Consider the following 144,179-nt stretch of genomic DNA (forward strand, 5'->3'; position numbering starts at 1 on the left):
TTATATACTAATTAAACTGTATACAGTGGGTATGAAAAGTATTCAGACCCCTTTACATTTTTCACTCTGTTTCATTGCAGACATTTGGTAAATTCAAAATAGTTCACTTTTTTCTCATTAATGTTCACTCTCCATCCAATCCAGACTAAAAAAAACAGAAATGTAGAAATTATTGCAAATGTATTAAAAAAGAAAAACAGAAATATCACATGGTCATAAGTATTCAGACCCTTTGCTCAGTATTGAATAGAAGCACCTTTTGAGCTAGTACAGCCATGAGTCTTCTTGGGAATGATGCACCAGGTTTTTCACAACTGGATTTGGGGATCCTCTGCCATTCTTCCTTGTAGATCCTCTCCAGTTCCATCAGGTTGGATGGTGAACGTTGGTGGACAGCGATTTTCAGGTCTTTCCAGAGATGCTCAATTGGGTTTAGGTCAGGGCTCTGACTGGACCAGTCAAGAATGGTCACTGAGTTTTTCTGAAGCTGCTCCTTTGTTATTTTAGCTGTGTGCTTCGGGTCATTGTCTTGTTGGAAGGTGAACTTCGGCCAAATCTGAGGTCCAGAGCACTCTGGAAGAGGTTTTCATCCAGGATATCTCTGTACTTGGCCGCATTCATGGTTCCTTCAATGACAACCAGTCGTCCTTTTTTACTGCAGCTGAAAAACACCCCATAACATAATGCTGCCTCCACCATGTTTCACTGTTGGGATTGTATTGGGTAGGTGATGAGCAGTGCCTGGTTTTCTCCACACATACCGCTTAGAATTATCAACAAAAAGGTCTATCTTCATCTCATCAGACCAGAGAATCTTATTTTTAATAGTCTGGGAGTCCATGTGTTTTTTTTTAGCAAACTCTATGTGGGCTTTCATATGTCTTGCACTGAGAGGCCTCCGTCGGGCCACTCTGCCATAAAGGTCTGACTGGTAGAGGGCTGCACTGATAGTTGACTTTATGGAACTTTCTCTCATCTCCCTACTGCATCTCTGGAGCTCAGCCACAGTGATCTTGGGGTTCTTCTTTACCTCTCTCACCAAGGCTCTTCTCCCACGATTGTTCAGTTTGGCTGGATGGCCAGGTCTAGGAAGACTTCTGGTGGTCCTAACTTCTTCCATTTAAGGATTATGGAGGCCACTGTGCTCTTAGGAACCTTGAGTACTGCAGAAATTCTGCTGTAACCTTTGCCAGATCTGTGCCTTGCCACAATTCTGTCTTGGCCAGTGCCTTTGACCTCATGATTCTCATTTGGTCTGACATGCACTGTGAGTTGTGAGGTCTTATATAGACAGGTGTGCGCCTTTCCAAATCAAGTGCTATCAGTTTAAAACACAGCTGGACTCCAATGAAAAAGTAGGACCATCTCAAGGAGGATTACAAGGAAATGGACGGCATGTGACTTACATATGAGTGTCTGAGCAAAGGGTCTGAATACTTATGATCATGTCATAGTTCAGTTTTTCTTTTATAATAAATTGCAAAAATTTCTACATTTCTGTTTTTTTTCAGTCAAGATGGGGTGCAGAGTGTAAATTAATGAGAAAAAAATGAACTTTTTTGAATTTACCAAATGGCTGCAATTAAACAAAAAGTGAAAAATTTAAAGGGTCTGAAAGAACGGAGAGGTCTGTAATTTTTATCATAGGTACAGTTCAACTGTGAAAGACAGAATCTAAAAAAAAACAAAAAAAAAACAAAACAGAAAATCACATTGTATGATTTTTAAATAATTAAATTGCCTTCTATTGCATGAAATAAGTATTTTATCACCTACCAACCAGCAAGAGTTCTGGCTCTCACAGTCCTTTTAGTTTTCTTTAAGAAGCCTCCTACTCTGCACTCATTACCTGTATTAATTGCACCTGTTTGACCTTGTTAAAAGACACCTGTCCACACACACAATCACATTCCAACCTCTCCACCATGGCCAAGACCCAAGGGCTGTCTGAGGACACCAGGGAAAAAATTGTAGACCTGTACAAGGCTGGGATGGGCTACAGGACAATAGGCAAGCAGCTTGGTGAGAAGGCAACAACTGTTGGCACAATTATTAGAAAATGGAAGAAACACAAGATGGCTGTCAATCTTCCTTGTTTGGGGCTCCAATATCAGTAGCATCTATTGGATCACCGATAAATGCTACTGCGCAAGAGTGGCCGGCGCCATTTTGAGACAGAATTTTTTTTTCTGAATAAATTTCTATCAGTTGATAAAATAATTAAATGCATATTATAGATGCTATAAATCTGCAGCACCGCCGTCTGCCTGCTGAATGTGATTTGTTTTGAATACATATTATATTCAGTATGTAAAATAAGTTGAATATTCATACAGTTGAATACCTAAGCAGAGCATCACATGAAGCTCCGCCCACAGGCCCCAACAGCCCCACCCACAGGCCGCCTCGGACCCCGAGAATCTCATTAACTGAAAACTGAAAATAAAGATTAAACAACCACAAGATGGATCTCATCCGTATAACGTCGCCGACCTGACACTAATCCTGGACTGTCCAATATAGAGGCACCATGCAGTCTGCAGAGGCATATCACCTAGATAACAAGAGCACACATATAGAGCCAGGACCCCATTTTAGTGTACCGTGTTGGGGTGTGGAAGATGAGCACCTCGACCTTGGCTACTGGCCTGTGACATGTTACACATGCACCTCTGATATAATCATCTAATGCCATTTAAGAATGCCTCAAGAAGATGAATGCTGCCTGAGTATTCAGGTAGTACACCCTTTTACTAGCGCGGTTTTCAGGAGTCAAGCTTCATTTTCCACTTAGCGTCAGATCACCTTCTTAGATGCTCTTCTTCTTTTATCTAGCAACCAGTTTCTACTACCTACTCAGTACAGCTGTTTTTGGTGCTGTCCGCACCATCAATTCTGCTATAAAGGTACCTGATAACTGACTCATCTCTGCTATTCCTGGTGGTGTCTCCTCCTTCAACACTGCTGTATGAAGGTATTTAAAAAAAAAACTTGTCTCTGCTATTACTGGTGCTAACCGTTACCCTTAACGCTCATATCAAGGTGCCTGATAACACTGGTCAACGCAATTTTATTGGCAAAAGGTTTTAAAACATATTTTAAGTCAATTTTGGCTGCTGATTACGAATATGAACTCAGTTTTTGGCTATCACATCAGGATTTCGAGATATTTTCATTTTTTTATGAAAATTGCTCCTATCTAATGTTTTATGAAAAAAAACACATGATTTTCGATACTACATTGTATATTTTTAATCAAGGAATAACAAAGATTACAAAGTCTATGTACAGAAAATCAAATATACTTACAGAATTAAACTACAAAATATAAAAGCACATATATATGGCACACAGATGAATGACAAATGGCCGTTATTATGTGAACTTTCTTTTCTTGGCTGATCTGCGACGTACGGCTTCTGGGTTGTCTCTCATCAAGCTCCAGCAATAGTCAGCCATCATATGTGAGTCCCACCGGCCTTGATACCACTCTTCCATTGTTTTAATGTCCCGATGAAAACGCTCCCCTTGTTCTTCGCTCACATCCCCAAGGTTCTCTGGAAAAAAAGTCCAAATGGCTGTGTAAATAGTGAATCTTGATACTCATTCTACATCCAAGATTTCACAAACTCATTAGTAGCTCTTCCATAATCTCTTCATAGTTGTCTGCTTTCTTATTCCCTAGAAAATTCTGCACCACATTACAAAATGCATTCCAAGCTCTTTCTTCTATCTCATTCATTGATGTGATAAAATTTGGGTCTCTCATAAGTGTTCTTATTTGAGGTCCATCAAATATTCCAGCCTTTTTCTTCTCTTCACTAAGACCAGGAAAAGTTGAAGATATCTAGTTAAAGCATTCTCCACTGTGATTGAGAGCTCTGACGAACTGCTTCATCAATCCAAGTTTTATGTGTAAGGGAGGAAAGACAATGTTCTTCCTATCCACTAGAGGATCATGGATGACATTCTTATCGCTAGATGCCGAACTCTGTCGCTGAGGCCATTCAGCTTTCACCCAATGCTCTGCTGTAGCTCTACTGTCCCAGTAGCACAGAAAACAAGGGTGTTATCATAACAAATGGGAATTATGCATGTTCAAAGAAAACAAACATATTCTCACATTTATTGAGAGACTAAATGAAAACTAAATTTACCTTAGTGAACCGTATAAACCGGCACTTTTCATACACTACTTATATTTATCATGGAATTCTTGAAAATGGGCTATATACCTGTAGCACAAAAAACGTGATGTGATAGAGAAATTATAAGATCAGATTTGAATTCAGCACCCTCAAATTAGTCTAAAACTGTTCTTAAAGTCCATGCCAGAATTTTTTTTTTTTGTAGACCAGTGGAATCAGCTAATTTCTGCTATTCCTTGTGCTGTTTGCACCCTCAACTCTGAAATCAAGGTGCCAGATAACCAGCTGATCTCTGCTCTTCCTTCAATGTTTCTGATAACCACATCATCTCTGCTATTCCTTGTGCAATCTGAACCTTCAACTCTGCTGTACCAAAGTATCTGATAAGCAATCTTGTCTTGGCTATTCCTTTTGCTGTCTGCAACCGCAAATCTGCTATTGCTATAAAGACTCTATATAGCCAACTCATCTCTGCTATTCATGGTACTATCTGTACTCTAAATGCTGCTAAAATAACTACCTACTTATAACCACCTTAAAGGGACCTGTCACCTGAATTTGGCGGGACCGGTTTTCGGTCATATGGGCGGAGTTTTCGGGTGTTTGATTCACCCTTTCCTTACCCGCTGGCTGCATGCTGGCCGCAATATTGGATTGAAGTTCATTCTCTGTCCTCCGTAGTACACGCCTGCGCAAGGCAATCTTGCAATCTTGTGCAGGCGTGTACTACGGAGGACAGAGAATGAACTTCAATTCAATATTGCGGCCAGCATGCAGCCAGCGGGTAAGGAAAGGGTGAATCAAACACCCGAAAACTCCGCCCATATGACCGAAAACCGGTCCCGCCAAATTCAGGTGACAGGTTCCCTTTAACTTTGCTATTTCTGATGTAGTGATTTTATTATTATTATTATTGTGACTGTATACACATACCAAAGATGTACTGTATATATCAGTTAATATCAGACAACAAGGATTTGGATTCCTGGACCACGGTGTGAATTACTGGTATGATGGACTCCTCGCCAGAGACGGACTACACCTCAACAAACCTGGGAAACACACATTCGCCAGAAGACTCGCTACACTCATCAGGAGGGCGTTAAACTAGAAGAAGAGGGGACGGGAAGAAAAACATTAGACTCGAACAAAGACGACCCAGGAAAACATACTCAGAAGGGAGGTAAGAACATTTCTAAAACAATCCACAGTGAGGAGATTGGAACAAAACAAAATCCTCTAAACTGCATGCTCGCAAACGCCAGAAGCCTGACAAACAAGATGGAAGAACTAGAAGCAGAAATATCTACAGGTAACTTTGACATAGTGGGAATAACCGAGACATGGTTAGATGAAAGCTATGACTGGGCAGTTAACTTACAGGGTTACAGTCTGTTTAGAAAGGATCGTAAAAATCGGAGAGGAGGAAGGGTTTGTCTCTATGTAAAGTCTTGTCTAAAGTCCACTTTAAGGGAGGATATTAGCGAAGGGAATGAGGATGTCGAGTCCATATGGGTTGAAATTCATGGAGGGAAAAATGGTAACAAAATTCTCATTGGGGTCTGTTACAAACCCCCAAATATAACAGAAAGCATGGAAAGTCTACTTCTAAAGCAGATAGATGAAGCTGCAACCCATAATGAGGTCCTGGTTATGGGGGACTTTAACTACCCGGATATTAACTGGGAAACAGAAACCTGTGAAACCCATAAAGGCAACAGGTTTCTGCTAATAACCAAGAAAAATTATCTTTCACAATTGGTGCAGAATCCAACCAGAGGAGCAGCACTTTTAGACCTAATACTATCTAATAGACCTGACAGAATAACAAATCTGCAGGTGGTTGGGCATTTAGGAAATAGCGACCACAATATTGTGCAGTTTCACCTGTCTTTCACTAGGGGGACTTGTCAGGGAGTCACAAAAACATTGAATTTTAGGAAGGCAAAGTTTGAACAGCTTAGAGATGCCCTTAATCTGGTAGACTGGGACAATATCCTCAGAAATGAGAATACAGATAATAAATGGGAAATGTTTAAGAACATCCTAAATAGGCAGTGTAAGCGGTTTATACCTTGTGGGAATAAAAGGACTAGAAATAGGAAAAACCCAATGTGGCTAAACAAAGAAGTAAGACAGGCAATTAACAGTAAAAAGAAAGCATTTGCACTACTAAAGCAGGATGGCACCATTGAAGCTCTAAAAAACTATAGGGAGAAAAATACTTTATCTAAAAAACTAATTAAAGCTGCCAAAAAGGAAACAGAGAAGCACATTGCTAAGGAGAGTAAAACTAATCCCAAACTGTTCTTCAACTATATCAATAGTAAAAGAATAAAAACTGAAAATGTAGGCCCCTTAAAAAATAGTGAGGAAAGAATGGTTGTAGATGACGAGGAAAAAGCTAACATATTAAACACCTTCTTCTCCACGGTATTCACGGTGGAAAATGAAATGCTAGGTGAAATCCCAAGAAACAATGAAAACCCTATATTAAGAGTCACCAATCTAACCCAAGAAGAGGTGCGAAACCGGCTAAATAAGATTAAAATAGATAAATCTCCGGGTCCGGATGGCATACACCCACGAGTACTAAGAGAACTAAGTAATGTAATAGATAAACCATTATTTCTTATTTTTAGTGACTCTATAGCGACAGGGTCTGTTCCGCAGGACTGGCGCATAGCAAATGTGGTGCCAATATTCAAAAAGGGCTCTAAAAGTGAACCTGGAAATTATAGGCCAGTAAGTCTAACCTCTATTGTTGGTAAAATATTTGAAGGGTTTCTGAGGGATGTTATTCTGGATTATCTCAATGAGAATAACTGTTTAACTCCATATCAGCATGGGTTTATGAGAAATCGCTCCTGTCAAACCAATCTAATCAATTTTTATGAAGAGGTAAGCTATAGACTGGACCACGGTGAGTCATTAGACGTGGTATATCTCGATTTTTCCAAAGCGTTTGATACCGTGCCGCACAAGAGGTTGGTACACAAAATGAGAATGCTTGGTCTGGGGGAAAATGTGTGTAAATGGGTTAGTAACTGGCTTAGTGATAGAAAGCAGAGGGTGGTTATAAATGGTATAGTCTCTAACTGGGTCGCTGTGACCAGTGGGGTACCGCAGGGGTCAGTATTGGGACCTGTTCTCTTCAACATATTCATTAATGATCTGGTAGAAGGTTTACACAGTAAAATATCGATATTTGCAGATGATACAAAACTATGTAAAGCAGTTAATACAAGAGAAGATAGTATTCTGCTACAGATGGATCTGGATAAGTTGGAAACTTGGGCTGAAAGGTGGCAGATGAGGTTTAACAATGATAAATGTAAGGTTATACACATGGGAAGAAGGAATCAATATCACCATTACACACTGAACGGGAAACCACTGGGTAAATCTGACAGGGAGAAGGACTTGGGGATCCTAGTTAATGATAAACTTACCTGGAGCAGCCAGTGCCAGGCAGCAGCTGCCAAGGCAAACAGGATCATGGGGTGCATTAAAAGAGGTCTGGATACACATGATGAGAGCATTATACTGCCTCTGTACAAATCCCTAGTTAGACCGCACATGGAGTACTGTGTCCAGTTTTGGGCACCGGTGCTCAGGAAGGATATAATGGAACTAGAGAGAGTACAAAGGAGGGCAACAAAATTAATAAAGGGGATGGGAGAACTACAATACCCAGATAGATTAGCGAAATTAGGATTATTTAGTCTAGAAAAAAGACGACTGAGGGGCGATCTAATAACCATGTATAAGTATATAAGGGGACAATACAAATATCTCGCTGAGGATCTGTTTATACCAAGGAAGGTGACGGGCACAAGGGGGCATTCTTTGCGTCTGGAGGAGAGAAGGTTTTTCCACCAACATAGAAGAGGATTCTTTACTGTTAGGGCAGTGAGAATCTGGAATTGCTTGCCTGAGGAGGTGGTGATGGCGAACTCAGTCGAGGGGTTCAAGAGAGGCCTGGATGTCTTCCTGGAGCAGAACAATATTGTATCATACAATTATTAGGTTCTGTAGAAGAACGTAGATCTGGGGATTTATTATGATGGAATATAGGCTGAACTGGATGGACAAATGTCTTTTTTCGGCCTTACTAACTATGTTACTATGTTACTATGTTAATGTTTGGGGACTTGCATGTCATAAAATTTTAAAGTTCATCTGTGTAATTTTTTCGAGGACCTCTTTTTACATTTTTAATTTTTCCTTAAGTCCTCTCTTTAAATTATTTAGTTTTTTTTTTAATCTCAAATAAATATGTTCAGTCTTTTAAATTTTAATGTATTGCATTGCTATACGGTTACATGATAAGCCATTGTACACATGGAGCTGCTTGAGCATACCTAAGCATTCCCTAAAAATAAGAAATATTGTTAGACCTCCTCAAGGTTTTTATTTTTTTTTACAAATGACCTATGGCATGAATATGGGCCACGATTGCAACACAGCAAGTCCTAATGATGAAATTGAAGAGGACCCCCCACTTTCTTATTGAATGCCACAATCAGCGGTAATCATTGCATTCAAAGTGGCAGAGATTAACGGTTCCTCTGGTCTCGTCTATTAGAACCAGTCTACGTTTATGTATTTCAAGCAATTCCCCAGTTCTTCGTTGTCATGTGGTTAATATAGACCCCAATACAATTTACTGGCAGATTTTCATATCTAGTATCCTACTGGAAACATTTTCAAGTATGAATTTGTTTTTTGTATATTGAGTTGTAGAAGTAGCTGTTCTCAGAGGAAAGCAAACTACATAGCACGAAAACAGAATTCAATTATAAGTAAGAGCATAAAAAACGCTTTTTACTTTCTTACCATATCTAGAAATATCCACAAACAGAAAACTGTCTGGATCGGCATGCAAATAATTTGATGATGTTATGCGACTTATCAAGAATTCAGCTTATGGCTATTGTAAAGGATTTTAATTAATCTTACTGCTGACAAGGATAGATTGCTAAAGAAAATGCAAATAGGATCAAATGCAAAGGTTTTAAGATGCATGTTACAAACTTCTATAGAAAAGATACAGTTATATGAAAAAGTTTGGGCACCCCTATTAATCTTAAGCTTAATGTTTTATAAAAATTGTTTTTTTTGCAGCAATCTGCATTCAAACAAAATTTGACAGGTGCATAAGTATGGGCACCCTTATCATTTTCTTGTTTTAAATACTCCTACCTACTTTTTACTGACTTACTAAAGCACTTTTTTTGGTTTTCGAACGTCATTGAGCTTTGAACTTCATAGCCAGGTGTATGCATTCATGAGAAAAGCTACTTAAAGTGGCCACTTGCAAGTTGTTGTCCTGTTTGAATCTCCTCTGAAGAGTGGCATCATGGGCTCCTCAAAACAACTGTCTAATGATCTGAAAACAAAGATTATTCAACATAGTTGTTCCTGGGAATTATACAAAAAGCTGTCTCAAAGTTTTAACCTGTCAATTTCCACTGTGAGGAACATAGTAAGGAAATGGAAGAAAACAGGTACAGTTCTTGTTGAGGCCAGAAGTGGCAGGCCAAGAAAAACATCAGAAAGGCAGAGAAGAAGAATGGTGAGATCAGTCAAGGACAATCCTCAGACCACCTCCAGAGAGCTGCAGCATCAACTTGCTGCAGATGGTGTCACTGTGCATCGGTCAACTATACAACGCACTTTGCACAAGGAGAAGCTGTATGGGAGAGTGATGTGAAAGAAGCTGTTACTGCAAGCACGCCACAAACAGAGTCGGCTGAGGTATGCAAAAGCACATTTGGAGAAGCCAATTTCTTTTTGGAAGAAGGTCCTGTGGACTGATGAAACCAAGATTGAGTTGTTTGGTTATACAAAAAGGCGTTATGCATGGCGGCCAAAAAACACAGCATTCCAAGAAAAACACTTGCTACCCACAGTAAAGTTTGGTGGAGGTTCCATCATGCTTTGGGGCTGTGTGGCCAATGCCGACACCGGGAATCTTGTTAAAGTTGAGGGACGCATGGATTCCTCTCAGTATCAGCAGATTCTTGACAATAATGTTCATGAATCAGTGACAAAGTTGAAGTTACGCAGGGGATGGATCTTTCAGCAAGACAATGATCCAAAACACCACTCCAAATCTACTCAGGCATTCATGCAGAGGAACAATTACACTGTTCTGGAATGGCCATCCCAGTCCCCAGACCTGAATATCATTGAACATCTGTGGGATCATTTGAAGAGGGCTGTCCATGCTCGGCGACCATCAAACTTAACTGAACTGGAATTGTTTTGTAAACAGGAATGGTCAAAAATACCTTCATCCAGGATCCAGGAACTTATTAAAAGCTACAGGAAGCGACTAGAGGTTGTTATTTTTGCAAAAGGAGGATCTACTAAATATTAATGTCACTTTTCTGGTGGGGTGCCCATACTTATGCACCTGTCAAATTTTGTTTGAATGCAGATTGCACATTTTCTGTTAGAACAATAAACCTCATTTCAAGGCAGAAACATTACTGTGTCCAACAGTTATTAGATATATGAAACTGAAATAGCTGTTGCAAAAAAAACAATTTTTACAAAACATTAAGCTTAAGATTAATAGGGGTGCCCAAACTTTTACATATAACTGTATGTAAGAACAAGAGTTGACCTGGAGCTGGATGCGCAGCACAGAAACAAAACTTTGTTCTTGTATGATACAGTGAAATACTATACAGTACAGACCAAAAGTTTGGACACACCTTCTCATTTAAAGATTTTTCTGTATTTTCATGACTATGAAAATTGTAAATTCGCACTGAAGGCATCAAAACTATGAATTAACACATGTGGAATTATATACTTAAGAAAAAAGTGTGAAACAACTGAAAATATGTCTTATATTCTAGGTTCTTCAAAGTAGCCACCTTTTGGGGGTGCTTTGCTGGTGACACTGTTGGAAATTTGTTCAAAATTGAAGTCATACTGAACCAGAATGGCTACCACAGCATCTTGCAGCAGCATTCTATTCCATCCGGTTTGCGTTTAGTTGGACCATCATTTATTTTTCAACAGGACAATGACCCAAACACACCTCCAGGCTGTGTAAGGGCTATGTGACCAAGAAGGAGAGTGACGGGGTACTACGCCAGATGACCCTGACAGTCACCAGACCTGAACCCAATCGAGATGGTTTGGGGTGAGCTGGACCGCAAAGTGAAGGCAAAAGGGCCAACAAGTGCTAAGCATCTCTGGGAACTCCTTCAAGGTTGTTGGAAGACCATTCCTGGTGACTACCCCTTGAAGCTCATCAAGAGAATGCCAAGAGTGTGCAAAGCAGTCATCAACGCAAAAGGTGGCTACTTTGAAGAACCTAGAATATAAGACATATTTTCAGTTGTTTCACACTTTAAGTATATAATTTCACATGTGTTAATTCATAGTTTTAATGCCTTCAGTGTGAATGTACAATTTTCATACTCATGAAAATACAGAAAAATCTTTAAATGAGAAGGTATGTCCAAACTTTTGGTCTGTACTGTAAATGTATATACTAATAGTAGTATGGCTTTCAAAATATCATGATCTCTTCATTAGAATATATGTCACGTATAGTTAACAATATGATACCAGGGTACTGATGGATATTGGTATTAGTTAAATCTGTTTAATGGCCAACATGTACACACATCATGACCACCAGTGTCAATGTAATCCATAAAAGTGCATATCCCCAACACAATAAACAAGAGAGCTATACATATTACCTATAAGGGTCAGAGTAGTTTAGGCACCCACCACACCCGACGCGCATTTCACATTGAAATGCTTCATCTTTTTTGTTTCATATTATTGATTGTACATGTTTTTATTTTCTAGTAAAGCATATTTGGCATTTTCTAATTTTTGCTTTGTTGGATTTTCTTTGGTGTTGATTCATTGATATCTTATTGTATAGGTGTATTGATTATGGCCTTGGTGTCCATGATCTTTCCATCTTTCATTTATAAACATACAGTACAGACCAAAAGTTTGGACACACCTTCTCATTTAAAGATTTTTCTGTATTTTCATGACTATGAAAATTGAAAATCCACACTGAAGGCATCAAAACTATGAATTAACACATGTGGAATTATATACATAACAAAAAAGTGTGAAACAACTGAAAATATCTCTTATATTCTAGGTTCTTCAAAGTAGCCACCTTTTGCTTTGATGACTGTTTTCACACTTTTGGCATTCTCTTGATGAGCTTCAAGAGGTTGTCACCGGAAATGGTTTTCACATCATAGGTGTGCCTGTCAGGTTTAATAAGTGAGATTTCTTGCCTTATAAATGGGGTTGGGACCATCAGTTGTGTTGAGGAGAAGTCTGGTGGATACAAAGCTGATAGTCCTACTGAATAGACTGTTAGAATTTGTATTATGGCAAGAAAGAAAGCAGCTAAGTGAAGAAAAATGAGTGGCCATCATTACTTTAAGAAATGAAGGTCAGTCAGTCCGAAAAATTGGCAAAACTTTGCAAGTGTCCCAAAGTACAGTTGCAAAAACCATCAAGCGCTACAAAGAAACTGGCTCACTTGAGGACCGCCCCAGGAAAGGAAGACCAAGAGTCATCTCTGCTTCTGAAGACAAGTTTATCCAAGTCACCAGCCTCAGAAATCGCAGGTTAACAGCAGCTCAGATTAGAGACCAGGTCAATGCCACACAGAGATCTAGCAGCAGACACATCTCTACAACAACTGTTAAGAGGAGACTTTGTGCAGCAGGCCTTCATGGTAAAATAGCTGCTAGGAAACCACTGCTAAGGACAGGCAACAAGCAGAAGAGACTTGTTTGGGCTAAAGAACACAAGGAATGGACATTAGACCAGTGGAAATCTGTGCTTTGGTCTGATGAGTCCAAATTTGAGATCTTTGGTTCCAACCACGTGTGACACAGAAAAGGTGAACGGATGGACATGCCTGGTTCCCACCGTGAAGCATGGAGGAGGTGGTGTGATGGTGTGGGGGTGCATTGCTGGTGACACTGTTGGGGATTTATTCAAAATTGAAGGCATACTGAACCAGCATGGCTGCCACAGCATCCTACAGCGGCATGCTATTCCATCCGCTTTGCGTTTAGTTGGACCATCATTTATTTTTCAATAGGACAATGACCCCAAACACACCTCCAGGCAGTGTTAAGGCTATTTGACCAAGAAGGAGAGTGATGGGGTGCTACGCCAGCTGACCTGGCCTCCACAGTAAGCAGACCTGAACCCAATCGAGATGGTTTGGGGTGAGCTGGACCGCAAAGTGAAGGCAAAAGGGCCAACAAGTGCTAAGCATCTCTGGGAACTCCTTCAAGATTGTTGGAAGACCATTCCCGGTGACTATCTCTTGGAGCTCATCAAGAGAATGCCAAGAGTGTGCAAAGCAGTCATCAAAGCAAAAGGTGGCTACTTTGAATAACCTAGAATATAAGATATTTTCAGCTGTTTTACAATTTTTTGTTAAGTATATAATTCCACATGTGTTAATTCATAGTTTTGATGCCTTCAGTGTGAATGTACAATTTTCATAGTCATGAAAATACAGAAAAATCTTTAAATGAGAAGGATGTGTTCAAACTTTTGGTCTGTACTGTATATTTACATTGTATCCGGGTTACCCACCCTTGGTTTTGAATTGTGGTGTTTGGTAATTTTTACAAATACATATCTTTTATGTTTCATATTATTGATTGTACGTGTTTTTATTATCTATTAAAGTATATTTGGCATTTTCTAATTTTTGCTTTGTTGGATTTTCTTTGATGTTGATTCGCGGTCATAATCCCTAAAATGTCACTGAGGTAAAGTACCCTTACAACATTATTATTTGGAAAGTAATGTTGGCTGGCCAAAGACATAAACTTCTAGGACTCAATGTCAGTTCTGTATTAGGGGCACAACAATCAGAGGATTTTGGCCTCCATTTGAGGTACCTGACACAGTTGCCATTGTAGCCTATGGCTCAATTCACAAATTTTTGCCATAGTGAAATCAAAGCGATTTAGCCACGATTGACTTGATTGATACATAAATATCAAAATCAATTTGATCAAGGATTTTCGAATTTCAGCTATAATTCTTGCTGAAATTGTGATAATCATTCCAATTTTATCTATAGAGCTAAATTGTACTTACGGAATAACAATAAAAAATATATATCAAATTATGCATCAACTGCGTTGACTGGGAGAAGCTCTATGTGGATATTTTTGTAGTGTTACATGCCACTTATTCAACTTAAGTCAATCAAGGTCAAGTTGAGGTGAATCCTCATTCTTGCTTACATAGAGGAGTCTTGGGGGACTTCACGATGACATGTATACAAATGTAACCTGGTTAGGTGAATCATCTAAGCCTCATCTCCGGGTGAACACATAGACCACAGGAGTTGGAAGCAGGAAGGCACATGAGAAGCGAGGGCTTGGCACACTCCGGTATCTTGGGAGCAGTACGGATGAAATGGAACCCAGTAAGGCTTGATGCAAGTGAAAGCATGTTGTGCACAGAAGGTGGAGCACATCAAACATAGAGGTATAGAGACTTAATCCTAAAATACAGGTGCATGTCTTACTGGGCCTTAAATAGGATTAAAGAGATGATGTAATTAATCTACGCTGGGCAACTTGCAAAACTTGATGTGCAGCACAACACGGGGCAGCGGACCAAGGTGAAGGGAGCAGAACCTGGGATACCAGGGACAGGTGTTTAACAAACACATTGAAGTTGACCATACACATTAGATTTTTTTCCATTTTTTAATGGCCTTTGGCTCGAACTCGAACCATGGTGACTTGATGGACTAGCTATCTGTAGGAAGATCGATCTTGTGCAAGATTGGTCCACCAGGGTCTTCTCCATCGTTTTATTGGTAGCATCAAGCCTTTGGGTTTCTGGTCTTCCTCTTCTTCTTTTTTCCTTCTATTCTTCCGATCATGGTGTCAATCTCCAATAAGTACTCTCTTTGCATGACTTGTCCAAAGTAGAAAAGTCGTAGCTTGGTGATCCTTGGTGACAGGATTTTCAAAAGTGATTCACTATCCAGTATGTATGGAGGCCTCCTTTTTTTTTCTTTAACAGCACATGTCATGTAAGACAAAATGAGGACTGTTGGGTTTCAACATCAAATCCTTTTGGGGAGATAAACTTTTGCCAAAAGAGTTTGGCAGCATCTTACTCCCTTTCCCCATGCAAAACACATGCATGTTCAGCCAAGTATACATGTTTACGGGGGTTGGAAAGAATAGCTGGCATCCAAATAAGCATCTGGCCAATCAGAATCCAATGTGCATGATCAGTCGTAGTCTACAATATTAATACTAATGGGTGTTATAGACACATAGCATTGATCTATATTTTAAAAAGAATCTGCCATGACAATAAAGTGCTTATATAATCATGTAGTTTCTTGTAAAAAGGAGCCAATCTATATCTTTATTTATAGAATCCACATGTTAATCCATATGCAAATGAGGCTGAAGTGCAATAGGCTTGATTGGAGCACTTTGCAAGTTTATGCCTCCATGGCTCTATTCACCACCTAGTACCGCCTTGTGCTTGACTGACAGTAGCTTGACTACATAGCCAGTGAGCTGTCAGTCAAGCAGAAGGTGGTGCCAGGTGGTGAATAGACTCAGGGATGCAGAAACTTGGGAAGTGAAAATGAAGAAAGCATTATAGCCTCATTTGAATGTGGATTATATAAATAAAGGTACAGATTGGCTCATCTTTCAAGGAGCTACATAATTGTATAGGAAAGTTTGGGAGGGTTGATTGTCATGACTGATTCCCTTTCAGAAGTATGAATTATGTTTCTTTAATTGACTTATTTGTAGCTAGCCCAAGAAAGATCATATCAGATTTAGACTATACTCTTAGAAGTATTTGAAAATTAGCAAAAACTGCAAAACTAACTTTTACTCCGTGCTATCGGATGTCTATTCATCATTCCAAGGGTTTAGTCATTTTTTGTCTGTACATGAGGTTAAAATGTCATTCACATTCTTATGTCTACGCTTTGCCTAATACAGTTTACATTTTCTATTTTTGTGTGGCTAGAATAGGCAAATAGGCTAGTATCAAAATACTCCGATCTATAGTGTTTCACGTAGTCATCATCTGTCACCTGCTATTGGTCTCGTCTCCATCCCCTCTTCTCCTCACAGTCCTCCATCTAGTCCCCATTGCATCTTCCATCCCGAGCACGAGTGCTGAAATCTCAAGCCACCATGCTAGAAAGGGACTCCCAGGTCTGAGACTTCGAGCGATTCTATACATGCACATGTAAGATCATATGGTCATGATGTTTATCGAGACCCTATGCGCACATGCGCAGAATTTTCCCAGGCCTCATCAGAGACGGAAATACTGGACCAGCGCGAAGCGGACCGAGGTTTCAAAGTGTAGAGGCCAAAGATGTGACCAGTAAGGTGAGTATTAGAAGGACTTTTTTTTAAATATATATATATATATTACATTTATCATATTCTGGAGTCTTTGGACATAATAATAGACATTCATTTTGCGAAGAATAACTTCAGTGTGAATTGAATTTCGAAGGAAAATAAAAGTGATCTGGTAAAATCTAAATTTGCCAGATCTGCTCATCTATAATGAGTACCGTAGTTCTTTGTTGACTCATCGCAAAAACATATGAGGCTTGAAGTTAATTTGATGATTCAAAGCAGCTGCTAAAGTGTCGAAATGTTTTTTAGTCAAAATGGATGTACCTACCAACAAACTGTGTAAAAAGATTTAATCCTATCAATCCATTTGATACCTCATAAGTCAATAACTGACCCGCTTATCAGCTATGCACCATGGACAGGGTTGGATATTGACTTATGGGGTAGCTTAGCTACCTCCAAAAGGTGGCACTTGTGGGAAACCACTCTTTTTTTCTGGGAAGGAGATAGTTTACATTTCATTTTTTCCCATAAATCATTACCAATAAGACTCCATGATTAAATTGATTTCTTAAAGGGGTTTTCCACTGCTATAATACTTCCTTTCAAGAGTCCTAACTTCACATAATATTTAGGTGTGGTTCATGTGATCCTTTGTTGACATGAGGATCACAATGAAGATTGTGATGTGATCTTGTCTGCTGCAGACTGAAAGTGTCTGAAGTGCACATACTCCCACATACTGTATCTGCAGTGCACATGCTCCGACACACTGTCTGCAGTGCACGTGATCAAACACACTGTGTCTGCAATGCACATGCTCAGACACACTATGTCTGCACTGCACATGTTCCAAAACAGTGTCTGCAGTGCACATGCTCCAAAAATCTGTGTCAGCATTGCACATGCTCAGACACACTCTCAGTCATTTCAAAGGCAAGTCTGCCACCACTAGGAGAAGTGTCATGTTCTTCTCCTACCACTTAAATTTTGTGACCAGAATAGTGGCATATCTAACATAAACAAGCAGGAAACAGTCAACAAAGGATCACATGACCCACGCCGAATTGACCTTAGAGAAGAAATGCAGTTAATGAAAGTAGATTAGTAAATCTATTGTTATGAGGAGTATGGACATAAGGGGTCACATTGTAATAGAAAACCCTTTTAATGTGAGTAAGGACTCAGGACCCCCTCAATAGTTTCACTATATTCACTAGAAAACATTAGTACTAAAAAATGTTTCAGATGATTTCAAAATGTCTCACTTGAATGAATAGAATTGAACAGCATGGTATTTAACAGGGAAAAATGCAGGATTCTACATCTGGACAAGAAAAACAAAAATGACATATGCAGAATGGGAGGAATAAAACTAAGCAACAGCACGTGTGAGAAATACTTTGGTACACTAATAGATCACAGACTTCACATGAGTCAACAGTGTGATGCTGCAGCAAAAAAAGGCAAACAGTTCTGGGATGTATTGAGAGAAGCACAGAGTCTAGATCACATGAAGTAATTATCCCCCTCTACTCCTCCTTGGTCAGGCTGTATCTGGAATACTGTGTCCAGTTCTGGGCACCACAATTTTAAGAAAAACATAAAAAAAACTAGAGCAAGTTCAGAGAAGAGCTACCAGGATGGTGAGCGGACTGCTAAGTATGTCCTAGGAGGAATGGTTAAAGGATCTGAGAATTTCGCTAGCAGAGTCTAAGAGTAGACTTAATAGCTGTCTAAAAATATCTGAAGGGTTGTCATGATGACAGGGATCATCATTATTGTCATTTGCACATGGAAACACGAGAAACAATGGAATTAAACTGAAAGGGAGAAGATACAGATTAGATATTAGAAAAATCTTTTTGAGAGTGAGAGTGAGCAATGAGTGGAACGAGCTGTTATGAGAGGTGGTGAGTTCTCCTTCAATGGAAGTCTTCAAACCGAGGCTGGACAGACATCTGTCTGAGAATGGTTTAGTGAATCCTGCATTGAGCAGGGGATTGGACACGATGACCCCGGGGGCCCCTTCCAACTCTAACATTCTAGTATTGAATTGCAGGCCAAAAGGTCATAGTTGTGGCAGCAAGTGATCATGTTTAGTCCCCAGCATCAGACACTTACAGTTTAGCTTATGTATCCATTGAGATAGCATGCAGGATGTGTCTGATTCTAGAGGCCCTTCCGGCCTTATAACAAGACTAGAGTTTTCATGTTGTCTTCTCAAGGGTTATCGGTCTGGATGAACCAGAGTAAAGATGATGAAGCCTTTGTTACAATTATTGGTTCAGAGAAAGTAATCCATAGATAATGAACTAGTAAGTAGGAACAAAGCTTAAACCATGGATTTACAAACTCCAGAAGTGGTGACATAATCAGGAAGTTATGGATTATTATTGTCAACCATGACATGAAAAGAAGAAAATTTGGATGATTCATTTGTAGATTACTGCCCATTATAGATATTGTGGTTTGGTTAAATACTGCATCTACAGTGTTAAAAATGAGGGCTATTTGAGTGCATCACGTAGCTTGGAGGCATCGTGTAGTTCCGAGTTACTGTATTAGCAAGCAAGATCAAGAGATGGGTCCTAATGATTGACTAATTACAGAAAATGAGTAGCCCTGTTTGTGCTTACTATGGGCTTATTACCTATAATGTGCAAGGATTAGGTAAATTGGCAATTCTTGTAATAAGTCTGCTAATTAGGATAGGAAAGAAAATGAAAAGAAAATGAACATTTCTTTTAACTATTGTACAGATTGTTTGTGGTGGATGTCACAAAATATACATTTATTATTAAAGGAGATAGACAGTATAATTATTCAATCGAGTAATCGTTTTTTTTTTCCAAAATGAAAGCCACAAAACAGCTTACCGGTATTTTAAATACATCTTACAAAAATGGATATATCTTTATTTCGAAATGTATTTTTAATTTTTATTATTTATATATTTAAATTTATTTTTAGATATTATGACTTTTTTTCCATATGGTACTAAAGACTAAGTTAGGATACAAGATAATACACAGCAAAACCAAAGAAATGAGTCAGAACATAAGTTGGTATAAGTGCAATGTGTAGGAGCGCGTTCACACTGTGACCATTTAAAAGACAAAATCTAAAATAAAAACAAAATGAGCAAATTCCCTTTAGTAATTAAATTATTAAGTAGTACATATAAATAACATAGGGAACTTAGTTAACAGTATTTTGATAAGAAAAGCATGAAAGCCATCCTACCGCGACAAGGTGACCCAATTGGGGTGATCCTATCTCAAGTATTAAAATATCACGTTGTGTCAGCCGACATCAATGTAGATGGGGGCAGAGAAGTACAAGGGCGAAGCTGTTCAAATATCTGTCCATGGGAAGCCATATAGAAGAAATGCCAAACTCAGAAAGGGAAGGGGTGCACGCTCCTGTTAGCACAAAGTACACAAAACTACAGCAAAACCAAAGAAATGAGCCTGAACACAAGCTGATATAAGTGCAATGTGTGGGGTACGGTCACACTGTGGCCAATAAACAGACAAAATCCTAAGATAAAAACAAAATGAGCAGATACCATGTAGTAAATAAATGAATAGTAATAGTACATGTAAATAATATACGGCTCAGATGTCGCCTCTCTTCTGTCCAGAATTCCGGAGTGTCTGTCAGCCTTATCCTCCTTGTTCAACTCTCGCTTCCTAAAACTCAATGTAGACAAAACCGAACTCATCATCTTTCCCCCATCTCGCGTATCCCCCCTACCTGATCTATCTATTATAGTAAACGGCATCACGCTCTCTCCTACACCTGAAATCCGCTGCCTCAGGGTAACTCTTGATTCTGCCCTGTCCTTCAAACCGCACGTCCTAACTCTTGCCACCTCCTGTCGCCTCCAACTCAAAAATATTGCCAGAATCCGTCCCTTCCTCAGCCCACAATCTACTGAAATTCTTGTGCATGCCCTAATCATCTCCCACCTCGACTACTGCACCACCCTCCTCTGTGGCCTCCCCGCTAACTCCCTTGCACCACTCCAGTCTGTCCTCAACTCCGCTGGTCGGCTAACCCACCTCTCTCCTCGCTACTCCCCTGCTTCACCCCTCTGCAAATCCCTCCACTGGCTCCCAATTCCCCAACGAATCCAGTTCAAACTACTAACACTGATCTGCAAAGCCATCCACAACCTGTTCCCTCCCTATATCTCTGAACTAATCTCCCACTATCTTCCCTCACGTAATCTTTGATCCTCCCAAAACCTCCTACTCTCCTCCACACTTATTCGTTCCTCACACAACCGCCTCCAAGATTTCTCCCAAATATCCCCCAACCTCTGGAATTCCTCGCCTCAACACGTCCGATAATCCACAACCCTTGGATCCTTTAGACGGAACCTGAAAACCCATCTCTTCAGGAAAGCCTAAAGCATGCAATAACCATTCTGCCGTCTCACCAACCGCCCGAGCTGCTGCCTCACCAACCGCCCGAGCTGCCACCTCCCCAACCACCCGAGCTGCCGCCATGTCAGCAACCACCCGAGCTTCCGCCACGTCACCAACCACCCGAGCTTCTGCCACGTCACCAACCACCCGAGCTGCTGCCACGTCACCAACCACCCGAGCTGCTGCCACGTCACCAACCACCCGAGCTGCCGCCTCAGCCACCCGAGCTGCCACCTCACCACCACCAGTGCTGCAGCACACCGACCTCCTGCCTCTTCCCCATTATCCTGATGAATGTAAGTCTGCAAGGACAGGGTCCTCTCCCCTCTGTACCAGTCTGTCACTGTAAATTTGTTTACTGTTAACGATATCTATAACCCTGTGTGTAATCCCTTTTCACATGTACAGCACCATGGAATTAATGGTGCTATATAACTAAATAAATAATAATAATAATAATAATAATAAATACTTCGTTAATACTATTTTGATTTAAAAAAGCATAAAAGCCATCCCACCGTGACAAGGTGAACCCAAAATAATACACAGAACTGTTATATTTAACAGAATTTGATAACAGACATATTTTCCAACAACAGCAGAGAAAACATAAGGATGTGAAAGTAGCAAAAAAGCTAAAAATGATGAATAATAGCAAAGTAAGTGGAAGCACTTTCAGTATAGGTAGCCTATCGAATTTAACGAGAGTAGAAACACCATTCATACATGCCCCAAGACTGAAATTAAATGGGTTGTCCACTATTACATTTCCAAAATAGTATGTTACCCCTTATAAAAATACATTATACTTACCTCCTGTACCTGAGCAGTAGCAGCAATGTTAGCACCGGAGGACCATGTGACATTGTTATGACACCTCAGCCAATCAGTGGCCACTATTGGGCTGATGCGCTCTCACTTCCTACAGTCGAACTTCGGACCTCCGCGGATGATGTAAGCATTGCAGTCCATTAGTGGTCACTGGCTGAAGTGGTATAACAATGTCAGGGACGTTTTGGGAGATCTGGTGTTGACATCACCGGAGCGGCATCGGTACGGAAGGCAAGTACAAGGTGTTTAAATGTTAGAAGGGAGGATACATTATTCAAGATGGGGCAGCATGAGTAGTTGAGTAGTGGATAACCCCTGTAACTTGATTAATAAGGCTACCCCACACCCGCTTTTTGTCAGATTTTATTGACCAACAAAACTTAAGTAAAAACGGCAACATTTTAATGTTTGTTTTTTTGGGGGGTATTTTTTCTGCATTGTTGGGGTCTTTAAAAAAAATGTTTTAGTATCTTTGTTTTACGGTTGTGTTTCGTACTTTGCATTTTAACATAAGTCATTACAATTAATTTACAAGTCTTATCATAGATTATATAACTCCATGACTTCTAATGTGAAAAGTGCCACAAAAAATACCACCAAATAAACAGGAGACATATTAATATAAGCCTTTTTTAAGGGAAAAAAGGTCCATGGTAGGCAAAATGCCACAAACTGCTTGCTACAGTGCCTTGAGAAAGTATTCGGCCCCCTGGAACTTTCCAGCCTTTTCCCACATATCATGCTTCAAACTAAGATACCAAATGTGCAATTTTGGTGAAGAATCAACAACAAGTGGAACACAATTGTGAAGTTGAATTAAATTTATTGGTTATTTTAAATTTTGTGGAAATTAAAAAACTGAAAAGTAAGGCGTGCAATATTATTCGGCCCCTTTACTTTCAGTGCAGCAAACTCACTCCAGAAGTTCATTGTGGATCTCTGAATGATCCAATGTTGTCCTAAATGCCTAATGATGATAAATATAATCCACCTGTGTGTAATCAAGTCTCCGTATAAATGCACCTGCTCTGTGATAGTCTCAGGGTTCTGTTTGAAGCACAGAGAGCATCATGAAGACCAAGGAACACAACAGGCAGGTCCGTGATACTGTTGTGGAGACGTTTAAAGCTGGATTTGGATACAAAATGATTTCCAAAACTTTAAACATCCCAAGGAGCACTGTGCAAGCGATCATATTGAAATGGAAGGAGTATCATACCACTGCAAATCTACCAAGACCCGGCCGTCCCTCTAAACTTTCATCTCAAATGAGGAGAAGACTGATCAGAGATGCAGCCAAGAGGCCCATCATCACTCTGGATGATCTGCAGAGATCTACAGCTGAGGTGGGACAGTCTGTCCGTAGGACAATCAGTCGCACACTGCACAAATCTGGCCTTTATGGAAGAGTGGCAAGAAGAAAGACATTTCTCAAAGATATCCATAAAAAGTGTCATTTAAAGTTTGCAACAAGCCACCTGGGAGACACACCAAACATGTGGAGAAGGTGCTCTCGTCAGATGAAACCAAAATCGAACTTTTTGGCAACAATGCCAAATGATATGTTTGGTGTAAAATCAACACAGCTCATCTGGACCCAAACATTTGACCCTGAACACACCATCCCCACTGTCAAACATGGTGGTGGCAGCATCATGGTTTGGGCCTGCTTTTCTTCAGCAGCGACAGGGAAGATGGTTAAAATTGATGGGAAGATGGATGGAGCCAAATACAGTACCATTCTTGAAGAAAACCTGTTGGAGTCTGCAAAAGACCTGGGACTGGGACGGAGATTTGTCTTCCAACAAGACAATGATCCTAAACATAAAGCAAAATCTACAATGGAATGGTTCACAAATAAACGTATCCAGGTGTTAGAATGGCCAAGTCAGAGTCCAGACCTCAATCCAATCGGGAATCTGTGGAAAGAGCTAAAAACTGCTGTTCACAAACGATCTCCATCAAACCTCACTGAGCTCGAGCTGTTTGCCAAGGAAGAATGGGCAAGAATTTCAGTCTCTCGATGTACAAAACTGATTGAGACATACCCCAAGTGATGCAACAAAGTATTAAGTTAAAGGGGCCGAATAATATTGCACGCACCAATTTTCAATTTTTGAATTTCCAAAAAAATGTAAATAAAATAACCAATAAATTTTGTTCAGCTTCACAATTGTGTTCCACTTGTTGTTGATTCTTCACCAAAAATTTACATTTGGTATCTTTATGTTTGAAGCATGATATGTGGGAAAAGGTTGAAAAGTTCCAGGAGGCCGAATACTTTCGCAAGGCACTGTATTTCTGAAAAAAAATAACAAACATAAAAAATACAAGTCAAGAGAAAAAAAAAGAAAATAATATATTTCTTATAACTATTATATGGACTGTTCGTGGTGGATTTCAGAACGGATACATTCATGTGGGGTACCACAGGGGTCAGTATTGGGCCCTCTTCCTTTTATCATATTTATTCATGACCTTGTAGGGGGCATGCAGAGCAGAATTTCAATAATTGCAGATGACACTAAACTCTGCAGGGTAATCAATACAGAGGAGGACAATTTTATATTACAGGATGATTTATGTAAACTAGAATCTTGGGCTGATAAATGGCAAATGAGCTTTAATGGGGATAAATGTAAGGTCATGCACTTGGGTAGAAGTAATAAGATGTATAACTATGTGCTTAATTGTAAAACTCTGGGCAAAACCATCAATGAAAAAGACCTGGGAGTATGGCTGGATGACAAACTCATGTTCAGTGGCCAGTGTCAGGCAGCTGCTACAAAGGCAAATAAAATAATGGGATGCATTAAAAGAGGCATAGATGCTCATGAGGAGAACATAATTTTACCTCTATACAAGTCACTAGTTCGACCACACTTAGAATACTGTGCACAGTTCTGGTCTCCGGTGTTTAAGAAAGACATAGCTGAACTGGAGCGGGTGCAGAGAAGAGCGACCAAGGTTATTAGAGGACTGGGGGGTCTGCAATACCAAGATAAGTTATTACACTTGGGGCTATTTAGTTTAGAAAAACGAAGACTAAGGGGAGATCTTATTTTAATGTATAAATATATGAGGGGACAGTACAAAGACCTTTCTGATGATCTTTTTAATCATAGACCTGAGACAGGGACAAGGGGCATCCTCTGCGTCTGGAAGAAAGAAGGTTTAGGCATAATAACAGATGCGGATTCTTTACTGTAAGAGCAGTGAGACTATGGAACTCTCTGCTGTATGATGTTGTAATGAGTGATTCATTACTTAAATTTAAGAGGGGACTGGATGCATTTCTGGAAAAGTATAATGTTGCAGGGTATATATACTAGATTCCTTGATAGGGCGTTGATCCAGGGAACTAGTCTGATTGCCGTATGTGGAGTCGGGAAGGAATTTTTTTTCCCCAAGGTGGAGCTTACTATTCTAAGTGTGGTCGAACTAGTGACTTGTATAGAGGTAAAATTATGTTCTCCTCATGAGCATCTATGTATTATTATTATTCAGAATAATAATAAGTCATATAGATATAAAATAATAATAATAATAATAAATATATTTCATACTTTTATGTATGGTGCATATTTGCCTATCTGATTACAAATCTGATTACATCTTTTTGGGCTAAAAAAAAAATCGCAGGAAAAATGACTCTAAAGTGATATGTGGGAATAAATTTAAATGTAATAAAAATTTAATAAAACTGATGTAAATACTATAACTAATAATAATAATATTTTTTTTTCTATAACGCCATCATATTACACAGAAATTTACAATTCAGAAAAATAATTCCAAAGATATGAAGAGTAAAAACTCTTGTAAGTTTACATTCTGGACAGGAGGAATTACTTTACTCTTACATCTACTCTAGAGCAAAGTGATGTCCGTCTTACTTCCGCAGATGGCCATTTTCCACTTCATTGTTCCTTCAATGCATTACACACTAGATTAGCAGTGAGAGCAGATAGTTATAATGCTATAATCATGGCTAATTGTAAATGCTCTACTGTAGGGAACTGCAGAGGTGGATTTTCACAAGTCCTTGAAGAAAGGTCTAGAAGTACAAATTTAAAGTTAAAGACATAATACAAATTATGATTCTACAGACTAAAGAGGCTGTCTTATTAAATCAAGATTAATGTTATAGAGTTAATACACTTTAGAAATACCCTGGTTTAGGGAAAGAGGGGAAAAAAGAGACAAGTGCGGCGCTTCCTCTGAGCGTAATACGCTTTTACCAACAAGTTAAAAACATTTCTTTTATTTGTAGTTATGCTCACCTTCTATCGGTAAGAAATGCACATTGAGATTCTCAAGGAATCAATTATTTAGGCAAATCTTCTTCGTATGTTGTATAATCCAATAAGGTGTGCAGCTCACTTTGGAGAGCTATGTGTTGATCCTGCTTCCGATCCACATAGGTGGCGATTTCAAAGGAAAAAAAAAAAAACTCCAAGTAGATGTGGCGCTAAGCACCTACGGATTTTTTGAATGCATCCACTTCAAGTGAAAAATGTTAATAAAAATTCATTTATTTTCTCAAAATAAAAAAAAAATTAAATATATTTGTAAAATATTTTAAAAAACAGTACAACGCGTTTCGGCTGCTATTTTTACAGTGCAGCCTTCATCAGGTAGCAAAAAACAAACAAACAAAAAGAACAAACATACAATAAGCACTAGTGCTTTCATAGTGCTTATTGTATGTTTGGATCCGAGGGGCCAACGGACGGTGACTATGTAACGATTTTTTTTTATTATTATTTTTAACATTAGATCTTTTTACTATTGATGCTGCATAGGCAGCATCAATAGTAAAAAGTTGGTCACACAGGGTTAATAGCAGCGTTAATAGAGTGCGTTACACCGCGGCATAACGCGGTCCATTAGCGGTGCAATTAACCCTTTGTGAGGGCTGACTGGAGGGGAGTACGGAGCGGGCACTGACTGTGGGGAGTAAGGAGCGGCCATTTTGCCGCAAGACTGTGGCCGTCGCTGATTGGTCGTGGGCATTTTGCCACGACCAATCAGCAACTTGGATTTTCATGACAGACAGAGGCCGCGACCAATGAATATCCGTGACAGACAGACAGAAAGACGGAAGTGACCCTTAGATAATTATATAGTAGATAATCAAAAGGAAAGATTTACCGAAGCTCAATGTAAAGGCATATTGACATGAAAGACAAGATTCGTATATATATAGCCTCTACAAATATCCACAGTAGGCTGATCTGTCACCTGCAGATGTTTCACACTATCTATGTTTCATCAGATCACAGCAATCTTACGAGAGAACTTTCTCTTGGGCAATATAACTGTGTTAATTGAAGTTCACATCCCTACACTAAATCAGATATATAGAGAAAAAAAACAGCTAAAAGAACAAGCATGCATGTAAAAGTGCAATAGATACAATGCTAGGATAAATAGATACAATATAACATCATCATACTAAAAATATGGAGATATGTAGAAATCATAAAGCATGAAGCTATGGTGTCCAACTAGGTGTAGCTAAACTCCTAATTGCAGCATGCCATGACATAAAAAAGCAAGGTTAGTACTGATTTAGGACAGAAACATCACAATTGTACTTACCGTATATACTCGCGTATAAGCCGACCCGAGTATAAGCTGAGACCCCTAATTTTGCCACAAAAAAACTGGGAAAACTTATTGACTCAAGTATAAGCCTAGGGTGGGAAATGCAGCAGCTACTGGTAAATTTCAAAAATAAAAATAGATACCAATAAAAGTAATATTAATTGAGACATCAGTAGGTTAAATGTTTTTGAATATCCATATTGAATGAGGAGCCCTATATTATGCTCCATACAATTCATGATGGGCTCCATACAAAATACACCCCATATAATGCTCCATAAAGTTCATGATGGGCCGCATAAGATGCTTCATACAAAAAATATGCCTCATGTAATGCTGCACAAAGGTTAATAATGGCCCCATAAGATGCTCCATATTAAAATATGCCCCATATAATGCTGCACAAAAGGTTAATAATGGCCTCATAAGATGCTCCATAGAATAATATGCCCCATAAAATGCTCCATAAAGGTTGATGGCCCCATAAGATGCTCCATAGAATAATATGCCCCATATAATGCTCTGCAAAGGTTGATGGCCCCATAAGATGCTCCATAGAATAATATGCCCCATATAATGCTCTGTAAAGGTTGATGGCCCTATAAGATGCTCCATAGAATAATATGCCCCATATAATGCTCCATAAAGGTTGATGGCCCCATAAGATGCTCCATAGAATAATATGCCCCATATAATGCTCCATAAAGGCTGACGACCCCATAAGATGCTACATAGAATAATATGCTCCATATGCTGCTGCTGCGATAAATAAAAAATGACATACTCATCTCTTGTCGCTGGGGGCCAGGTGCCGGTGTCGCCGCTGGCTCAGGCCCCCAAGCACTTGCGATATTCACCTGTCCCCATTCCACCGCTGCTGTGTCTTCTTGGTCCTCTGGCTGTGACTGTTCAGGCAGAGGGCGCGCACTAATCATGTAATCGCGCCCTCTGACCTAAACATCACACCCAGAGGACACAGAAGACACAGCCCAGCGGTGGAATGGGGACAGGTGAATATCGCATGGCTCACCCTCCCCCGTCATACTCACCCTCCTGAAGCGGTCTCTGCACTTCCCTGCTTCTCCGTTGTCCCGGGGCGGCAGCTCCTTCCAGTGCTGAGCCGTCAGTGATACCGCTCATTAAAGTAATGAATATGCGCTCCACGCCTATGGGAGTGGAGTCGCGTGCATATTCACGTGACCGCTGAACCCAGGAAGAGCTGCAGGCGCCGGAGACCATCTGAGAAGCAGAGAAGTGAAGAGGCTGCGCCAGGAGGGGGTGAGTATGATGTGACAGCCCCGACTCCTGCCTCTCCCCATCCCCTGCCAACCCCCTGGGACAATGACCCAAGTATAAGCTGAGAGGGGCACTTTCAGCCTAAAAAAATGGGCTGAAAATCTTGGCTTATACTCGAGTATTTACGGTTTATGTCATATGGCCAGAGACCCAGAACCGCTGTTTTATGGCACAAATATAGACCCAAAGTCCCCATATACATCAGACTGTATCTGTCCAAACCCACCTATTGTGATAGGACCAGTCAGTTGCAGATTTCCGCTTTCAGCAGCATCATCTGCATTATTACCTTGAGGGAGAATGAACTGTTTCACTTGGGGCATAAAGAAATCGTTAACTTATTATTTTTATTTATTATGCTTTGCTTATATAGCGCCATCATATTTCACAGCGTTTACATACATTATCATTGCTGTCCCCAATGGGGCTCACAATGTAAATTCCCTATCAGTATGTCTTTGGAGCGTTAAAGGACATCCAGAGAACCCAGAAAAAAAAAACATGCAAACATAGGGAGAACATACAAACTACTTGCAGAAAAAACCCACGCAAATCTGGGGAGATCATACAAACTCCTTGCAGATGTTGTCCTTGGTGGGATTTGAACCCGGGATCCCAGTGCTGCAGAGCAATAGTGCTAACTACTGAGCCACCGTGCTGGCCAGCATCATCATCAAATGGAGTATGACAGAAAAGAACGGACATAAACAAACCCTGAAAAATCACACAGGAACTAGTACATAAAGCAACTAACTGCAATAGTCAACACAGCACCCCCTATTGTCCACTCAATATAGTCACCCCGGCATAAGTCTGCAGCTGTTGTATATTCCAACAGACACAACCAGCTTTTGTCTACGAAGGCCTCTCAACTCTCCCCCCTTTGTTGATGTCAGGGGAGATAAGTATCATGTAGTTTGAATCCAAACACCTGATTCCTTTGTTCTATCTAACGATAAGCTCTCACTAGTGTTGAGCGATACCTTCCGATATCGGAAAGTATCGGTATCGGATTGGATCGGCCGATATTCAAAAAATATCGGATATCGCCGATACCGATACCCGATCCCAATGCAAGTCAATGGGACCAAAATATCGGAATTAAAATAAACCCTTTCTTGCCTTGTAGGTTCATTCTACATGAAGGAAAACAACTAAGAATAATGCCGGATGTATTTGGGGAGGTGGCGGAGACATTAAAGTCATAGAGGTTTATCCCAATCAAATAGAATAGCATGTTTTTTGGTTTTTTTTAAGACGTTCGGAGTGACAAAGATATTGACTATGTAAATTTTTATTTTTATTTTGTCAGATATTGATGTTTCACTATTCCACGCCCTTCCCCTTCTTTTTTTTCTTTTTTTTTTTTTCTTTTCCCACACTTTCATCTTCATCATCATCAGCATCTTTGACATCAACTTCTTCTTCACCTTATTCATCTTCTTCTTCATCCTTTACCTTTTTTTTTTTTTTGATTACATTCTTCATATTCATTTTATTCAACTATTATTATTCTTCCTATTCTACATATTCTTTTTATTCCACTGTTATTATTCTTCCTATTCTACTTCTTCATCATATTCTCATTTGTGACAGGCATTCCCGTAGTTGTTATCTATAAAAGTTGGAAGATTACACCTTCCGTTCTGCCAGTCACAAAAGTTACATTTGTCCGCGTTCAGTTTGGCCTGCAGCATCAGGCTTTATCCAGGGGCACCACGAGGAGGAACGGACTCACCCCCATACACTGCTTAGTCTTCTTCTGCATATAATTTAGATAATATCTTTTGCTCTGATATTAAGTCTTATGCTTAATGTTCTTCTGCTCTTTGTTCTGCAGCCTCTTGTTCTTCTGCTTCTCGGTCTTCCATGTCGTCGTCTCCAGGGTCGTCGTCTCCAGTGTCGTCATCTCCGCCGTCGTCGTCTCAGTCGTCGTCGTCTTCGCCGTCGCCATCTCCACCGTCGTCGTCGTCGTCATCGGGGTGGTCTTCCGGGTCGTCGGCATCGGGGTGGTCTTCCGGGTCGTCGACTTTAGGGTCTTCAACTTGGAAATGTAGCAGAAGGTACAAGAAGGCTGAGAAAATGCCAAGAACCAGCTGATGGAACTGGAACTCGGATGGCTACCCGAAGGTTCAAGAGCCTATGGAACTACCGAGGACCAGCTGACGTTACTGGAACCCGGTTACTAAGCAGGAGGTACCCGTGCTAAAAAGCACTACCAAGGACCGCCTGACGTTGGCGGAACTCGGATACCCAGAAGGAGGCACCTAAGCCAAAGGCTCTGCCCGGAACCAGCTGACGGTACTGGAACCCGGATGGGTAGCCGAAGGTCCAAGAGCCAATGGAACTACCGAGGACCAGCTGACGTTACTGGAACCCGGTTACTAAGCAGGAGGTACCCGTGCCTGAAAGCACTACCAAGGACCACCTGACGTTGGTGGAACTTGGATACCCAGAAGGAGGCACCTAAGCCAAAGGCTCTGCCCGGAACCAGCTGACGGTACTGGAACCAGGATGGGGAGCAGAAGGTACAAGAGCAAAAGACACTGCCGAGAACCAGCTGACGGTGCTGGAACCAGGTGGTGGACCTGAAGGCCCACAGGAGAGGAGAGAACAGCTAGGCCGCGAGGCAGCCGCAGTTACCGAACCCCAACAGTCCTACAGGGGGAGCTGGGCCTACTGGCACTACAGAACCAGCCTTGACTACCAGTTCACGCAGCCCACATAGGAAGCTCCTAAACTGGAGGCACCCTGGAGTTGGCTAACCCGACCGCACCACGACGGGGCAAGCATAGGCGTCTCAGTGAGCTTGACACAACCCGGAAACAGCTGACGGTGCTGAAACCAGGCTTGGCACGAGGGAGTACCTGTGTCAAAAACACTGCCGAGAACCAGCTGGCGTTGCTGGAACCCAGATACGTTGCCCCAGTGTGCAAGAGCCAATGGCACGACCGAGGACCAGCTGACGGTGCTGGAACCCGGTTACTAAGCTGTAGGTGCCCGCGCTTAAAAGCACTACCAAGGACCGCCTGACGTTGGCGGAACTCGGATACCCAGGAGGAGGCACCTAAGCCAAAGGCTCGGCCTGGAACTAGCTGACGGTGCTGGAACCAGGAGGTGGACCCGAAGGCCCACAGGAGAGGAGAGAACAGCTAGGCCACGAGGCAGCCGCAGTTACCGAACCCAACAGTCCTACAGGGGGAGCTGGGCCTACTGGCACTACAGAACCAGCCTTGACAACCAGTTCACGCAGCCCACATAGGAAGCTCCTAAACTGGAGGCACCCTGGAGTTGGCTAACCCGACCGCACCACGACGGGGCAAGCACAGGCGTCTCAGTGAACTTGACACAACCCGGAAACAGCTGACGGTGCTGAAACCAGGCTTGGCACGAGGGAGTACCTGTGTCAAAAACACTGCCGAGAACCAGCTGGTGTTGCTGGAACCCAGATGCGTTGCCCCAGTGTGCAAGAGCCAATGGCACGACCGAGGACCAGCTGACGGTGCTGGAACCCGGTTACTAAGCTGTAGCTGCCCGCGCTTAAAAGCACTACCAAGGACCGCCTGACGTTGGCGGAACTCGGATACCCAGGAGGAGGCACCTAAGCCAAAGGCTCGGCCTGGAACCAGCTGACGGTGCAGGAACCAGGTGGTGGACCCGAAGGCCCACAGGAGAGGAGAGAACAGCTAGGCCGCGAGGCAGCCGCAGTTACCGAACCCCAACAGTCCTACAGTGGGAGCTGGGCCTACTGGCACTACAGAACCAGCCTTGACTACCAGTTCACGCAGCCCACATAGGAAGCTCCTAAACTGGAGGCACCCTGGAGTTGGCTAACCCGACCGCACCACGACGGGGCAAGCATAGGCGTCTCAGTGAGCTTGACACAACCCGGAAACAGCTGACAGTGCTGAAACCAGGCTTGGCACGAGGGAGTACCTGTGACAAGAACACTGCCGAGAACCAGCTGGCGGTGCTGGAACCCAGATACGTTGCCCCAGTGTGCAAGAGCCAATGGCACGACCGAGGACCAGCTGGCGGTGCTGGAACCCGGTTACTAAGCTGTAGGTGCCCGCGCTTAAAAGCACTACCAAGGACCGCCTGACGTTGGCGGAACTCGGATACCCAGGAGGAGGCACCTAAGCCAAAGGCTCAGCCTGGAACCAGCTGACGGTGCTGGAACCAGGAGGTGGACCCGAAGGCCCACAGGAGAGGAGAGAACAGCTAGGCCGCGAGGCAGCCGCAGTTACCGAACCCAACAGTCCTACAGGGGGAGCTGGGCCTACTGGCACTACAGAACCAGCCTTGACTACCAGTTCACGCAGCCCACATAAGAAGCTCCTAAACTGGAGGCACCCTGGAGTTGGCTAACCCGACCGCACCACGACGGGGCAAGCATAGGCGTCTCAGTGAACTTGACACAACCCGGAAACAGCTGACGGTGCTGAAACCAGGCTTGGCACCAGGGAGTACCTGTGACAAGAACACTGCCGAGAACCAGCTGGCGGTGCTGGAACCCAGATGCGTTGCCCCAGTGTGCAAGAGCCAATGGCACGACCGAGGACCAGCTGGCGGTGCTGGAACCCGGTTACTAAGCTGTAGGTGCCCGCGCTTAAAAGCACTACCAAGGACCGCCTGACGTTGGCGGAACTCGGATACCCAGGAGGAGGCGCCTAAGCCAAAGGCTCGGCCCGGAACCAGCTGACGGTGCTGGAACCAGGTGGTGGACCCGAAGGCCCACAGGAGAGGAGAGAACAGCTAGGCCGCGAGGCAGCCGCAGTTACCGAACCCCAACAGTCCTACAGGGGGAGCTGGGCCTACTGGCACTACAGAACCAGCCTTGACTACCAGTTCACGCAGCCCACATAGGAAGCTCCTAAACTGGAGGCACCCTGGAGTTGGCTAACCCGACCGCACCACGACGGGGCAAGCATAGGCGTCTCAGTGAGCTTGACACAACCCGGAAACAGCTGACGGTGCTGAAACCAGGCTTGGCACGAGGGAGTACCTGTGTCAAGAACACTGCCGAGAACCAGCTGGCGGTGCTGGAACCCAGATGCGTTGCCTATTAAAGATTGTCTTCCTAGAGCCCCAACTAGCGGTGCTGGAGCAAAGGGTAAGCAGGGGGAGCAGAGTGTAGGCCGAAGCCTGCACTGGAGGCAGCTTTGTGTCAGTGTTGCGTTTGCAGGACACTTTGCCGGCTACACAGTGTGGGAACAGCTGGCGTTGCTGAACCCCACTAACACAATGGCGGGTGTTTTTCTCTATGCAGCTAGCACTTGCGGGCAAAAACTAGCGATGTTAGAGCCCGTGGTGAAGCAGGAGGAGGAGGAGGAGAGGAGCAGAGTGTAGGCCGAAGCCTAGTTGAACCAATTTCAAAGGAAACCTTTAACCCCCCCTCAGGTGTTACAAAGTACAAGAGACACACCTTGTGCAGTATTAATGCTGCACAAGTGAAAGGTTGCTCTATTAATTTGTCTACTTGCACACGCTGAATGAAAGACGTACACAATTTTGCCCATTCTACAGTCAAACTGTAGTGGATGCGTGACTTGGCTTTTTAAGGAGACGCAGCACAGGTGTCCCAAATAACGCCTTGGTGCTTGGCGCAGCTTCCTGAGCGTTGTTATTTGCTGTACAGGAGTCAGCACTCTTGTGTTATCCCTTGGCAATGCCCTGTTAGAGCTGCCCGTCTTATGACCTCATTTCATGTTGGCCGGTGCGGTTAACGATGGCCATAAATCCCAGACCCACAGTGCCTTTTCCTAAAGTCACACTGTGGTGCTGGGATTCGTGGCCTTGTGCAGTAAATATGTTCACCGCTCACACATGTCCTTACACCTGCTTCAGACTGGGCGGCCTCAGCTGATCCCTTATCGCATGCCGCGGCCATGAGGCCGCACAGTCAGAAGAAGGCGGAAGAAGGGGAGTGAAGACAGGGGAACATATGCACTGCTCGTGCCCATCAATCACACCCTCGCAGTCAAAACATATGAGACAACGAGGGGCGTTGTGTCGGGCAGGGCGGACGCACAGGCACAGCCAGCCAACCAATGATGTCAGAAGACAGGCAGCGCTAACAATGGGGGTGCTGCGTGTCATTAGAAAGGAAAGTCACACCTCAGGGACAGTGGAATGGTCTCTAATGAGACACATTTTGTACGTGTTGAGTTCCTCGTGGGCAAGGAGAAAAAAGTCAGCCACCTTGTACAAATGCAGCAGTACTGCTGTACAAGGTGGCTGTTATACATAGAAACACATGGGGGTGGGGGGCAGGCTCCCTTCAATTTCAGTTCATGTGCCTGCGTGGCGTTTGCAGGACACGTTGCCGGCTACACAGCAGGGGAACAGCTGGCGGTGCTGAACCCCACTAACACATTGGCTGGTGTTTTTCTCTGTGCAGCTAGCAGTTCCGGGCAAAAACTAGCGGTGTTTGAGCCCAGGGTCAGCAGGAGGAGGAGAGGAGCAGAGTGTAGGCCGAAGCCTGCACTGGTGGCAGCTTTTGGTCGGTTGTGCCAGCGTGGCTTGTGCTGGACACGATGCCGGCTACACAGCAGGGGAACAGCTGGCGGTGCTGAACCCCACTAACACATTGGCTGGTGTTTTTCTCTGTGCAGCTAGCACTTCCAGGCTACAACTGGCGGTGTTATAGCCCAGGGTCAGCAGGAGGAGGAGAGGAGCAGAGTGTAGGCCGAAGCCTAGTTGAACCAATTTCAAAGGTAACCTTTAACCCCCCCTCAGGTGTTGCAAGGTACAAGAGCCACACCTTGAACTGCATTAATGATGCACAAGTCAAAGGTTGCTCTCTTAATTTTGCTCCTTGCACACGCTGAATAAAACACGTACACTATTTAGCCCATTATACTGTCAAACAGTAGTGGAGGCGTGACTTGTCTTTTTAAGGAGACGCAGCATAGGTGTACAAATTTACACCTAGGTGCTGGGCGCAGATTCCTTACCATTGTTATTTGCAGTACAGGAAACTGCGCTCTTGTGTTATCCCTTGGCAATACCCTGTTAGTGCAGGCCGTCTCATGACCTCATTTCATGTTGGCCGGTGCGGTTAACGATGGCCATAAATCCCAGACCCACAGTGCCTTTTCCTAAAGTCACACTGCGGTGCTGGGATTCGTGGCCTTGTGCAGTAAATATGTTCGCCGCTCACACATGTCCTTACACCTGCTTCAGACTGGGCGGCCTCAGCTGATCCCTTATCGCATGCCGCGGCCATGAGGCCGCACAGTCAGAAGAAGGCGGAAGGAGGGGAGTGAAGACAGGGGAACATATGCACTGCTCGTGCCCATCAATCACACCCTCGCAGTCAAAACATATGAGACAACGAGGGGCGTTGTGTCGGGCAGGGCGGACGCACAGGCACAGCCAGCCAACCAATGATGTCAGAAGACGGGCAGCGCTAACAATGGGGGTGCTGCGTGTCATTAGAAAGGAAAGTCACACCTCAGGGACAGTGGAATGGTCTCTAATGAGACACATTTTGTACGTGTTGAGTTCCACATGGGCAAGGAGAAAAAAGTCAGCCACCTTGTACAAATGCAGCAGTACTGCTGTACAAGGTGGCTGTTATACATAGAAACACCTGGGGGTAGGGGGCAGGCTCCCTTCAATTTCAGTTCATGTGCCTGCGTGGCGTTTGCAGGACACGTTGCCGGCTACACAGCAGGGGAACAGCTGGCGGTGCTGAACCCCACTAACACATTGGCTGGTGTTTTTCTCTGTGCAGCTAGCACTTCCGGGCAGAAACTGGAGGTGTTTGAGCCCAGGGTCAGCAGGAGGAGGAGAGGAGCAGAGTGTAGGCCGAAGCCTGCACTGGTGGCAGCTTTTGGTCAGTTGTGCCAGCGTGGCTTGTGCTGGACACGATGCCGGCTACACAGCGGGGGAACAGCTGGCGGTGCTGAACCCCACTGACACAATGGTGGGTGTTTTTCTCTGTGCAGCTAGCATGTCCGGGCAGAAACTGGCGGTGTTTGAGCCCAGGGTCAGCAGGAGGAGGAGAGGAGCAGAGTGTAGGCCGAAGCCTGCACTGGTGGCAGCTTTTGGTCAGTTGTGCCAGCGTGGCTTGTGCTGGACACGATGCCGACTACACAGCAGGGGAACAGCTGGCGGTGCTGAACCCCACTAACACATTGACTGGTGTTTTTCTCTGTGCAGCTAGCAGTTCCGGGCAAAAACTAGCGGTGTTTGAGCCCAGGGTCAGCAGGAGAGGAGCAGAGTGTAGGCCGAAGCCTAGTTGAACCAATTTCAAAGGTTACCTTTAACCCCCCCCTCAGGTGTTGCAAGGTACAAGAGCCACACCTTGTGCAGCATTAATGCTGCACAAGTAAAAGGTTGCTCTATTTAATTTGCTCCTTGCACACGCTGAATAAAACACGTACACTATTTAGCCCACTATACTGTCAAACAGTAGTGGAGGCGTGACTTGTCTTTTTAAGGAGATGCAGCACAGGTGTCAAAATTTACACCTAGCTGCTGGGCGCAGATTCCTGAGCGTTGTTATTTGCTGTACAGGAGTCTGCGCTATTGTGATCCCTTGGCCATGCGCTGTGACTGAGCGCTTCCTGTCTTCTGACCTCATTTCATGTCGGCCGTTGCGGTTAGCGATGGACATGAATCCCAGACCCACAGTGTGTTTTCAAAAAATCACACTGCGTGGCTGGGATTCGTGGCCTTGTGCAGTAAATAGGTTTGCCGCTCACACATGTCCTTACACCTGCTTCAGACTGGGCGGCCTCAGCTGATCCCTTATCGCCTACCACGGCCAGGAGGCCGCACAGTCTGAAGAAGGCGGAAGGAGATGAGTTAAGACAGGCGAACATACGCACTGCTCGTGCCCATAAACCACACCCTCGCTGACAAAATAAATATGACAACGAGGGGCGTTGTTTATAGCAGGGCGGATGCACAGGCGCAGCCAGCTAACCATGATGACAAAAGACGGGAAACGCTACCAAGGGGGGTGCTGCGTATCATTAGAAAGGAAAGTCACACCTCAGGGACAGAGGAATGGTCTCAATGAGACACATTTTGTATGTGTTGAGTTCAACGTGGGCAAGGAGAAAAAGTCAGCCACCTTGTACAAATGCAGCAGTACTGCTGTACTAGGTGGCTGTTATACATAGAAACACCTGGGGGGGTGGGGCCAGGTTCCCTTTAATTTCAGTTCATGTGCCTGCGTGGCGTTTGCAGGTCACGTTGCCGGCTACACAGCAGGGGAACAGCTGGCGTTGCTGAACCCCACTAACACATTGGCTGGTGTTTTTCTCTGTGCAGCTAGCACTTCCGGGCAAAAACTAGCGGTGTTTGAGCCCAGGGTCAGCAGGAGGAGGAGAGGAGCAGAGTGTAGGCCGAAGCCTGCACTGGTGGCAGCTTTTGTTCTGTTGTGCCAGCGTGGCTTGTGCTGGACACGTTGCCGACTACACAGCAGGGGAACAGCTAGCGGTGCTGAACCCCACTGACACATCACCTAGTGTTTTTTCTGTGTAGACAACACTTCCAGGTGGCAACTGACAGTGTTGAAACCCAGGGAATCAAAGAGGAGCAGAGTGTAGGCCGAAGCCTGCAGTGGAGCAAGTTGAAAGGGAACCTTTAACCCCCCCCCCCAGGCATTTGTTGCTGAAAGAGCCATCTTGTACAGCAGTAATACTGCACATGGAAAATGGTGGCTCCGAAAATTATGCTCCTTGCAAACGCTGAAGTACACACTCATATAATGTGTCCCCTCACACCGTCAAACCATCCCGGAAGTGGGACTTTCCTTTGTAATGTGACACAGCACAGCCGTCATTCCAACCCCCTTGGTGCCGGGCGCCACCTCCTCAACGTTGTTTGGTTCTGTCACGGAGCCCGCGCTGTAATGTTATCCCTTGGCCATGCACAGTTAGCGGTGGCCGTCTTCTGACATCATGTAGGTGTCAGGCTGGCAGTGCCTGTGCGTCCAAGCTGCCCGAGATCAAACCTTGCAGTGTCATCTAATGTAGTCCCACTGCGGGCCAGGGATCCATGGGCATGCGCAGTGCATATCATCGCCTCTCACTCACCTCCTTCCTGCTTCTTCAGACTGTGCGGCGTCACGGCCGTGGCATGCTATTAGGGATCAGCTGACGCCGCCTAGTCTGAAGAAGCGTGAAGAAGGGGAGTGAGAGGCTAGTAGATGCACTGCGCATGGCCATGGATACCAGGCCCACTGTGGGATCACATTAGACGACACTGCGAGGTGTGATTTCGGGCAGCGTGGACGCACAGGCGCAGCCAGGACGACAACAAATGATGTCGGAGGACGGGCAGCGCAAACTGTGCATGGCCAAGGGATAACATAACAGCGCAGGGTCCATGACGGAATCAAACAACGCTAAGGAGGCAGCGCACGGTGCCAAGGGGGTAGCAATGACGGCTGTGCTGCGTCACATTACAAAGGAAAGTCCCACCTCCGGGACGGTTGGACGGTGTGAGGGGACACATTACATGAGTGTGTAGTTCAGCGTTTGCAAGGAGCATAATTTCAAGAGCGACCTTTCCCTTGTGCAGTATTAGTGCTGCACATGGTGGCTCTTTCAGTAACAAACGCCTGGGGGGGGGGGGGGACAGGTCCCCTTACATTTTAGTTGTGCCAGCGTGGCGGTCGCATGACACGTTGCCGGATACACAGCTGGGGATCAGCTGACGTTACTGAACCCCAATAACAGAGGAGCGACTGTTGACTGTGCACACAGCACTTCCAGGCACCAACTGGCGGTGTTAGAGCCCAGGGACAGCAGGAGGAGCAGAGGAACAGAGTGTAGGCCGAAGCCTGATTGTAGCAAGTTGAAAGGGAACCTTTAACCCCCCCCCCCAAGACGTTTGTAGCTGAAAGAGCCATCTTGTGCATCACTAACGATGCAAAAGGAAAAGGTGGTTCTTTTAATTATGCTCCTTGCAAACACCGAAGTAAACACTAAAAATGTGTCCCCTTATACCGTTAAACCGTCCCGGAGGTGCGAATTTCCTTTGTAATGGGACACAGCACAGCTGACATTCCTATCCCCTTGGTGCCGTGCGCTGCCTCCTCAGCGTTGTTTTAAGCTGTCACGGAGCCTGCGCTGTTCTGTTAGCCCTTGGCCATGCCCAATTAGCGCTGCCTGTCTTCTGACATAATTTGGTGTCAGGCTGTTACTGCCTGTGCGTCCACGCTGCTCCAGATCCCACCTCGCAGTCTCGTCCAACGTAATCCCACTGCGGGCCTTGGAACCATGGACATGCACAGTGCATATCCTCGACTCTCACTCCCCTCCTTCCCTCTTCTTCAGACTGTGCGGTGTCACGGCCGTGGCATGCTATTAGGGATCAGCTGACGGCGCACAGTCTAAAGAAGGCGGAGGGAAATGAGCGAGAGCCCGAGGGTAAGATATGCACTGCGCATGGCCATGGATCCCAGGCCCACAGTGTGACTCAATCAGAAGACACAGCGAGGCGGGATCTCGGGCAGCGCGGCCGCACAGGCGCAGCCAGCCTGACACCAAATTATGTCAGAAGACAGGCAGCGCAAATAGGGCATGCCCAAGGAATAACAGAACAGCGCAGGCTCCGTGACAGCTTAAAACAACGCTGAGGAGGCAGCGCATGGCACCAAGGGGGTAGGAATGACGGCTGTGCTGCGTCACATTGCGAAGGAAAGTCCCAGCTCCGGGACAGTATAACGGTATCAGTGAACACATTTTGTAAGTGTTAAGTTCTGCGTGTGCAAGGAGCTAAAAAAAAAGAGCTACCTTTTCCTTGTGCAGCATTACTGCTGCACAAGATGGCTCATTCAGTAACAAACGACGGGGGGGGGGGGGACAGGTTCCCTTACATTTAGGTTGTTGTGCCAGCGTGGCGGTCGCAGGACACATTGCCGGCTACACAGCTGGGGATCAGCTGACGTTACTGAAACCCAATAACACTGGGTCGTATGTTTTTACTGTGCAGCCTGCACTTCTGAGCCGCAACTGGCGGTGTTGGAGCCCAGGAATAGCAGTTCAGGTGGTAGAAAGATGAACACAGCAGGAGACCTGGATGACACCCAATTACTTAATCAGGCAGAGGAGTGGCAAATTCCTGCGAGATCCAGGCCTGGTTCATTTTCAGGAAAGTAAGCCGGTCAACGTTATCGGAGGATAGTCGCATGCGACGGTCTGTTAGTACACCACCTGCGGCACTAAAGACACGTTCCGATAAGACACTAGCCGCAGGGCAAGCCAGCACCTCCAATGCATACTGGCTTAGCTCTGGCCATGTATCCAGCTTAGAGACCCAAAACTTGAATGGGGAAGAGCCGTCTGGGAGTACAGTAAGAGGGCAAGCCATGTAGTCTGTCACCATCTGACGGAACCGTTGCCTCCTGCTGACTGGAGCCGCTGGTGATGGTGTAGACATTTGGGGCGGGCACACAAAAGTGTGCCAGAGTTGTGCCATACTGGGCTTGCCTTGGGCAGAGGCACTGCTTCTGCTCCCTCTTTGGGCAGAGCCTCCCCCACTGCCTCGACGCACTGAGCTGCTTTGTAAAGCACTAGCAGCACTCCTCTCAGTTGGACAGGAGAAGATGATGGAATTCACCAGTGTGTCGTGGTACTCCCGCAATTTACGCTCCCGGGTCAACGCAGGGATGAGGTTTTGGACGTTGTCCCGGTAGCGAGGATCGAGTAGGGTGAACACCCAATAATCAGGCATGTTGAGAATGTGGTCGATGCGGCGGTCGTTTCTCAGGCACTGCAGCATGAAATCCACCATGTGCTGCAGAGTGCCAACTGGCCCAGAAACGCTGTCCCCTGCTTGAGACATGATCTCTGCCCGCTCGTCATCACCCCACCCTCGCTGTACACACTGACCACTGGACAATTGTGTCGCTCCCTCCTCTGGACGGAGCTCTTCCTCCTCCATTGACTCCTCCTCATCCTCCTCACAAATTGGCCCCTGCGTACCCCTTTGTGAGGAACCACGTGGCGCTGACTCTCCAGAAGCTGATGGAAAAGGTGACTCCTCATCCTCCACCTCTTCCACAACATCATCCCTTAACCCTTGCAAAGTTTGCTGAAGCAGGCAGATAAGGGGGACAGTCATGCTGATTAGTGCATCATCTGCACTTGCCATCCGCGTGGAATAATCAAAAGGACGCAAAACCTGGCAGACGTCCTTCATAGTGGCCCACTCTGTGGTTGTGAAGTCTGATCGGCGCTGACTGCGACTTCTTTGCACCTGATGCAGCTGGTACTCCATAACTGCTTGCTGCTGCTCACACAACCGCTCCAACATATGTAATGTGGAATTCCACCGGGTAGGTAGGTCACATATGATGCGGTGTTCCGGAAGGCGGAATCGGCGCTGCAGAGCAGCAATGCGGGATCTGGCCAAGCTGGAACGCCGCAAGTGAGCACACTCTAGGCGGACTTTGTGCAGCAGGGCATCAAGATCCGGATAGTCCCTCAGAAAACTCTGCACAACCAAATTGAGCACATGTGCCAGACATGGGATGTGAGTGAGGTTGCCAAGGGCCAAAGCTGCCACCAGATTTCGGCCATTGTCACACACTACCATGCCTGGCTGGAGATTCGCTGGCAGTAACCACACATCGCTCTCCTGCTTGATGGCATTCCAGAGCTCCTGCGCTGTGTGGCTTCGATGCCCCAATGAAACTAGTTTCAAGACGGCCTGCTGACATTTGGCCACGGCTGTGCTCATGTCGGTCATAGGTAAACGTTCACGGGTCCATGTGGAGGTGGACTGTGACGGATCCTGCAGAGAGGAATCTGAGGAACTGGTGTAAGAGGAGGAGTCGATGCGTACAGACTGGATTCCTGCAATCCTTGGAGTGGGCAGGACACGTCCTGCGCCACTCGCACGATCTGTACCTGGCTCAACAACATTAACCCAATGGGCAGTGAGGGAAACATATCGCCCCTGTCCATGCTGACTGGTCCACGCATCGGTGGTGAGGTGGACCTTGCTACTGACGGCGTTCAGTAGCGCATGTTTTATGTTTGCCTCAACATGCCTGTGCAGGGCAGGGACAGCCTGCCTGCTGAAGTAAAAGCGGCTGGGCACCTTGTACTGTGGGACTGCCAATGCCATCAAGTCACGGAAGCTGTCAGTCTCCACCAGCCTGAACGAGAGCATTTCCAGGGACAACAGTTTGGCAATGCCTGCATTCAGAGCCTGTGCTCGGGGGTGGTTGGCCGAGAATGCCCGCCTTTTCTCCCATGCCTGTACTACCGATGGCTGTAGAGTAGACTGGGAGTGTGAGGATGACTGGGAAGGTGGTGCTGTGGGTGGAATTACACTAGGTCTCTGGACAACAGTGGAGGAAGAGGCAACACGAGATGAAGAGGTGGTAGCTGCCGCTGTTGGTTGGCCTACGTCTTCACTGTGTTTCTGTAACTCCACCGCGTGCCTGGTCCGCACATGTTTCCACATATTTGTGGTATTGAGGTTGCTGACACTTTTACCTCTTTTTACTTTCTGATGACACAGCTTGCATTTGACAAAACAAATGCCATCTGCAACTGTGTCAAAAAAGGACCAGGCACTGCAAGTCTTGGGAGCGCCCTTTTTGGCTTTGGAAAGAGACAGGCTCCTAACGGGTGCCAAAGTGGAGGCTACAGGCTCCGCAGTCTTCCCCCTCCCTCTCCCTCTTTGGCCCGTAAGGGGAAGCTCTTCCTCAGAGCTGCTCCCACCACCTTCCTGTTCCTCACGCCACGATGGGTCAAGGACCTCATCATCTCCACTACCCTCTGCCACCAACTGCTCCTCCTGGGTAGTCTCGGCAGCACAGTACGCATCAGAAAGCGGCACCTGAGTTTCATCATCAGATGCGTACTGCGCTGTGGTCACCGGAGGCACTGGCCCACCTGCCTCTTCAGAGTCAGAGAGAAAAAGCTGTTGGGCATCACTGCACACTGCCTCTTCTTCCATTTCTCCAATGCTGCTTGGCTGGCCCCCTGTTTCCAAGCCAAGAGATTCAGAGAACAGAAGTAGAGACGGCTCCTGTCCTGGGCTCTCTGACTGCCTGGCCAATTTGGCAGGTGGTGAAGAGACAGATGGCTGCTCTCCAGTGCTCTGTGCCTGAGAGGATGTGGCACTAACTGAAGTCGATGCCGAGGCGTTAGCTGCCATCCACCCGACAACGGCTTCAATTTGGTCTTCACGCAGCAGCGGTGCACGGCGCTCTCCGACAAAGCTGCGCATGAAGGACTGTTCCCTGCTGAAACTGAGTGACGACGAGTCACCGGCGCCCGCAGCAGACACAGAATCACCACGTCCTCTCCCTGCTCCTCTCCCTGCTCCGCGCCCACGCCCACGTGCCTTACTCCCTGCCCTCTTCATCTTGGTTGACAGATAAAGATAAGCAGAAAAGTACTAAGGCCTTAGCGTGCTTATTCCTGAAATACTCCTCCTAACAGGTGTAAGAAACACTAATGTTGTAAAGTGTGGACTAAACTTTATTATTTTTCAAATGTGGCCTACACAAGTGTTAAGTTGTGTTTGGTGAACTTTACTTTTTTTTTTGTGCAGATCGGGCTACAGAGCTAGCTTAAATCACACGGAGACCGTGCAGACAGCCGTAAACGGCGCTGCAAGGCCAAAAAACCCTCCTCTAGGTTATCCTATGTAGTGTTTTTCCACAATTTAGCTGGAGACGGGTGGAAAAACACTAATAAGGAATTTTTTTTAAAATTTTTAAACAGGCTGCACTATTTGAAAGAAAGGAAAATTTTTCTCAAGGTATGAGCCAGTAACGAACCCTGAGCTGAATCCAACCGGCTATGGCTGCACACAGACTACAGGGCGAGCTGGGCTCACACGGAGACCGTGCAGACAGCCGTAAACGGCGCTGCAAGGCCCAAAAAACCCCCTCTAGGTTATCCTATGTAGTGTTTTTCCACAATTTAGCTGGAGACGGGTGGAAAAACACTAATAGGAAATTTGAGAAAAAATGTGCAGCAGGCTGCACTATGAGCAAAAAAGGACAACTGTGTGAGGCAGTGTGAACCCCCCCTGAGCTGAATACAACCGGGTATATGGCTGCACACAGACTACAGAGTGAGCTGCACACACACACACACACACACAGAGACCTTGCAGAATGCTGTTAAAACAGCGCTGCAAGGCAGGAGCAAGGTGAACAGTGAAGAACACACAGCGTTTTGCTAAATTAGCCTTTGGAAAGGAAAATAAAGCAATTAGCTAGCTCAACTGGCCCTCAGTTAGAACACAGCGTCCTGTCCCTAACTGAAATCACAGCAGAGTGAGCGCAAAATGGCGGCAGCGTTTTTTATAGTGCAGAGTGACATCATTTCAGCAGCCAATCACAGCCTTGCCAGTACTTACATGCCCACCATGCTAAACAGGATGTGCCCACACTTCCAATCATTCCTCATTGGCTGCTGCGTGCAGTTTGAATTCTGGGAACTTCCGATTCCGGTATCCGATACGCGGGAAGTATCGGAATTCGGTATCGGAATTCCGATACCGCAAATATCGGCCGATACCCGATACTTGCGGTATCGGAATGCTCAACACTAGCTCTCACCACAGGCGTCTATCAGCAGTTTACTCTGCTCTTAATTAAAAGGTTTGTCTAGGCTTGAGGTTAAAGGATTGTGAGGATTCTCTAGTGCTGGAGGTAAGAGCAGGCAGTCGCGTGATCGCAAATATGTGATTTGCCTATATGCAGTCCCATGCTGACTAGACGTGTGTGGCCTCGTTCAATACAAGTGAATGGGGTGAGGTCGTGCATGTCTAGTCGGAATGTGGCCAGAAAGATGAAAATCTCGTAATTGTCGTCACGTGACTGCTCGCTCTTATCATTGGCATGGTTATGCAACGTTCTAATACCAAGTCATAGCTCTATCAATGCTATATCTCAGACTGCCAGGTGTTTATAAGTCTGAAAATTATATTTGTGGGGTCCCAGGATCTAGGATTTGTGCCATTACCTCGAAGAAGGGAAGGGTTTTGGTTCTTTGTCACTTGGGTTTTCTCATTAAAACCCATCGGTTGGTATTTAGCAAAAAATTGCCAAGAATACATATCCATACTGAATATCCGACCCATCAGTCTTGTTTTTACAGTTGGCCAACGCTACGATATTGCCTTTCTCCGAACAATCAGTATGTAATTCTTATTGCAACTTCTCCATAAACAAAAAACCTCTGAGTATCAAAACATGAACTGTTTATTGAAGTTTATCAGAGTGAAGAATACATTGCCGAGTGTTACTATAGTTATCTATGCAAAACAAATGTCCAAGAACAGAATCTCCTTTGTACAAGTAGGACTAATGGACAGACTGGATAAAGAGAACGGCGTATTGTAGCCCCAGTGGTTGCCCCGTGTGCATGAAAATGATTTTAACATGGATATAAAGCACATCATGGAGGTCTTTTTGCTTGATTCGTTAGGCATAATTTTTTTGCATCTGATGCACTGCTAAAACAACAGCAATAAAAGAAAAGCAAAGAAAAAAAAAAGAGAAGAAAAAGTTTATTGAGAGCTAAAATTTAAATGAGAAAAGGGGAATTGACTGAATGAACTTGGCCTCATGCCATTTATTTCGAGGTGATAGAAAAAGACTACTGCTACAATGTGAGGCCATATGGATAGATAGATTACACACTTAACCCATTGGTATGAAAATGCTCTCAGCGTTACGCTTTGCCATGAAATGAAATGAAAGCCCCCTTTTTTCAACAATGTACCGTTGGGGTAGAAAGAGCTAGAAGTGCAATCGTTCCTATATTTTTATAGCCTCTTACATTCGTATATCTTCAAACTAAACGCTCTGTACAACTGATGGTAGGATAGATAATTCTGACATTTTCTGACACTTTCTTAAATTTAGAAGGAGCATCAAAATAGGCCTTAAAATGGACATCACTTACAACAAAGATTTCACAGTGGGGGTCCTCCAAAAACACCTTGCCTTAGTTGGCATTTTGTACAGTTGGTAACAAAGATTGTCAACATGTAGCACTACTCACCAAATATTTCTGAAGCTGCATCAATGGGAGCTGATTATTGGTTCTTCTTCAACTTAAAATGGTTGGTTCTTCAACCTAAAATGAGGCTGTCTTGATGAGATGATCCCTGCTTTTTCGTTTGCTTATTGTCAACATTCTATAGTCTAAACATACATGGATCACCTTTGACAGATTGGAGGGACAGAGTTTTTGGACCTCTAACATACCATAACTAAAAATACATTTAGCACCCTCTTCCCTGGATTGCCTAAGCCCCAGATACTCAACCTTTACTATGATCATATGTTAATTGTCCATTTGCTTAGCATGAACTTTGATGCCTGTGTCTTTGACATTCAGAGGTTTTGCACATTTAGACACTAATGATTAGATCCAAGTGTCCAGTTGGACTTCTAGATCATAAGTTGTGTTTAGTGGTCTGGTTGCACAGCCAGTTTTTGGTTCTCACTGGTTTCAAAGAACAGTTTATAAAGCCCCCATAAATATTAGAATATAGTTAGCCAAAATTGTCAATTTCTGCTTGACTGGCGAAATGTTTGATGCATGTGGACCTCAAGATTGAATTTTAGATATCAGATCCTTTGGTCCTCTAGGTTGATAAGCTGCTAACAGATGAGTATGGTAGTGACTTACTCAATTCTTACCAGAGAGAATATATGAACACTTGATCAAGAGTATGGTGTTGTTTAGAAAGGTAGCGGTCAGCTCAACATGCATTCGACCAACACTCGTATATAGTCTATGGGCACCTTTAGTGCCCAGCAGACAAACATTTCAAACCAGTAATATGTTGCTTCTTGAAGTCCCTTATTGTCACATGTTTGGTCACGGCTGCTAAACTTAGATGAAAATATGGTATCTCAGACGTTGGCATTCTGGTCTAAATTAACTTTTATGTTTTGCCTATTTGTCATTGACTTTTTGGCAGTGTCTTAGATTAAGAAATGATAACCACACCGTAGACATAACAGGGACATAGTAAATAAGGCTGTTCAGATTTTTTGTACAGCAGCGGTATGAGTCCCAGCATCTGTCTTCATCTCCATGGAAGTTCGTCTGCAATGCCTTTCTGAGACCTGAAAGAGATGGCTAATGAATACTGTCATTAAGAAAGGTCTCTTTATTGAAACAAATGGATTAGAAAGCAGGCTTCTTCTTTTGTAAATGAAGAAATGCTCCAGAAATTGTGTTTCTACAAAGCAGAACAATTCATGAAATATAAATTGTTCATGGAAGGTCATGTCTTTTCATACATTCGAAGGGTCTTTTACCAGAGATTTCAACTTGCTCAAATGTAGCTATCGGATTCAGACCCCAATTTGTGGTATATTTGTTGTTTCCACTTATTGTAGAATGTTACTCTTGCTGGACCAGGTCAGCTTTTCCAACTCTATGATTCCATTAATGTTTGTTTATGATTAATTTATACATTCTAATTTCCATTGTGAGATTATTTTCTGCATTTTCCTTTGCTTGTATCTTCTATTGCTTGCTGCCTCATTGACCTTCTCTTTTTCTTTCTATGCAGTACTCTATTTGTATTCGCTAAATCTTTTGTTTTATTTTTTTTTATTGACTTCTATGATGTATATCTACCCAATGTTAGATCGAGGTTTATTTGAGAGGTGATAGAGATGATTTTGAGACCTACCTTTCATTTGTACAAATCATGTGAATGTTGATTTGTTGTAAAACAACCCAAAATACAGTAAATAGTTCCTTGTGATAAGTGATTGTTTTAAAAATCAGTTCCAAGTTGGTTTGTTCTCTGCGGACTTCTGGGCCTTTATGCATTTCATAGCTTGTCACAGAGTAATGGCCCCCATATCCATTAGATGAAAGTCAACTTGTTGACCATCCAATGCAGGGCCGAACTGGCCATCTGGCAATTCTGGCAAATGCCAGAAGGGCCTGTCTGGTCATGGGCTGCCTTGTCTGCTATGTTTTTAAGAGAATCAGTGTTTTCAAGACACTCATACTGTTAAAGAGTTGTGACGGGGCACAAAGTTGCTGAGTCCGTCACTTACCCCAGCATGCCACGGGTATCATTAAAAATATTGGTCTTGTAGAAAATCTTCCTTTCCTCCATCCAGGGTAATTTTAGCAATATATCCCATCTGGTTCATGGGGACGGGAACACCATGGGCCTGTGTGATTTCAAATGCCAGGGCTGAATTTCAGCCCCAGTCTGTACCTGATCCAGTGGGATTGGGGATCTCCCAACTTTCCCCTGAAAGATGACGTCAGTAGATGTCCAATTCTTTTGATTTAAGGAAAGACAAGATGCCGGAGTTGTTTGACAGTGACTTTCTCCTCTCCTTCAGTTGGAAACACATAAATGCTCAGCCAAGCTGAGTTTTCTTATGTATCGGGGAGTTGTCTGCTCGGCCAACAGTTGTCTCATGCATAGGGTCAGATTAAATACAGAGGATTCAGAAGTATGACTTTCCTAATACACAATTTTGAAACCATCAAAGAATGGTCAAAATAGTATATAACATCTTTATGGAGAGTGTCAAGCCAGCATAAGGAGACTTATAGGCAATACAATGCCAATTTAAAGATGAAGAGGTCCAGTCTCCTATTCTGAAGAGGCTATTTGCATAAGTATATGACAGTAATTTTCGTCACTCCCATCATGATACAAAGACCACCATTTTTCCATCCTGGTGCAACCATCAAGACTTATGAATTGTAAATGTAAGACAATCGCATTTACTAACATTTGCAATGATGGTGATCATTTTTAGGTTCTCCTCAAACACTTCGTGAATTTTCACTAACTGTCGGAGCTAGACAGAATTCATGCTGATCGTGGAAGAAAGGAGCAATGCTTTTATAATCTTGGACAACTCCTTTACATCAGGTGAATTAAATTGCACAGAAGCAAGAGAATATTTGTGCAAATGCTGCACAATGCAACCTGGCAGGCCTGTGTAATAGCTGTGGGTCAGCAAGGAACCCGTATACATTGTTCCTGGAGGTCTAGACCTTGCTGGGTTCAATGCTGCCCTTTTTCCATTGTATGATGCAAACCACTGCCATATACTGTATTTTGATTTTTTTCCATTCACTTTTCCTTCCCATTGTTAGCGAATAGCTAAATGGAATTGGTTATTCTGTTAAACAGTCATAAACAATTTCAGGGAACTGAACGAGCAGCATAATTCGAATTTTGCATTAGGACATTACATTTATTGTATCTGTGTGGTTAGTAAAATGAAAGCCAGCAGTCAATAACTCGATGGATAAACACAACATATGTTATCAATTTTGGTGCCTCACTGGTTTGGAATGAAGAATACCACTGGATGTTTTATTGATATTCGTTATTTTTCTTTTCTTTTTTTTTCTGCTGAGTTTACTGCATACAAGACATATTTTTTGCTGATGATATTTTGGATGAAATTCACTACAGAACAATGGACTAGTGACTTACTGCCAGAGCCACAAACCTTTACATCCAGCATATGAGCAATACTTACATTATAATACAATTACCCAAATGTCAATGGGTAGCTTACATATATTGCCACTTTCTGCTCCAAGACTTTGTCAATTCTCAACTCTGCTGTAAGAAAAAAATGGATTGATGATGGATTAAAAATGAGTGCAAAATCATGGAATCATCCATGGAAAATCTGCTTAGCAAAACTCATGGTTATATCTGATTGCTAGCGGCCGGACACCACTATTTGATTTGCTTTTTTTCTTTTTTAAAGCACCACTCCAGCATTTTTTTCTTTATTTCAGTGTTGGAGTGGTGCAACTAATCTAAGTTCTCTGACCATGGTATTATATTCACCAGCTGCAGTCTTCTGCTCTTCCCAGTGCCGCTCTGATACGCTTCCATCTCGTGATGACAGCTTATGATTGACCGGAAGTCAGAGGTAACAGTCACATGCTCTCAATGCAAGTCTAGGAGAGCCTTGTTCTGGCCTCGTTCTGGCTCTCCAGATCGCCCAGCAAACACCGGAGTGATCTGGCAGGTCACAAAGTGCAGAAGACTGACTGGAGCGTCAGAGATAGAAGGTGAGGATGGTGGCTGGTGAGTGTAAGACAAGGGTCAGAGAACTTAGATTAGGTGCAGCACCGTAATAAAAAATGCTTGAATGGTGCTTTAATTAGTGCCAAGTCTGAGATATGAAAATACACTTCCTAGAATGCAAAAACATTAGGGGTTTGTCAGTCTACATCTATATATATATAAAAACCAGTGTGTGTGTATCGACGATGATGTCAGAATGGTTGCCATGGCGAAGATGATGTCATAATGGTTACCATGGTGATGATGTCATAATAGGTTGCAATGGCGACGGTTATGTGGTAATGGTTGCCATGGCGACAATGATGTCATAATAGGTTGTAATGGTGACTTATGTTATAATGGTTGCCATGGTGACGATGGTGTCATAATGGTTGCCATGGTGACGATGATGTCATAATAGGTATACGGGCACGAGCCTATGGGATGGAGAATATGTATGACTAGATGGTGGCCCAATTCTAACGCATCGGGTATTCTAGAATATGCATGCCCACATAGTATATTGCACAGCCACGTAGTATATTGCCCAACCATGTAGTATATTACCCAGCCACGTAGTATATTGCCCAGCCACGTAGTATATTGCCCAGCCACGCAGTATATTGCCCAGTGAAGTAGTATATTGCCCAGCCACATAGTATATTGCCCAGCCATGTAGTATATTGCACAGTGACGTAGTATACAGCACAGAGCCACGTAGTATACGGCACAGACATGTAGTATACTGCCCAGTCACGTAGTATATTGGTCAGTCACATAGTATATTGCCCAGCTACGTAGTATATTACCCAGCCACGTATGTAACAGGTTAAAAAATAAAAAATAAACATATACTCACCTTCCGAGGGCCCCTTGTAGTCCTGCCGCCTGTGTGCGGTGCACGCGGCAGCTTCCGTTCCCAGGGTTGGTATGAGCACAGGACCTGTGATGACCTCACAGTGACATGACCGTGACATCATGGCAGGTCCTTCTCCCATAGCATCCTTAGCCCCGGAACCTGTCGCTTGCACTGCTGAGGACAGCGCGACGTCGGAGGGTGCGAATAACGTTTTTTTTACTATTATTATTTGTAACATTAGATCTTTTTACTATTGATGCTGCATACACAGCATCAATAGTAAAAAGTTGGTCACGCAGGGTTAATAGCTGCGTAACCGGAGTGCGTTACACCGTGCTCCGGTAACGCTGGCATAAACCCTGTGTGAGGGCTGACTGGATGACTGGAGGGGAGTATGGAGCGGGCACTGACTGCGGGGAGGAAAGAGCGGCCATATTGCCGCCAGACTGTGGCCGTCGCTGATTGGTCGTGGCAATGGTCGTGGGCGTTTTGCCACGACCAATCAGCGACTTGGATTACATGACAGACAGAGGCCGCGACCAATGAATATCCATGACAGAAAGAAAGACAGAAAGACGGAAGTGACCCTTAGACAATTATATAGTAGATGGGAATATGGGCACGTGACTATGGGATGGAGGATATGTATGATGGGTATATGGGCATGGGACTATGGGATGGAGGATAATCATTATAATTTGTTATAACTAACCACAGTTAGTTACTATACTCGGGCAACGCCGAGCTCTTCAGCTAGTTTACCATAAAAGTCAACAAAATCTCAAGGACAGTGTACACACATAAAATTGACATTATAATGATAGAAGGTGATGAGTAATATAGTAAAGAAAATACGTATTTTTCTCACATGTGTGCAACGGGCATGGTATTGGGCATATCGGTAAAGATAAATCATAAACCGAAAAGGAAACCGAATTTAAAACCCAAACCCACTGACGAAGGCTGATGCCGAAACGTGCTTCGGGGTGGACGCATCCACGGGACAGCTGACAAGCCCCCTCTCCACTCTCTGGCAGGTGCCACATATTGTGATTCTTTTGGCAGCATGGTATTATTCCACACCACTTTAGTAGATTATTTTTTTGCTATACACCATGTGATCTCTATTGATTTAGAGTGATACTATATGCACAGGCACTTTATATATTATACTTTTACCATACTTTCTCTCATATATTTAAACCTGCCATTCTATCTGGGTTTAAAATAATTTGCATCAATCATCCATTTTTTGGTCTCCTGGCAGCACAGCACATATGCACTTTTACAGTTTCCCAATAATGATATTGTAAACCATTTTGCTGCCATTATTTTATGCCTAATTCTCAGCTTGTCCCTTGTGCATTGCGTCCATTTTCTTCCCTGGTGATTTGCGTCCAACAGCACCTTATTTTAATGTTTTTTCTGTGATTAACAAAGTATATGTTTTTCACAAAATCTGGGTTTTTAATTCGGTTCCTTCTCGGTTTACAATTTACCATAAATGCATACCATGCTGGGGCCCGGCCGTGGTTTGTCCCTACCCTTTTGCTACTGGGCGACAGGAACCAGTGCATGACTTCACTCTACAGAAAAAAATGCGTTGGTAGAAAAAATGCAGGATGTAGCAGTGTTCTGAAAGTCAACAAACGGGGTATGAAGGGGAAAACAAATTCCATGTCCTACTGTCCTGGATTGGTCACAGCTAGAGATGGGTGAATATTTTAAAATTCAAAATCACCGTCTTCACTGATTTTTCCCCCAAAATTTGATTTGCGGCAAAAAATTTGTGCAAATTTCAATACTGGAAAGCTTGTAATTGCTTGAAAAATACACAAGGGGGAGAGGAAAGAGAGAACCATGCTGAACTTAAGCCAACGTGGTAACGCAAAATGACGTTTGCCTCCTCTGTGATGCTTTAGCAGTGTGGGAATCAGTGCTGGGCAAGTTTACACTCATCTCTATTCACAACCAAGCATCTCTCTCTGTTCCTGGACTTCCGACGGAATTCCAAACATTAAAATGGACTTCCAGGAGAAGCCCGTGTTCAGGGTTTAGCACTTAGTGTCCATTATGAACTCTAAACTAAGGGTACCTTTACACATAACGATTTAGTTAACGATATGGTTGCAACCTCACGCTTTTTGTGACGTAGCAACGATCCCGCTAACGATCTCGTTATGTGTGACAGCGACCAACGATCAGGCCCCTGCTGGGAGATCGTTGGTCGCTGGGGAATGATTAGGACCTTTTTTGGTCGCTGATCACCCGCTGTCATCGCTGGATCGGCGTGCGTGACGCCGATCCAGCGATGTGTTCACTTGTAACCAGGGTAAATATCGGGTTACTAAGCGCAGGGACGCGCTTAGTAACCCGATATTTATCCTGGTTACCATTGTAAAAGTAAAAAAAAAAAACCCAGTACACACTCACATTCCGATGTCTGTCACGTCCCCCGCCGTCAGCTTCCCTGCACTGACGTCACCGCTGTGCTCTGCTTTACGGCCGGCGCTGACACAGAACAGATCTCATAGCGTTGACCCTATTGTAGATTGTACTTCAACAGTCAAAGTCCATACTTGGATTTGGCCCCATTTGTATTGAAACCTTTTCTTATACAAGTTTCATCATTTTCTAATGCAATCTTCAGATAACAGTGGGTAGCGGAAGGTCCTCAACGAACTGCATAAGTAATGTTGGTTTGATGATCTAGCTGACCTCATGTCATAATCAAGGTCTGAGCATGTAGACTTAACCTTTGGGGATTCTATGTGGTAGTGGGTCACTTTAGCTGTTCCCACAAAGGAAAAGTTGCACAAATCAGGATGGTCTACTTGGCTGACACATAGTGAGGTGAATTACAAGACCTAACGACCATCTCAACTGGGTACAACTTTTCGCGGTTGGATGGCTTTCATGCTTTTTTTTTTCATCAAAACAGTATCCTATGTTATTTACATGTACTATTACTATTTATTCGCTCATTACAGGGTATTTGCTAATTTTGTTTTTTATCTGAAGTTCTTGTCGTTAAGTGGCCACAGTGTGAATGCATCTCTATCCATTATGTTTATATCAACATAAATCTTTGGCTCAATTATTGGAGTTTTGTTACAGCTTAAATGCAAAAACATAGTGATGTGCTTAATAGCAAAAGTCAAGGTTTGAACAAGTGAATATATGCACTTTGTTAAGCATGCTTGATGAGTAAGGGATCTTCCTGGTGTGATGTAAGAGCTGTCTCGTGTGCTCTTAGCCATTTGCACATGTCATCCCTGCTGGTCTTCCTCCCCTCTCACAGCATGCAGTTTCAAACACTCACAGTAAGGGAGAGATGCTGCAATTATTTCATGTGAAAATCAATGTTAAGATATCCAGAATAACACAGCAAATCTTGAACTTAGGCTTGAATGTCATTACATGGCTATAACATAGACAAAATCAAATACTGTTCTGTGTTCCCCTCAGGCACCCTCAAAAAAAAGAAGGCAACTGATACTGACTACTATACATGTCTTTTACGAGCTATATTGGCTTTTACAAGCTCAGTATGTTGCAACTTAAACTATCACCCATGCCCTCTATGTTAGCAAATCTTACCCCACCCGTAGTAACATCCCTCCACGAGTAGAAAGCTGTCAGCCTACGGCGTAGATTGTCTTCTTTACTGAACCACTCTGATAAAGACTCCTCTGATTTCTTAGTGAATGTCAGTAATGTCTATTATTTCTTCTAGAAAACCTGGCTTTTCTGCTGTTTTCTGCAGAGGAAAACATACATAATATTCTTCAATCACCCTGTTCAATATTCATAAGCTTTAATGGAAGTAGAAGAAGAAAAAAAGATTAGCAACCTATACTTTACAGACTTTACCAAGTCTGTAACCTTGTTGTACTTACATAAAGTAATTTCATTTTGATTGCCTATTGAGTAAGTCTGATTATTCTTTAAGAGTCACTTTGGAATGGAGCCTGAAGATACAATATAAAATAATTGAATTGAGTGTTAAGTCCCAGCTGGTGACCTTGTCGGCCATTTCTACAAAGATCCAGTTACCTGTTTGTAACAATTTACAAACTGTAGGATGAGGGGATCCACAGTCTAATATTTAGTTCTTGGGACTGTCCGTTCCCTCCCGGCTCGCCATTTGTCATGCTTTAATCAACCAGCTTGTTACATTAGTCCCGTTCCCTTTGTATTCTTTAAGATAAATAAAATGTTGCTAAAAGTGATTTTTTTTTACATAAGTGCTTTCTATGACACATTTTCTCTTTTATTTGTTAGGGTTGTTAAAATGTTTCAAAGATCCAGGACCTCTACTGCGCTAATTTCACTAGGTATTCAAATTGTGTTCCTACTGCCAGAATTGTTACAAATTCATTAAAGATGGTATTTTTTTCCAATCTATTCATTGGAGTCAAATTTATAGCATATGTAAAGCAAAAGGAATGTGTTTTTCTCACTATTATTGTTAAAAAATATCTATTAGCAGACGGAGCTATTTACATTAAGACATAATGCAGTGATCCCATTAACAATAAGCTTCTTTTTTTCACATACCCTATTTAGGAGCTTTAACCCCTTTACCCCCAAGGGTGGTTTGCACGTTAATGACCGGGCCAAATTTTTACAATTCTGACCACTGTCCCTTTATGAGGTTATAACTCTGGAACGCTTCAACGGATCCCGGTGATTCTGACATTGCATTCTTGAGACATATTGTACTTCATGATAATGGTAACATTTCTTTGACATTACTTGCGTTTATTTGCGAAAAATAACGGAAATTTGGTGAAAATTTTGCAATTTTCCAACTTTGAATTTTTATGCCCTTAAATCACAGAGATGTCACACAAAATACTTAATAAGTAACATTTCCCACATGTCTAATTCACATCAGCACAATTTTGGAACCAACATTTTTTTTTGTTAGGGAGTTATAAGGGTTAAAAGTTGACCAGCAATTTCTCATTTTTACAACACCATTTTTTTTAGGGACCACATCTCATTTGAAGTCATTTTGAGGGGTCTATATGATAGAAAATAACCAAGAGTGACACCATTCTAAAAACTACACCCCTCGAGGTGCTCAAAACTGCATTCAAGAAGTTTATTAACCCTTCAGGTGTTTCACAGGAATTTTTTGAATGTTTAAATAAAAATGAACATTTAAAACTTTTTTTTCACAAAAAATTTACTTCAGCTCCAATTTGTTTTATTTTACCAAGGGTAACAGGAGAAAATGGACCCCAGAAGTTGTTGAACAATTTGTCCTGAGTACGATGATACCCCATATGTGGGGGTAAACCACTGTTTGGGCGCATGGCAGAGCTCGGAAGCGAAGGAGCGCTGTTTGACTTTTCAATGCAAAATTGACTGGAATTGAGATGGGACACCATGTTGCGTTTGGAGAGCCCCTGATGTGCCTAAACATTGAAACCCCCCACAAGTGACACCATTTTGGAACGTAGACCCCCTAAGGAACTCATCTAGATGTGTGGTGAGCACTTTGACCCATTAAGTGATTCACAGAAGTTTATAATGCAGAGCCGTAAAAATCAAAAATCATATTTTTTCACAAAAATTAACTTTTGCCCCCAATTTTTTATTTTCCCAAGGGTAACAGGACAAAATGGATGTCAAAAGTTGTTGTACAATTTGTCCTGAGTACGCCGATACCCCATATGTGGGGGTAAACCACTGTTTGGGCGCAAGGGAGAGCTCGGAAGGGAAGGAGCGCCGTTTGACTTTTCAATACAAAATTTACAGGAATTGAGATGGGACACCATGTTGCGTTTGGAGAGCCCCTGATGTGCCTAAACATTGAAACCCCCCACAAGTGACACCATTTTGGAAAGTAGACCCCCTAAGGAAATTATCTAGATGTGTGGTGAGCACTTTGACCCACCAAGTGCTTCACAGAAGTTTATAATGGAGAGCCACTGATGTGCCTAAACAGTGGAAACCCCCCAATTATAACTGAAACCCTAATCCAAACACACCCCTAACCCTAATCTCAACGGTAACCCTAACCACACCCCTAACCCTGACACACCCCTAACCCTAATCCCAACCCCATTCCCAACCATAGATGTAATCCAAACCCTAACTTTAGCCCCAACCCTAACTGTAGCCCTAACCCTAGCCCCAACCCTAGCCCTAACCATAACCCTAGCCCTAGCTTTAGCCCTAACCCTAGCCCTAACCCTAGCGGGAAAATGGAAATAAATCAATTTTTTTAATTTTTCCTAACTAAGGGGGTGATGAAGGGGGGTTTGATTTTGCTATTTATAGCGGGTTTTCTATCAAATTTTTATGATTGGCAGCCGTCACACACTAAAAGACGCTTTTTATTGCAAAAAATATTTTTTTGCGTTACCACATTTTGAGAGCTATAATTTTTCCATATTTTGGTCCACAGAGTCATGTTAGGTCTTGTTTTTTGCGGGACGAGTTAACGTTTTTATTGGTATCATTTTCGGGCATGTGACTTTTTTGATCGCTTTTTATTCCGATTTTTGTTAGGCAGAATGACCAAAAACCAGCTATTCATGAATTTCTTTTGGGGGGGCATTTATACCGTTCAGCGTTTGGTAAAATGGATAAAGCAGTTTTATTCTTCGGGTCAGTACGATTACAGTGAAACCTCATTTTAATCATTTTTTTATGTTTTGGCGCTTTTATACGATAAAAACTTTTATAGAAAAAATAATTTTTGCATCGCTTTAATCTGAGGACTATAACTTTTATTTTTTCGCTGACGATGCTGTATGGTGGCTCGTTTTTTGCAGGACAAGATGACGTTTTCAGCGATACCATGTTTATTTATATCTGTCTTTTTGATCGCGGGTTATTCCACTTTTGGTTCGGCAGTATGATAATAAAGCGTTGTTTTTTGCCTTTGTTTTTTTTTTTTACGGTGTTCACTGAAGCGGTTAACTAGTGGGACAGTTTTATAGGTCGGGTCGTTACGGATGCGGGGATACTAAATATGTGTACTTTTATAGTTTTTTTTATTTAGATAAAGGAATGTATTTATTGTAACAATATTTTTTTTATTAGTATTATTTAGGATTTTTTTAATTTTTTTTACACATGAAAATTTTTTTTTTTACTTTTTTACTTTGCCCCAGGGGGGGACATCACAGTAAAGTGACAGATCGCTGATCTGACACTTTGCTGTGCAGTGCGTCAGATCAGCGATCTGACATGCACAGCAGGGAGGCTTGCCGACGCCTGCTCTGAGCAGGCGCTGGTAAGCCACCTCCCTGCAGGACCCGGATGCAGCCCCATGGCCATTTTGGATCCGGGGCCTGCAGGGAGAGGAAGGTAGGAGGACCCTTGATGCAACGCGATCACATCGCGTTGCTTCGAGGGTCTCAGGGAAGCACGCAGGGAGCCCCCTCCCTGCGTGATGCTTCCCTATACCACCGGAACACTGCGATCATGTTTGATCGCAGTGTGCCAAGGGTTAATGTGCCGGGGCGGTCCGTGACCGCTCTTAGCACATAGTGCCGGATGTCAGCTGCGATAGTCAGCTGAAACTCGGTCACGAACGGCCACGCTCCCCCCGTGAGCGCGGCTGATCGCGCTGGACGTACTATTCCGTCCTTGGGAAGTAAGGCCCACCACACATGGATGGAATAGTACGTCCAAAGGTAGAAAGGGGTTAAATAGGTTGTCCGCCACTTTATCATTTATGACCTATCCTTAGGATAGGTTATCAATCTCTGATCAGTTGGGGTCTTACACCTGACACCCCCGCCGATCAAATGTTCCCGTTGCCGGCGGCAGCGGCCACTAGTCAGAAATGCTCAAATGCGGAACTGCTCTGTCTTCTAATAGTGGCTGCAGCTGGGTAGTGCACATCAGTACCTGGCCACCGACACTGAAAACAGCTGATCATCAGGGTGCCAGGTGTTGGACTCTGACCAATCAGACATTGATGACCTATCCTAAGGAGATAGGTCATCAATGATGAACTAGTGCACAACCTCTTTAAGACCACGTCATATATTAAGTAGCCCAACTTGTACCAGGTGCCATCACTGTCCCCATTGGGGTTCACAATCTAATTTCCCTATCAGTATGTCTTTGAAGTGTGGGAGAAAACCAGAGAACTCCGACCCTAATGATTCTAAATAACCCCCAAGTTGCCATTTCTCTCGGAGGGACTTATACACCCAAGACCCAACTGCCATACTCTAGTTTCCATTCACCTAGCACAAAGCTGATACATTGGGGGAATGAGTCCAGTGTGCCTACAGCAGTTGACTTTGTGCACAAAGGAAAGTTTCCCCCAAACAGTGAATGAGGAGATCAGGTAGTGCACACACCGCCTTGGTCAGCATCAAGTTTTCACAACACATGCAGCTCTGTCGAAAAGCTGAGCTTACAGAACATTACGTTGGGAACCAGTAGAGGTAGGACTTATTATAGGATGTTACATTTTGGATTAATCCATTATGTAATACATATATCCAATTAAATTACCGGAAAAAAAGAAAACAATGTCACCCTGTGACTGTAGACAAGTATGATGTTGTAAAATTAATCCATTAGTTTTATGGAAAGGGAAGACAAGTCCTTCAGTGCTATTGCATGGACTGTATGAATATCTTCATGTGGTTTCAACCTTAAATAACTGTTTAAATTAGATCCAGACAGTGTCAGGTTCTTCATGTGTGTTCTTGTATCTACTGTCACGATTCCACCACTCTCTGTGTCATTGGGACGCAGTGAATGACAATTCAGCCACCATATGGATTTTAGGGGCGTACTGGGCTGTCAGTTTCATGAGTGGGATAGTCCGACTGCCCAATCAAGGGCTGGGGCGTGCATGGCTAACCCCGTGCAATTTAAGGATTGCCCAGCAGCCCAATCAATACCAGCCTGCTGAGTTTCCTCCAGGTGTCACCCTTTCAGGGTGATTGCCATGCTATTTATCTAGCAGACAATGGTCAAACCAGTAGGAGTGTTTGTTCCTTGTGCTCTGTGTTCTGCTGTTCTGATCTTTATTGCCTGACCTCAGACTTTGCTTTTTGACTATTCATTTGTTTTGCTCCTTTGCCTTTGACTTACTCTGATCTTTGTTGCCTAACCTCGGACTTTGCCAATTGACTATTCGTTTGTTTTTCGCTTTGCCCTTGACATACACTCCTGGTATTTGACCCTGGACTCCTTGAGTCCACTGTCTCACGGCTTGTCCAGGAGAAGTGACAAGCCAGTGTCACATCCACGACATGATAAATGTTGTAGTTGGTCCACATCATTTCTACTTACATGTGACTACAAATGCAATTTTTAGCCGGATTTGAGAGAAATGGTGGGAATTTTAAGCACCTTATGTGTTAACGTACTTGTGCCACTTTTTTTCTATGATTAATATTTTATATGGAGGACGAATATGATTTGCAGCCTCTTTCACCTTTCAAGAACCTTTTGCCATAAATTAGGAAAAGAAGGGCTGGACCATCGTCACAAAATGAATGATCACTTCTCACAGTTTCGGAGGCTCTTCTCTTGTGACTTACTGCATTTCTCTCCTCTTTGTTCGATATTTTCCCATGTAGAGCAGTTCCATTTTCTTCTCATTTTTCGCTACTTTTGTTTCCATATTTATCGTGGCTCGTTGAACCCATTGTATATACGGCATACAGGTTGTAAAGAAAATACAGGATTTTTACTGTATTAAACGTGTAGGAAAAAAATATATAGTTGTTGACCGGATCTGAGTACACATCAGATGATATTTTGTATCTCATCAGTTTACCAATTTTGCCCTTAAATATGAATTAGTGTATGATTTATGGACCTTGGTGTCCTTGCTGCTGGTGTAGGAGATATAATCAAAAGTAATTTAATATTTAGCTCACAAACACAGTATAATCAGGTTGAATGCGTCCACCTTTAACTATTGTCTTGACACATATGTCTGAATGAATAAAATACATGATGTTCTCTGACATACAAAAGACATGGAAATCATACAAGACGTGCAAGTCTTTTGTCAGTCATAGATAAAGGGTAATGAGCCGTATCACAGGAATGCATATAGTTCAGTCTTTTCATCTTAGGCCAACTGAAAAAATATATCCCCCTCACGAATGCATCTCTATCTTGGTCTGTTCATGTGTTTTCAATAGTCAATGCGGCATCTGAGTAAAGAAAACCAAATGAGATGATCCCTTTGTTTTCTGATTATTCACTTCAATTTGGCTATATTTGGCAGATGGGGGTCTAATAAAAGCTTAGGCATGGTCTAATATTTTTGCAGCAATCCATCAACCCAATCACTTCCATGTTCAGGCTTGGCACTGGACATTTCTTATAGGTTCTTTGAGTTTTTCCTGAAGAAAGACCTTGAGTTTTCTGCATGGGCCACTAGGTTGTGTCTACAGAGTAGCCAAGGAATAAATCAGGGACAAGGACTAAATCTTATCCAGATGTGTAGTCAGGGATGGCCAGGTAGGAGTCTAGGTAGGTCAATCAGAATTAAAGACAAGGAGACATCAGAAAGTCCAGGGGTCAAATTAGTAATGGCATCCAAGGGACAATAAGGAGAATGGTGAGGAAATCAGCAGAGTCAGAACACTAAGGAGCAATCCATATGTGCACCAAGATAATATCTAAAAAGTATAGCTGGCACTGGCGATAGAACAAAGAGCAAGGATGAAGCCTATTGGCGGTCAAAACTGTCTTCTGGCTGGTCATTTGACCAATTCCTGTAACGTTGACCGCCTAATTTACTCTAACGGCTATCAATTATTTGGAGCGTGCACATAAAAATGTATTCTAGTGTACTGAATACTGAAATGCAACATTGTCAGCAAAAGTTCCTTAGTGCTCCACCCCTTCCCAAAAAGTAATACCATCAATGAATATTTATCAAAGTGAAAAAGGAATAAAAACATTATTTTTCAGTTTTGTTTATTAAAAGCAATACAGCACGCAATAAGCTTTACACAATTGGTTTTAGGGCACAGTCAAACCGCCATACAAGTCAGACCAAATTTCTTAAATTGTCTGCGTTCTTTAGGATTAAACTAAGAAGTGCATAATAGAATCTGTGCAAATTTACCGTCTTGCGGAGAAAAAGCTCTCAATTTTCTATTACTTCGTGTAATCTTAATAACATTGTGCAGATTTTGTAGGATTTTCACCGGCTTAGTAGAAAATCTGCAGGTGTGAGCCAAAAAAAAAAAAATTCCACCGTTCCACGGGAGCATCCGTAGTTTCACAGCCAACCTGTCTATTTCTCTCACGTACTCAGTGTAAAGAGGCTGAAAGTCATGATAGCTCCTGGGCATGATGGGGCCTGTGTTGTACTGCTGTGTTATGATTAGCTTCAGGTGTGCCGTGAAGCGTGAAGTTCAAGACTGAAGAAATTCAACCACCTGAGAAATGTAATTATACGAATCACACCGTGGAGAGATCTCAAGCAATGATGTATAGTGCCCTTTCCAAATCCTGCTACTGGGCAAATTATTTAGAATACCATGTTAATATTGGTCTAATTATAGGCTCAGAACGTATTACTTGGTGCCCGTAGTGATATCTCAGTGCAATTCTGATCATGAGTGTAAGGGGAGAACCATTTCCTAGCAGGGCTCTCAGATTAAAGTATTAAGCAATTTAGGGGTTATGTATAAAAAAAGATGAAGACATGTTAGTGATGCTTTCCCTACAATTATCAAATAATTATAATTTTGAATACTTTTGTATTGGTAACAATGAATCAAGCTTCATAGGACATATCCCATATTTACAAAAATGACACACAGTTACACCATAGATCAGCATCATACCCCGAAAAACATTAATTGAACTGTAGAACTTACCAAGCGTTACAGAATAGATTGTAGCTGAAATACTGGACTCTCTGAAAACTAGCGGTGTGGCTGTTTCAAGATGCACAAAAAGGAGGCACTTGAAGAAAAATGGGCTGCATGGTCGAGTCACCAGAAGAAAGCCATTACTGTGCAAATGCCACAAAGTATCTCGCCTACAATATGCAAAACAGCACAGACACAAGCCTCAAAACTTCTGGAACAAGGTAATTTGGAGTGATGAGACCAAAACCGAACTTTTTTGGCCACAACCATAAACGTTACATTTAGAGAGAGGTCAACAAGGCCTATGATGAAAGGAACACCATTCCTACTGTAAAGCACGGAGGTGGATCGCTGATATTTTGTGGATGTGTGAACTACAAAGGCACAGGAAACTTGGTCAAAGTTGAAGGTAAGATGAATGTAGCATGTTATCAGCAAATACTGGTGGCAAATTAGCCTGGAAGCTGCGCATGGGACATACTTGCACATTCCAACACGACAACGATCCAAACCACAAGGCCAAGTCAACCTGTCATTGGCTACAGCAGAACAAAGTGAAGGTTCTGGAGTGGCCATCTCAGTCTCCTGACCTCAATATCATTGAGCCACTCTGGGGAGATCTCAAGCGCTAACTTCATGCTAGACAGCCCAGAAATTTACAGGAACAGGAGGTTTTTTTGCCAAGAAGAGTGGGCAGCTTTACCATCTGAGAAACTAAAGAACCTCATCCATAACAACCACAAAAAACTTCAAGCTGTCATTGATGTTAGAGGGGGCAATATTCATATTCTCTGCAAAAGGCCAAGAAAGCAACAATTATGCTGGGGTATGTAAACTTTTGAGCACAACTGTATATATACAGATATAAATATATAGCTATATATGTATATATTCGCATAATAGAATGTAATCGGCACTCCATAGAAAATACGGTAAATAAAAAAAGTCAACTTTATTCACACAGATAGATGCAACATTTCAGCTTCTAATTTTAAGCCGTTTTTGCTTGAGAAAGGCTTCAAATGAAAAGCTGAAACGTCACATGCATCTGGGTGAATAAAGTTCACTGTTTTCACTCATGGGGTGCCGCTTAGATTCTATTTTTCCAGTATTAGGAGGCTTTTGGATTGTTGCTTGTAGAAACATTGCACCCACAACATTGGGACCCTGCTACTATTTCTCCTTGTAGATATATATATATTTTTTGTGTTAGAGCGGATCACTCAGCTGCACACAGAGGTAGACACGGTACACTGCATCTTTAAGAACTTCCTTTGGCTTATTGTAGGCAACATAGGTAGCATAAACCAAGGTGCGGTAAAGAAAATACAGCCCTCTGGGCAAGACAGGAAAACAAAACAAAATGGTGGCAGAACAAACACAGTTCCTTTGTGAGTGGGGTCCCTCCCACTCATGGTTGGCAGAACATACACTGTGGAGCTTAACAAGACCATGCAACACAGCCCTGGAGTGCTCCTTCTCCAGGCGAACACACTGATCTGAACACTGAAAGTGCTTTCCTTTAGCCATTTAAGCCCAGATCATGTGACTCCTCAACCACATGACTGATCACATGACTGTGACATCACCAAGGTCCTGTCAGCACACAGTGGTGCCGGCCCTGTAGGTGGAGATATGGGAGGACACTCTCCCGCCCACTCTATGAATATACCCCTAAAAACCAGCCCAAAACATAACTTAACCCTCGCAACAATTACTGTGCTGGAGGAATTAAACAATTAAACTCTGGATTTTATGGATTTTATATTACTGACGCTATTAGGTGTAGTGAAACATATCTCCCCTCTATCACATTACCAGTGACTCTGTGACTAGATAGATAGATAGATAGATAGATAGATAGATAGATAGATAGATATTTTAAGTCATGCAAAGTGCTGAGCTTTTTTGCAGCATGTAAAGAAAATGGTAAAATTCTAATTATTCCACTTTTGGTTTCAATAACTACAGTGAAATAAAGATATACGATAATAAAACATTAGTTTTTCGGTTACATATTTTGCATATATTTATAACATTACTTTATATATATACAATATAAATAATAATAAATACATAATAAATATAAAATAATGTGTTATAGCAGCAGTGGATTATAAATCTATGCAAAATATGTAACCAAAATGCTAACATTTTATTATTATTATTATTATTATTATTATATATCTTTATTTCAATGTAGATATTGAAACCAAAAATTGAATAATTAGAATTTTGCCATTTAAGTTTCTTTACATGATGCAAAAAATCACAACACTGTTTACGGCTTTAATCAAAATCTATGATATTTAGATGCAGTTTGATGTTTTGTTTTTTTTTTTTAAATTAGACATTTTTTTTTTACACTAAAAGAAAAAAAAAAACACCCAAAAGTAATGTGATTTTGGCTGCTGGTTAATGGGTGAAGTGAAGGATGTCTAGCACCATAATTCTTGAAAATTCTGCCGGCCAGTAGACAGAGATAACCAGGGTTAATTGATATTGTAACTCTCCTAGGGGTAGTATCACCAGAGATAACAGGACCTCTGCTAATAAAGGTACCGCACATACTTCTTCTGTCTTGCTACAAGAGAATAACGTTTCCATGGAGATTTATTGTTTGCCCCCAGATAGAAATAACACATAAGTAGCACCTCGTCCTGAAACAAAAGAACGTAGGAACACCAGTTCTACCATTCTCTTGGTTTGAAAGAATAAATAATAGGTGGTCCTTGGGGTTCTTCAATGAATGTCTCGTATTTTCTCGCAGGTGAAAAAAATTCGACTTTACAAGAAAAAAAAAAAAGAAAGGGAAGAAAAGACTGGATTGAATAATGAATGTGGGAAATGATAGTAAAGTAGCAGAGTTGGCCTGGCTGGCTCTCGTTAGACTTCTTTCAGTCTTCAACGAACAAACATGCACAACGCTTGTCAACAGCACGTCCACACTCACAGCTTGTACACGGGCAATTTGTGCCTAGCCTGAAAACACGCTCTTAAAAGCAAAAAAAAAAATGTTTCACCCGTTAGTAGAAATGTTGTTCTGAGCTCAGAGGCAGCGGAAAGTAACAAGAGAACATTAGTTTAATCGGTGACAATTAGTTTGGTCGTATGTTTTGCCAGAAATAGAAGAACAAGTATCCTACAGGGGCCGCATGTGATTATTTTAACACAACAGATCTGAGCCTGTGCCATTGGGATGCTGACTGGCATGTTCAAAATACCCCCTTAAAGGACCAAATACCTATTTATGAAAACAAAAATCTATTTTAATAGTATTTTTGCTGATGGCTTGACTAGTTGTTGGCAAATTGGCTTTTGATAACTCCCATCCATGCATTCTCAGTCTCTCTCGGACAATTTGTCGAGCTTTTGAAAAGTGGGTAGACTGTGTGATATCTGCTGGTAATCACAGGACACAAAAGTTAGATCCATCTTGAATTTGAAATAAAATCTTGAACTTTTGTTTGTAGATTATAAAATCATGGTTCCATCCAAGGACTGTCCATAAGAAATATACTAACACATTTCTGGTGCGTATGCTCGACACCATAAACACGGTGGTGATATTTCTTATGGACAGTCCTTGGATGGAACCATGATTTTATAATATACCAGTGAAAGTTCAAGATTTCATCTCCGTTCGGTCCTTTGTATCCTTAGATGTTTCCGTCCATGGCAGTGGCATTTCTCTGAGCTCCGGAGTAGGATGCATACTCTACCTTCCCTCTCCTTTTGTTGATAATCACACACTAGCAAAGGAGACTAGGAGTATAACTGGTCACTTGCACTTTAAAAAGTGAAGTTCTAATGTATTGATGACAGTATTTCTTCAAGGTGCATGTAAAGAAGCTGCGGAGACACCATCACGTGTTTCTCGACGCAAGCAGTGAATAGCCAGGCCTTTCCCCGGGAAGGAACAACCACGGGAAGGGCAGCATCCTATGAAGAAAAGCCACCTATGCCAAGCATGGTATCCATCCACAGACAGCTGTTTGGGGGTTTTTGCCCCTCATCAGTGTGGAGTAGGAATCTGGCTATTAGGAGAAGTGCCTAGTAAAAAGGCTATAAAGGCACAGATGATTGGCCTCGGGGAGACCAAAACATCCAACACCGCGGAGACACCATCACGTGTTTCTCAACGCAGTGATTCCAGAACACTGCCCCATCCCTTATGGGAAATATGCAGATGCATGTAAAGAAGCTGCGGAGACACCATCACGTGTTTCTCGATGCAAGCAGTGAATAGCCAGGCCTTTCCCCGGGAAGGAACAACCACGGGAAGGGCAGCATCCTATGAAGGAAAGCCACCTATGCCAAGCTTGGTATCCATCCACAGACAGCTGTTTCGGGGTTTTTGCCCCTCATCAGTGTGGAGTAGGAATCTGGCTATTAGGAGCAGTGCCTAGTAAAAAGGCTATAAAGGCACAGATGATTGGCCTCGGGGAGACCAAAACATCCAACACCGCGGAGACACCATCACGTGTTTCTCAATGCAGTGATTCCAGAACACTGCCCCCATCCCTTATGGGAAATATGCAGATGCATGTAAAGAAGCTGCGGAGACACCATCACGTGTTTCTCGACGCAAGCAGTGAATAGCCAGGCCTTTCCCCGGGAAGGAACAACCACGGGAAGGGCAGCATCCTATGAAGGAAAGCCACCTATCCCAAGCATGGTATCCATCCACAGACAGCTGTTTCGGGGTTGCTTTTTACAAAAACCCCGAAACAGCTGTCTGTGGATGGATACCATGCTTGGCATAGGTGGCTTTCCTTCATAGGATGCTGCCCTTCCCGTGGTTGTTCCTTCCCGGGGAAAGGCCTGGCTATTCACTGCTTGCGTCGAGAAACACGTGATGGTGTCTCCGCAGCTTCTTTACATGCATCTGCATATTTCCCATAAGGGATGGGGGCAGTGTTCTGGAATCACTGCGTTGAGAAACACGTGATGGTGTCTCCGCGGTGTTGGATGTTTTGGTCTCCCCGAGGCCAATCATCTGTGCCTTTATAGTATTTCTTCAAGGAACATTGACCTTTGCATGGAACGATGGCTAAGTGGTCGTTGTCTGGATATTTACTGATCTAATGTTTCCAAAAGAGGGTCCAAATGGAATTGAAATGGGTTCAATGAGGGCACAAAAGTAGGGGATCCTCAGGAATAATGTTTTCAAGACTAGGCATGGAGACCCTCTTATCTGTAGATTTAATTCTAAAAGTTAACATTTGGCCTATAGCAAATTCATTATAATGTCCTTTCTGTATGCACTGTACTCAATGATTCTGTGGGGGACACAGACAGAAGAGGGGCCCATGTGCAAAAACAGTATATGGGCCCTTTGAAATCCAAAAGCTCATCATAAGGCACCTGCATTGGAGATGGAAGTTAACCTCTTACCTCCTGCGGCTACACAGGTTGAACCAATAGTATGTCCACCCTTGCCATGACTGACCATAAAGTTCATTGGATTCCATTGGTTTCCATCATGTGACGGATTAAGGTCGGACAGTACCTTCTTCACTTTCTTCTATGAAATAACAACATAGGTCTGATTTTACCCAGACTGTAGTCCGTTACAATTTCTGAGTGGTTTTATTTTTCAGTGAGAATTAATGTATCATTGATATATCATTGACTTCTGTTTGGGAAATACACCAGAGAATACTCCATACATATCCCTCTAAAGGAATAAAAAAGAAACGTGAATACACTCTTGGTACCTTCAAATGCAGAATATGGTATAAATAAAATACGCAATCCTAAAATTCCCCTCGCTCAAGAATCAACACCTGTTTTTGGCAATTTGAACATTTTGGCAACAGGTTCCCTTCTTTAAATTTTTATACAACTAGAACGCCGACCTATCTGCTGCTCTCAGGAAAATTTTAGCTGGTCTCTAGACCTTGTATGATGCATTGTGCTGTTTTTGACTGCTATAATGAATGTAGAGGTGAAGAGGAAAGGGAAATTTAATAGGAAGATGCAATCCACAGTGTTCTGTCAAAAGTGTCCTCCATTGGGGAATGGAGATGTAGATATTTAATTTCTCTATAGACCCTTCTCTCCATAATGTGCACCTTCAGACTTCTTCTAAAAAGACAGCTTCCTTCCATAGCAAAACTGTCTTTTTACATCGAACAGGCAGTACAATATGTCACCATCATAAAATGCCAAGTGGACTTGGCCTGATGGCGCAATGCCGAAACTGGGCATCTTCTTCTGCCCTGACATTTTGTACTGTAGCTACAAGGAGAATGCAAGAGAATATCCAGCGTGGTGTAATCCAACAATCACAGTGATAAACCGCTAGATTTTCAGTGTAACCCATACAAAGCTTTAATTGGAGCAGTCATCAGCGTCAGCAGATTGTGGAGATGTGTGGGAACATTATCTACTGCATTTGCTCTCCCGGTATTCCCTAGATGCTTGGAAAGGAAAGGTTTTTCTTTATGCAAGTGTCCAAGTAAACATTTTGCTCCTGAATTTATGGTGGTTTGTAAATATCCGTGCACCAGAAAGATTCGGACAACTGGTATTGATTGCATATAGGAATATTAGAGGATTTTTAACTGTGTGTGCAGAGTTGTTGGCAAGTGGCCATTAAGCTTGTCCAATGACGGCACCAGTTTGATTCACTGTCTCCTAGCAGCTCAGTCTCTCATTTCATAAACCACTCCAAATTAAGAGTGCCAAACATTCCATAATGTTATCAATCCCCCACCATCTCCTCCTTTCTCATCACTCATCTTTAGTCCCCCCCTTCCCTCACCCCTCCGCTCCATCCTTATGCCCCAGATGGCAGTCTTTGGAGCGCTGCCTTTGGTACGCTGCCATATATTATTCAGTTATATATTTTTCTTTTTGCAGATGCCTGGAATTAGCTGCTTTTGTTGCACAGAGCAGTAATGTAATCGCAGTACTTCCACCTTATTGCCAGGATTTCCAAGGTTGTGTCTTCAAACCTGTATAAAAGATTGCAATCTTTCTGAAAATGATGCTAGTTTACACCATGCAATGTGCGCATATATATATATACACTGCTCATAAAAATAAAGGGAACACTTAAACAACAGGAAATAACTCCAAGTAAATCAAACTTCTGTGAAATCAAACTGTCCACTTAGGAAGCAACACGGTTTGACAATCAATTTCACATGCTGTTGTGCAAATGGAATGGACAACATATGGAAATTATTGGCAATTATCAAGACACACTCAATAAAGGATTGGTTCTGCAGGTGGGGACCACATCTCAGTACCAATGCTTTCTGGCTGATGTTTTGGTCACTTTTGAATGTTGGCTGTGCTTTCACAATTGTGGTAGCGTGAGACAGACTCTACAACCCACACAAGTGGCTCAGGTAGTGCAGCTCATCCAGGATGACACATCAATGCGAGCTGTGGCAGGAAGGTTTGCTGTGTCTGTCAGCATAGCATCCAGAGGCGCTACCAGGAGACAGGCCAGTACACAAGGAGACATGGAGGAGGCCGTAGGAGGGTAACAACCCAGCAGCAGGACCACTACCTCAGCCTTTGTGCAAGGAGGAACAGGAGGAGCACTGCCAGAGCCCTGCAAAATGACCTCCAGCAGGCCACAAATGTGCATGTGTCTGCACAAACGGTTAGAAACCGACTCCATGAGGATGGTCTCAGTGCCCGACGTCCACAGATGGGATTGTGCTCACAGCCCAATACTGTGCAGGACGCTTGGCATTTGCCACAGAACACCAGGATTGGCAAATTCGCCAATGGCGCCCTGTGCTCTTCACAGATGAAAGCAGGTTCACACTGCGCACATGTGACAGACATGACAGAGTCTGGAGACACTGTGGAGAGTGATCTGCTGCCTGCAACATCCTTCCGCATGACCGGTTTGGCAGTGGGTCAGTACTGGTGTGGGGTGGCATGTCTTTGGAGGGCCGCACAGCCCTCCATGTGCTCGCCAGAGGTAGCCTGACTGCCATTAGGTACTGAGATGAGATCGTCAGACCCCTTGTGAGACCATATGCTGGTGCGGTTGGCCCTGGATTCCTCCTAATGCAGGACAATGCCAGACCTCATGTGGCTGGAGTGTGTCAGCAGTTCCTGCAAGATGAAGGCATTGAAGCTATGGACCAGCCCGCCCGTTACACTTACGGGGTGAGAATGGAAATGTGGGGCCTGTGAATTTGTGAATTAAATGCATCCAAAGGGATCATCTTGTGAGATTGCAGAGTTGGCTACATTGAGGTCGGGTTCACAGGGAAGCAGCAGTGCTATGGACGCTCTGTGATTGTTTCTATGCTATTCTTATCCTTCTACCTCCTCTCTATCTCCTCTCTATAACTCAGTTAGCCGCCAGTCACCCTTCGCTTGCTAAGAGAATTGACATCTTTCTCAATTGATGCAGCCTTTCAGAGCCAAAGTACAAATTTGGCTCATCGGTGTCACGTAGCAATCATGTTTTTGTTTGCACAGATGAGGCAGTAATGACGCACACTGCTACCCAAAATTAAAGTACATTGAATTATATGGAGAAAAGCTTCTCATGGTATGTTATACAAAATTACAAAAATACCAAATGTGTTTTTATCCAGTAATCTATTATTTTCCACAAAGTTATGTTCCACATGACCAGCTTTATTAATTTATATTTAATTAATGTAGAACAAATTAGCCTCTTCCTCCTTCAATGTTATAGATTATATCAACTTTAAACTATGTTTTCCAGCTTTTTTAAACTTTCAGCTTGAGTCCTGAAACTCTTCAGGACTACATACAGTATGTGTCAAGTTGTCTAGTGGATAAAATATATTTTAAAAGGGCTCAGTGAGTATTGATTACTTCTATATACAGTATATATATATATATATATATATATATATATATATATATACACACACACACACACATATATATATAAAGTTTGGACACACCTCATTTAAAAGATTTTTCTGTATTTTCATGGCTATGAAAATTGTACATTCACACTGAAGGCATCAAAACTATGAATTAACACATGTGGAATTATATACTTAACAAAAAAGTGTGAAACAACTGAAATTATGTCTTATATTCTAGGTTCTACAAAGTAGCCACCTTTTGCTTTGATGACTGCTTTGCACACTCTTGGCATTCTCTTGATGAGCTTCAAGAGGTAGTCACCGGGAATGGTCTTCCAACAATCTTGAAGGAGTTCCCAGAGATGCTTAGCACTTGTTGGCCCTTTTGCCTTCACTCTGCGGTCCAGCTCACCCCAAACCATCTCGATTGGGTTCAGGTCTGGTGGCTGCGGAGGCCAGGTCATCTGGCGCAGCCCCCCATCACTCTCCTTCTTGGTCAAATAGCCCTTACGCAGCCTGGAGTTGTGTTTGGGGTCATTGTCCTGTTGAAAAATAAATGATGGTCCGACTAAATGCAAATCGGATGGAATAGCATGCTGCTGCAAGATGCTGTGGTAGCCATGCTGGTTCAGTATGCCTTCAATTTTGAATAAATCCCCAACAGTGTCACCAGCAAAGCACCCCCACACCATCACACCTCCTCCTCCATGCTTCATGGTGGGAACCAGGCATGTAGAGTCCATCCGTTCACCTTTTCTGCGTCACATAAAGACACGGTGGTTGGAACCAAAGATCGCAAATTTGGACTCATCAGACCAAAGCACAGATTTCCACTGGTCTAATGTCCATTCCTTGTGTTCTTTAGCCCAAACAAGTCTCTTCTGCTTGTTGCCTGTCCTTAGCAGTGGTTTCCTAGCAGCTATTTTACCATGAAGGCCTGCTGCACAAAGTCTCCTCTTAACAGTTGTTGTAGAGATGTGTCTGCTGCTAGAACTCTGTGTGGCATTGACCTGGTCTCTAATCTGAGCTACTGTTAACCTGCGATATCTGAGGCTGGTGACTCGGATAAACTTATCCTCAGAAGCAGAGGTGACTCTTGGTCTTCCTTTCCTGGGGCGTTCCTCATGTGAGCCAGTTTCTTTGTAGCACTTGATGGTTTTTGCCACTGCACTTGGGGACACTTTCAAAGTTTGCCCAATTTTTCGGACTGACTGACCTTCATTTCTTAAAGTAATGATGGCCACTCGTTTTTCTTTACTTAATTGCTTTTTTCTTGCCATAATACAAATTCTAACAGTCTATTCAGTAGGACTATCAGTTGTGTATCCACCAGACTTCTGCACAACACATCTGATGGTCCCAACCCCATTTATAAGGCAAGAAATCCCACTTATAAAACCTGACAGGGCACACCTGTGAAGTGAAAACCATTCCCGGTGACTACCTCTTGAAGCTCATCAAGAGAATGCCAAGAGTGTGCAAAGCAGTCATCAAAGCAAATGGTGGCTACTTTGAAGAACCTAGAATATAAGACAAAATTTCAGTTGTTTCACACTTTTTTGCTAAGTATATAATTCCACGTGTGTTAATTCATAGTTTTGATGCCTTCAGTGTGAATGTACAATTTTCATAGTCATGAAAATACAGAAAAATCTTTAAATGAGGCGTGTCCAAACTTTTAGTCTGTACTGTCTATATATATATATATATATATATATATATATATATATTAAATGGTGGCCCGATTCTAACACATCGGGTATTCTAGAATACGTATTTATGCATGTATATAACAGCCACATAGTATATAGCACAGGCCACATAGTGTATAGGAGCCATGTAGTATATAGCAGACAAATGCTACGTGGCCTGTGCTATAAACTATGTGGCTGCTATATGCATACATATTGTAGAATAACCGATGCGTTAATACAGACCACGCAATATATAACAGTGGCCACGCAGTATATAGCAGCTACGCAGTATATAACACAGGCGACGTAGTATATAGCACAGCCCACACAGTATATAGCAGCCACGTAGTATATAACACTGCCCACGCAGTATATAGCAGCCACGTAATATACAGTATAACATTGCTCACGCAGTATATAACACTGCTCACATAATATATAGCACAGCCCACGCAGTATAGAACACAGCCCACATAGTATATAACACAGCCCATGTAGTATACAGCAGTGTGGGCACCATATCCCTGTTAAAAAAATAATTAAAATAAAAAATAGTTATATATTCACCTCCTGGGATCCACCGAAGCTCCGACGATACGCGCGCGGCTGCCGCCATCTTCCATTCCCAGGATGCATTGCAAAATTACCCAGATGGCTTAGTGGTCTCGCGAGACCGCTAAGTCTTCTGGGTAATTTTGCAATGCATCGCCGGGAACGGAAGATGGCGGCAGGCGCGAGCGGCTCGGCGGACTACGGAAGGTGAGAATAGCAGGTTTTTTGTTTTATTATTTTTAACATTACATTTTTTTACTATTGATGCAAAGGCAGCATCAATAGTAAAAAGTTGGGGACACACAGGGTTAATAGCAGCGGTTACGGAGTGCGTTACCCGCGGCATAACGCGGTCCGTTTTTGCCGGCATTAACCCTGTGTTAGCGGTGACCGGAGGGGAGTATGCGGGCGCCGGGCACTGACATATATATATATATTACAGTATACACACACCAATTTGAACCCTTTTATATGCGTTTTGTTGGCTGGAAAATGTATTTAACTTTTTCTGCAAATTTTATTTCATTTCCTCACTATTCAAATTCAATCCATAATAAGAATATGAAAGCAATACCTTTGACAGTTTGCAATTCACATCAAAACCACTGGGTGGCCAAATAAAGACACATACAGCATGATTAATTACCTTCAGACTATTAGACAATAATTTTTACTTTAAAGTTGGTCACATGGCGCCATTCATATATTAAGACACAAGAAAAGGTAAGGAAGGATGCTTTTGAATAAACATTAGAGTGATGGCTCTGCTTTTACTGACACATCTATTTATGTTACCAGAGCACGCTTCACACTGTAGGCATATATGTATTTCAAGGGAACCTGACAGCTGAAGAAGGCTGCTCAAACCATTGGATATGTCATATATGACTGTTAGATACTGGTGTCAATAGTGACCCACCTACTGCTTGTGCAACCGGATGAGCTGCACAGATGCATGCAACTGTATGTTTATGAAGCTGCTGCGTTGCTTTTTTGTTTCCCAGGTCTATCAGAGCTCAGTTGATGCCTTTCCATGTAGATAACTAATTATTTGCATTCCTTGATATGTGGTTTTCTCCAGATTCAAACTCACAACCTCTAGAATTACAAACAAACTTAAATCGACGGATTTTCTCTGCGTAAAGATCTAAATTGTATTTTTCTTCTTTACAGGCACAATGTACTGGTTCAAAGAGAAACATCTCTATATATCAAAACATCAGCGCTAACATCAATAATTTTTTTTCCTTATAAACTTCTTAAAGACTTATGAAAAATAATCACAATCAAATTTTTTATTCCTTTTTTTTAAATTAAACATCGCAAAAGAGCGAATGACGTGGTCATATTAGTATCCCTGTAATTGTAGCACCCCATATAAATGAGCGAACAGATTACTTATGGTGACTGGTAAACGGGGTAAAAAAACGAATGATGTATTTGTTGTTGTTTTTTTATTACTGCTTTAAAAAAATGAACACAAATGCAACTTTAATATAATTGTTTGGCAAAATGGCACTTGATATATTCCTACTAAAAATGGCACTAAAATTCTAAAACTAGTAACTCAAAGTGTGAATGTTAGTTCTATGAATGTGAGTGTCTAATGTGTAAAGTATTAACACATGCATATTTTATATATGTTTGCCTAATGCTCTTATGCACGGAAATGTCTGTACATGTCCCCGCTTAATTGTAAAGCGCTGCGGAATATGTTGGCGCTATATAAATAAAAATTATTATTATACATTTTTTTTTGTATATGCAGTGGTTGCCTAACAAAGGGAAACCCAAAAACAAAACCTGCACAGTAGGTCTTTATAGTCAGTGTCCTCCTCTGAGTCCAACCTGTGAGACCAGCACTTATCCCAAGACTGAGGGTCCATCTTGTGCCACCAGAAATTGACAGGTGCCCTCCTATGTGCCACTTTCTACACTCACTTCTATGGGAGTTCTAAAACTGTGTGTGTGACCACCTCTTCTTTACCAGTGAAGAAAGACAGGGCCATATTCTCAAGAAAGTGCATGTCTAAAAGATGGAACCTACATCTATTAGACAGCAATGACTCCCATCAAATAGCTACTTAGTGTAGGCAGGAGACAACTCAAGCACAAATGACTAAGTTTAGAAGTGTAAGATTATACATAGTTAAAAAGGTTGTGCACTCCCCCAATAACCCCTTCTGAAAACTTTTAATCCCCCCCTAGAAAAAATAATAACATGTATACTCAACTCTGGTACCGATGCTGTTCCAGCAGTTTTGGCACTGACTCTCCCAGAACTCGCGTGACACTGTTATGTCACGCGATCCCTGCTGTCAATCAGCGCTGGCTTCATTCTCCCCACCTTCAGACAAATTAAGACATCTGCAGCAGCCGCAGCGCTCACTTCTACTGGATGACAATTACATCCGTAGAATGTAGGTGCTAATTGTCTGCAGTGATTGCATGACATAATGTCACGCAAAGCCCTGGGAGAGGCAGTGCTGTCACCGCTGGAACAGCACCGACATTGGAGGTGAACATAAGTGTTATTACCTTACTGGGGGGGGAAACATAAGGATTCAGAAGGAGTTGTCCAAGTAGTGGAAACCCCTTTAATAAGTATAAAGATTTCAGGGCAAATACTGTGGATTCTATCTTTTAGAATACTCTTTAATAATAACATATTTGTTACATACAGAAAATTATTCTGATAGAGAATTAAGTGAATCTCTTTCCAAATATCAAATGAGTCTAATATACTACTTTTTACATTGCATTGGCAAAAGATTGGGACTTCAAGTGGCGGAGATACAGCAAAAGGAACAGTTTCATACTAAAAAGAAAAGAGATAAAGTCACGTGGCCAACATGAAATGGAAAATCTGACAGTATGATTTAGGATTTGGATCCAGTCGATGGTGTTTTTCTTGGCAATAGGAATTTTTATTATTAAAGTAGAACCAAAAAAAACAAAACAAAAAAAACAACGAAATTCCTTTATGCATATCTCTAGAGATCTCAATGTTATTTGGTTCAAAAACAACTAATTAAAAATCACTGTGTAAACAAGAAAACAGGTGGCTTATTAGCCCCATTTATTCACAAACTTGAAAATGTCCCAAGTGGCTCTACAAATTAGAAAGTGCGGCTACAAGGGACAGATCTGCTTAAATGATACTTGTCGGTGAGTAGGAGCATATTGGCTTACACAGCACTGGGAGCGCAATACGCTACTGACACTGCTGGTGCTACAGAAGAAGAAGGTTTCTGCTATACAATCTGACAGCAGCATGATGTAGCCAGAGAAACCCCGATTCCAGAGATGTATCACTTAGTATACTGGGTGCAACAGTTATGATATAAATCACAATTTCCTCTGCTGTAGATCTAGCAGTGCTCAGAATGCTGAGCCCTGTATAACCCCGCCTACATCACAGATCTTTCTGTGTACATTAAACATTGATAGAAAGCTGCCAATCAGTGATGGAACTATGGTTGGACCAGGAGGAACGAGACACCTAGTGCTCTGTAGTGATAATTTCCTGCTGATAAAACAATGATGGTATTGAAATCAGGGTCTCTGTCTCTATATCATGCTGTTCTCAGATTACAGAGCAAAAACCTGCCGACAGATTTCATTTTAACAGCTATTCCTAGAGTTCAACAATTATCGTCATTTAATATAAAAACTTTTCATAAATTAAAAATGCATGGGAATACAGAAATAATTTTTATGTAAATTTGTTTTTTTCTCCACTTAAGAGCCACTTCTCTCTCCTTCTTGAAAATAACACAGACTGACTGCTTACTGACAGATCCCATTATGCTATGATCCGGTGACCTTGGCGCTGCATGAGAACTTTCACTGGAGAAGGTGGCCACTATACTGACCGCAATCCTGAACTTAACACTGCAACCAGAAGTAGCTGTGGAGTGTACCTAACACACCTAGACACCTCGTCACAGCCGGAGGACTAAATACCCCTAAAGATGGAAATAGGAATACTATCTTGCCTCAGAGAAAATCCCTAAAGGATAGACAGCCCCCCACAAATATTGGCGGTGAGTCAGAGAGGAAAAAACATACACAGGCAGAAAAACAGGATTTAGCACAGGAGGCCACTCTAGCTAGATAGGACAGGATAGGACAGAGTTCTGTGCGGTCAGTATTAAAATCCTTCAAAAACATCCACAACAGAATATACAAAAAACTTCCTACATCTAACTAAAGATGTAGGAGCGTAAATCTGCAACTCCAGTGAATCCTACAATCAGATCAGGAATAAAACTGAAACAAGCAAACAGCAGTGTGCCACAGATACAAAAACCAAACACTTATCTTTGCTGAATTTGGCAGCAAGCAGGAGAAGCCAGAAAGTGATCCAACACTTCACAAGGAACATTGACAACTGGCAAGGGCTAATGAATCCTACACACTTAAATATCCCAGTCAGAACAGCAATTAGCAGATACACTTGGCCAGGACTGTGACTCAAAGACAACTGCATTCCCACCTACAACCACTGGAGGGAACCCAAGAGCAGAATTCACAACACCATTACAACTGCCTACTAAAGTCCATAGAGAGGGAATGGGAATGAGGAGGGAGGAGCAGTGTAAGAGTCAGGGAAGCCGAGAAACACACAGGGTGCTGGATTCACAGCTACACTGCTGTATCTTGTCCTCCATAGTGATGCTTCTGGGTGGTGCTACATGGAGATAGGGGAGCAGGAGATTTTTTTATGTCTGTGTATATCATGCATGGAGGACTTCATAGAAGCTAGCTTTCTCCCACTAGCTTAGATATAAATGAAAACTAGAGATAGAGAAGGGAAAAAATAGTGAATACAGCAGGATGCAAGTCACAGAACGGCCAGAAATAGTGTTATTCCTAGAGTCTGCTATGAATGAATAGGATTATTTTCTAGTATCATTATAATAAATACATTACATTACCTACTCTTTTTGAGTACATTGCTCTAGTTTTGTGGGGTCTATAGTTCTGTTTAGCCCGAACCTACCGGTTAATGAGTATACTGTATGAATTACAGAAATTACAGAACTGCTCTGACCCCTATTCAGACAGATCAGAATGTTACAATGATCACATCTTTGCTGTAGCATGTGCTAGATGGTACCCCCGGAGAGAAACTGGCTTCAAGGGGAGGAGATATGTGAAGCCGAAGAATTTGGCAAGTAAGGCATGTTTTCTGTGTGTGTTGAGCTGGCAGCAGAAAAGAGGTAAGTGTGGTGTAGGTCATCGAAGCGGACAGAGGAGATAACTTCCCTTGTAACATCAATGTGATAGTGCCATGCAACAAAAAAAATCAAAGTAGTATGCATGCAATGTGTCCTCAGAGTACATGGGTTGTATTGGACCTTAACATTGGTGGACTTTCCTTAGGATAAGTCATCAATGTCTGGTTGGTGGAGGAGCAACACCCGGCACCTGCACTGATCAGCTGTTCCCGCTGCTGGTGGCGTTTGGACCTGTGAGTTCTGCACATCTGCCCCCTATTCAAATCACTATACAGCAGAGCGAGCGGTGCTGTGCAGCTCCGTAACTGAGCAGTCCGGGCCACCGCGCTACTGGGTGTCACAACCCCACCAATAATACATGGATGACCTAGCCCAAGGATGTGAAAGTCCCGGACAACCCCTTTACCATAATATGTCATTTTGACAGAATAGAGACTAGCAAATGGTTTCGGACCTGGCTCTAGGCTTTAGCAAACAATGTGCTGTCACAAGGGTAAGAAGTCTCTTCTTCTTTTAATTACAGACTACAAATCCTAATGAAACTCTAGATCCTGTCCGATTTACATGGGTTTGAAATGGATATGGCATTTTTAATGCACAATTGTCCTTTTTTACAAATCTTATATACACAACCATATCATGGCTTTTTACAACTTACAAGTGATATTATTATTATTATTTATATAGCACCAATGATTCCATGGTGCTGTACATGAGAAGGGGTTACATACAATTTACAGATATCACTTACAGTAAGCAGCAGAGTAACAATGACAGACTGATACAGAGGGGCGAGGACCCTGCCCTTGCCGGCTTACATTCTGCAGGATGGAGGGGAAGGAGACAGTAGGTCGGGGGTTGCAGGAGCTATGGTGTAGGTGAGGCGGGAGCTCCGGTGTAGGTGAGGCGGGAGCTCCGGTGTAGGTGAGGCGAGAGCTCCGGTGTAGGTGAGGCGGGAGCTCCGGTGTAGGTGAGGCGGAGCTCTGGTGTAGGTGAGGCGAGAGCTCCGGTGTAGGTGAGGTGGGAGCTCCGGTGTAGGTGAGGCGAGAGCTCCGGTGTAGGTGAGAAGGTAGCTCCGGCGTAGGTGAGGCGGGAGCTCCGGTGTAGGTGAGGTGGGAGCTCCAGTGTAAGTGAGGTGAGAGCTCCGGTGTAGGTGAGGCGGGAGCTCCGGTGTAGGTGAGGCGGGAGCTCCGGTGTAGGTGAGGCGGGAGCTCCGGTGTAGGTGAGGTGGGAGCTCCAGTGTAAGTGAGGTGAGAGCTCCGGTGTAGGTGAGGCGGGAGCTCCGGTGTAGGTGAGGCGGGAGCTCCGGTGTAGGTGAGGCGGGAGCTCTGGTGTAGGTGAGGCAGGAGCTCCGGTGTTGGTGAGGCGGGAGCTCTGGTGTTGGTGAGGCGGTAGCTCCGGTAGTGATGAGGAGGCAGCGGGGTCAGTGCAGGCTGTAGGCTTTCCTGAAGAGATGGGTTTTCAGGTTCCGTCTGAAGGATCCGAATGTGGTTGATAGTTGGACGTAGATGAGGCTTTACTGTACCTCCTGGAGCATAAGGATTTATACAGAGGCACGCAGAGCCATAGTGCCGTAAGAAACAAGCAGAAAGAAAATTGTGCCATTCCTTATGGAGAAAAACATTTTTGAACTACATTACAATTTCTCTACTTGACCAAACGTTTCATGTCTCTGTATAGCTTGCATGTTATATGGCACTCCTGAAAGTAGATGGGGCTTTACTGTACCTCCTTGTGTACACAGATTTATACAATGACACATAGAGGTAGCGCCATAAGAATCAACAGAAAGAAGACTGTGCCATCCCTTTGGAAGAATAACATCTTTGAATGACAATTTCTTTATTTGAACAGATATGGAGGCGTATGGACATGGAATCTGTTGGAAGCATTGTTTGAATCAGCAAGGACTCGGGCAGCTTTGGACAGCGTATGCGCACACTCAACAAACATTTCTACTAATCCAAGCTAGAATTCAGTGGACATTCTGTTTGCATCGTGCCTGTTCCATGTGCACCAGGTCTACGTGTGGCCAAGAGTTCATTAAAGTTTAGAAGGATGGTCTCCGATTACCAGTTGCAGAAAGTTGGATGCACTAACACCTATATCATGTGATTGCAACTTATCCAAGACCATAAAATGGGAATCAACAGCACATTTACAGAGAAGCTTATTACCAGGAAGGCAACCGGCTGGCATCTAAGTTACACTCTTATCACTCAATACCGACCTTGTCTAATAATGATGGATTGATATCACCTATTAAAGTGCACCTGACACCTACACACACAGTGGAGTCAGCCGTTATGTGAGCGTAGCTAATGCTCAGGAGAATTCAGCTGGGTTCCACAGCTCATTACTCATCATGACTTTTGAAAAGTTTCATTTTTGAAATGTTATATCATGCAGTTAAAGCGTAACCGTCATTTTAATTTCATAAATCAATAGCGCATATGGAAATAAGCAAATTTGTAATATATCTTATCAGAAAAATCGCTCCTGGATTGATATTTTCCTCTCAATTAATGGGTCACAGTTGGTGCTTTTAATATTCTATGGAGAGGGGAAGGGGAGGAAGAAGGAGGAGCTGGAGGCAGACACAGAACTTCATGAGCGCCAACTGTCATTATTCACCGAAGACAGATTTTACCTATGAATTTAAAGTTTTGAGAATGCTTGATCAGTATGGAACACAAAAGACACAGATTTCTCTGATAAGATGTATTACAATGTTTCTTACTTTCATTTGTTCTATTGATTTATAGAAAAAAAGAAATAAATGGTGGTCAAGCTTTATATATTTCAACATGAAATGAAAGGTAAATAAATAATAAATCAAGTTGTATGTTCCTGTGTCCATGTCAGAATAAAGGAATTCTGATTTAAAGGAAATGAAGGCACAACGAAAACAAAATTGGATCTTCAGTTGCTACACACCCAATCAGCTATATAGCATAGTCACAAGAGAAAGATGGTGCACGGGAACAGCAAGAACCTCACTAAATAAATATGCTGAAAGTTTACTAGACCTTTTCAAAGAACAGATAAACACACACACACAAACAAAAAAGAAAAAAAGCTACCCAATTACCGAACCGTGTGATGCAACCCAAAATATAGGCGTTTCGGGGGAACTGTGATTCCTCAGAACCCTAGGTCTGGATGAGCAGTTATTATGCAGAATGGTGTTTTTTGCACTTTATTATGACTGCTGATATGAAGTTGAACTATTGTTATGCTCACCTCGGTGAGGTGGATCCAATAAGCCTGAGGTCTGGGTGGGCACATGGACCCCGGGCATTGGTGCAATAGGCAGGAAGGTACATGTGGAGCAAGGACTTGGCACACTGGAGACCACAGGAGGACAGGTACAGGGAGGCAGCTCCAAAGTAGCAATCGCAGAGGAATCACAGGGATGAAGGCTCAATACGAACAGAGTCCAACAACAGCACAATAGTCCACCGCAACCAAGGGGTAAATCCAGGAGGTGGGTGGCAGATGGTCGACCAACAAGGCAGAAGTGATGTTTGGCTGCAAAGGTCCAGCAAGGTAAATATAATAGGAGCTGAACATGGAGTCCACCAAACATGCTGAATAGACAATAATAATAATAGATAATAATAATAAAGATTATTATTATTATTATTATTAGGAGCTGAACATAGAGTCCACCAAACATGCTGAATAGACAAGTCTCAATCCCAAGACACAGGTGTGTATTAATGAACCTTAAATAGGCTGAGACGAATTATATTAACGAGCCACACCAAAACCTGACAATTAAGCACAACAGAGGGCAGTGGACGTGGAAGCAAGCGGAGCCCGAGATGCCCAGGACAGGGGCGTAACAACTACTATTAGATTTTGGATTAACTTTGGATGTGGATAAGCATTATTATGATAAAATCCTTAGTATCTCTATTAAAGGGGTTGTCTACTACTTGGACAACCCCTTCTTAAATGCAACATTCCCCCATGTAAAATAAAAACACCATATACTCACCTCCTGGACCAGTGCAGTTCTAGCGACGGCATTATATCACATGTATTGTGCAGCTTATTAAAGGCAGCTGATAGACTGCAGTGCTCACAGGTCCCTACTCCAAAACCATTTAGTCTGAGGAAGTGGTGCAGACAATCGCTGACGGTCTGCAGTACTCCCATGGCATAACTACGTCACATGAGCAGTGGCAGGCAGAGTGCCAACACCGCTCGAACTGCGTCAGTCTGGAAAGTGAGTAAATGGTGTTTTTTTATTTTTTTTTACATGGGGCACTGATGCATTTAAGAAGGGGTTATCCAATTTTTGCAGGTGCGAAACGACCGTAGCGATTCGGGCTTTTTCAGATGGTTTTTGTAGCATTCCGTGCAGAATGTAATTTATTCCAAATCATGTTATCCAATTCACAGTAACACATTTATATGGTGTGAATGACCGGAGACAGATATGGTTTAGTCACTACAATTTCTTGTATGAAATATTTAACAGCCAGCTGGGTCTGGAGAAGTACGGTAAGGCTCCGTTTATATTAACGTCATGACTAGTGCTTAGAACAGACCCGTGACAGCCCTGCCAGATCTGAATGTAAACTCATACTGCAGAACCCGGCCGATAGACTCCATTGCAAAGGTAACACCGTAGGACCTTTGGACACTTAACAATAGGGTCAAGTTGCCCCTTTATTTACTGAGTTATAAAGCTTTTTCTGTAACAATAAATTAGGAAACAAGAAGACTAATGCAGAAGTATGTCATTGAGGGGGTGTCCCACACTCTTTATGGGCCAGAATGACGAAGTATTCGATCGGAGCATATCCTGCTCTTACAACTTCAGTAAAGGCTAGGTTCACATTGCGTTAGGGCAATCCGTTTAGCGCATGCGCTAGTGGATTGCGCTAACGCAATGTCCCAAAAGGGATCGCGTTTGGCAATCCCGCTAGCGCAGATACCCGATCTGCGCTAGCGAGGAACGGACCTCGGACACTGCAAGCAGCATCCGCGGTCCGTCCGAAACTAACGGGATATCGCTAGCGCATGCCAAAAATGGCATGCGCTAGACATCCGTTAGCACATTGCAGTCAATGGGTGCGCTAACGGATCCGTTAAATAGCGTTAATTGCGACAATTGCGCCATGTAACGGAGTCCGCTAGCGGTCACCCATTAACGCAATGTGAACCTAGCCTAAATTGGGCCACAATGGGGTACAACATGGCTCAATAAACAGGGGGCTATGTTACACCTCCATAAAACGTGAGGCTTGTACATAGCCATAAAAGGCAATCTGTAAGAATCCTAAATTGGAACGTTTCCAATTACCTAGTCACAGTCATGGCACTGGAGGTGTAACATAAAGCTTCTAGGCAGTGCTGAAAATCTACGTAAACCCTTCGACTATCATTATCGCATGTCCTTTTCAGGACTGCTGTTGGTCTCCAGGGACTCTAAAGTGGCACCAAGACTAGGAATTTGGTTGCTGTCCCAATTATCCCAATGACTCCTGCTCCTAAAGAGAGCAATTATGGTGCAAGGCGAGTATTAAAGAATTAAAACACTGCCGTCCCCGCACATGCAAGTGAAAGTTCACTGAGGGTGAACCTCAACTTTAATAAATCCTCATTATTTCAGGACTTGCCTTTGCTATAAGTGTCTTTTTATGCATTTTCTGTCTGAAATATTATTGATTGCTTTTTTTTTTTTGGCCAGCTGCCAAGTACAGTCCTTCCCTGGTCTTCAGGGGTGTATAGCTTATTTTCTAGCAATCTTGGAGGAGTGAAATATTTTGGAAGAATATCAGTGACACTAATGCTCTCGAGTAGAACTGTTTCAGTTTATCGGCTTCTTGACCTTTTACAAAATCATAGGAGGAAGATGCACTAATTCCTGTTATGGCTTGTTTTTTTTGTTTTTTTTTAAGATTTTGCAGTATTTGTGAGCTAGACGCTCTGCAGCCGGAGCGATTAGAAGACCTTTACAGCTGAAGTGTCTACAGGACGAGCGCGTCTTAGATTAGAGCGTTGCTTGGCAGTCTATTGACAAACATTGCGAGAGCAGCCAAGAGTTTTGAAATTGTTGGGCAGTCTACTCGTGGGCTTGGCCCGAATTGCGATCAGATATAAAAAGATTAGATCTTCATGATCTCTGGTGTATGACACGCTGCTGGTTGACAATTTCCCAGAGACTATATCTCATGCCCAAGTTATGCTCAGGATTCCCAAGCCTGGGAGGAGAACACGACTATGAATGAAAGCATATGTGGAGGAATTATCAGCATCTAACTCTGGGTTTACTTTACCTGTCACATGTAACATTAAAAACTTTTAGAAATTTAAATTTATATTTAACTATAAGGATGTAATTTTTTTGTTATTCCCATATTTCCCTGCAGGAGAGAAGAGATGAAAGATCAAGTTTTTGTTATTTTTTGATAAAAATAAAGTTTGCTGGTGAGCTCCCGCCTCCCATCCCCCATGCGCAGCCCGGCCCCTTGCATAGAAATGCTCACCTAGCTCCCGCGATGTCTCCTCTCTCCTCTCAGCGCTGGCAGCTTCTCCTGTATGAGCGGTCACGTGGTGCCGCTTATTACAGTGATGAATATGCGGCTCCACCCCTATGGGAGGTGGAGCCGCATATTCATCACTGTAATGTGCGGCACCACGTGACCGCTCATACAGGAAGAGCTGCGACGCTGAGAGGATGGAAGCGCCGAGGGAGCCGGGTAAGTATTTTAATGCCAGCGGGCGGGCGCACAGGGGGTGGGAGGGGGGAGATTACCGGGAACTTTATTTTAAAAACAAAAAAAAATTTTTTTAAATGATTTTTCATTCCTTCTCTCCGGCAAACACTGCTGGAGAGAAGAAATTAATGGGGTTTCAGCACCACAAGCTGGGGGGACAGCGCTTACAGTAGCGCTGTCTCCTGCACAGCACACGGACAGCATCCGTGTGCGGTACGTGTTTTACACAGACCCATTGACTTTAATGGGTCCGTGTGATCTGTGCGTTCCCAGAAACACTGACATGTCTCCGTGTTTTCCAAATGGACACACGGTCCGTGAAAACACGCTGACATGTGCAGAGACACATTGATTTTAATGTGTCTACGTGAGTCAGTGTCTCCGGTACGTGAGGAAACTGTCACCTCACGTACCGGAGCCACTGACGTGTGAAACCGGCCTTACAAAGCAATGAGTAAGTGCAAAAAACGCAGATATCAGGTTTTGCTGCGTTTTTGGTCCAAAAACTTAAGGAAGTTGCATCATGTTTTTTGGTGGACTAGACTTTAATGAGCATACGCCAGAGACAATAAAAATGCAGCAAATACACAAAAAAAACCGAAGCAAAACTTTCTTTCGGTAAGCAGCTTCTTTACTGCCAAAAGAGCTGGTTTTGCCTGCAGAAAAAAAAAAAACGCCGCAAAAACGCAACATGTGAACATAGCCTACCGCATTCAGCTATTAGTGGTTTATTTTAAGTCATCACGCTTTTTGCTATATTCACATATAGAGATAACAGAGAATTTGTACAAGCACAGGGCCCAGTGAGAGCTGATTAGAAGGCCTGCTCTGATAGCTGCCATGATTTTGAAAGCTTTATTACAGCAGCTTCTCAGGAGCTGAGAAGGAGGGGGATGGTGGTGAGCAATTCACTGCTGTATAAAAATTAGTGAGCTGGAGAGAGGTGGCTGGTATGTTAGGAGTTAACTTCTCTCTTGGAATGTAATTACTAGTAGATGAGGTCTATGGAAACCTCCTGTACACTATGAAAGCTAAAAGCTCACAGCAGGAGAATGGCAGAAGATAGAAAAAGCAAGTCAATTGCAAACTTGCTTATTTTCCTTACTGTCTATCTTATAACTTGAGAATACCCTTTTAATGCACACAACATGTTGGGAAAAGCTGTGTACTGTATCCTGTGTCGCAGGAAGCCGCATGTCACAAGAATCATGCAAATAACTCACTGCAATAAATGCGAAAACATCTGTAGTTTATATACTAATCGCTTTCCTCGCATTATTCACCCTACAGGAAGAGGGGGGAAAGATCTGGAATCTTTATAACTATATAATTTACTGTAAGAATTGACACAGGTACCTTAGGTAGTCACTAGTGATGAGCGAACGTGCTCTGATAAGGTGTTATCCGAGCATGCTCGGGTGCTAACCAAGTGTCTTTGGCATGCTCGAATACTATATTCTAGTCCCCGAGGCTGCGTGTCTCATTAGACAGCAGCAACACATGCAGGGATTGCCTAACAAACAAGGGATCCCTGCATGTATCGAACAACCGCAAGAAATGTAGGTGCGAGGACTCAAACATATTTTTCGACTACACGAACACATTCAGCACCAGAGCATGCTTAGATAACACCTTATCCGAGTACGTTCGCTCATCACTAGGGTTGAGTGACTTTTCTTTTTATAGGATCGGGTCGGGTTTCACGAAACCCGACTTTTTCAAAAGTCAGGTCGAGTGAAATCGGCCGATCCTATAGAAAAGTCGGGGTCGGCCGAAACACGAAACCCAATGCAGTGCATTGGGTTTCTAATGGTTCCCAGGGTCTGAAGGAGAGGAAACTCTCCTTCAGGCCCTGGGATCCATATTTAAGTGTAAAATAAAGAATCAAAATAAAAAATATTGATATACTTTCCCTCCGACGCGCCCTGGTTCTCACCGGCAGCCTTCCTTCCTAAGAATAAGCGCCTGAAGGACCTTCGATGACGTTGCGGCTTGTGATTGGTCGCGTGAGCGGTCACATGGGCGTCACGCGACCAATCACAAGCCGCGACGTCATCTAAGGTCCTTCAGGCGCTGATTCTTAGGAAGGAAGGCTGCGGGTTAGAACCAGGGCGCGTCCGAGGGTGAGTATATACCTATTAGGAATATACTCACCCTCGGACGCGCCCTCGGACGCTTCTTTCCTAAGAATTAGCGCCTGAAGGACCTTAGATGACTTTGCGGCTTGTGATTGGTCACGTGACCGCCCATGTGACCACTCACGCGACCAATCACTGCCAGTGAGAACCAGGGCGCGTCCGAGGGTGAGTATATCAATTTTTTTTTTTATTCTTTATTTTACACTTAAATATGAATTCCGATACCGATTCCCGATATCTTAAACATATCGGAACTCGGTATCGGAATTTCGATTCCAGATCAGAAGATCGCCGACCTCATGGCCAACCCCACACAGGGGTAGGGTCGGGTTTCATGAAACCTGACTTTGCCAAAAGTCGGTGACTTCTGAATCTGGCCGACCTGTTTCGCTCAACCCTACTCATCACCAGTAGTCACTATATTTTGAAACGATACAATATACATGTTGCCTTTTGTGGTCACTTGAGGTTATTCTCCGTGGGACTGAGAAGGGTTACACTTTAGAGTCCTTCCCGGAATGGAGATTCATATAACTTATGGCACGCTCACATGGACTGTATACACTTATTATTTGATTTAATTTTCCTGCCAGAGTACAATGTATTGCTGGCCCAGATAAAGTCAGAGGAATATATCATTTCACTCCAAAATCATGGAACAGCTGCACTGGAAGATTCCAAGTATACAAAGTTATTATTGACACAGACACAGCAAACTTTTTTTTGTGTGTGTGTGTTGAACAAGTTTTGAGTCCAGCACACTAATGATCCCACTTGGCAGGAGCAAAGTGCAAACAAGTTGTAGAAAGGTACGGGTGTTCGGCTTTTGACCTGGACTCATGCCACAGGGGAACATCTGGGCAGCGCAAGGAACGTCATGTAAGATGTACAGTACCGTTTGGAGACGGATATCAAAAATCAGTGCATTAAAATACAGTAACTTGATAACTTCCTCTATGTTTTCATGGTGCAGATTGGATTAACTCTCTATAACTTGGGTTACATTCCTTATTATAGATTCTGAGATTATAGCTTCTTATTCCAGATATCTGCTTGCACATAAGTGTAGATACTAAAGTCCTGAAATGGAGCAGGTTTCGGTAGTTTTTGGGGTCATATTTAATTTAAAGGGATTGTTTCAGCTGGAAATAACCAATTATTTAAATCATGATATTAATTTTTAAAGTATTTTTAAATATTTGTGTAATTTTTTTTCCACTTTTCATATCACAAGCTATGTAAAAATACATTTAGAAATCTTGATTTTTGTACATTGGTCACTAAGTCTAATACTAGACTCATACCCCCTCTTCTGTACAGTCACATGGAACTAGGCTGCAATAGCCTGGCTCTGACTCACTGACTGCTACTGGGGAACCTTTTAGGTATGCTCTCATCAAATGGTCATTGTGCAGGGAGAAGACAAGGTGAGTGTATAAACTACAGCTGTTTTTGCATGATTCTGGTGACATGCAGCTTCCTGCAACACAGAGTACAGTACACAGCTTCTCCCAACATGTGTGCATTACAAAGGTATTCTCAAGTTATTAAATTGCTTTAATAAGTTAGACAGTATGGAAAATAAGCAAGTTTACAATTGACTTGCTTTTTTTAATTTGCCGTCATTCTCTTGCTGTGAACTTTTATCGTTCATAGTGTACAGAAGGTTTCCATAGACTTCAGTTACCAGTAATTACATTCCAAGAAAGAAGTTAACTCCTAATATACCAGCCACCTCTCTCCAGCTCATTCATTTCCATACAGAATTTAAATGCTCACCACCATGTCCCTCCTTCTCAGCTCCTGATTATGATCTACTCTATACAGAGGTGTTATATTTCAATCCTTTATGTGGTGATAATGAGGCTGATGAAAAAATCATCTGAACAGATCAGGAAATAAGAATGTAATGATTCTGGCATGCGAGACTATCTGATTACAGTAAAATGACACTCGGCTCACAATCACAGCAGAGTTTTAACTGAGGGTCATTTGCACAAAGCATCCACTTCTCTCGCATTGGGATGCTATATGCTAGTATGAGCGAGCCCTATGGGTGTGTGTGCTGTCCCACTGGAGTTATCAGCTCCCTGCACCAGCTAATTGGAAAGCAACACAACCTACTTAAGCCTCCAGCTTACTGCTGGCAGCTGCCAGATAAAGCCTTGAGTTCCTCTCATTTAGCCCTGACTATTCAGCTCTATTTGTTTCTTGTTGTGACCTCGGCTTGGTTTACTGATTGTAATGCTGCTGCACTGCAGTATAGCGCAACCTCCACCAGGGGATGCTGATGAGGGAAGAGAGAACGCACACACAGCGTAACACCACTGAGCAGCAGCACAAGCGCCACAAAGTGGCAAAAGAGTGGTCAGATGAGCAGAGTCAGAAACCGTCAGGACAAGAAGTACCAGAGGTCACAGTAATACACGTGGTCAAATACAAGCCAGAAGTCAGAGCCAGACGGGAGCAGATATAACCAAGACAGGAAACAGTAGAATAAGTGAGAAGCCAAGCCGGATCACATACCTAGAGGTCCAAGAACAGGGAGCGAACACTAAGACAAAGCAGGAAGGCAGGAAAGGGAAGTCACGGGAACAGAGCACACAGGCAGAGGACAAACACGATATCAAGGGGTCAGCTGCTCTAGCCTGGAAGCATGAACTAACAATGACATTGGTCTGTAGGCCTCAGCAGACTGAAATAGCCACAAAGCACCCAAAATGAGGCAGAGGAGGTTAAACCCCGGCATGGATCATGACACTGACTATTCTTGTGTCTGCTGATTTTGTACTTTTCCTGCCCTCTTGGTTTTCCCTGGCTACTTGACCACTCCTTCCAGCCTGCCTCACTGAACAACAGCTTATTCCATGGTCCCAGGTAAGGAGGCCATGTTTAAGTCCAGATCCCTGTTCAGGGGTCAAAGGATAAAGACCAGGGCAACTCTTGGGATTTGGTAAGCAGAGCGGTTCGTGTTATGTTTGTACGGAGTAACCATTTTATAGCTGCCAGGTGACCAAGGACAGAGCCACCTTACACATTGTCTGTAAGGGGCGAATGTTAGCGTACTCACTTTCTGTTTTGTTGGCAGATGCCATCAGCACCCCCACTGCTCCCCCCAAAAAACTAAGAGAAGACAAATCAGTCTATGCAAATAGTGAAGCCATTTCTTGTAAAATGATTGGTCATTGCAGCATAACCAATAATAAAATGTCCACGGTTTGATAAATTCCTCAACTTTACAGGAAATCTGGACTCGATTCATCAATAGGATTATGCCTTAACTATGGGACAAATTGCTTTGATAAGCTGTAAAATTTTTGTGCATCTCGGAGTTGCAAAAAATAAAAAAGGAACTTTTTTCTGGCAGATAAAACTTGTCCATCAAGCAATACCATCAGGGAGGCATCTGATTTATTCTGCAGCAGGACAGCGACAACAAGCATCCAACTGATGTCATTAAGAAAAATCTTCAGTAAAAAGGAAGGCAAGGAGTCTTGGAAGTGATGAAACGGCCACACTAAGCTCTGATCTCAACATCAACCAGTCAGTGTTGGATTGTATGAAGAGACAGAAAAATTTGACAGAAGATCTGTGGTTAGTTCTCCAAGATGTTTGGAATAACTTCCCTGCTGGGTTCCTTCAAAAATTGTGTGCAAGTGTACCTATAATTATTGATGCTGTTTTGAAGGCAAAGGGTGGTCACCAAATATTTATTTGATTTCGATTTTTTTTGTTCATTTCCTTTGCATTTTATTAATTGAACAAAAATCTATTATTACTTCTATTATTAAAGCATTTTTGCTTTTCAGCATTTTACCACAGCTGTCTAAAACATTTGCATAGCAATGTATATATACAGCAGGTGAAATAAGTATTGAATACGTCACCAATTTTCAAAGTACATATATTTGTAAAGGTGCTATTGACATGAAATTCTCATCAGACATCCGTATCCACACAGGCAAAGAAATCAAATCATAGATTGCCATAAATTATGTGTAATAATGAGAAATGACCCAAAAGTATTGAACACGTTTACTGAAATCTATTTAATACTTAGTACAAAAGCCTTTGTTGGTGATGACAGCTTCAAGATGTTTCTTGTATGGAGAAACTAGTTGCAGGCATTGCTCGGGTGCTATTTTGATCCATCCTTCCATACAAATAAACTTCAAATCCTGAAGGTCCAGTGAGCTCCTTCTATGAACTCTGAGCTTTTGTTCCTTCCATAAATTTTCTTTTAGATTCAGGTCAGGTGATCGTCTGCGCCATTCTAGCATGTTTATTTTCTTTCTCTGAAACCAATTGAACTTACTGAAATGTCCACCAATGTCATATGCTCAAAAGCAGCACTACGAGATAATGTTCCCTCTTCCAAACCTCACTGTTGGTATGGTGTTTTTGGAGTGATATGCAGTGACTTTTGGTCTCCAAACATGGTGTGTATTATGGCATCCAAGTAGTTACATTTTGCTCTCATTTGATCAGACTATATTCTCCCAGTATTTCGCAGGATTGTCTAAATATTGTTGGGCAAACGTTAAATTTGCTTGAATATGCTTTTTGTTCAGCAATGGAGGTTTGCATGGTGAGTGTACGTACAGGCTATGGAGATATTTCTCTAGCTCACCACAGTTGGCGCTTGGGTCTTGGACATCTTTTCTGATAATTCTTTTTACTAGTCTGTCTGAAATCTTGCGGGGAGCATCTGGTCATGGCCAGTTTATGATGAAGTGATGTTCTTTCCAATTTCGGATTATGGCCCCAACAGTACTCACTGGAATTTTTCCTAGTTTAGAAATTCTTCTGTCAATGCCATCAGTATGTTTTACAATAAGGCTGTGAAGGTCTTGAGGCAGCTCACTGGTTTCACCCATCATGAGATGTTTCTTTTGTGGCACCCTGGTAATGAAACACCTTATTATAGCCCATCAGTTGAACCAGCTGATATTATTTGTCATGGAGTGTCAGGATTGCTTTCTAATTACTGATAGATTTCAGCTGGTGTCATGACTTTCCATGCCTTTTGCACTTCTCTTTCTTCATGTGTTCTATACTTTTTATTTTTGTTCTATACTTTTTGTTTACCTGTGTAATTTCTCATCAATATACAATTTATGAACAGCTATGGTTTGATTCCTTTGCCTCTGTGGATTGAATGTGCCGTTACCGACTTCTGGTGAGAATTTCATGTCAATAGCACTTTTAGAAATATAATTACTTAGAAAATTGGTGATGTGTTCAATACTTATTTCACCCACTGTATGCATATATTGTCACGGATCCCTACTCCGTGGTGTCACTTATTCGTCACGTGCCTGCTCTCACACGTGACTTGGGGTTGTGCCTGCAAGGGTTAATCTATCTCCCCACTCTCAGTCCAGCATTCAACCTCTGTCCTATGCTGTAATGGGAGCATAAATCACACACCAACCCAGGCCACACACCCGCACATACACGCTGCCACCACTCACCGAACACACGGGTGGTGAGTCCCGGACTAATAATAATACTAATAAAAATATGTCTATCACTCATAAGGCTCACACACCTTAGGCTATGGATTATTTTAGAACATTCAAGGTTCAACTTGTTAAAGTTTTATACTTTAATAACAAAAGGTTCAATGTTTACAATAAGAAAAAGGTATAAAAATATGTTAATAAAAAGACATACAACTTATGCAAAACAGTGTCAAAATAAACAGGAGAAAAACTTACAGAAATCATCTAACTGGTAGTTTGCTTTCTGCTCCCTGAGGGGGGGTGAATGGAGTTGGTGGAACACATCAGCTTCTCAGGCTACCCTCACATGTGTACACAATTCTCTGTCTGCAGCCTAAATTTATAACTTTGGTCTGAGGTCAGGTTTCTAGACCAGCCCCTCAGGTTAATATCATAATTGCTGGCTTGGTGATTGGCCATGGCCGCTCTATTAATGAATATATATTATTTTCCTGTTGAGACACTTGTGACCAGGTTCCCAGGAATAGATCACCTCAGGCTGCAATTTAGCATCTTCCCTCCAAGACCTCAGAGGTGCCAAATGTTACCTTCTTCTTGGCTCTAGCTAGACCTCCTGGTATGATATGGCGACAATTTCTACTAGTCCCAAGGAAGTACCTTTTAACACCTAGGTGCGACTTGCCTTCAGGACAGGCGTTACATTATCACTAGTCACACATATAACCCTAGACATATGTCACTACACACATATAGATATATATATACACATATTTCACCACATATATATATATATATATATATATATATATATATATATATATACAGTGGTGTTCAAAAGTCCTGCATAGGCGTGAAGAAAACTATATGTTTCATACTTCTGCATCTCTACAGTGAAACTGGTGGAACAGATATGTTTTTGTAATCCCTCATTGTATGCCATACTCATTTTTGAATGTCCCAAGTGTATAAATTGTTATGGTATGTGCATTTTTGATAATTTTTTTTACAGCATAACCATACCTACACTAGTACAGTGTGTAGAATGGTGAACAGGTTTCTAAGTTCACTAACTTCCAATGCAAGTTCACACAGACTTAAATTTTACTTTTTCAGATTTATTATTTTTTATTTAATTCAGAGTGTTGAGCAGAAGGCAGCATTTTCTTATTAAGGATGTCTATGTATTTTTTTGCATTGACCATACCCTTCACAATATGAAGCCTTCCAACACCATTGGCTGCCATACAGCCCCAGACCATTACTTTCATAGGATGTTTCACAGAGGAGTTCAAACACTCTGGCTTGTACTCTTCATGTGGGAACCTTCTCACATAAGACTTGCCATCATTTCCTAAAATGCAAAAAGTGCTTTCATCACTAAATAGCACTTTTTCCCACTCCTCCTTCCTCCATTTTAACTATTTCAATGCCCACAGTTTTTGCCTTTGTCTTTGTATGGCTGTCATCAATGGCTTCTTTCGGGCCTTGCACCCTCTCAATCCTGCTTCCAAACATCTCTTCCTAACAGTTGATGTTGCTACCTCAATATTGCACTTTTCTTGCCATTCTCGCAGAAGCTGAGGAGAGGTGAGCTTTCCATTGGCAAGGGATGTTCTTATCAGTACTCTATCCTCCCTGTTATGACCTGGTGGTTAGGAGCACCCGGCACGACCTGATAGTTAAACTGACACAAGACAAGCTCTGGGATGGGAGCTCTGCTGACCGCAACCCCTAATCCTATCACACACACTAGAAATAGCCGTGGAGAGTTCCTGACTCTCCCTAGACGCCTCTTCACAGCCTAAGACCTAGCTAGCCCTAGAGATAGAAAATAAAGCCTACCTTGCCTCAGAGAAATTCCCCAAAGGTAAAGGAAGCCCCCCACATATATTGACTGTGAGTAAAGATAAAGTCACAAACATAGAAATGAAACAGATTTCAGCAAAGGGAGGCCAGACTTGCTAAACAGACAGAGGATAGGAAAGGTATCTTTGCGGTCAGCACAAAAAACTACAAAAGACCACGCAGAGTGTGCAAAAAGACCTCCGCACCGACTAACGGTGCGGAGATGCCACTCTGCATCCCAGAGCTTCCAGCTAGCAAGACAAAATCATGATATCCAGCTGGACAAGGAAACAATGAACAAATAATAACTAGCAGGAACTTAGCTTCTGCTGGAATAGACAGGTCACCAGAAAGATCCAAGAGCGAACTGAACCAATGCAGGAACATTGACAGCTGGCATGGAGTAACGATCTGAGTGGAGTTAAATAGAGCAGCCAACCACAGGATAAACCACGTCACCTGTGTAAGGAACCTCAGAAGCAGCAGCTCCAATCACAGCCACCAGAGGGAGTCCCTAGACAGAACTCGCCGAAGTACCATTCACGACCACAGGAGGGAGCTCGACAACAGAATTCACAACAGTACCCCCCCCTTGAGGAGGGGTCACCGAACCCTCACCAGAGCCCCCAGGCCGATCAGGATGAGCCAAATGAAAGGCACGAACTAGATCGGCAGCGTGAACATCAGAGGCAAAAACCCAGGAATTATCTTCCTGACCATAACCCTTCCACTTGACCAGGTACTGGAGTTTCCGTCTCGAAACACGAGAATCCAAAATCTTCTCCACCACATACTCCAACTCCCCCTCAACCAACACCGGGGCAGGAGGATCAACGGAGGGAACCATAGGCGTCACGTATCTCAGCAACAACGACCTATGGAACACATTATGGATGTCAAAAGAAGCTGGAAGGTCCAAACGAAATGACACAGGATTAAGAACTTCAGAAATCTTATATGGCCCAATGAAACGAGGCTTAAACTTAGGAGAGGAAACCCTCATAGGAACATGATGAGATGACAACCAAACCAAATCCCCAACACGAAGTCGGGGACCAACACAGCGCCGGCGGTTAGCGAAACGTTGAGCCCTCTCCTGGGACAATGTCAAATTGTCCACCACATGAGTCCAAATTTGCTGCAACCTGTCCACCACAGTATCCACACCAGGACAGTCTGAAGGCTCAACCTGCCCTGAAGAGAAACAAGGATGGAAACCAGAATTACAGAAAAAAGGAGAAACCAAAGTAGCCGAGCTGGCCCGATTATTAAGGGCGAACTCAGCCAAAGGCAAGAAGGACACCCAATCATCCTGATCAGCAGAAACAAAGCATCTCAGATATGTTTCCAAAGTCTGATTAGTTCGTTCGGATTGGCCATTAGTCTGAGGATGGAAAGCCGAAGAAAAAGACAAATCAATGCCCATCTTAGCACAAAAGGACCGCCAAAACCTCGAAACAAACTGGGAACCTCTGTCCGAGACGATGTTCTCCGGAATGCCATGCAAACGAACCACATGCTGGAAAAATAATGGCACTAAATCAGAGGAGGAAGGCAATTTAGACAAGGGTACCAAATGGACCATCTTAGAGAAGCGATCACAAACCACCCAAATGACCGACATCCTTTGAGAAACAGGGAGATCAGAAATAAAATCCATGGAAATATGCGTCCAGGGCCTCTTCGGGACCGGCAAGGGCAAAAGCAACCCACTGGCACGAGAACAGCAGGGCTTAGCCCGAGCACAAGTCCCACAGGACTGCACAAAAGAACGCACATCCCGTGACAAAGAAGGCCACCAAAAGGATCTAGCCACCAAATCTCTGGTACCAAAGATTCCAGGATGACCAGCCAACACCGAACAATGAACCTCAGAGATAACTCTACTAGTCCATCTATCAGGATCAAACAGTTTCTCCGTTGGACAACGGTCAGGTCTATCAGCCTGAAACTTCTGTAGCACGCGCCGCAAATCAGGGGAGATGGCAGACAAAATTACCCCCTCTTTAAGAACACCCGCCGGCTCCGGAACACCCGGAGAGTCAGGTACAAAACTCCTTGACAGGGCATCAGCCTTCACATTCTTAGATCCCGGAAGGTATGAAACCACAAAATCAAAACGGGAGAAAAAGAGCAACCATCGAGCCTGTCTAGGATTCAACCGTTTGGCAGACTCGAGATAAGTCAAATTCTTGTGATCCGTCAAGACCACCACGCGATGTTTAGCTCCTTCAAGCCAATGTCGCCACTCCTCGAATGCCCACTTCATGGCCAACAGCTCTCGATTGCCAACATCATAATTGCGCTCAGCAGGCGAGAATTTTCTAGAAAAGAAGGCACATGGTTTCATCACCGATCCATCAGAACTTCTTTGCGACAAAACAGCCCCTGCTCCAATCTCAGAAGCATCAACCTTGACCTGAAACGGGAGCGAAACATCTGGCTGGCACAACACAGGGGCAGAAGAAAAACAACGCTTCAACTCCTAAAAAGCCTCTACAGCCGCAGAGGACCAATTGACCACATCAGCACCTTTCTTGGTCAAATCAGTCAACGGTTTAGCAATACTAGAAAAATTAGCGATGAAGCGACGGTAAAAATTAGCAAAGCCCAGGAACTTCTGCAGGCTCTTCACAGATGTCGGCTGAGTCCAATCATAAATGGCCTGAACTTTAACAGGGTCCATCTCGATAGTAGAAGGGGAAAAAATGAAACCCAAAAATGAAACCTTCTGAACTCCAAAGAGACACTTTGACCCCTTCACAAACAAGGAATTCGCACGAAGGACCTGGAACCCCATTCTGACCTGCTTCACATGAGACTCCCAATCATCCGAAAAGACCAAAATGTCATCCAAATATACAATCATGAATCTATCCAGGTACTCTCGGAAGATGTCATGCATAAAGGACTGAAACACAGATGGAGCATTAGAAATCCAGAATGGCATAACCAGGTACTCAAAATGGCCCTCGGGCGTATTAAATGCTGTTTTCCATTCATCGCCCTGTTTAATTCGCACAAGATTATACGCCCCTCGAAGATCTATCTTGGTGAACCAACTAGCCCCCTTAATCCGAGCAAACAAATCAGACAGCAGCGGCAAATGATACTGAAATTTTACAGTGATCTTATTAAGAAGGCGGTAATCAATACAAGGTCTCAAAGAACCATCCTTCTTGGCCACAAAAAAGAACCCTGCTCCCAATGGTGACGACGACGGGCGAATATGACCCTTCTCCAAGGATTCCTTTATATAACTCCGCATAGCGGCGTGCTCTGGCACAGATAAATTAAACAGTCGGCCCTTAGGAAACTTACTACCAGGAATCAAATTAATAGCACAATCGCAATCCCTATGAGGAGGTAGGGCACCGGATTTGGGCTCTTCAAATACATCCCGGTAATCTGATAAAAACTCAGGGACTTCAGAAGGAGTGGAAGGCGAAATTGACAACAATGGAACATCACCATGTACCCCCTGACAACCCCAGCCGGACACAGACATAGATTTCCAATCCAACACTGGATTATGGACCTGTAGCCATGGCAACCCCAAAACGACCACATCATGCAGATTATGCAACACCAAAAAGCGAATATCCTCCTGATGTGCAGGAGCCATGCACATGGTCAATTGAGTCCAGTACTGAGGCTTATTCTTGGCCAAAGGCGTAGCATCAATTCCTCTCAATGGAATAGGATACTGCAAGGGCTCCAAGAAAAAACCGCAGCGCCTGGCAAACTCCAAGTCCATCAAATTCAGGGCAGCGCCTGAATCCACAAATGCCATAACAGAATAGGACGACAGAGAGCAAATCAGAGTAATGGACAAAAGAAATTTAGACTGTACCGTACCAATGGTGGCAGACCTAGCGAACCGCTTAGTGCGCTTAGGACAATCGGAGATAGCATGAGTGGATTCACCACAGTAACAACACAGCCCATTCCGACGTCTGTGTTCTTGCCGTTCAGCTCTGGTCAAAGTCCTATCACACTGCATAGGCTCAGGCCTATGCTCAGAGAATACCGCCAAATGGTGCACAGCTTTGCGCTCACGCAAGCGCCGATCGATCTGAATGGCCAAGGACATAGGCTCATTCAGACCAGCAGGCGTGGGAAATCCCACCATGACATCCTTAAGGGCTTCAGAAAGACCCTTTCTGAAAATTGCCGCCAGGGCACAGTCATTCCACTGAGTAAGCACAGACCACTTTCTAAACTTCTGACAGTACACCTCCACTTCATCCTGACCCTGACACAAAGTCAGCAAGATTTTCTCTGCCTGATCCACTGAATTTGGTTCATCATAAAGCAATCCAAGCGCCAGAAAAAACGCATCAACATCACGCAATGCAGAATCTCCTGGCGCAAGGGAAAATGCCCAGTCTTGAGGGTCACCACGCAACAAAGAAATAATGATTTTTACTTGTTGGACGGGGTCACCAGAGGAGCGGGGTTTCAAAGCTAGAAACAGTTTACAATTATTTTTGAAATTCAAGAACTTAGATCTATCCCCAGAAAATAAATCAGGAATAGGAATTCTAGGCTCTAACATCGGATTCTGAACCACAAAATCTTGAATGTTTTGTACCCTTGCAGTGAGATGATCCACACAAGAGGACAGACCTTGAATGTCCATATCTACACCTGTGTCCTGAACCACCCAAAGGTCTAGGAGAAAAGAAAGACAAAACACAGTGCAAAGAAAAAAAAAATGGTCTCAGAACTTCTCTTATCCCTCTGTTGAGATGCATTAATACTTTGGGCCAGCTGTACTGTTATGACCTGGTGGTTAGGAGCACCCGGCACGACCTGATAGTTAAACTGACACAAGACAAGCTCTGGGATGTGAGAGCTCTGCTGACCGCAACCCTTAATCCTATCACACACACTAGAAATAGCCGTGGAGCGTTCCTGACTCTCCCTAGATGCCTCTTCACAGCCTAAGAGTTAGCTAGCCCTAGAGATAGAAAATAAAGCCTACCTTGCCTCAGAGAAATTCCCCAAAGGTAAAGGAAGCAGTGTGTGCAAAAAGACCTCCGCACCGACTAACGGTGCGGAGATGCCACTCTGCATCCCAGAGCTTCCAGCTAGCAAGACAAAATCATGATAACCAGCTGGACAAGGAAACAATGAACAAATAATAACTATCAGGAACTTAGCTTCTGCTGGAGTAGACAGGTCACCAGAAAGATCCAAGAGCGAACTGAACCAATGCAGGAACATTGACAGCTGGCATGGAGTAACGATCTGAGTGGAGTTAAATAGAGCAGCCAACCACAGGATAAACCACGTCACCTGTGTAAGGAACCTCAGAAGCAGCAGCTCCACTCACAGCCACCAGAGGGAGTCCATAGACAGAACTCGCCGAAGTACAATTCACGACCACAGGAGGGAGCTCGACAACAGAATTCACAACACCTCCCTTTTAGTTGACTTTCTGGGCCGACCAGATCTGGGCCTGTCCTGGGTGAATCCAAGCTGCTTATGTTTCTGCAAAATTCTTACGACTGTACTCTGATTACAGCCGACCTTCCTTGCGATCTGGGGGCCAGTATAACCCTCTTCATGTAGCACCACAACTCGCACATGATCCTCCGCTGGCAAAAATCTGAAGGCCCCATCATAAAACTCTACAGTATGATTCACTAGATAGACCAACAGATAAAACAAACAAACAAAGCAGCAGATGTGATGCAATGTAATGCAATGTAATTGGCTGCCATATCCCGGTTATGATGGTCACAAGAACCTCATCTGTGATTGGCTAATTTTGGATCTGAAGCTGTACAATGTTTAGTTCTGCTTTCAATTCCCATATTGTTGCAATTTCAGGCAAAACTGCTTCAAAAGCTAAAAATATTACAGGGAAAGAATGCAAAATTGTATTCTGAACAAAACCATATATAATATGTCATATTAGCATCGAAAATATTCAACAGAAAACGTTTAAAACTTGAAAAATCAATCAATTTATCCTATGAAGGACTTTTGAACACCACTGTATATATTTATATACTGTATATGTGTATATCTATATATATATGTATATATATATATATATATATATATATATATATATATATATATATATGCATGTATATCATCTGTCCCAAATGCTGTCGCCAATTCTTCCTATAGGAGCCTCCAAGAATATCTCTTTTATTCTATCCCATGCGCCAGTTACACAGTAATGATGCCATGATTATGTATTTCCATAGATTGCTTATGACTTATTCAATACCTCCTGCTACAGTATTTTTTTTTTTAGAATGTTTGCATAAATATTCAACTTTTCATCTGCCCAACACAAGTAAGATGCAACACTATCTGCATAATAATACTAATAATTAGTCCAGCGTGGCGAGACAGAAAAGGTCAATTCTCAGTCCACTTTATTAACATATATTATGCAGAGGAAAATATTTTTCCCATCAAACGTTCATTGGCAATGCGAGAATTTAGATCACAGAGATAAAAAGTATAAAAAAAAACATTGAAAACTTTTTTTTTTCAGCCGTGTATATTTGACTCAGCTGTGTAGATTTGATTAAGGCTTAAACAGTAGGTGATATTGGACAACGTGCTGGCTCGTGCGCATATTACATGGCAGCAATTTCTAGTTGTATCGGAATGAGCCCGGGGCGTCCATTTTGTTCTCATCAAGCAGAGTCAGGGAACCTATTACGAAGACATCGGTGTTGCCTATAGGGTTTTCTAATAATGATATGGGTCTCGTCTGGCATCAAACACAAAGTCATTCCTTTACAGTGGACATCAGAGTCAAATCAGATAATCTGAAGTCCTTGTAATAAAGGAGAATTGATTTTTTTTTCTTCTCCCCTCAGCATTCAGAGGAGAGTTTACAACTAACCACTGGCTATCTAGAGCTAGGTTACTTGTTCGACGCCTGTTCAGGGTTCTTTTTATTTTAAGAGTCAGATTTACTAAGCCGTGGTAATTGGATGCAATGATTTGTAGCCGCATTGCTGGTCTTCACCGGAGCCTACTGCTTTGTATGGAGAAAGAGATAGAAAATTATCGCAAGGTTACAAATAGAAAACGTCCACGGGAACTTCATGAAATTAGATTATATATCTTTTTGTTTTGGAGAAAGCGGGAATGGAAACACTAAAACGAAAAGAAAGTGTAAAGAAATTATAGATGTTATAAAATAACTTTTTATATTGAAGGCTGAAAAAACTTTTCGGTCTAACGTTGCCAGATTTTGCAACGGATCCATAATAAAACGTGCCACAATTATAAAAAGCTTAAATTACATGAGTGAAAATTTCCCTGTACCTTGGTCTTACACTGTGTGTAGAATTATTAGGCGAGTTGTATTTTAGAGCATTATTTTTATTATTGATCAACAACTATGTTCTCGTTCAACCCAAAAGACTCATAAATATCAAAGCTCAATATTTTTGGAAGTTGGGTGGTTTTTTTTTTAGATTTGGCTATCTTAGGAGGATATCTGTTTGTGCAGGTAACTATTACTGTGCAGAATTATTAGGCAACTTAATAAAAACCAAATATATTCCCATCTCACTAGTTTATTTTCACCAGGCAACCCAATATAAATGCACAAAATTTAGAAATAAACATTTCTGACATGAAAAAATAAAACCCCCCAAAATTAGTGACCAATGAAGCCACCTTTCTTTATGATGACACTCAGCAGCCTCCATCCATAGATTCTGTCAGTTGCTTGATCTGTTTACGATCAACATTGCGTGCAGCAGCCACCACAGCCTCCAGACACTGTTCCGAGAGGTGGACTGTTTTCCCTCCCAGTAGATCTCACATTTTATGAGGGACTACAGGTTCTCTATGGGGTTCAAGTAAGGTGAACAAGGGGGCCATGTCATTATTTTTTCTTCTTTGAGACCTTTACTGGCCAGCCACACTGTGGAGTAGTTGGAGGCATGTGATGGAGCATTGTCCTGCATGAAAATCATGTTTTTCTTGATTGGTACCAACTTCTTCCTGTACCACTGCTTGAATGAAGAAGTTGTCTTCCAGAAACTGGCAGTAGGTCTGGGAGTTGAGCTTCCATCCATCCTCAAACCGAAAAGGTCCCACAAGTTCATCTTTGATGATACCAGCCCATACCAGTACCCTACCTCCACCTTGCTGGCGTCTGAGTTGGAGTGGAGCTCTCTGCCCTTTACTGATCCAGCCTCTAGCCCATCCATCTGGCCCATCAAAAGTCACTCTCATCTCATCACTCTATAAAACCTTTGAAAAGTCAGTCTTAAGATATTTCTTGTCGATCTATGAGAAACGCAGCTGACCGCACCACCCCTCAGTGGGGAAATCACTCCTGCTCACCTGCGATGGGAGTGTGATCTTGGGTGCTTCAGCCAAAACACATCACAAAGTCCATCCGAATAGAAAAGAAAAGGCAGCACTCACCGATCCTTCCACGAACTTTATTAGCTTACATAAAACTCTTCACGGCCGGGGGTGCAGATGTACAGAGTGCGACAAGCCTGACTATTAGTTTTCTTTTCTATTCGGATGGACCTTAAGATATTTCTTGGCCCAGTCTTGACGCTTTATCTTATGTTTCTTGTTCAAAGGTGGTCGTTTTTCAGCCTTCCTTACCTTGGCCATGTCCCTGAGTATTGCACATCTTGTGCTTTTTGTTACTCTAGTAACGTTGCAGCTCTGAAATATGGCAAAACTGGTGGCATATGGCATCTTGGCAGCTTCATGCATGATTTTCCTCAATTCATGGTCAGTTATTTTGCGCCTTTTTTGCCCAACACGCTTCTTGCGACCCTGTTGGCTATTTGCCATGAAACGCTTGATTGTTTGGTGATCACGCTTCAAAAGTTTGGCGATTTCAAGACTGCTGCATCTCTCTGCAAGACATCTCACAATTTTGGACTTTTCAGAGCCCATCAAATCTCTCTTCTGACCCATGATGCCAAAGGAAAGGAAGTTGCCTAATAATTAAGCACACCTTATATAGGGTTTTGATGTCATTAGACAACACCCCTCCTCATTACAGAGATGCACATCACCTGATTTACTTAATTGGTAGTTGGCTCTCAAGCCTGAACAGCTTGGAGTAGGACAACATGTATAAAAAGTATCATGTGATCAAAACACAATTTGCCTCAGAGTATATACTGTTCTGATTCGGTAATTCAGTACCACAATGGACATTGAAGTCAGAGCACATACAGTGACCTGACAATAACCCAAAAACATAGAACGAGCTCTGAGATGTGGGAACTCCGCTGACCGCAATCCCCAATCCCCTCCAACCACACCAGAAGCAGCCGTGGATTGCGCCTAACTCTGCCTATGCAACTCGGCACAGCCTGAGAAACTAACTAGCCTGAAGATAGAAAATAAGCCTACCTTGCCTCAGAGAAATACCCCAAAGGAAAAGGCAGCCCCCCACATACAATGACCGTGAGTAAGATGAAAAGACAAACGTAGAGATGAAATAGATTCAGCAAAGCGAGGCCCGACTTTACGAACAGAGCGAGGACAGGAAAGGCAACCCTACGGTCAACACAAAACCCTACAAACAACCACGCAAAGGGGGCAAAAAGACCCTCCGTACCGACTAACGGCACGGAGGTACACCCTCTGCGTCCCAGAGCTTCCAGCAAGCAGGAAAACCAACAAAGCAAGCTGGACAGAAAAAAACAGCAAACAAAAATAACAAAAGCGGAACTTAGCTATGCAGAGCAGCAGGCCACAGGAACGATCCAGGAGGAAGCAAGTCCTATACTAGAACATTGACTGGAGGCCAGGATCAAAGCACCAGGTGGAGTCAAACAGAGCAGCACCCAACGACTCCACCACATCACCTGAGGAAGGAAACCCAGAAGCCGCAGTACCACTCTCCTCCACCAACGGAAGCTCATAGAGAGAATCAGTCGAAGTACCACTTGTGACCACAGGAGGGAGCTCTGCCACAGAATTCACAACAGTACCCCCCCTTGAGGAGGGGTCACCGAACCCTCACCAGAGCCCCCAGGACGACCAGGATGAGCCATATGAAAGGCACGAACAAGATCGGGAGCATGGACATCAGAGGCAAAGACCCAGGAATTATCTTCCTGAGCATAACCCTTCCACTTAACCAGATACTGGAGTTTCCGTCTTGAAACACGAGAATCCAAAATCTTCTCCACAATATACTCCAACTCCCCCTCCACCAAAACCGGGGCAGGAGGATCAACAGATGGAACCATAGGTGCCACGTATCTCCGCAACAATGACCTATGGAATACGTTATGGATGGAGAAAGAATCAGGAAGGGTCAAACGAAAAGACACAGGATTAAGAACCTCAGAAATCCTATACGGACCAATGAAACGAGGTTTAAACTTAGGAGAGGAAACCTTCATAGGAATATGACGAGAAGACAACCAAACCAAATCCCCAACACGAAGTCGGGGACCCACACAGCATCTGCGATTAGCGAAACGTTGAGCCTTCTCCTGGGACAAGGTCAAATTGTCCACTACATGAGTCCAAATCTGCTGCAACCTGTCCACCACAGTATCCACACCAGGACAGTCCGAAGACTCAACCTGCCCTGAAGAGAAACGAGGATGGAACCCAGAGTTGCAGAAAAACGGCGAAACCAAGGTAGCCGAGCTGGCCCGATTATTAAGAGCGAACTCAGCCAAAGGCAAAAAGGACACCCAGTCATCCTGATCAACAGAAACAAAGCATCTCAGATATGTTTCCAAGGTCTGATTGGTTCGTTCGGTCTGGCCATTAGTCTGAGGATGGAAAGCCGAGGAAAAAGACAAGTCAATGCCCATCCTAGCACAAAAGGCTCGCCAAAACCTTGAAACAAACTGGGAACCTCTGTCAGAAACGATATTCTCTGGAATGCCATGTAAACGAACCACATGCTGGAAGAACAATGGCACCAAATCAGAGGAGGAAGGTAATTTAGACAAGGGTACCAAATTTACCATCTTAGAGAAGCGATCACAGACCACCCAAATGACTGACATCTTTTGAGAAACGGGAGGATCAGAAATAAAATCCATAGAGATATGTGTCCAAGGCCTCTTCGGGACCGGCAAGGGCAAAAGCAACCCACTGGCACGAGAACAGCAGGGCTTAGCCCGAGCACAAATCCCACAGGACTGCACAAAAGAATGCACATCCCGCGACAGAGACGGCCACCAAAAGGATCTAGCCACTAACTCTCTGGTACCAAAGATTCCAGGATGACAAGCCAACACCGAACAATGAACCTCAGAGATAACTTTATTCGTCCACCTATCAGGGACAAACAGTTTCTCCGCTGGGCAACGATCAGGTTTACTAGCCTGAAATTTTTGCAGCACCCGCCGCAAATCAGGGGAGATGGCAGACACAATTACTCCCTCTTTGAGAATACCCGCCGGCTCAGATAAACCCGGAGAGTCGGGCACAAAACTCCTAGACAGGGCATCCGCCTTCACATTTTTAGAGCCCGGAAGGTACGAAACCACAAAGTCAAAACGGGCAAAAAACAGCGACCAACGAGCCTGTCTAGGATTCAACCGCTTGGCAGACTCGAGATAAGTCAAGTTCTTATGATCAGTCAAGACCACCACGCGATGCTTAGCTCCTTCAAGCCAATGACGCCACTCCTCGAATGCCCACTTCATGGCCAGCAACTCTCGATTGCCAACATCATAATTTCGCTCAGCAGGCGAAAACTTCCTGGAAAAGAAGGCGCATGGTTTCCTCACCGAACAACCAGAACTTCTCTGCGACAAAACAGCCCCTGCTCCAATCTCAGAAGCATCAACCTCGACCTGGAATGGAAGCGAAACATCTGGTTGACACAACACAGGGGCAGAAGTAAAACGAGGCTTCAACTCCTGAAAAGCTTCCACAGCAGCAGAAGACCAATTGACCACATCAGCACCCTTCTTGGTCAAATCGGTCAATGGTTTAGCAATACTAGAAAAATTGCAGATGAAGCGACGATAAAAATTAGCAAAGCCCAGGAACTTTTGCAGACTTTTCAGAGATGTCGGCTGAGTCCAATCATGGATGGCTTGGACCTTAACAGGGTCCATCTCGATAGTAGAAGGGGAAAAAATGAACCCCAAAAATGAAACCTTCTGAACACCAAAGAGACACTTTGATCCCTTCACAAACAAAGAATTAGCACGCAGGACCTGAAACACCGTTCTGACCTGCTTCACATGCGACTCCCAATCATCCGAGAAGACCAAAATATCATCCAAGTATACAATCAGGAATTTATCCAGGTACTCTCGGAAGATGTCATGCATAAAGGACTGAAACACTGATGGAGCAATGGCAAGTCCGAATGGCATTACTAGGTACTCAAAATGGCCCTCGGGCGTATTAAATGCAGTTTTCCATTCATCGCCTCGCTTAATACGCACTAGATTATACGCACCACGAAGATCTATCTTGGTGAACCAACTAGCCCCCTTAATCCGAGCAAACAAATCAGATAACAGCGGCAAGGGGTACTGAAATTTAACCGTGATCTTATTTAGAAGGCGCCTAGTAACTAAAGCGGGGGCACCACATATGGACCGGGGATCCAACCAAGTCTATATAATACTAAACCAAAGAAACAAGACAAGAAATAGACCATAAATGGGGATCACCCAAGGCAATGGATTGAATATGCAAAAAATATACAATCTTTATTGAAATAATATATAAAGACATACAAAACACCACAAAGAGCACACAAATTTAAAAACATTTAAAAATGGTCACACATAGGACCTATATACATATACACTCGGCTCACAATAGAACCCTCCCCCTTGTACGACACCACCCACACCCTGATAATGATGTTGAGCTAATAGTGTATGCAATATGGGACATCTGCATGAACAGCACCAAACAAATCTTGGGGCAATAATATTGCCCAAAACAAGATGGATACCAGCGACCAAATACCTAACATCAACAGGCTAATTTATGACATGAGTGAACAGATGTATGTGGATGTATTTAACAATATAGGAGCAACATGAACGGAAATCATATCACACCGACATGTGTGCAAAGAATAGATTGGGTTCTAGACCACAATGATGACAGAAAACATTGCCCACTATAATATATAACAATATATGATCACTAGATGGACTATATAGCAGTTCCACTAATCAAAAAAAAACCTAAAACATAACATGCCATAGACCCCTGTGATAAGGCGCATAGAAAACCTGTTGAAATATAGGACTATCAATAGCCAAATGGCATAAAGCTGGTAGGCAAACCCAAGTGCTGTTAGAGCCCCGAATGCAGTTAGGGGGGTGCCGACAGGAGGAGCAGAGACCCGACGCGTGTCGCCACACCAGTGGCTTCGTCAGGGGTAGCTCCTGTAGAGGTTCGGCGTCCTTATCAAGTCTAATGATTGCTTTTTTACGCAGCTGCAGCTGTGCTGCTCAAACGAGGCAACCACATACAGAGATTTCAGGGGCGGTGCTGCACAAAAGCACACAACCAATAAGTTTTGCAAGACTCCACCACTCCTCCTACCTTAGTCCTAGTTCACGCACTGCAAGTGCCAGAGTGCCCTGAGGGCGCGGCCGTCTCTCACTCATCCGCCGCGTACAACACAGAAGACTCCTCCTACTGGCTGCCGTAACACTTCCGGTCTTGTACCCATGGTTACCGGTTGTGTGCGGCAGCCAAGGGGCGTTACCGCACATGTGCCCACAGACCCTTAGATCTACAAGTCGTTACCACGGCACTTTACCAGCATGTCTATGTTGAGGACTGATCCCCAACAATCGTCATGCAGTTGTTGCCGTTATCATGGGACTCTCTGGACGCAACCAGAAGTCAGGCTCAGCCGCGTCAGCAGATGAGCCCTGAGGCTCAATCACCCCTCCTACCTACGTTCTGCTGTTGCCACAGAAGTTACCATAAAGCCCTATAGACGTAACAGTCTAGGGCCAATCCAAACGGCACAATCCATACGGCACATGAGAAAGGGCTCCTCCTACTATCCGTCATCACACAGCCGATTTGGTGACCATAGCTACCGGCCGTGTGTGACAGTTGTGGAGCGCTTCATTACCTGCGTCCACGAGTTACATTCAGGTTTAGCCAAACCTGATAATCTCTATCACGATACCGTGGCAACATGCTACTGTACAAGGAAAGCATCCCTACTTATCGTTATATAAATTTACCTTATACATTGTCAAAAAGATATAATATGATAGACACTGGACTCATAGACACCCATGTATATAAGAGAGAAAGCCTGCTAATCAAAAATTATACACATATATGTTTCAAAATTATGGTTAATACAGCCCCCATCAGGCTTCCAACCCACGTATATTTGGGGGGATGACCCCTCATTTTTGCCCCATAGGTACATTCGGGTCAACATGCCATATTTTATGAATCAGATGACCCACAGCACCACGCATGGATCTTGGTAGGTATAGTACTAACACCAAATATTTCAAAGAACGAGTGGAAAAACCCGGTGAAGGCTCATTTAGCGAGAGCACAAGTCTCCCAGGATACAACTGAGGCCCTCTCGGACACGAGCCATAATAAACCCTCCAATTACCATAAAAGAAATAAACGAACCTATTCCTACACGAGACTCAAATTTAATAAAGAGCACAACCACCGGATAGTAAGAGGACATACACGGCCCCAAAGATCCCCCCAATCAAGCAACAAATACTCTCATGGAGGGCAAAGGCTATTCCCGTCCTATCTAATATTAAAGCCACCAAACAGGTGGGTTATATGATGTTCATGCAGACATCTAAGTGGAGGGAATATCAACCTCCACTAAAAAGATGTGACTGTTCATGCAGAGGTCAGGGGTCAAAAGGACACAAGGGTAAATTCGAAACGGTTTGACCTGGGCCTGCTATAAATCCCCATCAATCATAGACATATACAACTGAGCAGAAACTTTCAAACTCCGGTTCACATTCCCCCACAGCACATGGAACACGATTTCAAGACTGTTTATAAAACCCTGTAAACAGAAGATCTTCATTCAGTCCAAGTGGGGTTTGACTGTTCAAATTGAAAATCCATTTAGACTCTCGTCTGAGTAGTTCCAGTGTGATGTCTCCCCCTCTGATGTCTGATGGAACGGATTCCAGACCCACGACCTTGATCCCCTTATTTTGGGAATTATGTGTTGTTAAAAAATGCGAAGCCACCGACGTCAAGGTCTTGCCCTTTTCCAGATCCTTCTTGGCCGTGGTTATATTTGATAGATGTTGTTGTATTCTTCTTTTCAGCTCTTGTGTTGTTTGCCCAACATATGTTTTTGGGCAGGGGCAAACCAGAGCGTACACCAGGTTGCGAGATTTGCAATTGAAATACGATTTTGCCACCAACTGTAATGAAGAGGAGGAAGATGAAAGACACAAGTCACTGCTACCAATAAATGGGCATATATTACAGCCGCCACAGGGAAATGTACCAGTTGGCCTAAACCCTCTATTAAGCCTGGTTACTGGGCGCTTAAAATGGCTGTGGCTCAGACAGTCTTTTAGATTTCTTGGCCTTCTGGCAATTAAACTAGGCTGTTCGGCTATATGTGACCTTAACTTGGGTTCACTGTGTAAAATCCCCCAATATTTTGTAAGGATCCCACGAATTTCCTGCCACTGGTTGTTAAAAGTGGTGATAACTCCTAGTGGCCTTGAAGCAGTGTTTCGTCTCGGCTGTAATAAACTTCCTCTATCCGCCTCCTTAGCCATGCCAAATGCGTTTGCAATTACCTTCCCAGGGTAGCCTCGATTTTTGAAACGTTGGGTCAAGTCCTGTGAGTGTCTTCGGAAATCCTCCTGAGAACTGCAGTTACGCCTTATCCGGTAAAACTGTCCCTTTGGGATACCCTTCTTCAAGTGCTGTGGGTGGAAACTGGAAAAATGTAAAAGGCTATTAACAGCCGTGGGCTTGCGGTACAGCGTGGTGTGAACGTACCCATCCTTAGGATATAGCTTTAAATCCAGGAATTCCACTTCTGTTTGCGAAAAAGAAGACGTCAGCCTAATATTCCACGGGTTCCGATTGAGGGTGTCCACAAACTGATGGCAGTCCTCCAGGGTGCCTGTCCAGAGGAAAAAAATATCATCAATAAAATGATACCATTTGATGACAAATGATGAAAAAACCTCTAGACAGTACACCCTGGTGACCTCCCACCACCCCAAAAACAAATTTGCGTACGAGGGCGCACAACGTGCGCCCATCGCGGTGCCTCTAATTTGTCTGTAAAACACTCGATCAAAGACAAAATAATTTTTGTCCAGAATAAAAGAGAGTAGGTCAAGCAAAAAGGAGTCGTGGTGTCTATCACCTGTGGTGTTCTTGTCCAGGAAAAAGGCGACTGCTTGTGTCCCCAGGTCATGGCCAATGCAGGTATAAAGGGATTCAACATCTAGTGTGACAAGCCAAGTGCCAGATGGAACCCTTAGATTTTGCAATTGTTGAATCAGGAAGGTTGAATCCCTGACGTACGAGTCTAAAGATGAGACAAAAGGTTGTAGAAAGAAGTCCACGTACGTACAGGGCCGTTCTAAAAGGCCCCCCAACCCTGACACAATGGGCCTACCTGGGGGCTTCTCAACTGATTTATGAACTTTTGGGATAAAATAAAATGTTGGTACCCTGGGGTGGCGGTTGGTCATAAAGTCCCTTTCACGCTTGTTGATGATATTGAGCGTGAATGCCGAATCCAGAAGGCGATCCAATTTGGACCTAAACACATCAGTGGGATCTGATGGTAGAACCTGGTAACATTCAGAGTTAGACAATTGCAATTTAGCCTCATTAACATATAGTTCAGTGGGCCAAATCACCAGATTCCCCCCCTTATCGGCCTCTCGGATGACAAAATCCCGATTTGAGCCAAGCCCTATAATGGCTTTCTGTTCTGCCTTACTCAAATTCCTTCCCTTAATTGGGTCTACTTTTAGACTTTGAACCTCACGACTCACTGCATTGAAAAAGCTTTGCAGAGCTGGAAAGAGAGACAGGGAGGGTGTAGCCTGCGAGGGTAACCTACCAGGGAATTGCCTCTTTTTGGGATGTCCAGTTTCACTTTCTTCAAGTAAATCAAGGAGGTCTCTAAAAACTTCTCGTTCATCAGTGGGTAGGCCATCCAAAATTGAGGGTTGGTGGTATAGTAATTTAAAGGCCAGCTGTCTACAAAAAAGGTACACATCTTTAATTAAAATGAATTTATCCAAGCCATTGGTTGGGCAAAAGGAGAGCCCCTTCTCCAATACTGAAACCTCTACATCAGAAAGGATGTAAGATGACAAATTAATAATAGATAGTTTACCGGAGTCCGAGGGGTTAGTCCTTGAAGTAGAGGTAATTAGCGCTTCTGGTTCTGTCTTGTCTCCCGCCTGTATTTGGGAGACCAGGCTCTGTAGTTCTTGTTGCGTCTTTTTCGGACTGTATCTCCTCCTACGGCCCCTCCTGTTGTGCCTTCTACCTCGCTTTGCTCCGACGATAAAAAATCGCTTGATGTGAGCTCCTGTAAAGTTGCCACATTTCCCTCTGTTGGTAGATTCAAATTGGCACCCCGTCTGTTTCCTTTGTGCACCCACTTATAAGCTCGTCCGTTCTTAAAGTCCTGCTGATCTCGTTTAAATTTGTGTCTCTTGCCTCCTATAATTTCTTTTTCAAATTTATCAATAATATTCTTAAGCTGACCCTGGAATGGCTCAACCACGGTTTTATCAAATGTTTCTAATTTACTTTCAATACTCTTAATTTTATCTTTAGTTACAGACAGGAACTCCTGATCATGTTCAATAAGCAAATCTATCAAAATATTTGAACATTTAAACAATCCCTGTTCCCATACCTTCTGGAAGCCCTCACTTGCTTCCCATGCCGGAAAGATCTGAACTCTAAGTCCTCTGGGTACCAGACCCACCTTCTTATATTCTTCCAATGTTTTTAAATTCCACCACGTCTTGGTGATGGACTTATGAAGTCCAATTAACTCATTAGAAATCCCCTGAAAATCCATATCCTTAATAACACTGCCACCAGACCCAGCAGGGTCTTCCTCAAAAATATTGCTCATTTGGCTATTCCATGCCGCCTCTCTCGCTGCCAAATCCATGCCTAAATGAATAGATATTCAGATAGTACCCAAACGGGAAATCACATACAATAACCAAATGTGTGCCACACCCAGAAGATGCAAGGAGAAAAAAGCTCCTGCATATAAGCAAACCACCTAGTAACTAAAGCGGGGGCACCACATATGGACCGGGGATCCAACCAAGTCTATATAATACTAAACCAAAGAAACAAGACAAGAAATAGACCATAAATGGGGATCACCCAAGGCAATGGATTGAATATGCAAAAAATATACAATCTTTATTGAAATAATATATAAGGACATACAAAACACCACAAAGAGCACACAAATTTAAAAACATTTAAAAATGGTCACACATAGGACCTATATACATATACACTCGGCTCACAATAGAACCCTCCCCCTTGTACGACACCACCCACACCCTGATAATGATGTTGAGCTAATAGTGTATGCAATATGGGACATCTGCATGAACAGCACCAAACAAATCTTGGGGCAATAATATTGCCCAAAACAAGATGGATACCAGCGACCAAATACCTAACATCAACAGGCTAATTTATGACATGAGTGAACAGATGTATGTGGATGTATTTAACAATATAGGAGCAACATGAACGGAAATCATATCACACCGACATGTGTGCAAAGAATAGATTGGGTTCTAGACCACAATGATGACAGAAAACATTGCCCACTATAATATATAACAATATATGATCACTAGATGGACTATATAGCAGTTCCACTAATCAAAAAAAAACCTAAAACATAACATGCCATAGACCCCTGTGATAAGGCGCATAGAAAACCTGTTGAAATATAGGACTATCAATAGCCAAATGGCATAAAGCTGGTAGGCAAACCCAAGTGCTGTTAGAGCCCCGAATGCAGTTAGGGGGGTGCCGACAGGAGGAGCAGAGACCCGACGCGTGTCGCCACACCAGTGGCTTCGTCAGGGGTAGCTCCTGTAGAGGTTCGGCGTCCTTATCAAGTCTAATGATTGCTTTTTTACGCAGCTGCAGCTGTGCTGCTCAAACGAGGCAACCACATACAGAGATTTCAGGGGCGGTGCTGCACAAAAGCACACAACCAATAAGTTTTGCAAGACTCCACCACTCCTCCTACCTTAGTCCTAGTTCACGCACTGCAAGTGCCAGAGTGCCCTGAGGGCGCGGCCGTCTCTCACTCATCCGCCGCGTACAACACAGAAGACTCCTCCTACTGGCTGCCGTAACACTTCCGGTCTTGTACCCATGGTTACCGGTTGTGTGCGGCAGCCAAGGGGCGTTACCGCACATGTGCCCACAGACCCTTAGATCTACAAGTCGTTACCACGGCACTATACCAGCATGTCTATGTTGAGGACTGATCCCCAACAATCGTCATGCAGTTGTTGCCGTTATCATGGGACTCTCTGGACGCAACCAGAAGTCGGGCTCAGCCGCGTCAGCAGATGAGCCCTGAGGCTCAATCACCCCTCCTACCTACGTTCTGCTGTTGCCACAGAAGTTACCATAAAGCCCTATAGACGTAACAGTCTAGGGCCAATCCAAACGGCACAATCCATACGGCACATGGATTAGTGGAACTGCTATATAGTCCATCTAGTGATCATATATTGTTATATATTATAGTGGGCAATGTTTTCTGTCATCATTGTGGTCTAGAACCCAATCTATTCTTTGCACACATGTCGGTGTGATATGATTTCCGTTCATGTTGCTCCTATATTGTTAAATACATCCACATACATCTGTTCACTCATGCCATAAATTAGCCTGTTGATGTTAGGTATTTGGTCGCTGGTATCCATCTTGTTTTGGGCAATATTATTGCCCCAAGATTTGTTTGGTGCTGTTCATGCAGATGTCCCATATTGCATACACTATTAGCTCAACATCATTATCAGGGTGTGGGTGGTGTCGTACAAGGGGGAGGGTTCTATTGTGAGCCGAGTGTATATGTATATAGGTCCTATGTGTGACCATTTTTAAATGTTTTTAAATTTGTGTGCTCTTTGTGGTGTTTTGTATGTCCTTATATATTATTTCAATAAAGATTGTATATTTTTTGCATATTCAATCCATTGCCTTGGGTGATCCCCATTTATGGTCTATTTCTTGTCTTGTTTCTTTGGTTTAGTATTATATAGACTTGGTTGGATCCCCGGTCCATATGTGGTGCCCCCGCTTTAGTTACTAGGTGGTTTGCTTATATGCAGGAGCTTTTTTCTCCTTGCATCTTCTGGGTGTGGCACACATTTGGTTATTGTATGTGATTTCCCGTTTGGGTACTATCTGAATATCTATTCATTTAGGCATGGATTTGGCAGCGAGAGAGGCGGCATGGAATAGCCAAATGAGCAATATTTTTGAGGAAGACCCTGCTGGGTCTGGTGGCAGTGTTATTAAGGATATGGATTTTCAGGGGATTTCTAATGAGTTAATTGGACTTCATAAGTCCATCACCAAGACGTGGTGGAATTTAAAAACATTGGAAGAATATAAGAAGGTGGGTCTGGTACCCAGAGGACTTAGAGTTCAGATCTTTCCGGCATGGGAAGCAAGTGAGGGCTTCCAGAAGGTATGGGAACAGGGTTTGTTTAAATGTTCAAATATTTTGATAGATTTGCTTATTGAACATGATCAGGAGTTCCTGTCTGTAACTAAAGATAAAATTAAGAGTATTGAAAGTAAATTAGAAACATTTGATAAAACCGTGGTTGAGCCATTCCAGGGTCAGCTTAAGAATATTATTGATAAATTTGAAAAAGAAATTATAGGAGGCAAGAGACACAAATTTAAACGAGATCAGCAGGACTTTAAGAACGGACGAGCTTATAAGTGGGTGCACAAAGGAAACAGACGGGGTGCCAATTTGAATCTACCAACAGAGGGAAATGTGGCAACTTTACAGGAGCTCACATCAAGCGATTTTTTATCGTCGGAGCAAAGCGAGGTAGAAGGCACAACAGGAGGGGCCGTAGGAGGAGATACAGTCCGAAAAAGACGCAACAAGAACTACAGAGCCTGGTCTCCCAAATACAGGCGGGAGACAAGACAGAACCAGAAGCGCTAATTACCTCTACTTCAAGGACTAACCCCTCGGACTCCGGTAAGCTATCTATTATTAATTTGTCATCTTACATCCTTTCTGACGTAGAGGTTTCAGTATTGGAGAAGGGGCTCTCCTTTTGCCCAACCAATGGCTTGGATAAATTCATTTTAATTAAAGATGTGTACCTTTTTTGTAGACAGCTGGCCTTTAAATTACTATACCACCAACCCTCAATTTTGGATGGCCTACCCACTGATGAACGAGAAGTTTTTAGAGACCTCCTTGATTTACTTGAAGAAAGTGAAACTGGACATCCCAAAAAGAGGCAATTCCCTGGTAGGTTACCCTCGCAGGCTACACCCTCCCTGTCTCTCTTTCCAGCTCTGCAAAGCTTTTTCAATGCAGTGAGTCGTGAGGTTCAAAGTCTAAAAGTAGACCCAATTAAGGGAAGGAATTTGAATAAGGCAGAACAGAAAGCCATTATAGGGCTTGGCTCAAATCAGGATTTTGTCATCCGAGAGGCCGATAAGGGGGGGAATCTGGTGATTTGGCCCACTGAACTATATGTTAATGAGGCTAAATTGCAATTGTCTAACTCTGAATGTTACCAGGTTCTACCATCAGATCCCACTGATGTGTTTAGGTCCAAATTGGATCGCCTTCTGGATTCGGCATTCACGCTCAATATCATCAACAAGCGTGAAAGGGACTTTATGACCAACCGCCACCCCAGGGTACCAACATTTTATCTTATCCCAAAAGTTCATAAATCAGTTGAGAAGCCCCCAGGTAGGCCCATTGTGTCAGGGTTGGGGGGCCTTTTAGAACGGCCCTGTACGTACGTGGACTTCTTTCTACAACCTTTTGTCTCATCTTTAGACTCGTACGTCAGGGATTCAACCTTCCTGATTCAACAATTGCAAAATCTAAGGGTTCCATCTGGCACTTGGCTTGTCACACTAGATGTTGAATCCCTTTATACCTGCATTGGCCATGACCTGGGGACACAAGCAGTCGCCTTTTTCCTGGACAAGAACACCACAGGTGATAGACACCACGACTCCTTTTTGCTTGACCTACTCTCTTTTATTCTGGACAAAAATTATTTTGTCTTTGATCGAGTGTTTTACAGACAAATTAGAGGCACCGCGATGGGCGCACGTTGTGCGCCCTCGTACGCAAATTTGTTTTTGGGGTGGTGGGAGGTCACCAGGGTGTACTGTCTAGAGGTTTTTTCATCATTTGTCATCAAATGGTATCGTTTTATTGATGATATTTTTTTCCTCTGGACAGGCACCCTGGAGGACTGCCATCAGTTTGTGGACACCCTCAATCGGAACCCGTGGAATATTAGGCTGACGTCTTCTTTTTCGCAAACAGAAGTGGAATTCCTGGATTTAAAGCTATATCCTAAGGATGGGTACGTTCACACCACGCTGTACCGCAAGCCCACGGCTGTTAATAGCCTTTTACATTTTTCCAGTTTCCACCCACAGCACTTGAAGAAGGGTATCCCAAAGGGACAGTTTTACCGGATAAGGCGTAACTGCAGTTCTCAGGAGGATTTCCGAAGACACTCACAGGACTTGACCCAACGTTTCAAAAATCGAGGCTACCCTGGGAAGGTAATTGCAAACGCATTTGGCATGGCTAAGGAGGCGGATAGAGGAAGTTTATTACAGCCGAGACGAAACACTGCTTCAAGGCCACTAGGAGTTATCACCACTTTTAACAACCAGTGGCAGGAAATTCGTGGGATCCTTACAAAATATTGGGGGATTTTACACAGTGAACCCAAGTTAAGGTCACATATAGCCGAACAGCCTAGTTTAATTGCCAGAAGGCCAAGAAATCTAAAAGACTGTCTGAGCCACAGCCATTTTAAGCGCCCAGTAACCAGGCTTAGTAGAGGGTTTAGGCCAACTGGTACATTTCCCTGTGGCGGCTGTAATATATGCCCATTTATTGGTAGCAGTGACTTGTGTCTTTCATCTTCCTCCTCTTCATTACAGTTGGTGGCAAAATCGTATTTCAATTGCAAATCTCGCAACCTGGTGTACGCTCTGGTTTGCCCCTGCCCAAAAACATATGTTGGGCAAACAACACAAGAGCTGAAAAGAAGAATACAACAACATCTATCAAATATAACCACGGCCAAGAAGGATCTGGAAAAGGGCAAGACCTTGACGTCGGTGGCTTCGCATTTTTTAACAACACATAATTCCCAAAATAAGGGGATCAAGGTCGTGGGTCTGGAATCCGTTCCATCAGACATCAGAGGGGGAGACATCACACTGGAACTACTCAGACGAGAGTCTAAATGGATTTTCAATTTGAACAGTCAAACCCCACTTGGACTGAATGAAGATCTTCTGTTTACAGGGTTTTATAAACAGTCTTGAAATCGTGTTCCATGTGCTGTGGGGGAATGTGAACCGGAGTTTGAAAGTTTCTGCTCAGTTGTATATGTCTATGATTGATGGGGATTTATAGCAGGCCCAGGTCAAACCGTTTCGAATTTACCCTTGTGTCCTTTTGACCCCTGACCTCTGCATGAACAGTCACATCTTTTTAGTGGAGGTTGATATTCCCTCCACTTAGATGTCTGCATGAACATCATATAACCCACCTGTTTGGTTGGCTTTAATATTAGATAGGACGGGAATAGCCTTTGCCCTCCATGAGAGTATTTGTTGCTTGATTGGGGGGATCTTTGGGGCCGTGTATGTCCTCTTACTATCCGGTGGTTGTGCTCTTTATTAAATTTGAGTCTCGTGTAGGAATAGGTTCGTTTATTTCTTTTATGGTAATTGGAGGGTTTATTATGGCTCGTGTCCGAGAGGGCCTCAGTTGTATCCTGGGAGACTTGTGCTCTCGCTAAATGAGCCTTCACCGGGTTTTTCCACTCGTTCTTTGAAATATTTGGTGTTAGTACTATACCTACCAAGATCCATGCGTGGTGCTGTGGGTCATCTGATTCATAAAATATGGCATGTTGACCCGAATGTACCTATGGGGCAAAAATGAGGGGTCATCCCCCCAAATATACGTGGGTTGGAAGCCTGATGGGGGCTGTATTAACCATAATTTTGAAACATATATGTGTATAATTTTTGATTAGCAGGCTTTCTCTCTTATATACATGGGTGTCTATGAGTCCAGTGTCTATCATATTATATCTTTTTGACAATGTATAAGGTAAATTTATATAACGATAAGTAGGGATGCTTTCCTTGTACAGTAGCATGTTGCCATGGTATCGTGATAGAGATTATCAGGTTTGGCTAAACCTGAATGTAACTCGTGGACGCAGGTAATGAAGCGCTCCACAACTGTCACACACGGCCGGTAGCTATGGTCACCAAATCGGCTGTGTGATGACGGATAGTAGGAGGAGCCCTTTCTCATGTGCCGTATGGATTGTGCCATTTGGATTGGCCCTAGACTGTTACGTCTATAGGGCTTTATGGTAACTTCTGTGGCAACAGCAGAACGTAGGTAGGAGGGGTGATTGAGCCTCAGGGCTCATCTGCTGACGCGGCTGAGCCCGACTTCTGGTTGCGTCCAGAGAGTCCCATGATAACGGCAACAACTGCATGACGATTGTTGGGGATCAGTCCTCAACATAGACATGCTGGTAAAGTGCCGTGGTAACGACTTGTAGATCTAAGGGTCTGTGGGCACATGTGCGGTAACGCCCCTTGGCTGCCGCACACAACCGGTAACCATGGGTACAAGACCGGAAGTGTTACGGCAGCCAGTAGGAGGAGTCTTCTGTGTTGTACGCGGCGGATGAGTGAGAGACGGCCGCGCCCTCAGGGCACTCTGGCACTTGCAGTGCGTGAACTAGGACTAAGGTAGGAGGAGTGGTGGAGTCTTGCAAAACTTATTGGTTGTGTGCTTTTGTGCAGCACCGCCCCTGAAATCTCTGTATGTGGTTGCCTCGTTTGAGCAGCACAGCTGCAGCTGCGTAAAAAAGCAATCATTAGACTTGATAAGGACGCCGAACCTCTACAGGAGCTACCCCTGACGAAGCCACTGGTGTGGCGACACGCGTCGGGTCTCTGCTCCTCCTGTCGGCACCCCCCTAACTGCATTCGGGGCTCTAACAGCACTTGGGTTTGCCTACCAGCTTTATGCCATTTGGCTATTGATAGTCCTATATTTCAACAGGTTTTCTATGCGCCTTATCACAGGGGTCTATGGCATGTTATGTTTTAGGTTTTTTTTTTGATTAGTGGAACTGCTATATAGTCCATCTAGTGATCATATATTGTTATATATTATAGTGGGCAATGTTTTCTGTCATCATTGTGGTCTAGAACCCAATCTATTCTTTGCACACATGTCGGTGTGATATGATTTCCGTTCATGTTGCTCCTATATTGTTAAATACATCCACATACATCTGTTCACTCATGCCATAAATTAGCCTGTTGATGTTAGGTATTTGGTCGCTGGTATCCATCTTGTTTTGGGCAATATTATTGCCCCAAGATTTGTTTGGTGCTGTTCATGCAGATGTCCCATATTGCATACACTATTAGCTCAACATCATTATCAGGGTGTGGGTGGTGTCGTACAAGGGGGAGGGTTCTATTGTGAGCCGAGTGTATATGTATATAGGTCCTATGTGTGACCATTTTTAAATGTTTTTAAATTTGTGTGCTCTTTGTGGTGTTTTGTATGTCCTTATATATTATTTCAATAAAGATTGTATATTTTTTGCATATTCAATCCATTGCCTTGGGTGATCCCCATTTATGGTCTATTTCTTGTCTTGTTTCTTTGGCTTATTTAGAAGGCGGTAATCTATACAAGGTCTCAGCGAACCATCCTTCTTGGCCACAAAAAAGAACCCCGCTCCTAATGACGACGATGACGGGCGAATATGCCCCTTCTCAAGGACTCCTTCACGTAACTCCGCATAGCGGCGTGCTCAGGCACAGATAAATTAAACAGTCGACCTTTTGGGAATTTACTACCAGGAATCAAATCGATAGCACAATCACAATCCCTATGCGGAGGTAGGGTATCGGACTTGGGCTCATCAAATACATCCCGGTAATCAGACAAGACCTCTGGGACCTCAGAAGGGGTGGATAACGAAATAGACAGAAATGGGACATCAACATGTACCCCCTGACAACCCCAGCTGGACACAGACATGGATTTCCAATCTAATACTGGATTATAGACTTGTAGCCATGGCAACCCCAACACGACCACATCATGCAGATTATGCAACACCAGAAAGCGAATAACCTCCTGATGTGCAGGAGCCATGCACATGGTCAGCTGGGTCCAGTACTGAGGCTTATTCTTGGCCAAATGGCGTAGCATCAATTCCTCTCAATGGAATAGGACACTGCAAGGGCTCCAAGAAAAACCCACAACGCCAAGCATACTCCAAGTCCATCAAATTCAGGGCAGCGCCTGAATCCACAAATGCCATGACAGAATAAGATGACAAAGAGCAGATCAAGGTTACGGACAAAAGAAATTTTGACTGTACCGTACCAATGGTGGCAGACCTAGCGAACCGCTTAGTGCGCTTAGGACAATCAGAGATAGCATGAGTGGAATCACCACAGTAGAAACACAGCCCATTCTGACGTCTGTGTTCTTTCCGTTCAACTCTGGTCAAAGTCCTATCGCACTGCATAGGCTCAGATTTATGCTCAGATAATACCGCCAAATGGTGCAGAGATTTACGCTCACGTAAGCGTCGACCGATCTGAATGGCCAAAGACATAGACTCATTCAGACCAGCAGGCATAGGAAATCCCACCATGACATCCTTAAGGGCTTCAGAGAGACCCTTTCTGAAAATAGCTGCGAGCGCAGCTTCATTCCATTGAGTGAGCACGGACCACTTTCTAAATTTCTGACAATATACCTCTATCTCATCCTGACCCTGACACAGAGCCAGCAAATTTTTCTCTGCCTGATCCACTGAATTAGGTTGATCGTACAGCAATCCGAGCGCCAGGAAAAACGCATCAATATTACTTAATGCAGGATCTCCTGGCGCAAGAGAAAATGCCCAGTCCTGAGGGTCGCCACGTAAAAAAGAAATAACGATCCTAACTTGTTGAACTGGGTCACCAGAGGAGCGAGGTTTCAAAGCCAGAAATAGTTTACAATTATTTTTGAAACTCAGAAATTTAGTTCTATCTCCAAAAAACAAGTCAGGAATAGGAATTCTTGGTTCTAACATAGAATTCTGAACCACAAAGTCTTGAATATTTTGTACTCTTGCCGTGAGCTGATCCACACATGAAGACAGACCTTTAATGTCCATCACTACACCTGTGTCCTGAACCACCCAAATGTCTAGGGGAAAAAAAAGGCAAAACACAGTGCAGAGAAAAAAAAATGGTCTCAGAACTTCTTTTTTCCCTCTATTGAGAATCATTAGTACTTGCGGCCTCCAGTACTGTTCTGATTCGGTAATTCAGTACCACAATGGACATAGAAGTCAGAGCACATACAGTGACCTGACAATAACCCAAAAACATAGAACGAGCTCTGAGACGTGGGAACGCCGCTGACCGCAATCCCCAATCCCCTCCAACCACACCAGAAGCAGCCGTGGATTGCGCCTAACGCTCCCCATGCAACTCGGCACAGCCCGAGAAACTAGCTAGCCTGAAGATAGAAAATAAGCCTACCTTGCCTCAGAGAAATACCCCAAAGGAAAAGGCAGCCCCCCACATACAATGACCGTGAGTAAGATGAAAAGACAAACGTAGAGATGAAATAGATTCAGCAAAGCGAGGCCCGACTTTCCGAACAGAGCGAGGACAGGAAAGGCAACCCTGCGGTCAACACAAAACCCTACAAACAACCATGCAAAGGGGGCAAAAAGACCCTCCGTACCGACTAACGGCACGGAGGTACACCCTCTGCGTCCCAGAGCTTCCAGCAAGCAGGAAAACCAACAAAGCAAGCTGGACAGAAAAAAACAGCAAACTAAAATAACAAAAGCGGAACTTAGCTATGCAGAGCAGCAGGCCACAGGAACGATCCAGGAGGAAGCAAGTCCTATACTAGAACATTGACTGGAGGCCAGGATCAAAGCACCAGGTGGAGTCAAACAGAGCAGCACCCAACGACTCCACCACATCACCTGAGGAAGGAAACCCAGAAGCCGCAGTACCACTCTCCTCCACCAACGGAAGCTCATAGAGAGAATCAGCCGAAGTACCACTTGTGACCACAGGAGGGAGCTCTGCCACAGAATTCACAACAATATACTGATTCACACAATTTTGAAATGTTGGCAAAGTAATTGGCCCAAAATAGTAGACAGTGTTGTTTGTCTTGCCAACTTTTAGAAATTAATATCAAGGAATGTTTAAATTTTCATTTTGCAGGTCATTAGTAATGAGAGAACGTGCTCCGATAACGTATTATCAAGCACGCTCGGGTGTTATCAGAGTATCTTAGGCGTACTCATATATTATGTCTGAGTTCCTGCGGCTGCATGATTTGTGGCTGTTCCCTGCATGTGTTCAGGCTGTCTAACAGCCACAAATCATGCAGCTGCAGGGACTCGAACATGGTATACGAGCACGCCCAAGATACTCGGATAACACTTGAACATGCTCGGAAAAGACATTATCCAAGCACGTTTGCTCATCACTACAGGTCATCCTTCCTTCCACACCCTATTCCTGCCTCCTGAATGTGCCTCCCTGCATTGAAAAAATGTGTGAAGGCCTAAATACTAAGAGTCATAGCCATTTTCTCTGAGAATCCTCCATTCCAAGAGCTTGTGCACACGGCCGTATTTTCAGTCCAAGCGCCATCCAACAAAGCATCAGATCGCACATGAACAATGTTAGTCTATGTTGCCGTGAAAATATTAGATTTTTTCCTTGGACCACATTGGTCTGAGGAAAATTCAAAGCATACCCGAGTTTGATCCGAAATTTAGATACTAATCAGCCATGCAAATCAATGAGTCCAAGGAAACCATAGGACTGTAAATCAGAATGCAGTCCAATTTCCATGGACTGGCACAATGGAGAAGATGGAAAAAAAATTCTCCATCTTCTCCTTATCCAAGAGAATTAGATCACAGTGGGATTTGCATAATCGACTCTATTCTCTCTGATGAGGCAATTGTCTGCACCTAGCCTAAGAAACACCAGCTAGCACCAGCCAATGTATTTATTAACATTAATATTGTGTAAAATATAAATTGTGACCTAATTCCCAATATACTTTTCTATATCAACAGCTTGTGGCTTGAAGTTTTCTGCTGGCAGACATTTACTAGGAAAGTAGGAAAAGATCTCGCCTGGTCCTGCAATGGCCACTAGGTTCGTAACTAGTGATAAGCAAATTGATTCTGGGCAAATAAAACTTACCTTGAATTACATTAAAAAAAAAATCTGATTTTTTATGAATCCAAAAATTTTGCAATTGTCTTTGGGTGAATCCAATAAAATGGTAGCTGGCCTACATTTTGCTGGATGATAAAGGTTCCGGAATGGCTTTAAAAGTTGTTTTTTTTTTTAAAAGATCCTTACGTGCCCCACCATGCAGACCTGCTCTGGTCTGGTCATCATTTTTGATCTGGTCTTCACTTGGCGTCTTTGTTTGTGTTGCCAGTGATTTCATGAAGTTGTGATGAACATCATGACATCTCAAGAGGCTTCACATGTTGCAGTAACGATGTATCTAGGTTAGGGCAGAGCGACGGAACAGGTGAAGACCAGATAAACGTTTTTATTTATTTTTTAATTGAAATTTTATTGACATTTTTATCGTATATAAGATAAGATCGAAAGATTCAACAAGCAAGGTCAAAGCTATTATCAGTAATATAAATAAGAGACAGACCTAACAAGGTCTTATCTCCCCAAATATACCACCAAAACATGTACGCGACAAACTATGGGTCACATCAGGATTGGGAGGGAAGACTGCGGAATAACACAGTTATTAGAGAGAGAAGGTTAAAGACAGAGGTAGAAGCCGATGTTTGCCTATTTTTATACCCCAGAACATAATAATGCACATTCCATTTGCATCAAATAAACCGAGAAAATGAAGACTGGAGAAATTCGAGCAAAATCGATAAATTTTACGCTATTCAAATTTGCTCATCTCTCTACCCATAACAACTACAGTACTGGTATCAGAACTGTGTCCTATAATTCGCCAAACACCATGTTCATCACATGACATCTGCTGTAAATAGTGATGACTAACAATGAGCGAACGTGCTGGGATAAGGCGTTATCTGAGCATGCTCAGGCGCTAACCAGGTGTCTTCAGTGTGCTCGAAAAATATGTTCGAGTCCCTGGAGCTGTATGTCTCGCGGCTGGCAGCCGCAACACATGCAGGTATTAACTAACAACTGACAATCCCTGCATGTGTTGTCGTTGTTGAACAGCCATGAGACATGCAACCGTGGGGACTCGAACATATTTTACGAGCACACTGAAGTCATTCCATTAGCACTCAAGAATGCTCAGATAACACCTTATCCAAGCACGTTCACTCATCACTAATGATGACGTTTCTGATCGAATGACTGCAGAGAAATTATGAAATTATATTTAGCAAATTGTATGTGTCACGCCGTTTACGGCGATAAAGGGGCAGGACTGCATACTGGAACCCGCACCTGTCCCTGCCACTATAAGGGGTCCTGGCTTTCCCTTATCTCGGGGGTACCTATGAAGGTTAGGAGGCCGGAGCCGCCAGCGTATCCCTGTCTCCTGTGCAGGCCCTATCAGTGACCCCCTCTCCCCCCAAGGGAGGTGGACTGCACCAGTGTATAACTATCACAATTAACAGGTAAACAGACAAGGTAAAGGAAAACCACATTTAGCTTAATGCTGCAAGGCACAGCAGAGCATGAAGAAACACAAGAAACAATGGACACAGCTGTAGAACCACAGTTCCCAGCTAGCTCCTACTCCTGGCTTGGTCGCTGAAGAATGAACTAGCACCGACAGTCAGCTGATGAACCAGGTGACCTCTTAAAGGATGGAGGGAGTGGTCAAAACAAACATCAGCTGACCCAGCAGCAATGCAATAACATCAGCGGCCACCGGGGGGGAAAAACTGCATTAACCCCCGATGACCAGAAAGGAAAAAAAGGTCTAAAACTACGGCAAACCAGATCTGCCACAAATCCAAAAGTGGACAGTATGACTTCTTTATACAAAACATGACCTTCATTTTCTAAAACCTGGAATACCCCTTTAATTCTTCTTCTTGCATTGATATTAAAGGGAATCTGTCACCCCATTTTAGGCCTATAAGCTAAGGCCACCGCCATCAGGGGCTTATCTACAGCATTCTGTAATGCTGTAGATAAGCCCCCGATGTATCCTGAAAGATAAGAAAAACAAGTTAGATTATACTCAACCAGGGCCGGTCCGGTGCGGTCCGGTCCGATGGGCATCGTTGTCCGGGTCCAGTGCCTCCCATCTTCATACGATGACATCCTCTTCTTTGCTTCCTGTCGCGACTCCTGCACAGGTGTACTTTGTGTGCCCTATTGAGGGCAGAGCAAAGTACTGCAGTGCGCAGGTGCTCGGCCTCTCTGACCTTTCCTGGCGCCTGTGCACTGCAGTACTTTGCTCTGCCCTCAACAGGGCAGACAAAGTACGCCTGAGCAGGAGCCGCGACAGGAAGCAAAGAAGAGGACGTCATCGTAAGAAGATGGGAGGTGCTGGACCCGGACGACGATGCACATTGGACCGGACCGCACCGGCACCTCCCCTGGGTGAGTATAATCTAACTTGTTTTTTTTAACTTTCAGGTTACATCGGGGGCTTATCTACAGCATTACAGAATGCTGTAGATAAGCCCCTAATGGTGGTGGCCTTAGCATATAGGCCTAAAATGGGGTGACAGATTCCCTTTAACAATAGAATTTAGAGTGGTAAACATTTTAAGTGTAAAATACCCAATATATAAAGTATTTATTGGGCGGATTATCGCAAGCGGTTAACACGAGACTGAATCTGCTTTAATTCCAGGTTAAAAAAATATATGATTGTTCTTTCATCTCACAATTTATAGCTCATTTGAATGCATTTAAATATATTTAAATAGATTGCATCCAGTGTTGTAAGATCAGCACAATGCCAGTACATGTATAATGTAATTACCACCCATTTGTATGTGGTGGTTGGGGTTAATTAATATGGATGTTCAATTATTGTTGGAAAGAGATATTGATAGTGATATCTATAATAGGCGACCCCTAGGGAATATGTGGCGTGTTGCAGAATATTGAGATGCAATGCTTTTAATAGGTTGCAATGTGTATGGCCATAAATTAAACAGTTATCACTCGCAACACAGAACAAATGTTAACAAGCGGCATTTCCATCATACAATACGGACTATGTTCTATGTATGTATCTTTTTGTGAAAATATGGCTTTTATTCTTTTACCTTTGCTTTGTTAGTAAAGTCAGCTCCTCTAGTAAATGCCATTTGTCTAGTAGCTTTGGACAATTATGATTAGAAAGCGTAACCGTACATAGAGGAAGGGAAGGTTTCATTGCCGCTGCTATGAGGGCTGTGTTCAGTGGTAAAAAAAAATTATGTAGACACAAGACTTTTTTCATTGATAGCAGCTAAGGTGTGTAAGTGCGGGGATTTATGCGTTGAAATGTTTTGCAAATTTTGTTTCCATTTTTTTCTGATTTGCATATCATTAATGTGAAACCAGAAACACATGGGCTACTTGCACATTGAACAAGTCTGTAGGAACATATTCACACACACCACCAAGAAACTTGAAGACACAAAAGAGCACAGTGAGGTCAAAAATACTCTGTTGTAAAAAAAAAAAAAAATCACAGTGATAAGTAAGTGCTAGTCAAAAGATGGGAAAAAAACAGGGTATTTAGTTGATACGTTTTTATGCAAAAAAATGTATAATAAGCTGCTCCACCAATCGTCAATGTATACCCATATAGAGCAGTCCTACCTAATGTATATAATCCCTATCTGATGTATTTAAAAACCTGATCATCTGTATAGTACCTGTATAAGTAGGGTTCAGAGAGGGAATATCCACGTGGACATGCTGAATGGAACAGCTTTGATGCAAATGACCCATAAGGAGTGGTGGACTCGCCAGTCTTGTAGAAACAAAAGAACAATTATAGAACCAGAAACACATGGGCTACTTGCATATTTAACAAGTCTGTAGGAACCTGTTCACACACCACCAAGAGACTTGAAGACACAAAAGAGTGAGGTCAAAAATACTCTGTTGTAAAAAAAAAATCACAGTAATAAGCAAGTGCTAGTCAATAGATGGAAAAAACAGGGTATTTAGTTGATACGTTTTTTTGCAAAAAAAATGTATACTCAGCTGCTCCACCAATCGTCAAGGTATACCCATATAGAGCAGTCCTAACTAATGTATATAATCATCATTAATGTGTCTATCCATTCTTTGATTGCCACAGTCTCATTACTTTTTCTTGTTGGTGCTACAATTTCAATGTTGAGGAGTGTCTATAAAATCTACATATTGTGTGACCAAGAATTCACTGCGCAGAGACCAACCCTTTAAATATGCTATATATTTGGTATTTTGGCATATAATTTATGCTGAATTATTAAATGCTTGCATGAAGTCCTAAAGTACCAAAAATGTTAGATATAATTATATCTAGCATTTTTGGTACTTTAGGACTTCATGTAAGCGTTTATACTTCAGCATAAAATAAATGTTCAGCTCTGCTACATCTTTCAAAATAATTAAGTAAAAACAAAATAAAAGAAAAAGATGTTGATGTTAGCGTCTCATTAGCACTGTAATGTACAAATTAGAGGTGGACGGGCATGAACTAGTAAATGAGGACAGATCTGGCCTTGGGTACAACAAATGTTAACACAAATTTTTATCATTAATTGTATTCAGAGCTGAAGCGTGGCACCAATATAACACCATGGGTAAATTAGACGGTGGTACAGAGTTGTAGGCGGAATCTGTGGGTTAGAAGGTTTGGCTTCTTGGTACGTGTATCAAACATGAGGATAATATGCGAGTTATCCGAGAGCGATAAAGGCAAAATAATAGGTTTATTTGAAGGCATCTCATTAAGGTATGTAATGGCAGAATTGTGATGCGTCGTTCTCCCTGTAAATTAAATGCTGAAAATGTATTTGTAAATACATTGACTGTAACGAGGTCACAATGTGTCGTTCTCCTAATAGTAGTGAAAGGCGTTAGGTTTACTGTGATGTTATCTTTTATCTGTCACCAGAGAGAGGGAAAATAGCTCATTAGAATACCCCGACGTACAAAGCAAGACATCTCATTAGCTTACCGTAGGCGCAGTAAAGGTACTGTCACACTAGACGATATCGCTAGCGATCCGTGACGTTGCAGCGTCCTCGCTAGCGATATCGTCCAGTGTGACAGGCAGCAGCGATCAGGCCCCTGCTGGGAGATCGCTGGTCGGGGAAGAAAGTCCAGAACTTTATTTCGTCGCTGGACTCCCCGTAGACATCGCTGAATCGGCGTGTGTGACACCGATTCAGCAATGTCTTTGCTGGTAACCAGGGTAAACATCGGGTTACTAAGCGCAGGGCCGCGCTTAGTAACCCGATGTTTACCCTGGTTACCATCCTAAAAGTAAAAAAACAAACACTACATACTTACCTACAGCCGTCTGTCCTCCAGCGCTGTGCTCTGCTCTCCTCCTGCTCTGGCTGTGAGCGTCGGTCAGCCGGAAAGCAGAGCGGTGACGTCACCGCTCTGCTTTCTGGCTGCCCGGCGCTCACAGCCAGACCAGAGAAGCAGAGCGCCGAGGACAGACAGCAGAAGGTAAGTATGTAGCGTTTGTTTTTTTACTTTTTAGGATGGTAACCAGGGTAAACATCGGGTTACTAAGCGCGGCCCTGCGCTTAGTTACCCGATGTTTACCCTGGTTACCGGGGACCTCGGGATCGTTGGTCGCTGGAGAGCTGTCTGTGTGACAGCTCTCCAGCGACGCTGCAGCGATCCGGATCGTTGTCGGTATCGCTGCAGCGTCGCTATGTGTGACGGTACTTTAATGAAGGTGGCCGCAGCCAAATCTGAATTAGACGCATTTCACAAGCGCTGGTATAATTCATCAGACAAGGAGAGAAAGTTTCATCTTGACACCTCTCACAGGGAAACTAAATGTTTGTTTATTTTTTTTCTTTAAACTGTTTTTTTGGCATATATTTAAAAGGACAAATTTCCTCCGTACGTAATGACTTTCAAGGAAAGCTAAGAAATGCGGTTTACACTTTTTGAATGAAATTCAAATTGGGATTCCACCTTTGGCTTTGATTTCTCGTTCAAGTACCTATCTCTAAAGCAATATCTCTATCAATACCGCCAGTTTCAGAAAAGAGTCCAAGCTGTGCCTCTTTGCAAAAAAAATGAATAATATTGGACTCCTTAGCAAAGCGGTGGTTCGAAGACCAAATGAACTTTCTTCCTAAATCCCTATTTAATGCCATAATATCAACTATTTTCTAATATACGGTACTTGAATTAACAATTCTCTATCCTTCCCTAACTAAACTATCTAACAGCTTTTCTTTTTTCCAACTTCCACATTGATGATGCTGCATTTAAGATTCCCAGTGCATGCGGGTATATTCAATGATAAGGGGGCAGAGGCTGTGGCCACTGTTCCCTATTTGAAATGAAGCATCATCAGTGATGCTCATTTCAGTGGCTGGATTAGTCCCTGCGTGATGTGCACAGTGACAGTACACTCTCTGTTGCCGGCTCAGATCAGCAGTAACAAGCTGACATCAGAGTGTTGTCAGAATACCCGGCGTGCAGAGACCAGTGATGTCATTTGAGAAGGTGGCACTGATCTCTGCACACCATGTACTCTGACACCTCCCAACTAACAGTGGGCTCTGGAGCCAAAACATCATGGCTGATCTGAGCTGGCAACAGAGAGAGCACTGTTATTATGCACACAGCCCAGCGCCTGAAGCAAAAGTCACCGATGACACTTCATTTCAGGGAGGGGGCAGAGGGTGCTGTTACAGAACCCCCCAGGACCAAGAATATGTTATGCAGTATATATTATGTATAATAGGTTCAATGTGAAATGCATCAGTCCACAGGCTGCGCCCCTGGGCAGAGAGGACAAGATATCCCCTTCTGTCCTCCCCCACCTTTGTAATTCCCCCAGTAAATATCAGCAGGCTCCGGCCCCCTGCGGCTATTGTAATGTATGTCTGGCCTGCTTTTTCCATTGGCCTGCCCTGTGTATCTGTGTTATATATTATGTGTGCTGTAAATAAAGGTTGTTCTTTTAGACTGGAAATACGTGGGGTAGCAGTTAGCTTTTATATGCTCTCATGTAACCAAGGAATTCCAGCCAGCGTCCTTCATTCAGAATCCAGCAAAAGCAGACTGGACCTCCTGAAACACCGGGTGGTACTGAAAGAGGTACCCCAGCTTGGTAGACCCCGTTACAGGTGCATCAGTGACTACAACATATTCCCCCTGATAACGCTTCCTTTGAGTATTCCAGCATGCCCTGGGATTCTCAAAGAAAGCGCCTTCAAAAAGGAAGTGGGAAAAAAGAAAAGCAGTTATTGTCGTTAGGGAAGAATAGGGGATTTTTAATTCAAGTATATTAGAAAATAGTTTAGATTATGGCATTAAATAGATAGGGATTTAGGAAGAACCTTTATTTGGACTTCGGACCACCCGTTTAAGGTGGATGTATGATATTGATAAACCACTATCACGCGTAATATGACCAGAATAGAGACCACAGATATGTTCACCGGTATCCTTTTTTTAGGCTGATTAAAGACTCTAATAAGTTATGAACAAAAAAATCAATACAATATTACAGTAGACTAGCAAAAGCCTTGACAGGCTGCAACCCAGATCACAACCACTGGGTGGCCATATATAGCGACATATAGCGTGCACAGATATAGAATCCCAAAATCAAGTTGTTGGCTTTTTGTAGGTATGCTGACCTGAGAGAAAAGGTAAGCAAGGACATATCTGTGTTTTGTAAATGCAGTTTCTACTCATCCAGTCTGCTCATGTATTAAATGTATGTGACATTGTGTCATTTATGTGACAATGTAATTCTACATTTCCTAGCCTTGGCTGCTGCAGTCAAAATGTCTGGCCAGAAGTAGATATTAGATGGTTAGAAAATGATGGTCTTCATTAGAAGGCCCTTTTAACTGGTCTTTTGGCCACCTCATTGCCACGTGCCACTTGTCCACTATTTATACGTCTCTTTACGTAGTATAGTACATAAGCAGTATTATGTTGGTATTACCAAAACCAACTGTGGTTGTCATATAGGAAAAACTCCTTCACTCATGACCCTTCAATACGTTTACCTTCTAAGCTATATACAAGGCTTTAGTCCGTCTGACACATCGTTGATTGATAGACAGTCACACATTTTTTGCGCTGTTCCTGATCATGTCTTAGATTTTCTAGAATATATCTGTAATGGAGCTGGCCAGTTCATAATAGGGCTTTCATAAACAGGCTTTGCACAAGTCGCTCCATCTAGCAGGTCCCAGAGGACCTTATACAGTATAGGGATCTTTTGACTTATTCAGGGCCCACTGGTTTGTGCCCAAACAGTGGCTCTGGGCTGGTTGAGTGAGTTGGCAGAGAATTATAGAAATGTTGGGGCTGAAACTGGAGGTCAAAGTTAGGAACAAAATCAAGAGATAGTTGAATAGTCAAAAAATAAGTTGAGGTCAGGGGTGGGAATCAACAGGCTGAATCGGAGCAAAGAAGCAGGAATGAACCAGGGTAAGTATAATCTATAACTGGCAAACCACTGGGGGAATAAATAGGGAGGAGCTCTGACCATGGCTCCCAGCAGATAGCTATTTATATTGATAACCAGCTCACAACTGTAAAAAGCAGGTACAACAAGTCCTAGCAATCTGAAAGCTAATGGAAAACTGGCTATTGTTGCCAAATACTACTAGTAGTATTAGTGGCCGAAACGTTTTCAGACTTGGGTGTTACATAAGTCAAGCTTGTCTCCACGTAGTAGAGGGGTGGTGCTGCTGTTAGGGAGATCGAAGAGAGAAAGGGTGGACACTCTGTGTGACCAGGTGACCAACAGAAATAAGCCAGAGGAGAGTCAATGTGGCCGAAAATGGTGGAATTATATATATGTAGCGGCAAGCCAGCACCTCGACTAGGAATTTGAATACCGGTAAATAAAATCTATCTAAAGTACTGTAATTCTAATAACTCTCTCTATATAGTATGTATGGCGTTCAAATGTCTGACGTTAGTTTTTAGCGTGTATAACTGGCCCAACAATCCGTCCTTCTTACTGATTTGCATGTGGATATTACATACTTTAACACCCCCTTGCAAACTGTTTTCTCTTCCTCCTCCACACCCACCTGCCACATTGTTCGGTATATTGTCAACGAGTATCTAGAACATAATATGAAAGAAGTACGCAGGGAAAAAATCTGTCCTCTTATTTGATCCAGGAACATTGATATCTGTATAAACAAGCGATTTATAGCCAAGCATCTTGTTATCAGGAGATTGGGAGGGAGGGGGACTTATGGCTAGGACTGGTAGAGAGCAAGACTGGGATGGAACGCGGTAAACAGGAGTGATGTCTTACTTACCGAGAGCAGAGATTCCCCCCATAATTTCCGAGCCCTGTTAATAATTGCAAGTAAGAAGACGTCTTTTTCCTTCTGTCTGTGCTTTTTTATTACAATGACTGGACAGCTAATAACAGGATGTCATGCTAGAAGACAAGAACGCAGGAATGCAAACAACAGATTCTCAGAATGTTAACAGCTTTGCGGATTGTATCTATGGGAATATAAATGTATTTAGGTCTGGGAGCCTACACCAATAATGTGTTCATAGAGTAAATGTCTTCATCTTTACAGCCTACACACTGTCACACAGCATCAGTTCCTTCCAAACAGTCTGTGTTACAACTACCGCAACGTTCGATGAGTTCTTGGATTTTTCGAAACCCGACAGACTTAATCTAAAAGCCCCCGTTTGGACACCAAATTTTTATTTTGCATAACTTCAAAATCCTGAATTGTTTTTTTCTTAAAATATCTTCTTTCTAGCAATTGGGAGTTCCAGTTTTCTTGTACAGAGCTCTCAATCCCCTTCATAGGCATGAAGTTAAAGGAAAATACAGTCTAATCTGCAGGCAGCATGCTATAGAGCAGGAAGAGTTGAGCAGATTGACATATAGTTTTGTAGGAAACTATTTGGTATAATTTGTAATTTGTTCATTTAAAACTTTGCTTATTCTGGATCTAGGAGTCCAGTGGGCGGTCACTTATAGAGGGAAGGCTGTCCAATACTGTGTAGGACTGCCCACTGGAATCTTTAGCAGAGTAAAGAAGACATTTACTAGTTATACTGAAACTTTTCCCACAAACGTGCATATCAATCTGTTCACTTCTTTCTGCTCTGTATTTTGCTCACAGATTGGACTATATTTTTCAACTCGTTCCAGTAAACTCCATGTAAATGCAGGGGATCGGGAGCTCTGAAGGGTTCTCTTTAAAATTCTAAATCCTAGGTGCCTTTCATTACCACTAGAGTGGTTTACCCTATGCATAACCTGTGGCCCAGGGGTCAGGGTTAGGGCCCAAAGGCCATTCTGTGCAGTCCCCAACCATATGGACAGAAAAATGCTTACCTATCAGGTCAACTATATGTGATATAGTCCAAAAAAAAGAAAAAAAGGGTCACTCACCAACCAATTAAAACATTTATTTAATCCAAAAAATGGGTACAGCGGGAGAGGAGCCGAAAACTTCTGTGGACAACGGCCGTTTCTTGCTGACTGCGCTTCAAAGGGTCCTGTGAAGTGCAGTCAGCGCGAAACGGCCGTCGTCCACAGAAGGTTTCCGCTCCTCTCCCACTCTACCCATTTTATGGATTAGATAAAGGACTGTTTTCATTGATGGTGAGTGCCACCTTTTTTCTTTTTTTTTTGGACTATATTGGATTTATCTTTTTGGTGTGCACCCGTATTCCTACAGTTGTCTGGTGTTCAGCTAACACACCGGTAGATTTTCAATAACAGCTGTGATAATCACAGAAATGCCGGTAGTACACTCCTTATCACAAACAGATTCAACTATATGTGAGCAGCCATACAGAAGAGTAGTGGCAATCAACTGAGGAGGATGGGCTAGCAAGTACTAATGGTGCACTGTGTAGGCAGCTCTGGATGCCTCATCCATCAGGAGAACGGGGTCACAACCTTTTTGGCACTCCAGAAACTAGTATGACAATTCGACCAGTGGCCTTCTGTGTCTGTGGCTCGCTCCACTGTTTATGGGACTTTTGAATTATTAGGAAGTAAGCAAAAACCCTTGACTTATTGATTGTACAAAGTCATGTGCATGCATGACCTCTTCCTCTATGAGGCCTATTCACACAGTTTTTTTTACGAGGATTTAGTGGATTGCACTGCAAATCTACACAACAAAATGCTTATCTGATAATAGTTTTCCAAGGCAAATGACCTAAAATCAGAGGGTAATGCATTTCATCGGACTGGTTGTAGCCTAACTAGAAATAAACAGATTATTTTGATATTTTTGATACCAGACATCCAGAGCTCCTCTCTGGTCCGGACACAGGTTCCTGATCTGTTTATATGAGATCAGAGGAAATTTTCCCTTGAGTTATCTCCTGATTAATCCTAAAATGAGGTTCAGTACATTATCAAAATGAATATTAATCACAATACAAATCCAAAAATCTTACATCAGTAAGATGGTTCCCACAATGACAAGGCATTTATATGTGAGCTCCACCAACAGATATTTGAGCTTTTTTGCTCTAGAATATTAATGCAGCATTTGTTATATTTATTAACAGATGCTTAGTTTTGCCAGGGCTAGCTTTCCAGGTGGAAAACTGAAAACTTTTGAGGTGCAATTTAAAAGCACAGATGGTAATTATTGTACCTCCAAAACTAAGTAAAAAAAAAAAAAAACGTAAACAAATGAACTGGAATATAAGTTGGTATGGCCACTAAACAGACAAAACCCAAGATAAAAACATGAGAAGCAAACACCCTGCAGCAAAAACATAAGAAACAAATACCTTGCAGCAAATACTGTAAATAAGTAGTAATAGCGCCGAAAAATAATATATAGTACTTAGTTAACATGTAAAAGCCATCCCATCACTTCACGGTGACCCTATTCGGGATGGTCCTATCCGCTAATATTAAAACCTTACCATTTGTCAAGTGACGTGCATGTGGCTAAGAGACCACTGAGACCTGGTACAGCCGTGGGGAACTACATGAACGTAATGTCCAGCTCAAAAAAAGGGAGGTCACTCCAGAATGCTGTTGCTAAGCCCCTGAGGACGGTGCCTTAATTAGTATGTGATATAAAACTTTGCATGGAGCAGTGTAATTAATAGCAGAACCCGCTGAAACTCAGTCTCATGATAATATCAAATTATCTTTACTCAAGTAGCCTGTCTATTAATCGAAATGCCACAATAACTTTCTGCAGGAAACAATAGATGGCAACTGGATCCGCCATTTGAGTCAGAAAAAAATAAACCCATTGACAGTCTGTAAAGTTGGTGCTTTACTACAGCAGTGTAGCCCCCTTTAGTGACCACCAATACATCTTTTTACTGACCTGAGATGTAAGAGAACTGTAGAGAACAGTAAGCTGCTAGTTAGTGCTGGGGTTGTTTGGGCCAGGATGTACTAAGGCTACTTACACACTAGCGTCGGCCCGTCGCAATGCGTCGTGGCGACGTACCGACGCATGCTGTGAAAGCGCAGCACAACGGGGGCAGAAGATGCAGTTTAACAACGCATCCGCTGCCCCATTGTGAGCTCCGGGGAGGAGGGGGCGGAGATCCGGCCGCGCATGCGCGGTCAGAAATGGCGGACACAACGCACCAAACAACGTTACATGCAAAGTTTTTTGGTGCCAACGGTCCGCCACAACACGACGCAACCGTCGCACGACGGTTACGACGTGTCGCAATGCGTCGCTAATACAAGCCTATGGAGAAAAAACGCATCCTGCAGACAACTTTGCAGGATGCGTTTTTTCTGCAAAACGACGCATTGCGACGTGCGTCGTACGACGCTAATGTGAAAGTAGCCTAAGGCAGCTATCCCAGCAGTGATAATCTACAGCTGATAAAACACTCATTGTATTGAAACAACAGCACATAGCCTAATAAGTGACACATCGCTGAAATCAGTGTGTCAGCCCCTACCTCATGCTGCCCTCAGATTACATAGCAAAAACCTGCTGGCAGATTCCCTTTAAGTAGGCCAGTTGTGTATGGAGTTTTATTAGCAACACCCCATGGGAAAAATACATGCAAATGTGCTCTTTCCAGAAGGAAGAAACTTTTCTCACTAGTGAAACTTATTAGAAATCAAATACACTTTAAGGGTATGTGCCCACGCTGGGTCCAGGTGGGCGGATTTTTCTGCACTGATTTTGATAAATCCTCACGGCAAAATCACTGCGTTTGTCCTGCGGATTTATTGCGGATTTTCTGCGGTTTTTCTGCGGATTCTACTGTGGTTTTACACCTGTGGTTTTTTTAATACAGAGCAGGTGTTAAACTGCTGCGGATTCCGCACAAAGAATTGACATGCTGCGGAAAATAAACCGCAGCGTTTCCGGGCGTTTTTTTCCGCAGCATGTGCACAGCGGTTTTTGTTTTCCATAGGTTAACATGGTACTGTACACCGCATGGGAAACTGCTGCGGATCCGCAGTGTCAAAAATGCAGCAGATCTGCAGTAAAAACCCGCAATGTGTGCACATAGCCTAAAGGGAACCCTGTCACCCCCCAATGGCGTTTTTAAGTAAAAGAGCCACCTTCAGCAACACTAAGGCTGCATTCTGTGAAGGTGGCTCTTATGCTTAGTATCCCTAGCAAAGCTCAAATAATCACTGTTATAAATTGCCCGCCATACCTCTATTGTGTCCCGAAGGTATGTTTTCTCCCCCGGTGTCAACCGCCGCCGAGACGTCAATCCTCCTCCTCTTGCATCTGTGCACTGCCTCCTGGTCCTGTTACATGCTCTGGCGCCTGCGTGGAGCAGAGGCCACAGATCCCGCCCTGCAGTGGGCTATGATGTATTCACACTGCGGGGCTGGGAATCTGGCGCCTGCGCAGTGGAGTGGGTCACCGTGCTACTTGAAGATAGTGCCGAAGTCTTGCGAGATTTGTGAAGTCTTGCGAGACTTCGGCACTATCTTCTATGAGGCGTGGTGACCCGCTCCACTGCACAGGCACCAGATTCCCAGCCCCGCAGTGTGAATACATCATAACACACTGCGGGGCGGGATCTGGGGCCTCGGCTACAGGAAGGCGCCGGGGACATCACGACAAAGAGAGGAAGGAGGATGATTGACGTCTCGGAGGCGGTTGACATCAGGGGAGAAGACATACCTCTGGGACTCAATACAGGTATGGCGCAAAATTTATAACAGTGATTATTTCAGCATTGATAGGGATGCTAAACATAAGAGCCACCTTCACAGAATGCAGCCTTAGTGCTGCTGAAAGTGGCTCTTTTATTTAAAAACACCCTGGGGGGGCGGGTGAGAGGTTTCCTTTAAATAGTCACTGAAAGTATAACAAGCAAATACAATAAATGCATCTTTATCAGAGAAATATCCTTTCTCCACTTATGAGCCACTTCTCCTACCCATCCTTACTTAATTTGTTATTCAGACAAACTGAAAACACATTGAGGGATTAGATTTCTGCTGCCTATTTAAGTCCTTAAAGAGGAACAGATTGAGAGAGGTAGAAAAAAAACAGCGGCCATCTAGCAAATGTTTTTTTTCTCCCCAGTGCTTGATTCACAGCTACCATGTTTAGTACTATATAATCTCCTCCATACTGCTTCTGGATTTGGCTATGTGCTGCACAAACATAGAGGAGCAGGAATCCACCATGCCTCTCTGTATTGTCTATGGGAGACATCAATGCAACTAGTCTCCATCCAGCAGCTCAGAGACAACTGAAAACTAGAGTTTCTTTAGGCAACTATATAAAGAAGCCATTCCTATGGGATTATAGAGAAAAGTTTTTTTTGTCAACTATTATTTTAGAAGACATCCATATGATAAAGACATCTAGATATAATTGTGCTTTGATGTGACTGTTCCGAACAGGTGGCTGAAGCGTCTATTTTATCCCAACATTATGGAACTGACAAGCTATCTTTGTGATTGCGAGAGATAAGATATTCTCTGCGTCTTAAAATTAGAATATATCCCTAATTTCTGTTATGATAGCAACCGGTATTTTTAGCAGTTATGTAGCGAGTCTTGTCAAACTTTTTTTTTTTCTAAAGCTGTTTGCAGCCAGCCCTGCATAATGAATAGAATGTGGTGAGTCATTTGTGCCCTTTTCATGAGAAAATTGACGTTCTTAGTTAATTTTTTCTCTCAATCTTATACTCTGCAGATGCAGTGTAGTAGTCTCATTCAGTGTTGTCAAGTTCCTCCTGAATCAAATGTCAATCACGGTACTAAACTCAGAGTTAACATTTAATTATAAAGAGTTAGTTATATTTTATATTATATATCAGTGGTTATAGAAGTATAACATAGGCCTGGAGGACAAGATGGAACCCAAGGCAAAGGTTGGCAAATGATTTATGGCCTCTATTTACCCTTTACTAAAGTTCATACATGATACAAAATAACTAACTATCACTGAATTAATAACCTTAAAAGGGTTTTCCATTTTTGGGGGCAATTTTGCTGTTGAGTTTCATGAAAAATGTTGCACCATTTGGTTTTTTCAAACTTTTTGCATGATGTGGTTTGTGGTCATTATAAATCAGCTGTGAGCAGTTCAGAAAAATACAGATCAAAGAGATACAAACTTCCCATCATTGAATATGAATGAACTCACTGACAGATTTTCAGTTAATTTATTCTGCAGCCAGCAACAGACAGTGCAGCAAGAGGCTAAAGAAGGTAAACAGGGTAAAATGTTTAACCCCTTTACCCCCAAGGGTGGTTTGCACGTTAATGACCGGGCCAATTTTTACAATTCTGACCACTGTCCCTTTATGAGGTTATAACTCTGGAACGCTTCAACGGATCCCAGTGATTCTGACAATGTTTTCTCTTGACATATTGTACTTCATGATAGTGGTAAAATTTCTTTGATATTACCTGCGTTTATTTGTGAAAAAAATGGATATTTGGCAAAAATTTTGAAAATTTCGCAATTTTTCAACTTTGAATTTTTATGCAATTAAATCACAGAGATATGTCACACAAAATACTTAATAAGTAACATTTCCTACATGTCTACTTTACATCAGCACAATTTTGGAAGCAAAATTTTTTTTTGTTAGGAAGTTATAAGGGTTAAAAGTTGACCAGCAATTTCTCATTTTTACAACACCATTTTTTTTTAGGGACCACATCTCATTTAAAGTCATTTTGAGGGGTCTATATAATAGAAAATATCCAAGTGTGACACCATTCTAAAAACTGCACCCCTCAAGGTGCTCAAAACCACATTCAAGAAGTTTATTAACCCTTCTGGTGCTTCACAGGAATTTTTGGAATGTTTAAATAAAAATGAACATTTAACTTTTTTTCACAAAAAATTTACTTCAGCTCCAATTTGTTTTACTTTACCAAGGGTAACAGGAGAAAATGGACCCCAAAAGTTGTTGTACAATTTGTCCTGAGTACACCGATACCCCATATGTGGGGGTAAACCACTGTTTGGGCGCATGACAGAGCTCAGAAGCGAAGGAGCGCCATTTGACTTTTCAATGCAAAATTGACTGGAATTGAGATGGGACACCATGTTGCGTTTGGAGAGCCCCTGATGTGCCTAAACATTGAAACCCCCCACAAGTGACACCATTTTGGAAAGTAGACCCCCTAAGGAACTTATCTAGAGGTGTGGTGAGCACTTTGACCCACCAAGTGCTTCACAGAAGTTTATAATGCAGAACCGTAAAAATAAAAAATCATATTTTTTCACAAAAATTATCTTTACGCCCCCAATTTTTTATTTTCCCAAGAGTAAGAGAAGAAATTGGACACCAAAAGCTGTTGTACAATTTGTCCTGAGTACGCTGATACCCCATATGTGGGGGTAAACCACTGTTTGGTCGCATGGGAGAGCCCGGAAGGGAAGGAGCGCCGTTTGACTTTTCAATGGAAAATTGACAGCAATTGAGATGGGACGCCATGTTGCGTTTGGAGAGCCACTGATGTGCCTAAACAGTAGAAACCCCCCACAAGTGACACCATTTTGGAAAGTAGACCCCCTAAGGAACTTATCTAGATGTGTGGTGAGCGCTTTTACCCACCAAGGGCTTCACAGAAGTTTATAATGCAGAGCCGTAAAAATAAAACAAACATTTTTTCCCACAAAAATTATTTTTTAGCCCCCAGTTTTGTATTTTCCCAAGGGTAACAGGAGAAATTGAACCCCAAAAGTTGTTGTCCAATTTGTCCTGAGTACGCGGATACCCCATATGTTGGGGTAAACCCCTGTTTGGGCACACGGGAGAGCTCGGAATGGAAGGAGCACTGTTTTACTTTTTCAACGCAGAATTGGCTGGAATTGAGATCGGACGCCATGTCGCGTTTGGAGAGCCCCAGATGTGCCTAAGCAGTGGAAATCCCCCCAAATTATAACTGAAACCCTAATCCAAACACACCCCTAACCCTAATCCCAACAGTAGCCCTAACCACACCTCTAACCCTGACACACCCCTAACCCTAATCCCAACCCTATTCCCAACCGTAAATGTAATCTAAACCCTAACCGTAACTTTAGCCCCAACCCTAATTGTAGTCTTAACCCTAGCCCCCACCCTAACCCTAACCCTAACCCTAGCCCTAACCCTAGCCCTAACCCTAACCCTAGCCCTAACCCTAGCCCTAACCCTAACCCTAGCCCTAGCCCTAGCCCTAACCCTAATGGGAAAATGGAAATAAATACATTTTTTTAATTTTTCCCTAACTAAGGGGGTGATGAAGGGGGGTTTGATTTACTTTTATAGCGGGTTTTTTAGCGGATTTTTATGATTGACAGCTGTCACACACTGAAAGACGCTTTTTATTGCAAAAAATATTTTTTGCATTACCACATTTTGAGAGCTATAATTTTTCCATATTTTGGTCCACAGAGTCATGTGAGGTCTTGTTTTTTGCGGGATGAGTTGACGTTTTTATTGGTAACATTTTCAGGCACATGACATTTTTTGATCGCTTTTTATTCCGATTTTTGTGAGGCAGAATGACCAAAAACCAGCTCTTCATGAATTTCTTTTGGGGGAGGCGTTTATACCGTTCCGCGTTTGGTAAAATTGATGAAGCAGTTTTATTCTTCGGGTCCGTACGATTACAGTGACACCTCATTTATATCATTTTTTTATGTTTTGGCGCTTTTATACGATAAAAACTATTTTATAGAAAAAAAAATAATTTTTGCATCGCTTTATTCTCAGGACTATAACTTTTTTATTTTTTTGCTGATGATGCTTTATGGCAGCTCTTTTTTTGCGGGACAAGATGACGTTTTCAGCGGTACCATGGCTATTTATATTCGTCTTTTTGATCGCGTGTTATTCCACTTTTTGTTCTGCGGTATGATAATAAAGCATTGTTTTTTGCCTCGTTTTTTTTTTCCTTACGGTGTTTACTGAAGGGGTTAACTAGTGGGACAGTTTTATAGGTCGGGCCGTTATGGACGTGGCGATACTGAATATGTGTACTTTTATTGTGTTTTTTTTTATTTATTTAGATAAAGAAATGAATTTATTTGAATAATTTTTTTTTTTTTTCATTATTTGGGAATATATTTTTTTTTATTTTTTTTACACATATGGAAATTTTTTTTTAAACTTTTTTACTTTGTCCCGGGGGGGACATCACGGATCGATGATCTGACAGTTTGCACAGCACTCTATCAGATCACCGATCTGATAGCAGTGCAAGCTGCTTCACAGTGCCTGCTCTGAGCAGGCTCTGTCAAGCCACCTCCCTCCCTGCAGGACCCGGATCCGCGGCCATCTTGGATCCG

At 43.1% G+C, this 144,179-nt stretch overlaps 1 long non-coding RNA gene across 1 annotated transcript; it reads left to right on the top strand.

Annotated features, from left to right (window-relative positions):
- The first annotated feature begins 118,403 nt into the window (after window positions 1-118,403).
- LOC138652137 (uncharacterized) lies at window positions 118,404-119,519 on the top strand. The gene is made up of 3 exons (XR_011315580.1): window positions 118,404-118,520; window positions 118,597-118,725; window positions 119,113-119,519. It is a non-coding gene; the product is annotated as an uncharacterized lncRNA (long non-coding RNA).
- The last annotated feature ends 24,660 nt before the right edge of the window (window positions 119,520-144,179 follow it).

Source organism: Ranitomeya imitator, chromosome 10 (assembly GCF_032444005.1).
Source record: "Ranitomeya imitator isolate aRanImi1 chromosome 10, aRanImi1.pri, whole genome shotgun sequence".
NCBI classification, from domain to species: Eukaryota; Metazoa; Chordata; class Amphibia; order Anura; family Dendrobatidae; genus Ranitomeya; species Ranitomeya imitator.